This window comes from Nicotiana tomentosiformis, chromosome 3 (genome assembly GCF_000390325.3).
Source record: "Nicotiana tomentosiformis chromosome 3, ASM39032v3, whole genome shotgun sequence".
NCBI classification, from domain to species: domain Eukaryota; kingdom Viridiplantae; phylum Streptophyta; class Magnoliopsida; order Solanales; family Solanaceae; genus Nicotiana; species Nicotiana tomentosiformis.
Window position 1 is genome coordinate 127,637,697 of NC_090814.1, and position 141,856 is coordinate 127,779,552.

Consider the following 141,856-nt stretch of genomic DNA (forward strand, 5'->3'; position numbering starts at 1 on the left):
GAGTGCAATTAATGGCCAAAATACGCAATTATAACCCACCATCATGTATATAAATGTACCGACTATTATCTTCAATAGGACAGTGATTTCATTTCTTCTTCAGCTGACTCTCTCTCGACTTCCGCCATTATTACACCTCCAAATCTCTTGCATTTTAGCAGATTTTATCATGTTATTCATGTCACGTTTTTAAGGTAAACTAACCTTTTTCCAAATAGAACAAGCACTAACTTTAATATTGTTTGTCAAGTACTCGAGGATGAGTTGGATCCATTCAAACATTATATGGTAAACAAAGAAACATGAAAAATATGGATGTAAAACAATGAAAATATATATATTCCTTCCCTCAATAAATTAACATTTTCTTATTAATCATTTAGATCAAGATTCAAGATGAGCGGAGTATTATAGAATGAGTTGTGTCTATGCAAACTTAGTCATGTCTTATAGTTGAGTTGGATCAAACTTGAGCAGGTTAAAATAAATTGAATTTATAAAAGAATTATAACCTAGTCCGTCAAAAGTTTTACTTATATGAAAAGCCTTGTGTTAGTTAGAATTTAAAATAGTTCAACTCGCCTAAAATCATTTTGTCCTTTTGCTTTTTATTTATTTATTTATTAACATCTAATTACAAACCAAACTAACAAGGTTGTATTAGAAAAACAAACATAAACACACTAAATGTAAGTTGTCTTACGGATCAATTTGGCATTCCTTAGATAGTTTAAATTGCCCAAAGTTTTAAATGGATTAATTCAAAATATATTCAAACTGATTCATCAATAAACATATTCTAGTCTAACACTTCTAAATGTGAACTCATGCAAATATTTTAAGCTTGACAAAAAACATATCCTATATTTTAAGCTAAATTGGACAAACTTTATGCAGATTGAATTGTGCCGCCTAATAGAGAGGACAGCCACAAATAAGTTTTGACGAGACAACGAAAGCAAAGAAAATATGTACATAGTACTTTATAACTCGTGTCAAAAGCATTTTTAGAGTTAGTTTAGGAGTTGGCTGTCAGGGCTTGTTTTGTTACCAAAAACAGGCATTTTCTAAAATCTTGTCTTTTTATCAATAACTTCCTTGTGGTGTCCAATCAATTCCTTTTGTCTTCTGGCCAAGTAGAGCTTAATTACTTCCTTTTACTAATTACTACTAAATCAGATAGCAAAATGATACAAAATTAATAATTTTTTGTTCTAGCTAAAAGACCAAATCTATTGAAAATAATTTGCTAGTTAAATATTTATAAGTTCAACTTTCAGTAAAAGTTATTTTGACATAATTGCCATAAGTTTTAGAAATTGATTTTCTCGTCATTTTCCATTTTCTCTAATCTCTTTTCGAATATTACCGGGCTTTCTTTCATCTTCTTTTTTTACGGCACAAGGATAGGGGTACATTGAGAACTAATAAATTCTTGGGATCTTTACACAAATAGCGGATCATATTTATTATTTTTTTTTTTTAGTCATATACATAGATTATACATTTATTATACACAATTATATATGCATAATACATAAATTATGTATATACTATACTTTCACCGGCTATTTTTAGTTTAAGCGGTTGGATGAGCGACTATTTGGGTTAATTATGCTAAATTCTTTCCCTGTTAAGTCTAATTGCGTACATCAAATGTAACTAATAAAAAAATTGACATAATGATCAAGAACTTAAATTTCCATAAAATGTTGCCTATATACTAAAAATTGACAAACAACTTTTGACGTGTCTTTCTCTTTTCTGTGTTGGATTAAACATGCAACCCCACCTATACTTAGTGGGCGTTTGGGCATAAGAATTGTAAAATTTTTTTTAAAAAAAAGTGAAAATGGTATTTAAAAATTAGAGTTGTGTTTGGACATGAATATAATTTTGGGTTGTTTTTGAAATTTTGTGAGTAAGCTGAGTGAAAATTTTGAAAAATAACTATTTTGAGTTTTTCAAAATTTCGAAAAATTCCAAAATGTTTAAAAATTTTATGAACAAATGCTTATTTTGAAAAAAAATAATTTTTTTAGAAAAAAAAAAAAAATTTCTTACGTCCAAACGAGCTCTTACGGACGCAACTTGAAGTTGCATTCAAGTTTCATGAAAGAAATTCATTCCCACTGGTTGGTTGTAACATTTTAGTGGAAGAATTCTTGAAACTAGTAAAATACAATTATTTTTCTTGACATAATTTATTGTTAAAAAAATAAAGTAAAATCCAATTTGATGACAATGACGAAAAAAAATACCGAAATCTCTAATCTAACTCATAGAAACAATGAAACTGAACTATTGAGAGCAGAATAAAAGGAAAGAATTGCCAATCTGACATTTTTTGGTCAGAGGTTCAGAGCATCAGCTGTCAACTACTCTCTTTTGTCCCGTTTGACACTGTTATTATTTGAAAAATCAAAATATTTTTTTGTATTGGACGATTTTTCAAATTCTTTTGCGATTTATAGAATTTTTTCTGTCTTTTAAAATTTTCATAATTCTATTTCAAAAAGTTAAGAAATCAATGATCAAGTGCACACAGAAAATTAAGTGAGTTAACCTTAGTACACTAAATTGAGTTACTCACTTTGGGACGAATAGAATAATTTTTTTACCCTTCTAAAAGTAGGTTTGAACCGGGGGGAAAAGGAAAACATGATTAATTAACATCAAGTAATATTCATTTGATCTGCCGCTCTAATTGACACTTATTGTCGCTGGCATGTTTTTCAATGGAGGGTTTAGCTGCCTATTTGGAATTGAAACTCTAGAGTCTAGACTGAGAAGTAAAAAACAAGAAACGCCGAATGCACTAAACACAATACTCCAGCAATTTTAATTTCCAATTCCGGCCAGCGTAGGAAAAAAAACCAACTCGGATATTTGACTAATCCTTTAATTGCAATTTGTTAATAACCCTTGTAGTAGTTGGGAATGAATTTAAAAAGTGAGTCGACTCGTGTCAATGTTTGTTTGTTTTTGAATGTCAAATCAAGCATTTTTGCAAGAGCACAAGTCCGAGATAGGGCCAGCAACACCAGTTGCCCAATTTAAACCACCCGATTTATGGATGGAAATGTCTCTCACACTGTCAAATCGGCAATTTTCACAAATAACGAAAAAAGAGCATTTGGTTCTTTCTCCTTTTGTACAACAAAGTTTATTATGGCCTCCACTTTGATTCCTCTTTGTTGGAGCTATTATTTCTTTGATTATTGATAGCTTATACCCATGATCCTCACATTGTAAGTGGGGATGCCGACCATATGAGCAATTCTCTCTTGTCACACGGTGTGACATTGTAATTGTATTTTATTAGACCCCACATCACTAACGTATGTATATATATATATATATATATATATATATATATATATATATATATATATATATATATATATAAATTTTTTTGATTTTTTATCCGGAACAAATTCGTTGTCACATTGGGAGTTTCACTTTGCGAGTAAAGTGTTGTATTAGCTCAAACCCAAAACCCTTGTTAAGTCTGGAAAAGTACTTATCACTCTATCACAACTTTTGATAATACTTACATAGTTACATATAAGTTTTAACTTAAAGGAACGGAACTTTATCAATCACACCTCTAAGACTCCTAAAACAAGAGCTAAACATTTAGTAACTTTTAGGGGTCGTTTGGTAGGACATATAAGAATAGTAATGAATAAAGTGTATTAGTAATGCTGAGATTAGTAATATTAGAATTTGTTATGGATTATTTTTTATTGAATGTTTGGTTTGGTATATTAAAGGATTTGAAAGGGTAGTTCTGGCTTTATACATGCTCATCCATTTATTAAAAAATATGGTATTGCTAATGTTATGATTTTTTACGTACTAGTCTTTATGTACGCGTGTTGTGCGTGTCTCCCGTCTAAATGAGCATAATTTGTTTTCTTTTTAAAATCACTTAAATATTGGTATATCAAATATTAATGAATTTGATTTTAAAACTCTAAGTTCTGTAAGAAGAATCCCGATAAACAAATCAGAGTTATTTTTAAGTCTAAAATTTATTGTATTCAAATATATTCTATTTTGGCCTAAGTCTAAATCCCACTCAATTCTAATTTCTTTTAACATTCAAAAGTTAAGCTTTTTTTCCCTAGATTCTTGTTTACTTCTTCTGAATGTAGAAATAAAAAATTCATAAAAAGTTAATGACACATTTTTTTCTAACTCAAATAGAGATTATGAGAAATAACATGCATGAATTTATCTCTAATGTGAGCCTCATAACTTTGATTAATCTTTTCAGAAGCCAAATTAACTCATTCATACCCTGAGCTAATTTTATATGATTCTTATAGTAATTAACACATATTTTATGAACTACTAAAAAATATTTTTTTGATAAACATCAAATTTGAAATGCAAAATAGTTTTAACTACTAGTTATTTATTCTAGATATAAACATTAATTAATTAATGTATTTTAGTGGATTATAGTATCTCTTATTTGTGAAGAGGAGAACAAACGTAGCAAATATTTTATGGTTTAGTTGCTAAATTAGGGATGTTAAGGTAAGCTTTTAATGAATTTCAAAATTCTAAATATTAGGATTACATACCTGGTTCAAACAATGAGTGATTTAATAAGAAAAACTATATTTTTTTGTCTTAAATATTAGGATAATAATTAAATTACGATTCTATCTTATGTGGAATTTATTTTTAAAGTATAAAAAAGGCGAAAGAATCACCATCATTATACATTCATTCTTGGTCCGGTTGCTGGTCTAGCGAACCCTCCTAATCGCCCAGAGTGCAGCCTACCTGCTGAATACCGTAACGTAAGTAACTCAGTGCTGAGACAATTTCTATGGGGCATAGGCTAAGGTAACCTCAATTTCATCTTGTCTAAGATGTTCCATTGTGTCATGAACTCACAAAATGAGATTTGGGCAGTTTTAAAAAAAAAGTGGAGAAGATTAGAACTATTTTCATCTTGAATCTAGCACCCTCACAAGGTACTTTTTCTCTGGGACCCAATCTCATCCATTTTATTTTTGAAAACTTTTAATATTATTGAATAGCATGGTGATACTATAATATCTTACAACTCTATAGGATAAAAACCATGCTTACCTTGAATTGTACAAAATCTACCAAAGCTAGGTAGATAGATAGACTTCTTTCCCGCTGCTAAGGGAGAGCAAGAAATACGAAAAGAACATCCAGGATGACGGCTTTCGCTATGCGCTGACTGGATGCGTAGTCTAATGCTTTGAAGGAGACTTCATATCCGAAACGCAGGAACGATCTGACTAGAAAGTCATTCAAAACTTGATCGAGAGTTCTAATAATTTTCTTCCTTCCATACAGGTATGCAAGCGTCTGAAACATCAGCCTTACCTTCTATAACTTCATCCCTTACTTCTATAATATCAGATTTCTTTAAATCTTCGGGTAGCACCACTAGATCTTCAACAAAGTGGTAATTGAATTAATCTATCATCACTATCGTACTTGTCAACTTTAGATTTGCTCAAACTGGGAAGCTACCTTTGATACAACTGCCTTGACAGGATTGTTGGAGGAAGCTTGGCTAAGTCTTGGAATTGTTGCGTAAATCTAAAGTTGACAAGTACGATAGTGAGTCTGTATCGCCGCGGAGCAATAGCCGTGTACGGATCTAATCGGAAAGATTTTTTGAAATAATGGATTTTTTTTCTCATCATTCCGCTTGGAAATTCAGTTTCATGATTGAGTTAAGGTCAGGTATTCAGTGTCTGGTTCGATAGGACCAGGAAGAAGAAGGTTTGGCATTTTTTTTTCTTTTTGATGGTCCTTAAAGTTTGATTTTTCTCCTTTATCCGGTCATCAAATGCATCGTTGATAAAGAACCTTGCCATCCCTAGCTTTGTTCCCTGCTTAAAGTTCATTGGCATGGGAATTGAGGAGTAGTAAGGAATGATAAAGAGTGAAATTCAGTCACCTTTTCCGCTTTCTTTTCTTGAGAAGAATGCTATGGTCTGGCATAAATGTCATTAGGTACATTTCGTTAAGGGTTTTGTGCTTTTAATATAGCATAGATATATATAAGAATAGTACCGAATAAACACCGCCAAACAAAAAATTAATTATACCAAAACTAATATATATATTATTTTTCCTAATACATCCTACCAAACACCTCCCTCATGTCCGAAGTTACTGCACATTAATAGAGAAACAATAAGGGTAGAGGGCAACGGGGCGTGCCCTGTAAAATATTTTGATAGCTTGACATTATTGCTTCTGGTTGTTTACTTCCTAAAAACATTAGAAAATTAAACATACAACATTCATAGGAAAAATTATTAAAATTCTCACTAGGCTCTCGAATAGGGTGTGACCTGGATAATACTTTTATGGTTAATAGTGTTGCTAGTTGCGGCGAAAAAAATATATATTGTTGCTGGTTATTATTTTTCAAAAAATAGAAGGAAAAAACTATTTCAGTAAAGTTCATACTAGTGTAATGATCCCCAAAAGGAAAAATAAAAAGCTACTAAGCTTTTTATCTCAGTTAGTTTCGGGTCGGGCCAGAAAGGAAATAGGGAATTGGGCCATAGAATGTATTTGTCACGGGCCTCAGATGCATAGAGTCATTTTTGGAAGTAGTGCAATGCGCTCTACTCCTTCCCATTGGAAAATGGAAAGTGGCCGTCAGTGATTAGTGAAGCGCGCCTGTAATGGTGTGATGGCGGATGTAGAAGAAGAAGCCGCAATAACAGAAGGCCAGCTTGAAAAGCTTAAGAAATGGGAACGTTTAAGGAATTCACAATCTCTTTCCGATCCACCACCAGCCACTCGCTCTCTGGTCGCGATCGGAGACTTCTCAATCCATAAAATTGCCGGCGACTCTGCTGTCTTTCCTCCGGTCAACCACGAGAACCTTTACATATCCACAAATTTCGTTGGGAAAACTCATAGCCAATCATCGTCACCGCCGTTCCCGTCATCTCCGTCGCTATCGTCGTCATCGTCATCCTCATTTTCACCTTCCAATCGAGATAACGATGATTCGTCCTATTCATTCGCCGCCTCAGATTCAAATGCCGTGGATCCGTCAAAATCTGTACCAGATAGTCCTCGACCCCCAGCCAGAGTAGATGGTTATGGAGGAAAACGGTGGAATTTGGGACTGCAAGTGCTGTTTTCTAGAGTCAACGGCATTGCTATATTTCGCTGGTGTTTCACTTCAGCTCGAAGGGCTGTTACGGGTATGTTCCCCCCCTATGGAGTAGCGGTAATGTTTGTGTTGTTTGCGTATTTCCGTTGGCGACGGAGATTGATTACAAGACAGAGTAGGGAACAGCTGAGACGCACCATTACAAAGAAAGATGAGGTCTGTTAATTTTTGGCCTTGTTGTGTTTGCAAAAATTCCCATGTTAAAAAGTCTTACAATCAGTTTTACCTACCTGATTGAGTTTATAATCCTTGCTTGTTTTTCTTGTGCAGAGGATAAATCAACTTTTAAGTCAAATAGCAGAGATGAATCAGGTATTGGTGGCTATGCACAAAGGTAATCTGTCCAAGAATTAGCTGAAATTAGTATTATGTAGTATTACGCAGTCGAGGGATAATGGTCATTAACTACTCTAGTCATGATAGGCACACAATCATCATGCTCAAATGGACTGCGTTTTCTGTAGAATGATGATTGGCATTTATGAGGATGCCCGAAATCCATTGACATATACTGTACTGTAGTCTGGAGCGCAGTTGTTACAAATTATCTATAAAATGGTAGAATAGAAGCTTCATTGTTTGTCCAGATACTCACTCCTGCTCGCTTTCATTTAAGATCTTTGAATCTTAAAGTTCACAGATATGCAAACGATGTGACTACTAATTAGGCTTAAGGGGTCCTGTTATCCAGAGATATGAAATAACACCTACGACGAAAACAAGTCATTGATCTCCTATCTATAAGCAGGGGTCTGCCTTCACTAAAAAAGCCTACGCTTATCCATTCCTTTCAAGCTTGAAGACCGAACTCATTGATTCCGCGTCCTGTCAGTTTGTTAAGTAGACTCAAGGCTGGAAGTCGTTATAGTAGGCTAAACCTATTATCTTTGTGTTTAACCTACATCCCTGGAAACATCTCTGTAACTGAAGGACACTCCCATAACATGGAAAGCCTGCAATCTAAAATTGTGACACAGAACAGTTTTAAAAACAAGCTAGAAGAGTCAGGTGCAAACAATGAGGAAGAACAAAATTTACTGCGAATCCGTTTGTTAAAAGGAATCCTACACCACCACCGGCAAAGAAAAGTATCTATCCCAAAGTGAATGGCCTCAATTTGGTTCTTCGGTGTCAAATTCAGTAGTTTCAAATGCCAGGTGGTGATTTGATTTCAGTTATTTTCCTTCCCCCCATTCTCTGTTTTCCCCAAATATAACTCAGACACGTAAAATAGTACTACATGGAAATGTCTCATTTTAAACTATTTTAATAGAGATCATCATCAGTAACTAAATGTTCTCAACTCCCGACCATGACTGGAGGAAAAGTTGAAACAGATTAGCTGTTCATTAGTCAGATATCTATCAACTGCAAGATGTATGATAGAATCATAAAACGATATTGACTGGATGATCTTTGTAAATAGCTTGCTTCATCGATTTTATGTAATGGCATTGTAAATGATAATTTATGCAGAGCTTATAGAAAGACATGCACTATTTTCATGGCCCTCAAACAATCATATGCTTGGACAAGTTATCAATATAATGGGACTGATCAAACTTCCACAAAAAAGCTGAAGAATGAAAGATGTATTGATACTGGTTCATTTCCAAGTTCAAATAACTTCTTTATGGTCGACTATGATATACCCAAAAAAATCATAAATTTTAAAAAAACAACCAAGAATTGCAATTATACAAGTGTGATACACATCTTAAACCTCCCAGGTTAAGAGTGAGTAACTTATGTTGAAACTATCTAGAAATTCTAATCATTCTATTTGATTCCAGCTGTTCCTTTCCACGTACATCATTTCATACAGCTCAAACTGCTTTCTCAGAAACTAAAATGTTGCTAAATAAACAAAACTAACACAAACTTCCTCCTTGGGAGAACAAATAAAAGGCATATTCAATCCCCCATGATGCAAGGCTTCACCACCCAAGTATAACAACCAGATGAAGCACTCGCACCTCATTCCAAGAGTGCCATTCTCATCCAAGACAGATCAAAACCATAGTTGCACCCTGCAGAAGATAAGAAATACTTATTTTGGATGGAAAAAGGGTCAAGAAACTCTGGAAAATATTTAAACATGGAGGACAAAAAGAGTATGTAAATAATGATATTCAATTGTTAGGTCTGATGCACAATGCTTCTTTTTATTTGACAAGGCATTGTTTTTCCCCCCTGATGCACAATGCTTCTTTAAAACATCCAGCAGGAAAATGACTTTGGAATAGGAAGTCTACTCACAGATTTCAGGTTAGCTTCAACAGTTGGTGCAACTTGCAGTATATTCAGTCTCTTTTTGCATGACAGTGAATAACAAATTTGCAGTCTCTAAAAACCAACATCATCCCAACCAAATCTGTGGTTTTACATTTACTAGAAATTCCCCACATATATTATTTGGACAGTAAATAGAGGAAATCAACTATGTCACAGCCCATAACATGTAAACCCTATTTATTTAATAGGTGACCGTGAGAACATCATTGCATAGATTTTCACGCATGATTAGACCATTCTGCTAGATGAACATTGATTTCTAAGAGACATACGCCGCCTCTCTATTTGTATATCAAAGGAAATACTTTAATCAGCACGATGTTATGGTGACTACTACAAGGTGAGTTGAACTAGAAAGCTAAACACCAAGACTTTCTGGTGGATGTCTTGATGTACTTTATTGTAAAACAAACAACAATTGCGCCTCAATTCCAATCTAGTTGGATCGGTTATTGAATTCTTACTAATACATGTAATGCATTGTGAGAGCTCATCATTAATTGACCATTTTCTGCATTAAACTCAATCTACAACAACCCTCCTCTCTTATAAGAAAAAAAGATAATCAAAATAGACCACAGATGATATAGAACATTTTAAGTCGAAGGAAACATGTTAATCCAAGCTCTGTGATTAAGACGAATGTAGCAGTCCTCCATGATCCAGTCCCTCTCACATGCCCCACAGCCCTAGCCTAAGGTAAATCATGCTTCTAATTAGAAAGATTAAGACTTCTTAAAAAAAAAGTTAGAAAGATCAGGGCAAGCCATCAATGCTACCAACTAGAAGATGGGGGCATCAGAGTTAGGAAGAGAAGGAAGAAGTGCCAAGATTTTCAATCTCCCAACTCTCAAACATGGCAGATTTTGGAAAGAAGAAAAAACCAACAAGTATATGTCCGACATCAAACGACAAGCATATTCTACAGGAATTATGTTTCTACACATTTTCCTCTTTTTCTTTTATGGCCTAAAGATGGAGGCTAAGCTAAAAGGTCTAGCCTTTGCAAAGACTCCCTGCTAGAATGTAGACCTAGAGTTATGCCAATTAACACACTTTTAACTAGATGGTAAAGCCCTACCGGAAAACAGTAAACACAGCATAAAAGCTAGTGTCGGACATTCAACTAACAAGCCAAATAAGAGTTTTCATGTATTAAGCTCGGCAATCTAATGCAGATAGGGACTCACTTACAAAACAGTCTTTGAAAGAAAAGAAATGAACCATAGCAATGCAGTATTAACAATTCAATGGTGATGGTAAACAATAAACTAATGAGAAAACTAAAAGTTATGACGTGTTTACACTTGAGAGTCCATTACAGATCTAACCAACAAATTCAAGAAACCATAATGATGTCTCTTATACCTGCAGATTCTTCTGTGCAGACAGCTGGTGAAGTCACTAGCTCTGAGGTCCTGTGCTCTCATGCTTTGCATGTCGAACATCTAACTGATCTACATACTGCAGCGGATTATCAGTTTCATTCCTAATCCTTTTGATGTTAGGGCTCAACAAGCCCTTATGTCTAAACCCATACAACTTAAGCACCTGATTATCTGCAAAATTGAAAGCCCTCTCAATACTTTTCATGCACCTCTCAACAGGGTAATCTCCATAAATCCCACATGGCTTGCATCCCACAAAATGTGTCACAAACGGCCATCTCTCATCCCCCAAACCTGGATGGTATTTCTCAATCATCTCCTCATACCTATCAACTAACCCAGCCCAATATCCGTGTAGATAGTAGGAATTCTCAATGAACACCTGGTCCATCCACTGATCCTTCTGTGACATCAACAAGTATATTAATGCAGACTGATCATCCGCTTCAAATGCTGGTCTACCCTTTAAATTAGCCGTCAAAACCTTCCCAGCTTCTTCACGAACAGGACCTTTAGGCCCCATTGGCGCCCACGCATCCAACAAATCAAGAGACCACTGGCAATTCCTAATTAGAAAACTACCAGTGTTCAATGCAATCCATGATTTCTGATCAAACAATAGATCAGGGTAGCCATGAATAACAAGATTGTGATCATTGTACTTGGAAAAAGGGATCTCAAAGACCATATCAGTGAATAAGGCATCACTGTCCATCCACCAAATCCATTCTACTTCAGGGTGAGACAACATTAGCTTGCGAATCAAGGGCAATTTAGCCCAGTACCCAGCCATTTCCTTTTCCAAATGAGCTAAATTATAAACGATTTCAATCCCATGGATCCTACAATAATCAATTTTGTTCTTTATAACCTTCAACAAGTAATGATCCCCAATTGGATTATCACAAGGGTTTGGGGGAGAGCCAGTTACCAGCAAAACTCGAGGCTTACCATGAATAAAATTAGGGAAATCAGGGTTTTTCTGAAGCCAGAATTTGCGGTCGGCATCCCAAGTAGTAATCTTCGGGCCTAAACTGTAAGTTGAATTAAGTCGGAAAAAACTATCGGACTGGTCAACCGGGTCATCCGGGTCCTTGTCGGATCGGATCTCGTCGAGGATCCGGTTAGTCTCTTCGATAAGATTCGCATTCTCAGCATCACTTCCGGAGGATGCGAGGTTGCCGAAACCAATGGTGCCACGTAGGACAAGGATAGTGACGAAGCCGCAAAGAATAGTGATCTTAATGTTGTTGAAAGTACGTTGGATCTGTCGGCCGCGAGGTAAGACGGAACTGGCACGGCCGCCGTTGGGAGTGGCGGTGGTAGGTAGTGCTCCACCACCTCTTTTCTGAGCTGCGAAACTGCTGTCTGGACCCATATTTGGCTAATGGAGCACCCAATTCAGCTCCTCTTTCTACAGAGAGAAATTGGGGGGTTTTAGAGGAGGAGAAAAGCTAGTGTCATGGGAGTCAAATGCGTGTAATTACGTGAGAAAGAGAGAAAAAGAATAGAATAGACGACAGATGGGAAGAAGAAAGGAAGAGACAAGCACCGACGATGGACTGTAGTTTTCTGGTGAAGGAAAGTACAGTAAATTTTTGAGTATAATTAGTACTATAATATAGTACTGTTACTGTAATGATTTGTTTCCTTAATTTAGCTTTGTCTGCTATGAGTTTTTTGTTTATAGTTTGATGAAGTAAGGCGAATATTGAAAAATCCCGCTGTTTGCGAGCTGGATTTAACGCGTTATTATGAAGCCCATGTTCTTCTTCCTCCAATTTGTTCAACTAACATTTAAAAATAGTCATACCAGTCTCCTCTCAAGTTTCCTCAAATACCGATTTCACCCCTGCATGCTTTTCAAATGACAAAAGAAGTCCTGCCTTTTTTCTACTTCTCTCTCTTTTGAATTTTGTGCATTGTACATATTGCCATTTTGAGAATAGAAGCCTTTTGACCTATTCTGATGAAACTAAGAATCAGACAAACATAGAATTTCAAATGTTAGTGGTTCACAGTCACAATTATCAAGAGGAGCTCTACTAGTAGAGGAAAAACTAAAAAGCTCTCAATCTAACAGTCATATAATACTCCTAAGGCTCATTAATAATGTGATTCAATCAAAAATAGTGATTCGTTATCATTGTTATGTTATTACGTCTGATTTTTAATACCTAGTAATGAAAGATCTCAGCTTTCGGCAATTAAATCATCAACAAAGACAGAAGTTGATCCATAATTTAAGTTTTATAAGTTCAACATTTATGATTTCATATTTATTTGTTGTAATTTTAATAATTTTTTACGAATAAATTAATGCTTTGAGGCTTAGAGCTATTAACTTTAGAATTTGATGGACACACATATTCATTTAGATCTTGCCGGCGGCCTGTCTCATTTACCATGTGTGATGTGCCCAAACTATCATTTAGATCCCATCTAAGTGCAAGAAAAATAATATTATTTTTATGCACGTTAACTATCGAGATTCTTAAAATTTTCTTTTTGACAATAAATGGCCTGATATCACATCACACTAATATATTGGAGAAAGCATAAGCCAAAAGAAGTCAATCACTGTTATAGCTAATGGGAGAAGGAAACAAGTTCTCGCAGCAAGATTGGCCTCATATTATACAGTAAAATTGGTGCCAAAAGACAATTAAGACCGGTAATAGAAATAAACCATTTCGAAAGTAAATAAAAACAATGTTGGAAAAGCATAGTGCAGTTAAGGCCTAAGAGGTAAGATAAGATGGAATTATTAACTCTCGTTACAGTGATCCTAGAAGTACTTAGATTGATGATAATAGTAGTGATAATATAATTCATTGATTAGGGTACTTAATTTTAGTTAGTACTATGATTTTTTTTTTTTTTTTTGTTGGTGCTTTAAGCGATGAATTCAGTGGAGGAGCCACCGTTTTTCAATGGGTTTCAATTGACACTCTTTTCATTAAAATATTATTCCGTACAAATAAAGTAAGAAAATAATAGTATATATACTGCAATGAATTCCTTGAACTTGTTTATGTATTAAATTTTTTATATTTTAACTTTCCTTGATAAAATATTTTTGTTCCGCCACTGAATATATTGCAGTCATGTTGACCACTCTCTAGACAAAAGGAAATAATCATTAAACTCTTACAAAAATAAAGGTGAAGGTAGGTTTGAAAAATATGCGTGTACTTGTATGTCCATACTTCACACCATTTTATACAAAAATTTATAGGACAGCAAGGACCACCTGGAACGCAGTAATTTTAGAAAACACTGTTCTCGTATTATACTACTTAAAGAAAACATTTAAAACATGTGAATGCGCAATTGATAACAGTCTTCTACAACCATTTTTACAAAGTTCTTATATTTTCTACTTTACAGGGATAATTATCTCAAAACCACAATTTGTTTCTAATTTGCAGAATTATCTTAAACCAAATTTTTTATGTGTTAATTTTTTTTTCTTTCCCATGTCTTAAGTCGATAGCGACCTAGCCGGTAGATAACCCTTTTCAAAATGGCACCTGAATAGTTGTAGGTTTAAAAGTTGTTACATTAGTGATAGTAGATGGGTCAAACCAGTGGCGCCGAAGTTAGTAATTTCTCAAAGGGTATTCAAATTTAAAAGAAGTGAAAAAAATTCCCGACAAATAATATTTAATATGTGTTATATACCTCTAAAACATAATATTTTACGTATGTATACAATGTAATTTTTCGATGGTGGTCAATTGATCATCTAACACCCGTAGCATAAATGTATGATACTTGGGGCTGATTTGGGTCCACAAGACAGCTTAGCTAGGGTCTAAAGTTGGACCTGGAGACCTTGACCTATGCTGAACTTTGGCCCATTAGGTCCTGCTTGACCAAAATCATCCTTATTGTTTTATCTCAACTTTCAACACATCCTTATAATACTCCACTTAACTAAGAACATCCCTTTAAGTTTCTAAAAGATGACCAAAAACATCCTTCCATCAAGTTTTTCATCCTTCTCTAACGGAATCTTTTTTCTCAGGTTCATGTATCTCTCTGTTTTTTCAAAAAGTTCCACAAGCTCTTCAAAGAACAGAAAAAGCTTTACTTGGCCAGACAACATTTAAACAAGGTAAGGCTGAAACCTTAATTTCTCCAAAAACATCTCCAGCTCTGTTGCTCATAGCTCGTTGGTCATCGAGCTTTTGGGTAGTCTCCCTTAGTTCTTTAGTGACTAAAAACCTAGCATAAAGACTCAACAGAGCCAAGCCGATACTGTTTCACATATATATGCGTCTATGCATAGTTTTAGCTAATTGATGAATATATACTAAAAGAACAGAATGATATTAAAAAACTCATGTTATACATGAACTAGAAAGAATCCATAAAATGTAATTATGGCCAATATTTTGGCTAATGGAGTCTATCTCACATAAGCATAAATATCTTTACTGACAAAAATATTGCAAAGGAAAGACCATTAGTTCATTTTAGACACACCAACAAGAGTTGAGTCTTCATTTCTTTTTTTTTCTTTCCTCCTTTATTAAGAGTGTTTTGTATGAGAGTTTAGTGCTGGGAATGTGAACCCTTTCTTTGGAGTGATCTTGTGAGGTTATTTTTTTAAGGTATTTGGGATTAATTAGAGTATTTACTCTAATTTTGTACTCTCTTTTGTACTCTTATTGGTATAGTAAAATTGCTCATCTCCGCTTGTGGACGTGGTCACACTAATCGAACCACGTTAAATTGATGTCTTCTTTATATGCTTTAATTGTTATTGTTATCAACTTACATTATCTTTGTTATTATCATTATACCGCTGTTTGGCTAAATTACGCACTACCAGGTTCTGATCCTAACATAAAATTTAAAGTGAAGGGGACAACCCCACCAAACAACACAGGAAAATGACCAATATATATAATATTGTGGTTTTTGGTCATACAGAAGTACTTTCTAACATATATATGGAGAGTAAGATCGATGTCGTGGTCCACAGATAAGCTGGGCTCGTTGATTTAATAATGATGAATACTTTTTCGCATGAATATGTCCAAGCGAAGAAAGTCTTTGTCAACCTGCAGTTGATGGGTGGCATGTGAAGGGTGTGGGAATAAGCGAGTACGTATGACACTGTTAGAGAGAAAAATTGAGTCGTGGGAATATGATTATGTGCTAGAGCCATTGTGTTTAATCCTGAAAAACAAATGGAGACTCATTAAAGCTTGAGGGAAAAAGATGAACTGGAAAAAAACTTAGATCGCAAAGAAAGCAAGAGTGCTGCAAAGTTTTTTGAAGAAGAGGGTATTCCCGTTCGTTAGGTCAAGTCCTTTTTTACGTGAGATTCTTAAATTTTATTTCTTTTTAAATGAGGTGAACATAGGATAAAATATCAGCCCTTAGAGAAGATGAAAAACTTAACGGAAGGATGTTTTGGGTCATCTTTTAGAAACTTAAAGGATGTTCCTAGTTAAGTAGAGCATTATAAGGACCCTGTTGAAAGTTGAGATAAAACAATAAGGATAATCCAATGAATGAAACCAAGGAAAAAGTTAAACAGTTCATTTTATAGGATATGAAAGTAATAAGTACTGTATTATGAAAACAGACTAGTGCAATAATAGTAATAAAAGACCACGAAATATACCATTGTTTTTGTAGTTTCTTATCCGATATTTGATATTTGATACCTACGTTAGGATTGACTGTTTTGAAGTCGCACCACATAAGGCACATTATTGGGGAAGCGCTCCCTACAAAACTTTTTTCATTTCTAAAGCTAGAGAAATTTTCATCTTATCACAACCTTGATATTTATATGCTCCCCACAATGCTTTGGGTCTTTTGATTATTTATGTATCCTTATAGAAAGAAAAAGAAACAGCAATGTTCTACTGTACGTCATTATTCAGAAATAAGAATTTTAGTGTCTGCCTAGTTCATTTGATTGACCTATAAAACTTGTGAGTTCTTTCGTCGTCCATAATGGTATTTCCGCAATAAACTGAAAATAAGGGTAAACAATGATTAATTCTTTGACATTTTTGTCATATTTTCACTTTTTACTCTCTCTCCTTCTTCACATTCTTTCTACGATGGCGAGGGCCTTTTCTTCTGCATATGTCCTTTTGTTCAGTGTTTTCTTTTGGTTTGTTTTTGGGTGTTATCAGTGGCTTTTTTGTTTCTTGCTGCAGAGAAACAGGGAAATGGATAGTTTTTTTGTAAGCACCTTGCTATATTTGCAGATTCAGCTATTTGGGCAGAGGGACAATTAGACACGTATCTTGGCTTGGAAAACCTTGGATGCTATGTGAGTTGAGACTTCTTTATCACATGCAACTGTTCTTTTGCAGTCATGGCTTGGTATCCTTCTCTTTGCCATCTAGACTAAGCCTTAATATTGCAATTGGTCCTATAGAAATTGTTTGGCCGAATCTCATTTCCATTTCTTTTGAATTCAGCTCATAGAAGTGTCAATAGAAAATAAGAATTACTTATTTATTCAGTTTTGTTGGTAAACCCATGATTCTTGCTAGAATAAATTAACAGTGCTTGGTTCTTTCTATTTCTTTGGCTTCGATACGTTATTATTTTTGATTTCTTATTACGTGATTATAATCTTTTCCTAATTTCTTAATCTTCCTCTCTATGACAGTTTTGCAACCAGATTGGTCTTTAAATTTGGTTCTGCCTTTACGCTTTTCCACTATTTTGTATCTCCATTATCGGATATTTGTGATTTATTTATTTCAATATATTGGTCTGAATTTTTTGATAGCACAAATTTTTGGCAGGTGAAAATTGTTCTAGGTGGGGGGAAAAAGTGAGGCTGCTTCGACCGTAAAAGGTAATTTCTACACTTTTTTGCTCTGATGTTATATGTTTAGTTAAATAATGTTAAATGGTTGTATTTTATATGTCATGCATATTGTATAGATGTGTGTTCTTTAGGAATAAATTAAATGTTAAGAATACAAAACTTAGACTTTAATGTAGAAATTTTATGAAATGCTTGAAAAACTGATGCCTAACAACAAAAAGAAAGATAGACAAAGCACAAGCTGAACTGGCGTGGGAATTTCCATAATGTTGTGCCAAAAATAGTCCAAAATAATTTATATATTGGACAAGTTACTCCCATAATCACAAGCTAGAATAAAAAAGAAGCATCGCTCAATCAGAAGGGGCATATCTCCAAGAGATATTGAATCTTTTGAAGGATCCCCGACCTAAAAAATCCTGCAGCTATATCTTGGTCAGCAACAACAACATCATCATCCTGAATAGCATGTTCACTTTCATCATTGTCCAGAAAATCTCGGGCAAAAGGAAGTGTATTGGAAGGTTCTGCATTGTATTTCCAGAAACCACCATGGAGAAAAACCTTCTTCCATTACTCGACAACTTCTAAACACCAGAGCATTAGGTGCATCCCTCTGAAGAGTTGGTATCCTCTGATAAAAACACAAAGGTTAAGAAGAAACTATCTCCCAATGCAAAGTTCTTGAGGCAATTAAATCCATAGTCTTACCTCCATGATTTTAAAAAGCTTCTCAGTGATGTCAAAGATAAGAGTACACTCAATGGCTCTAGCAGAAACCAGAACTGTGGAATTGAGGTTGTCATCCACATACATCCTACAAAGTAAAAAGTGCATTTTCATCAAACACTTTGTTTGAGCAAGACGAATGCAACAATTGTTGTCTCAAAGAAAGCTGATGTCGTTCCATGCATGGTAAATTTCATTATTTCCAGGAATCCTAAATTAACATGAGACATATTGAAGTAGATTATTTTCAGATTTATATTTGTAGGATAATCTTTTTTTTTTTGTTACTGTCCATTTATATTTGTTACTATTCATTTATATAGTCTACAGGAGTGTGTATGTGAAATCTTTGTAAATTCCTGTTGGATTAGATCCTATTTCACTTTGTGTACATAGTATAAGGTTTAGTCCATACACCCTACTTCTACTCTATCACTGCAGGAAAGGATAAAAAACAAATAAAAGATTATGAACCATTTTTGGGAAAATTTTGTTTGGAGGCTATGGTGAGTTTGATTTCCTTTTGTGTAAAGGGGATGACGACTCAATTGTTTGTCATTTGATTTACATATATTTTTCCCTCTTTAATGTTAATTACCATATCGTTGCAGTGCTTCACGAAATATGAAAAATATTTTATTCTAAACTAATTAAATAAGAAAAATATAAATAATAAACTTTGAACAGAGAAAGAGCAGATTTTAATGATATCAATGTAATGAAAACGATCTAGGGTTATGGGCTATCTAACAATCCTATTGTATTCTTCAATTGAATTGACCGACTAATTTATCTAGCTTATTGGTTGACAGGGTTAATGCTCATAAGAATCTGTCGAGTTCTTACTCGCCTATTCAAGCTAACCTAACGCCTATATGTCTATGGAGTTAGAATCAACAAGAACGCATTTATAATTCCTGTAAATCAACCAAGCAAGGCAATTAGGTATATGTCTATCCTAACTACGAATCCGTTCCCCGATGCCCGAGTTCAAGAACTTGCCCTACTCAATCCTATATGCAATATAGAATTCCCACTTTCGAGTTCAATTCTAGATTCGTAGATAATATTCAATTGGTGATCAAGCAATTAAATAATTAAGTGCAAGATTGAATAAATAAACTAATATGATAAATCAAGAAGTCAAAATCAATATCCGAATAACAATATTCATGAAAGAACCACAACCCTAGAACGTGAAGTTTAGCTCCACATAGACATGGTAGCCAAACAACAAATCATATAAAGAAACATAAAAATTACTAAGTTTGGTGGGAGAAAGATGAAACTTGATGAATTCCGGCCTCCACAGCTTTTTCGTGGCTTTTTCCCTCTTCCCAATATGTTAGATGACCTAAAAGAGGCATTTTTGGCTTATATATTGCGTACCAAAGTCGTGGGCCAAAGTTCTCCTATTTCTAATCCAAATCAGCTTCAGGGATTGATGCTAGGGTGGATGCGTCGCATCCACCTCGTCCTCCACTTCTCAGCTTCGGATGCTACGGTGGATGCTTCGCATCCACCTCGTCCTCCACTTCTCAGCTTCGGATGCTACGGTGGACGCTATGGGCCGACTTCACTGCTAAGGGTGCACGAAATCTGATCTTTTTCTAGATTGGATGCGACGCATCCAATCTCTCTTCCTCTACCTAGAGCACCTTTTATTCATATTTTTGCACTCCAAACACCCTAATTCACCACACACAACTCAATTAGTCATAAAACCAATAATTAAACCATGTTGGGCATTTTAAAGATCAAATAACATCAAGAAGCGGTTAAAACATGGGTAAAGTAACATCAACACATATCGAAATATGCCAAACATCACTACCCCACACTTAAACCTTTGTTCGTCCTCGAACAAACCATCATATAGTAGACGAAACAAAATTAAGCTCTTATCATTCAAAGCACACTGCACCTATGACCATGGTTATTTGCAATAATTAGGCTCTAGACTATGCATCACATACACTTCCCTTTACTCATGCCCTTCTTTAAACATATTCGAACAAAGACAACATGCTCACAACAACCCTAACCTCAAAAACCGACTCAATGTCACTATGTACTCATGGCTTGAACACCCAACATCATAGAGAAGTCTAATAACGTTACCTATCCCTCGTGAAACCATGTGCCCTCACAACAAGAACAAGAGAGCGAGTTCAATCCACACATTCGAATCTCATGATCAAATATATTTTAATGACTCACATATATCAAAGAAAATCGCTCACTCTCACAAAGAAGTCACATGCATGAAATTAGTACCATAGGCTTGCCCTTAATGTAAATCTCTACTAATGTAAGCTCGCTCGATCTAAAATCAATTAGGACTTTTTCATGGTTGTAATGTGGGCTAAGGGACGGGTAGGATATATTTAAGGAATAGTGACTCACCCTCCTAAGCACTTTAATACATCACAAAATTACTTTAAGCATTTTTTTTCTTCAACCCCACTTCAATTTCACAAACAATATCACCCCCAAAACAGTCCCTTTTTCTTTAAGCACTACTTTAGTTCATACCCACTAGCAAGAACAAGATAACAATTTATTCATTTCTAGCAAGAACAAGACAACAATTTATTCATTTATATTTTTCTTTCTTTCAATTTCCGCTAGTGGTGTATTATTTTACAAAATAAGTGCACCCTTCTTTCTTTCATTGGTTCCACTCAAAAGTCACCCCACACTTAGTCCCTTCTTACTTCTTTTAGCGCTCATCTAACAATTAAAGTGCTTTAAGAGGTAAAAGGATCAAAACAATGTCAATTAAGAATAAAAAGGGTATAGGCTTGTAATGTGGGTACCAAATAAAAGGTCTACAGGCTCAAAAGGGTTAACTAGGGATAGATTTTATTTGTGATAAGCAATAAGCTCAAAAAGATCAAAGAAATCCTAAAATCATTTTTCAAACCGAGCATCACCTAAAATTTCGCTTCAACTCACATACCGGGCAAGTTCTAGACACAAGTACAATACATGGACAACACAAAAAACCTCACCACACATGGCACATGACTCACTAAGGACGATCACATTCCGACTCTCAAGCAATGCAAGTATTCACGGAGCCACGAGATATTAAGTATTAAACACAAGGTGAACATAAGTCATGTAAACGAGACATAGGCGCCACAAAACATGCTATCCAATTTAAAGGCATCAAGATTAATATCAAAATATAGGGGAGATACTACACATGCCAAAACATAAATATGCTACTATGAAACAAGTCAAGGGCGCTTAGGTTCATCATTCTTCCTCCTTTTATTTTCTAAATTCCTAATCTACTCGGAAAAAAAAAAACTACCCGGTTCAAACTACATCCCATGGAAAAGAACCGAGGCACAAAGAAAAACCATAGGGGATTATTACTACCTAAAGAAAGCTAAAAGATATATTTTGGATTTTTGTTTAGACTTTAATCCCTCAAGAAAACTGTCTAGGAGATCAATCGTCGGGAAAAGTCCAATTTTTCTAATTTTTCATTTTTTTTCCTTCACAAAAGCTACTACACTTAAGAATGAGTACTACAACTAAGCTAAAATAGCACAGAAACTTATCCAAACGATCTCCTCACCCCACACTTAAAATTTTGCAATGTCCTCAATGCACATTATAAATAATAAGAGGGTAAACGAGACTCCCTGGTAGGCCAAAGGCCGAAGCAATAGCGGCTCACGAGGTACTCAGACTTCCCCCAGGCATCGTCCTTTGTGTGGGCACCCCACACTTAGTCCTCACCATCTAGCTCGCTTTTGCACTCTTCTAATGGCTTTGCTTCCTATGCTCATAATCCTACAAAACAAAAATAAATACTACAAAATAATAAAAATAAAATAAAATAAAAAGTAAACAAAAATAAAAGAAAGCAGTAACGCTGGGTTGCCTCCCAACAAGCGCCTGATTTAACGTAGCGGCACGACGTGAACCACTTTTTGCCTCCACCTCGAACTTATGAATTGAGCCCCTAACATGGCATCCAGTTTGCGGCTATGCTCCAGTGGTGGGGCTACAAAGATAACCAGGCCAAGTAATAAATTTTTCACTCTACACTTCTCGGCCTTTAGATGAGGAATGTATTTTTTGCTTTTTGGCATGACAAATTCAAAAATATAGGCATCATGTTCCTCTTCCATTGACTCCTCCAAAGGCTTAGATGACTCGATTTTCATGTCATCATCCAAATACAATGTCGAAAAATGTTTAGATTGAGGACCAACACGCCCCAACTTTAGAATTGTATTACTATTTATATCCTCATATGTGTACACATTAGAGTCTTCAAATATAACATTATCTGCTACCTCGCATGGCTCTAGTGTACTTTTCTCAACATGGGCATCATCAACAGAAATATGCTCGAATGATTGGCTCTCCACTTTTAGCTCCTCAATTTGGCGTATAAGCTCCTTTTCAGCTTCTGACAACTCATTACTATTTTGTTGGGCGATAGACGCAACAACCTTTGCATTTAATTTATCTTGCAAGTCGTGAATAGTAGTGACAAATTTATAGATCCCTTGTCCCAGTTTAGATCTTCCCTCTATAAAGTGTCTCATCCCATCAGTAAGTTCCTCATGTTGAGCTTCATATATTTCTAACTTTTCAGCCTGTTCTGCCAGCCAAGTTTGGCTCAAAATCTCCTCTTTTTCAAAAATTTTCTCTTGCTGGTACTCGCTCTCTTCATTCAATTCTTCCATATTGGCCTTCATTCTTGTGATTGCTGCCCTCATTCTTTTCATATCTTTTTTGAGTTCATCCTGTTGCTCTGCTACTTGCCTCAGAATATCCCTAATATATGCATCAGGCTCCATATCCTGCACTTCATTGCCCCTATCAAACTCAGAAATATCATTAGAAAGATCATAATAAGGGCTCAGAGAAGGATGAACAAAATTAGGACAACCATCCCAATGGCCATCTTGACCACCACACATATTACAAATATTCCACTCAAAGGATTGAGATTGTGCGCACAACTCGCTCCTGGGAACATTCTGACAATTTTTCCACCAGTGGGGTCCTCCACAATATGGACAAGGATCATCAAAATAAGAATAACCATCATTCGAACAATTTTTATTCCAAGATGCCATGCTAAAATAAATAAAAAATACTAACTAAAATAAAATAATAAAAAAAACATGAATAGATAAAAAAAAATGTCTAATCTAGAAAAATAGCAAATTTCTAAGTCCCCGGCAACGGCGCCAAAAACTTGTTGCGACCAAACACACTCACGCAAGTATACGCGGTCGTCAAGTAATAAAGTGACTAAAAGTCGGATGTCGAACCCACGAGGACTTATGATTAACTATTAACTAAATTAGACTATCCCAATTATCTAAACAAGAATTAAATCCAAAAATATTTTATTCTAAACTAATTAAATAAGAAAAATATAAATAATAAACTTTGAACAGAGAAAGAGCAGATTTTAATGATATCAATGTAATGAAAACGATCTAGGGTTATGGGCTATCTAACAATCCTATTGTATTCTTCAATTGAATTGACCGACTAATTTATCTAGCTTATTGGTTGACAGGGTTAATGCTCATAAGAATCTGTCGAGTTCTTACTCGCCTATTCAAGCTAACCTAACGCCTATATGTCTATGGAGTTAGAATCAACAAGAACGCATTTATAATTCCTGTAAATCAACCAAGCAAGGCAATTAGGTATATGTCTATCCTAACTACGAATCCGTTCCCCGATGCCCGAGTTCAAGAACTTGCCCTACTCAATCCTGTATGCAATATAGGATTCCCACTTTCGCGTTCAATTCTAGATTCGTAGATAATATTCAATTGGTGATCAAGCAATTAAATAATTAAGTGCAAGATTGAATAAATAAACTAATATGATAAATCAAGAAGTCAAAATCAATATCCGAATAACAATATTCATGAAAGAACCACAACCCTAGAACGTGAAGTTTAGCTCCACATAGACATGGTAGCCAAACAACAAATCATATAAAGAAACATAAAAATTACTAAGTTTGGTGGGAGAAAGATGAAACTTGATGAATTCCGGCCTCCACAGCTTTTTCGTGGCTTTTTCCCCCTTCCCAATATGTTAGATGACCTAAAAGAGGCGTTTTTGGCTTATATATTGCGTACCAAAGTCGTGGGCCAAAGTTCTCCTATTTCTAATCCAAATCAGCTTCAGGGATTGATGCTAGGGTGGATGCGTCGCATCCACCTCGTCCTCCACTTCTCAGCTTCGGATGCTACGGTGGATGCTTCGCATCCACCTCGTCCTCCACTTCTCAGCTTCGGATGCTACGGTGGACGCTATGGGCCGACTTCACTGCTAAGGGTGCACGAAATCTGATCTTTTTCTAGATTGGATGCGACGCATCCAATCTCTCTTCCTCTACCTAGAGCACCTTTTATTCATATTTTTGCACTCCAAACACCCTAATTCACCACACACAACTCAATTAGTCATAAAACCAATAATTAAACCATGTTGGGCATTTTAAAGATCAAATAACATCAAGAAGCGGTTAAAACATGGGTAAAGTAACATCAACACATATCGAAATATGCCAAACATCAGCCATATACAACAGTGCGATGACCGGGGAGCGAATTCCCTACGAGAAGGGTCAAACGACCATCTCAAGGCGCATCACGACCTACAGGTAAAAAAAGCAATTTATTCATGATCTTCACATATCTGTGCATCTATTTGCGGTACTCTATGATTCACATGAAGTCGCTGTCTAGGCACATTATGTTTTAATCCTGAACAGAAAAAGATCTGCTGGGGAATTTGGAGCCTGTCAATATTTATGTTTGTACTCCATATTCTATCTCCTGGACATACAATGGACCATCTCTGCTAGGTTTATCACAAGTGAAGTTAGTGTGAGAAGTGCAAATGGAAACTAATCTATAAAGCTATTATTTAATGTAATGCATATCGATGACTGCATCTAACTAATTTGATGGAGGTGCTTAACTGTGGATGTGGATCAGTACAGCCCTGCAACTTGGATTCAGCTTCATGCATATCCCATAAATCTCAAACACAAAGATGGGCTTGAGAAACGTATATTGTCTAATAAATACTTTAAATCTGAGCATGTATCTTTGTGTTTAGACTTTCTATTTGTGGTCATTATGCATGTTCTTTTCTATGTCCTTGAAATAAATTATATCAACATTTATGGATTTCTTTTGTTTGAACAGATTAGTGCTCTTAAAGGAGTGGATATAAACTTCTTGGCAGAAATCGCCATAAGATGTTGTGACCATCGTTTTTTCCTTTAACACTTTTCTGGTTTGGTGCTACCTTTGTATTTGAACATGCGGCATCTTATATGTCTCTATCGCTTCTAGCGCTGAGACACTTTGATGCAAGATATTATTGGGGAAGGAGTTCAATAAGTCCCTTTTTTTGAAATATATCCTTTGCATATTTTTATGATTACGCATTCTGTTTTTCCACTCTTATGACTATGTTTAGAAGATGTAGAGAGGTGATAATGATGGAAGATAAAAATGTCATCTGTTTTTTTCAAAAATAATCCTCCCTTTTCTGCTTTATGTGCTATAATTGTATAAACGTTAGTTATTGAAGGAGGACAAAATAGGAAAGTCTTAATTTGAAAGAGTTCTGTGTCTATTGTCTATCTTTTTATGTTATAGTTGCAAGTAGCGAAACCTTATCAGCAAAAAAAATGCAAGGAGACTATGATTGAGATGGGTCTCAATAAATCTAAAGTACCTCTAGCAAAGTTTGTTGTACCGAATAGTGTGAACCTAAGAGATTTAGGAGCTAAATTTTAGTTGCTCACCATCCAGTTTTTGTATCTGATGGACTTTAAGGTTATGAATATTATTATTGGAAAAAAAGCTAGCCATATGGTGAAACATTGAACAGGTACGAGAAATGTCATTCAGATATAACAGTTAGGTTGATTTTGCTATTATCTAATCAAGTTAATACATTGTCATTCCTGCTCATTCAAAATTTCATATCTATTGGTACATTTGAACTTGAAGTTTTGAATTTCTTTTCAGTTTCACTTCATTACAAAGCTCCTACAAATATTCGATGTTGTACTCTCAAATAAAGTTGGTCGTTCTATCCTATCAAACACCCGTGATGAAGTGAATTGCTACTTTGCATGAGGACTCATTGGAGAATGGATCATCTAGGAAATGCTTTGTGATCTCAATGTGAATGAGCTCTTGAATTATAAGAATGTAAAACTGTAATTTTTTTATGTAATTGAGTTAGTGATAATTTGACCACTAAACAAGCTTATTGTTATTCTTAAAGTTCACTTAAATGCCTTTATTTGCACTTATATTGTTGGTCTTACTACAAAATTATGAAGTTAAAGGTAGTTTAAAGTAATTGGTTTAATTGTGAAAGAAATAGTGACATCGGGCGCCCGTGTAAATCACGGGCACTACCATCTAGTCAATTGATAAAGATACGTTGGTCTCTTCAATTATAGTATATGAAAATTTTAATGTGAGACTTTCAGAGCATACTCAATTATTTGTTCAAAAAGTTTATGTCTTTACGTCTTGAAAAGGATTACCTGTTTTATACTAGTATTATTAGCAATGGAACAGTGTTGATCTATATTATGCTCGTCCAATTGATCCACATTGGTTCTAACTACTTAAATGAATAATTATATGGTTAATTGAAGCTAGACTAAGATGGTATGGACATGTGAAGAAGGGGAGCATAAATGCCACAGTGAGGAGGTGCGAGAGGTTGGCCATAGTGGACTAAGGAGAGGTAGAGGTAGTTCTAAGAAATATTGAGAAGAAGTGATTAGGCATGGATGACGCAACTTTAGACCCCGCTTACACAAGGTAGGGATAAGGTCTGCGTTCTAGACCCAACTTTGTAGGATTACACTGGGTTTGTTATTGTCGCGAATAAGTGATTTATATTAACTACTTCTACAATAAAATGTGAGAGTATGAGAGAATAAGTTAAAGGATTGATCTTCACACGTGTCTAACCAAATACTAATTCGGATTAATTAAATAAATTAAGTCAGAAAGACTGATTAAATTAAATCATATGAAAAGTCCAACTAGAACAGGCATTTTTATAGCATCACCTCCCTTAGATATCAACCAAATCATCATATTATTCTTTTTTTGTCATGACGCTTCTCCACAAGAACTGCCATAAATTTGTATGCTCCATAGAAGACAGATAATAATTAGATCAAGAAACCTTGGAAAAAAGATGGAAAACTCCCTTGCCACAAGGTCTCGCCATAAATTTTGGTTTGTTTTCTTTGTTTTATTTGTTTCTTGGTACTTATTGCTTTATGGAATTGATTGGTCTTCTCTACCTGGAATTGTAACAACGTCACGATACGAAGCGAGTTCAATTGAATCCTTTCGTCCAACTTTTATTCCTCCTCCAACTCCCCTTCTTGAAAATAACGTTAGCTCAAATTTCAATTCTTCAAGTACTAATAATGCCACCACTGATGCTACAAAGAGCGAGACGCGATCCGGGGAAGAATCGGTTGATGAAAATGACAATGTGGTACCTGATTTGGAGGCGCTTGAGAAAGAATTGGAACCTTTGTTAAGAAAAAATGAACCCAAAGATGAAAAGGTTGAGAAAAATGCAACTCAAGAAGATAAAAAGGGAGGAAAATCATGTGAAGGACGATATATATATGTTGCAGAAATACCAAGTAGGTTCAATGAAGACATGCTGAAGCACTGTAAATTGTTAAACAAATGGGAAGATATGTGCCAATATTTGGTTAACATGGGACTTGGTCCTGATCTTGGAAACCCGCAGAGAGTTTTCTCAAGCAAAGGTTGGTTTACGACGAATCAATTCTCGTTAGAAGTGTTGTTTCATAACAGAATGAAGCAATATGATTGTTTAACGAATGATTCTTCGAAAGCTGCAGCAGTTTTTGTGCCATATTATGCAGGTTTTGATGTTTCAAGGTATTTATGGGATGATTTTAATATATCAATGAGGGATGCAGGTGCAATTGAAGTTGCAAAAATTCTTAAGGAAAAACCCGAATGGAAAACTATGTGGGGTAGAGATCATTTCATGATTGCAGGTAGAATTACTTGGGATTTTAGGAGAGGTATTGAGGAGGATTCTGCTTGGGGTAACAAGTTAATGTTGTTGCCTGAATCACAAAACATGACAATATTGACAATCGAATCGAGTCCTTGGAACAGGAATGATTTCGCGATCCCATATCCGACATACTTTCATCCTTCAAGTGACAATGATGTGTTCCAGTGGCAAAACAGGATGAGGAGGCTGAGGAGGAGGGTGTTGTTCTCGTTCGCGGGGGCCCCACGTCCAAATTTGGAGGAATCAATCAGAAGCGAGATAATGGAACAGTGTTTAGCAACTAGGCGAAAATGCAGGCTGTTGGAATGCAAAGACTTGCACAACAAATGCAATAAACCAGTTCATGTTATGAAGCTGTTTCAAAGTTCTCATTTTTGCTTACAACCCTCTGGTGATTCATTTACTAGAAGGTCTACTTTTGACTCCATTTTGGCTGGTTGTATACCGGTGTTTTTTACTCCAGGTTCTGCTTATATTCAATATATATGGCATTTACCAAAGGATTACACTAAATACTCAGTGCTTATTCCAGAGGATGATGTAAGGAAAAAGAAAGTAAGCATTGAAAATGTACTATCTAAAATACCAAGATCACAAGTAGCAGCAATGAGAGAGGAAGTGATAAAGCTAATACCAAATGTGGTATATGCAGATCCAAGATCAAGATTGGAGACTGTTGAAGATGCATTTGATTTAGCAGTGAAAGGGGTTCTTGAAAGAGTGGATGTAATGAGAAAAGAAATGAGACAAGGCAAGAATTATAGTATGGTATTTGATGAAGAATATAGTTGGAAGTATTATACTTTTGGAACTTTAGAAAACCATGAGTGGGATCATTACTTTTTGAGAACCAGTAAAGAGAAGTACTAAATCATTTGTCAAAAGCCTTGCCCCATTAATACGTTAGTTGTAGTCTCTAGCTGGCTAGTTTTATGTAAAGCATGTATTTATGATCTCATTTCTCTTGTAAACTCTATAGAGGATTTTTTGTTTTCTCTCATTTATTTTGTTAACCCTCTTCCCCTTTGTTTGGAAAGGTTTTTAATTTTATTTTTACAGACGAATAATTTCTCAAAATTGAGTTCTCAATGAATAGAGTTTTCATACTTCAAATATAGCTGAAGATGATAATTGTTTACAAGTATAAACCAATAGTATAGGCACCAAGATGAAGAATTTATAACTGGAAAATCAACATCAAGACCAGAAAGATGTTCACTTTTTAAAAGGTACAGACGGCACACGGCAAGGTACCTCCGCTCATTATATTTGTACTTTGGCCTGCAACTTATGGCGGGAAAATTACGCGACACCGGAAATAAATACAATTGCGCGAACTAATACAATTATATTTACATTATATTTATCATTCGTAGATATGCTTTCAGCAAATTTACTATTCGTAGTTATATTTGAATTTTATACAAATCCATGAAATAAAAGATTAATTATTTTGAACTGAAAGCAAGAGAGCAATAAGTTCGCATAGCTTAGTAGGTTAGAGCGCCTGTTTAGTTAGTAAAGGTCTCGAGTTCAAGTCTCAAGAACATTTTATTTTTTTGTGTTTCTTTATTTCTATATTTCGTCTTAGTTATATTCGTTGCACGAATAAATATAATTGCGCGAACTAATACAGTTGATACACGTTGTATTCGTTGCACGAACGAATAACACAGGTTGTATTCGTTGCGCGTTTGAATATAAGTGATATAAGTTAGTAACAATTGAATAGTAACTACGGATGGTAATTAGGCAAACTATAGTTATTAGATTCTAAATTTTAGTGGTTTATGAAAATTCGAGAAAACTAATATGAAATATTTATCTCATTTAGAGCAATTTTTTGGAATGTGTATCATCTTAGTCAAACATGCAATACCGATCAGATCATCAACAAAAAGAAATTGCTAGCTCTTATATAGTCTCTACATTAATAATTAAAGGGCATGTTTAGAAAAAATATTATAAATCAAAAGCGACTAATACTATCAGGACTGATAGTATAATGATGCCAATTAGAGTTTGAAATAAATGATTTTAAGTGACATCACAAACTCAGTATCTCAATATAAAATTAAAGTCATATGTTCTTAAATACTGCTTAATGTTATGAAATAATGTGAAACAAAGTAAAATAAGAGAAACTTAGAAAGAGATAATTAATAAACTTTGTAAGGGAGCCTCCTATTTATAGAAAGAAATGAACTTGGTCCCCGAGTAATAGCTTGATCTTAACTAATAGTATCACGACCCCAATTTCCCTCTGTAAGATATCATGATGGCACATAGTCTCTACGATTAAGTAAGCCTAGCAATAATGAAAACTCAACAGATATGAATTAACAATTGCGAAAAATAACTGAACAATAGATGAAAACCTTCCGAAAACCGAGTCTCACTCTACACACCCAAAAATCGGTGGAACCGAGTCATAAGCTCTACAGAGTATAATAAGAGTAACTACTACATCACTGTCTGAAAACAAATACAACAGTAAATGAGGATAAAGGAAGGTGACCCCGAGGCCTGCGGACGCCGAGCAAGCATACCTTGAAGTCTCTAATAAAGCAACTAGCAGGAATCTCTATCTACCGGCACGAGCAGACGTACCTGGATCTACACAAAAAGATGTGCAGAAGCATAGTATGAGTACACCACAATGGTACCCAGCAAGTATCAAGTCTAACCTCAGTAGAGTAGTGGCGAGGCCAGGTCAAGATACCTACTAGGATATGGAATAGACAGTATATAATAAAATACGAATATAAAATGGGAAGTAAGAAAGCAACTAAAACGTAACATGATGATAGCATGATCTAATACAGGAAAATCAACAGTAGAAATAGCATAAAAGAAGCAACTAAAGTGATACAAAGATCACGTATGGACTACAACTACTAGAATGATAGTGACAACAAGAAATATTCCTTCCACGACACTTTGTAACATGAAATCACAGCAAGAAACACAACGATGTACCGCCTCGTGTATAATGAAATCAAACTGAGGTACTGCCTCGTATAATCAGGAACAACAACTGAGGTACCCGTCATGACCCAAAATCCAACTAGTCGTGATGGCACCTAACCTCACCCGCTAGGTAAGCCAAATAACAACAATCCAATTCAATTAATAATTAACTGACTCTAATACACTCCCCAAGGACTGGTAGTACAAATCACGAGCTTCTAAGATTATAATTTACAAAACTGATATGAAATAAATACATCATATGTTCGAAAACGTACATAAATAGTTTTTTTATAAATCTAAGGCTACCATGAACAAGAGGCAGCTACAACCGAAACGCAGGTACGTCTTCAAATCCAGCTCCCGTCGATCACAGTAACATCAACATTCAATATCTGCACGCAAGATGCAGAAGTGTAGTATGAGTACAGCCGATCCCATGTACTCAATAACTAACAAACCTAACCTTAGGTTGAAAGTAATGATGAGCTAGAACACAGGTCGGGTCCAACACCAATAGCCAACAACAGTTCATAACAATATAATGGAAGTAATAAAAGAAGTAGCTCAGAGATAAAATGCTCAGCTCGTTCACAGTTCCAGAAAAATAGGCCCGATTTTCAAATATATCAGCGAAAACCCAAATCTTTTACTGAAATCACCAAAATATGAGTACGTTTTGTAAAACTATGATTTTTTCCAAAAACTTTTCAACAACAGATAGGATGTTTCATTTTCAAATGGCATGAGGAAAATCCATCTCTATGCCTACATGTCAATGAGTATGTGAAGTCATGAATGACGCAATATCGTACAACATGAGAAAAATGCATCTCTATGCATATATGTCAAGTGTGCATGTCAATGAGATGTGCATACTCTCAGAGTATCAATTCACTCAGTCCTCCCAGTCACTCAGTACTCACAGTCACTCAATCCTCCCAATCGCTCGACACTCGCACTCAGTAGGTACCTGCTCTCAGTGGGGGTGTCAACAAAATTTGGAGGTGATCCTTCAGCCCAAGCGCTATAATGAGTCAATCATGTCATGAATCCGCACGGACAACTCACGTGTCATAGTATCAATATCTGGATCCGTACGGACAACTCATGTGTTATAGTATCAATAACGTCACAATCAGGCCCTCGGCCTCACTCAGTCATCAATCTCTCCAGTCTCTCGGGCCCTCAATGTCATAAAACTAGGCCAAAATAATGGTATGATGTATCAATAAATAACAACAGAGACTGAGATATGATATGCAATAAATGCATATGATTGAGTACGAAATTACAATTTAAACATATAATTCGGCAACAGAAATGACCTCAGTAGGTCCCAATAATACCAGCATTTGCCTAAGCATGATCTCTAACATGAGTCACAACTCAGTTTCTCTAACACAAAAAAATACATGAAAAAATACAAGTTAATTGACTATACAGCTCTAGGGAATCAACCGAGTCTCAATTTCTACGGTGCACACCTACACGCCCGTCACCTAGCATGTGCGTCACCTCCAAATAATTCACAAAATACGTATAATCAAGGTTCATACCCTCAGCTCCAAGTTTAGAAGAATTACTTACCTCGAACAAGTCGAATCTAATACCGAGCAAGCTAAACAATACTCCAGAAATTCCACTCTGCGCATATCAACCTCTGAACGCCTTCCTATCTCCTCAATTCCAAGCCAAACTATTCGAAACTAGTCAAACAACGTGCAAATTAATCAAAATATACTCAAATGCTTACAATTTAACAATTTTCAAAAATTCCCAACTCCGCTCGAAAATCGACAGTGGGGCCAATATCTCGGAATCTGACGAAACTCACAAAATCCGGTAACTAATTCAATTACGAGTTCAACCATACTAATTTTACTCAAATCGACTCTGAATCGATGTTCAAATCTCGAAAATTCATTTTATGGAATTATAGAAAATTCCTTCGATTTCTCTTGAAAAATCAATAATCTAACGCCGAAAACGAAGATTAATTCATGGAATATAATCACAAGGGAGTCAAGAACACTTGCCCCAAATTGTGTGGTGAAATTTGCCTCTGAAAATCGCCCAAACCGAACTCCCAACTCTGTTTATATCAAAAATGGCGAAATCCCCCATTTATGGGGGGTTTAATGCTTGGAGCGCCACACGTGGCGTGGGGCGCTGCCTGTGGCGCTGCTTCCAGAATCTCTAAAATATCCCAGCGCCAGGGATAGCGTCCCATGCTACCCTGGGCGCTGGTGACGGGATTTGTTTTCTTTTCCGACACGGAAATTGGCATAACTCTCTCATACGATGTCCGAATTCGATTATTCTTTTTGCTATGGCTTCGTAATTTCAATACGGATCTAATGCTTAACTAAAACTGAATTTGAAGCTCATTTGCTTAATGTGATACCACGTATTCTTGAAGAATCGACATCGAATTATTCTAGAAATATCTAAATTAAATTCTGTTAACCATCTGAAATCCACTCGAGGCCCTCGGGACCTCAACCAAATATACCAATAAGTCCTAAAATATTGTACGAACTTAGTCGATGCCTCAAATCACGTCAAGTAACACTAAAAACATGAATTACACCCCAATTGAAGCTTAATGAAACTAAGAATGTTCAATTTCTACATTCGATGCCGAAACCTATCAAATCAAGTCTGATTGACCTCAAATTTTGCACACAAGTCATAAATGACATAACGAACCTATTTCAATTTCCAGAATCGGATTCCGACCCCGATATCAAAAAATTAACTCCCCGGTCAAACTTCCAAACTTAAATTTCTATTTTAGCCATTTCAAACCTAATTTAACTACTGACTTCCAAATAAGTCAGTAGATAACATACGGGGTCGTTTACATATAAGTTAACATCCGATCAACTATTTCAACTTAAGCTTTAAATATGAATTTTATTCTTCCAAACTAATTCTGAAACACCTAAAATACCAAAGCCGACAATACACACATGTTATAATACATCATATGAACCTATTCAAGACTTCAAATAGTTGAGAGGAGCGTAATTGCTCAAAACGACCGGTCGGGTAGTTACAGTACTGCCTGTAACAACTCGCACCACAAGTGCCCACATATCACAACTTGCAACAACAATAATATCAATATTTTCACAACAATAGCCCATGGCTCCAACACAACGTATACGAGAATATCGACAACAATAATGGATGGAAAATGCTCAATAGGATAGATGTTTCAATAATAACCAACATCGCCTCAACGTATTAACAACTTCCACTACCTCAACATCAAATAACTCAACAATGAGAAAACAACGTGTAACCACGATATTAGATAAGACTAACTCACAATAAAGAAAATAATCTCAATAATAAGTATCAAATAACGGAAGTCAACAAATAAAGGGGTGACATGAACAATTAATTTAATAATGCTAATTAACAATGAAAAGATAACATGTGACAATAGAAGGGGGAAAACAAGTTCAACTAAAGCATGGGAGCAATTTAGTAAGTAGGATACAGAACAACTACTAAACAAGTCAACTAATGCATTTAAGGATAGTCTAACACAATTAAGGATAATTTAACTATGAGAATTTAGAACATAATATGACATTTTAATTAAAGCATGGAAATAGTCTAAGTAGCCTAAATCGGTCAAATACTACGTACAACCCGTATACCAACTCGTCACCTTGCGTAGACGGATTTCACTTAGCGCAATTGAATCAAACAATATCAATCCTAAGGGGTATTTCTCCCACATGAAGTTAGGCAAGGCACTTACCTCAATTAGGCCAATTCAATACTCGAAAATAGCTTTTTCCTTACAATCTGCCTCCACAGGCGCAAATCTAACCAAAATCAACTCAATAACATCAAACAATGCTAGGGAATTCAATTGCAATAGATAAAGATAAGATTTTTACACTTTTTCAAAAAAAAAAAAAAAGAGTCAACCTAGAGCTCGCCTGGTCAAAATCCGGATCCAATGGTAGATTCTGTCTACCCATGACCCCACGAGTTCATATATGTGATTAATTTCAAAATTCGAGTACAAATTCACTCTCAAAACTCAATTTTCTTATTTTTCAAAAACTTGACAAAGTTTCATAAATTTCTGTTAAAATCTAAGATATGTTGATGAAATACGATAAGAAATAGATTAGAATCACTTACCCAAGGTTTGAGGGTGAAAATCCCCTCTCTAAATAGCCTCCTACCGAGTCTAGGATTCAAAAATGAGAGAATGAACTCAAAAATCCCGTCCTTCAGCTATTTGATCAGTCGCAGATGTCGCAAATGCGGCCTGGGGTTCGCAAATTGTGAACCCCGCAAATGCGAAGACCCTCCCATATCTGCTATCATTGCAATTGCGATGAAAGGTTCGCAATTGCGAACCCTGGACCATCACAATTGCGACCAAAGCAATCGCAAATGCGAACTAGCTCATTCCCAGCACACTTCGCAAATGCGAACACTGGGTTCGCAAATGCGAACACTGGAGGCTTGGCTAAACTTCGCAAATGCGAACTCAGACCTCGCAATTGCGAGATCTAAGGCCTGTGCAGAAACCATCAGCTTAAAAATTCCAACAACACTCCGCTAAGCGTTAGAAACTCTCCCGAGATTTTCAAATTTTGGTCACTATTTTCAAATCTTTAACCTCTAAGTTTAGAATCAAGGGTCCAAATTAACCCGAAAGCCTCTCGGAATGAAACTAATCATCCCCGCAAGTCATAAAGACATAAACACACAAGTGTGAAGAAATAAAAGGGGTAACGGGGTGCAATTACACAAAAGGACCGATCGGGTCATTGCATTCTCTCCCTCTTAAAATAAATGTTCGTCCTCGAACATGCATAAGAACATACCTGAAGTGGTGAATAGATGAGGATAATGACTCTGCATGTCGTGCTCGGTCTCCCAGGTCGCCTCCTCGACCAGGTGACCCCTCCATTGAACCTTCATTGAAGAAATATCCTTTGACCTCAACTTCCGGACCTGCCGGTCCAAGATGGCTACCGGCTCCTCAATATAATATAAATCCTTGTCCAATTGGACTGGGCTGAAATCTAACACATGGGAGGGATCACCGTGATACTTTTGGTGCATAAAAACAAAGAATACTGGATGAACTACAGTTGGATTAGGTGGCAGTGCAAGCTTGTAGGCCACCTCTCTGCTCCTCTCAAGAATCTCAAAAGATCTGATATACATAGGTCTTAACTTACCCTTCTTCCCGAACCTCATAACACCCTTCATGGGCGAAACCCAGAGCAAGACCTGCTCCCCAACCATGAATACAACGTCACGAACCCTCCGATCCGCATAACTCTTATATCTAGAATGGGCTGTGCGAAGCAGATCTTGAATCAATTTAATCTTTTCCAAAGCATCCTGAACCAAGTCTGTACTCAATAGCCTAGCCTCGCCCGGATCAAACCAACCCACTAGAGATCGACACTGCCTCCCATACAAGGCCTTATACGGAGCCATATGAATGCTCTACCGGTAGTTGTTGTTGTAGGAAAACTCCACAAGCGGCAAGAACTAATCACAAGAACCCACAAACTTCATAAGACACACACATAGCATATCCTCTAATATCTGAATAGTGCACTCGAACTGTCCGTCCGTCTGAGGGTGAAATGTTGTACTCAACTCCACCGGTGTGCCTAGCTCATGCTGTACAGCCTTCTAGAACCGCGATGTAAACTGCGTACCCTGGTCAAAGATGATGGATACCAGCATGCCATAAAGTGTGACGATCTCGCGAATATATACATGAGCCAGCTGCTCTAAAGAATAAGTAGTCACCGCTGGAATGAAATGAGCCGACTTGGTCAACCTATCTACAATCACCCATACTGCATCGAACTTCCTCTGAATCCGTGGGATCCCAACAACAAAATCCATAGTAACTCACTCCCATTTCCACTCTGGAATCTCAAGCCTTTGAAGCAATCCACCCGGTCGCTGATGCTCATACTTCACCAGTTGATAATGTAAGCACCGAGCTACATACTCCACAATGTCCTTCTTCATCCTCTTTCACCAATAGTGTTGCCTCAAGTCCTGATACATCTTAGCGGTACCCGTATGAATGTAGTACCGCGAACTGTGAGCCTCCTGAAGAAATAACTCACGCAACCCATTTACATTGGGCACACATAGCCTGCCATGCATTCGTAACACACCATCATCCCCGATAGTGACTTCCTTAGCATCGCCATACTGAACTGTGTCCTTGAGGACAAGAAAATAGGGGTCATCACACTGACGCTCTCTGATACCACAGAGAAGACCGAGAAACCTTACAAGCCAAAACTCGACTCGGCTCTGAAATATCCAATCTAACAAACTAGTTGGCTAAGGCCTGAACCTCCAATGCTAATGGCCTCTCTGTTACTGGTAGATATGCTAAACAGCCCAAGCTCTCCACCTTTCGACTCAAGGCATTAGCCACCATATTTGCCTTCCCGGGATGATATAGAATGGTGATATCATAGTCCTTAAGTAACTCTAACCACCTCCGCTGCCACAAGTTAAGATCCTTCTATTTGAACAGATGTTGTAAACTTCGGTAGTCGGTAAAGACCTCACAAGGAACACCATACAAATAATTCCGCCAGATCTTCAATGAATGAACAATGGCTGCCAACTCCAAATCGTAGACTGGATAATTCTTCTCATGAGTCTTCAATTGTCGAGATGCGTAGGCAATCACCCTACCGTCTTGCATCAACACCGCGCCAAGGCTAACACGTGACACATCACAATACACAGTACAAGACCCTGAGCCCGTAGGAAACACCAACACTGGGGTTGTAGTCAAAGCAATCTTGAGCTGAAAGCTCGCCTCACACTCATCAGTCTATCTGAAAGGAGCACCCTTCTAGGTCAATCTGGTCATAGGTGCAGCAAAAGATGAGAAGCCCTCCATGAAACGATGATAATACCCGGCCAAACCAAGGAAACTCCTTATCTCAGTAGCTGAAGACGGTTTAGGCTAACTCTGCACCGCCTCAATCTTCTTCGGATCTACCTTGATCCCCTAAATCGACACCACATATGACCCAAAACACCATCGAATCAAGCCAGAATTCACACTTTAAGAACTTTGCATATAACTTCTTCTCTCTCAAGGTCTGAAGCACAATCCTCAAGTGTTGCTTATGATCTTCCCGACTGCGGGAGTACACCAAGATGTCATCAATAAACACAATGACGAATAAATCAAGATAAGGCTGGAATACACTGTTCATCAGGTGCATAAATACTACTAGGGTAATGGTCAGTCCGAAAGACATCATGAGGAACTCGTAGTGACCATACCGAGTCCTAAAGGCAGTCTTCAGAATATTCGAATCCTGAATCTTCAGTTGATGATAACTTAACCGCAAGTCAATCTTGGAAAATACTCTGGCACCCTGTAGCTGATCAAATAGGTCATCAATGCGTGGCAATGGATACATGTTCTTCACTGCAACCTTGTTCAACTGACGATAATTAATACACATGTGCATAGATCCATCCTTCTTCTTCACAAATAAGACCGGAGCACCCCACGGTGACACACTAGGCCGAATGAATCCCTTATCAAGCAACTCATGTAACTGCTCATTTAACTCATTCGGCTAAGCTAGGGCCATACAATATGGTGGAATAGAAATGGGCTAAGTGCCTGTCAAAAGTCAATACCGAAATCGATATCTCTGTCGGGCGGCATGCTTGGAAGATATGCTAGAAATACATCTGGAAAGTCTCTTACTACCGAAACTGACTCAACAGTAGGAGTGTCAGCATTGACATCCCGTACAAAGGCTAGATAAGCATTACACCCCTTCTCAACCATCCGATGAGCCTTTAGAAATGATATAACCCTCCTAGAAACATAATCTAATGCACCCATCCACTCTAACCGTAGTAAACCTGGCATAGCCAGCGTCACAGTCTTGGCGTGACAATCAAGAATAGCATGATAGGGTGACAACCAATCCATGCTCAAGATAACATCAAAGTTTACCATACTAAATAGATTAACTCTGGTCTCAAAACCACCAAGAACAACTAAACACGACTGATACACACAGTCAACAACAATGAAATCTTCCATATGCGTGGACACATAGACAAGAGAACTCAAAGAATCACGGGATATACCCAAATATGGAGCAAAGTAAGATGATACATAGGAATAAGTGGATCCTGGATCAAATAAGACTGATGCTTTTCTATGACAAACCGGGACAATACATGTGATAACTGAGTCGGATGCAACCACCTCCGTCCTAGAAGGAAGAGCATAATATCTGGTCTGACCTTCCCCTCTAGGGAGACCTATACCTGCCCGACCTCTACCTCTAGCTGGCTGAGCGGGTGGAGCGGCAACTGGGGCAACAATCATGGCCTGAGAAGTCTGCGGACCAGGCTGAATCCGTGGAGCCTGAGTAGTCTGGGAAGGTGCACCCCTAATGAGTCTAGGGCAGTCTCTGACCATGTGGCGGGCATCACCACACTCAAAATAAGCTCTCGGTGGGCGTGGCGGCTGGGACTGGCTCGGGCATGGTCGGTTGGACTGATCGCTGAAGGCATCCCGTGCAGGAGGTGCACTAGAAAATGGTTGTGCAAAGTGTGCAACCTGGGGCCTCGATACAATCGAAGCACCATTAGAAGCTGGAAGTGCTTCATGAACTGAGCGGCTCACATAGCCCCTACCATGATGAGCTGAAGTTGCAGCGTAACCACCACTAAATCCCCCTGTGCCACGAGGCCTCTTGGCCTCCCTATCCTCTCTATCACGGTCTCACATACCCTCTAACCTCCGTGCAATCTCAACTACCTGCTGATACGGAGTGTCTGACTCCAACTCCCTAGCCATGCTGAACCTAATACTCTGGTTTAGCCTCTCGATGAATCGACGAACTCGCTCCCTGACTGTGGCAAACAAGGCCGGTGCATGCGTAGACAAATCACTTAATCAGATAGCATACTCTAACACTGACATAGTATCCTGGTGTAGCCACTCAAACTCCGCGCACCAAGAATCCCGAAGGGTCTGAGGAACAAACTCTCTCAAGAAAAACTCTAAAAATAGATCCCTGTAAGTGAAGTTGCCTCGGTTGGGCTACCCACCTCGTACGCCCGCCATCACTGATTTGCCACTCCCTTCAGCTGGAACGTAGTAAAGGCAACCCCACTTGTCTTCACAATGCCCATGGTGTGGAGAATACGATGGCCCTCCTCAAGAAAACCATGTGCATTCTCGGAAGCCAAACCACTGAAAGTAGGAGGGTGGTACTTCTTGATCCTCTCGAGCTTGAGCTGCTCCTCCTCAGATGTTGCCACCCTAACCATGGGCTGAACTGGAGCAACTAGTTGTACCAGTATAACCTCTGGGACCTGATCAACCTGGACTCGCTGCTCTGGGGTACGTGCCACGGGAGTCTGTGCTCCTCCCCTATCCTGAGATGTGGCTGGTGCAAGTGGGATCAATCCCGTCTGAGCTAAGGTGCTGAACATGCTCATGAACTGTGCGAGAGTCTCCTGAAGTGTTGCGGTGGCAATAGGTGCCTCGGGTGTATGACCCCCGACTTGAGCTACCGGTTGCTCCTATGTCGCAGCTCGGGCAGGTGTTCTGGTTGTACCCCATGCCCGTCCTCGACCTCTACCCCAACCACGGACTCTCACGGCTTTAGCTGGGGGCGCAAGTGTCTGATTGTCGGATCTTGCGGTGCGTGTCCTCACCATCTGTGAGAGAATAGAAGGTTAAAGATTTAGTTTTTGAAATCAACCAATTCGCACGACAAGGAATCAATGAAGTAAAATTTTCCTAACAATTTCGTAGCCTCTCGAATATAAGTACAAACGTCTCCGTACCGATCCGCAAGACTCTATAAAACCTGCTTATGACTCGTATACCTATGAACCTAGAGCTCTGATACCAACATGTCACGACCCCAATTTCCCTCTGAAGGTTGTCGTGATGACACCTAGTCTCTACGACTAGGTAAACCTAACAATAATGAAAACTGAATAGATATGAATTAATAAATTATGGAAAATAATTGAACAATAGATGAAAACCTTTCGGAAATCGAGTCTCACACTACACACCCGAAAATCGGTGAAACCGAGTCATAAGCTCTACAAAGTATAACAAGAGTAACTACTACATCACTGTTTGAAAACAAATAAAATAGTAAATGAGGATAAAGGAAGGTGATTCTGAGGCCTACAGACGCCAAGCGGGCATACCTTAAAGTCTCCGATAAAGCAGCTAGCAGGAATCTCTATCTACCGTCACGAGCAAACGTACCTGGATTTGCACAAAAAGATGTGCAGAAGCATAGTATGAGTATACCACAATGGTACCCATCAAGTATCAAGCCTAACCTCAGTAGAGTAGTGACAAGGTCGGTCAAGACACCTACTAGGATATACAAGCAATCATGCATATAAGTATTACCTTAAACAGCCGCTTGCACATCAACCCAAGCCTTATATCGCTGCATGCGCATTATTATCATATCACAATAACAGCTCACACCACAAGTGCCTACATATCACAACTTACAATAACAACAATAACAATATTTCCACAACAATAGCCCATGGCTCCAACACAACGTATACAAAAATATCGACAACAATAATGGATAGAAAATGCTCAATAGGATAGATGTTTCAACAATAACCAACATCGCATCAGCGTATTAACACCTTCCACAACCTCAACATCAAATAACTAAACAATAAGAAAACAACGTGTAACAACGATATTAGATAAGACTAACTCACAATAAAGGAAATAATTTTCAATAATAAGTATCACATAACGGAAGTCAACAAATAATAGGGCGACATGAACAATTAATTCAACAATGCTAATTAACAATAAAGAGATAACATGTGACAATAAAAGGGGACAACAAGTTCAACTAAAGTATGAGAGCAGTTTAGCAAGTAGAATATAGAACAATTACTAAACAAGTCAACTAAGGCATTTAAGGATAGTCTAACACAATTAAGGATGATTTAACTATGAGAATTTAGAACATAATATGGCATTTCATTTAAAGCATGGAAATAGTCTAAGTAGCCTAAACCGGTCAAATACTACGTACACCTCGTGTACCTACTCGTCACTTTGCGTACACGGATTTCACTTAGCACAATTGAATCAAACAATACCAATCCTAAGGGTAGTTCCCCCACATGAAGTTAGGCAAATCATTTACCTGAATTAGGCCAATTCAATACTCGAAAATAGCTTTTCCCTTACAATCCGCCTCCACACAGCTCAAATCTAACCAAAATCGACTCAATACATCAAACAATGCTAGGGAATTCAATTGCAATAGATCAAGTTAAGATTTATACACTTTTTTTCAAAAAGTCATCAAAAGTCAACCTAGGGTCGCCCGGTCAAAACCCGGGTCCAATGGTAGATTACGTCTACCCATGACCCCACGAGTTCATATATGTTATTACTTTCAAAATCTGAGTCCAAATCGACTCTCAAAACTCAATTTTCTTATGTTTCAAAAACTTGATAAAGCTTCATAAATTTCTACTTTGATTCACATGATTTTGATGTTAAAATCTAAGATATGTTGATGAAATATGATTAGAAATATATTAGAATCACTTACCCAAGGTTTGTGGGTGAAAATTCCCTCTCTAAATCGCATCCTACCGAGTTTAGGGTTTAAGAATGAGAGAATGAACTCAAAAATCCCGTCCCGCAGCTATTTGATCAGTCGCAGATGTCGCCAATGCGACCTGGGGTTCGCAAATTGTAAACCCCCCAAATGCAAAGAATCTCTCGCAAATGCGAAGACCCTCCCATCTCTGCTATCATCGCAATTGCGATGAAAAGTTTGCAATTGCAAACTCTGGACCTTCGCAATTGTGACCAAAGCGATCGCATATATGAACTAGCTCATTCCCAAAACACTTCACAAGTGCGAACACTAGTTCACAAATACGAACCCAGCAGGCTTGGATAAACTTTGCAAATGCGAACTCAGACCTCGCAATTGCGAGATCTGAGGCCTGCGCAGAAACAAGCAACTTAAAAATTTCAACAACACTCCGCTAAGCGTCCGAAACTACTTAAAAATTCCAACAATACTCTGCTAAGAGTCTGAAACTCACCCGAGTCCTCAGGGCTTCAAACCAAACATCCACACAAGTTTAAATACATCATACAAACTCGCTCGCGCGATCAAACACACAAAAATAACATCTAAAATTTATGAATTGAACTAAATGCATGATTTTCAAAGAGAATTTCAAGAACTTTTAAAATTACAACTATGCGTCAGATTCCTATCAATTCAACTCTGAATGACGCCAAATTTTGCAGACAAGTTCTAAATGCCATAACGGACCTATTCCAAGTCCCAAAATCAAATTCCGAGATCAATAGCTAAAAATCAACCTACGGTTAAACTTTTCAACTTAAAATTGCCAAATTTTTATAAATCAACACAAATCAACCTACGTACTTTCAAAATCAATTCCAGACATAAGCCCAAGTGCAAAATCACGTAAAAACACAGTTTTGGGGTAGTTTTCACAAAAGTTAAAGTTTGGTCAACATTTTCAAATTTAAACTTCTAAATCTAGAATCAAGGGTCCAAATCAACCCGAAAGCCTTCCGGAACGAAACTAATCAACCCCGCAAGTCATAAAGACATAAACACTTAAGTGTGAAGCAATAAAAGGGGTAACAGGGCGCAATTACACAAAACAGTCGATCGGGTCGTTACAAATAATCTCATAGTAACTAGGCTAGTTCCTATGATTATATTGGCCTCTAATTATTTAGCTGGCTCTCCAAATAATTCTATAATGAATGGACATACATAATTAATGATTTATATATATATATATAACACGTAAAACTTTATGAACTAATTTTCTTGCTCCTAACAATAAAAGGGCTTAACGAGCTAAGTAAGGAGCCAACAAAAATGGATAAAATGTTACAAACAACTACGTGGGGGCAATAAGCGTGACATGTCGAGCAAGCCCAACGATTTCAAAGAAGACATGAGCTACCACACAAACTAGACGCATATTACACAATTAACCTTTACGTACGCATTCCATAAAATATTCGGAACACCACCTACGATAATAAGCAGATTCAAATTTTAAACTTAATGCGTTAGAACTTTTAATATTCTCAATACTAAAATATTATACTTATAAAATTATAGCTTCAAATTTTAAAAATATACTCTATGCAATAGGTAAATCATAACGAAAGTTAGTATTACGAAATCAAAATCTGAAGAAAAATTTCTGAAATTATCATTAGAAAAAGAGGGGGCGGGGGGATTTTTAAGGGTAATAGAGTCTTTTGCACAACTAAACATAGTGCCTCACCATTTCTGTTCCCGTCTGTGGATGACAACCAAAAGTTCATTCTATTATTCTCGATTGTTCCAACGACCAGGCCAAGCCATTTTCCCACCGATTCTTCGATCACCGGCCGGCGAATTTCTCTCCTTTTCCCGATCAAGTCAAGGTGCGTATCAATCTTATCTCTGAATTTATCCCTTTTCTAGTAACATAATCCACTTACATTTGCTAAATTATCATAAATTTCGGCTTTAATTTTTTCCGTTCTCTAAGAATAATCATGATCTTATGGAATCAAAAGATCACATTTTGTGTCTTATTATTGCAATGGAGAACCTAATTTAGAGAAAAGATAGTTAATTTGGTTGAAATTACGGTTATTTATGTGATCTGAAGGTATTTGTGAAGTTTGAGAACGGGGCAAGGCATAATGAGTCAGGTGTTCGAAGGATATGAAAGGCAGTACTGTGAGCTTTCTGCTAATTTAACGAAGAAATGCAGCTCAGCTAGTATCCTTGATGGAGGTGAGAAAGATATATCCATTTTCTCCTTTTTCTACGAAAAGATGCTCCTTTACTTACCCCAAAAAGGGAAAAATGCATTCTTGTTTTCTTCTGAAGAATTTTTGTTTTTTATTTTTATTTTGTATAATGTTGGCCTGAGAGTAATTTAAACGAGGAACATGGTCAGTGATGATTCATATAGCCGACCCGGACTTGTTTGGGAACGAGACTATTAAGTTCCGTTTCAACCTGTTTCAAACCTCTGATACTGCTTGCTTTTGTGTTCTTGTGCATTTTTTACCATTAGGCCATTTGTTGCCTTTTAGTTGCTTCTGTTACTTCTTAATCACAGGGCTCATTAATCTGCGATTACCCTATCTCTGCCTGTTTCAGACCTCTGTTACAGCTTTTTTTAATGCTTGTGGGCTTTGACCATTAGTTCCTTGTTGCCTTTTTAACTGCTTCTACATGTTTTTTTCACGCTTGCAGAGCAAAAGAAACAAAAAGTGTCTGAAATAAAAGCTGGCCTAGATGATGCTGAAGCATTGGTAATTCAGAATAACTTTGGCGGCAAATTGTTTTTTTGCTTGTTTCTGTATTTTGGTTAAGAATGCTCTTTTATCCTCATTTCCAGATTCGCAAGATGGACCTAGAAGCTAGGAGTTTACCTCCAAATGTTAAGGCCACACTTCTTGCCAAGTTAAGAGAATATAAAAGTGATCTGAACAACTTAAAAACTGAAGTGAAAAGAATCACATCAGCAAATGCAAACCAAGCTGCAAGGGACGAGTTGTTGGAATCGGGGATGGCGGATGCTATGATGGTAATCCCCTCTTCCATATTGCGCTTTCCAGCTAGTCAGTTTAATGAAGGAACATTATGCTGATCTTAATCCTTTACGCATTGATTAGTAAATTCTCATTACTCTCATTGACGTTGGCTAATAGTTTCCAATTGCAACTTCAATTTAAAGGACATGCTAATAATTGCACTGTGCAGACCGAATATTGACAAGAGTGGGTTGCTCTAGTGGTGAGCACCCTCCACTTCCAACCAAGAGGTTGTGAGTTCGAGTCACCCCAAGAGCAAGGTGGGGAGTTCTTGGAGGGAAGGGAGCCGAGAGTCTATCAGAAACAGCTTCTCTACCCCAGGGTAGGGGTAAGGTTTGCGTACAAACTACCCTCCCCAGACCCCATAGTGAGATTATACTAGGTTTTTGTTGTTGTTGTTGTTGTTGCAGACCGAATATTGTAGTTTTTCCAGACATCTGAACCAATAGTGCGTCTCTCACATTGTATTACTTTATTGGTCTACATTTCCAACTTTCTCGTTGGGGTCTATCTCAATAATAGGTTCTTTTCTTTTCCTTTAGGTTCTTTTCTTTTTTCATTTTTTATGAGTCATTGCAGTGGTTTTCCTTTACAAGGAAAGTTTAACCATTGTGGTGTTGTTTTTGTCAAGAGGGAGAATAGCAAGTAGTATAAGCTTTTAAGCATGTTGGAACCTGTAATACTCTGTCCATTCCATTTTATAGAGATATTGGACTGGAAGATGTTATTTTGACTTGTATTATGTTGGTGATATTGAAAAAAACATTAAACTAATAATTGAAAAGCAAGTCTCATCGAGCAAATTTTACACTGAATTAAAAGCTAAATAGTTAAACGAATTTGTAATCTTGAAAATTGTGAAAGTGGTATAGAATAAGATTACTAGTGAGATAGTGTCAACTACTTTGGGAATGTCACATGAAGGAAAGAATATTCATATAAATTGGGAGGGAGGGAATACTTTGTGTCTTTACACTAAACATGAAGTTATGGAAGTTTCCTATGGCTAGCTTATTGCTTGGGTGTGCTTTTCGAGCAATCATTTCCTTTATCAATGCGACTGTCAGGATGGATATATGCTGTGGAAGTTTTTAATTTGAGATTGAATGTTCTTTCACTTTTTGATCGACACTTCATTGGTTATGCTTTTGCTTGGTTAAAATTTTAATTCAATGCCATATAGGTGTCTGCTGATCAAAGGCAAAGGTTGATGATGTCAACAGAGAGATTGAATCATTCGAGTGATAGGATCAGGGATAGTCGAAAAACAATGCTAGAAACCGAGGAGCTAGGGGTCTCAATTCTTCAAGATTTGCATCAACAACGTCAGTCTCTCCTGCATGCACATGACACGGTATGCCCTTTATCCATTTTTTGTCTTGTGCATCCAATCAGTCTGGGCAATAAGAAACTAAGAGGAGAACAAGAAGAGGGAAAACCTCCAATTCTGATATGTCACTGTTGTGAAAATTTCAGATGATGTTTTGACAGATCTAATTCAAATTTGCTTTGCTAAAAAAGGCATCTGTGAAATAAGCTCGAGTTAAAAATGTTTAATAATGAAGATATGATGATCAGTAAGTTTCTTCCTTCACAGCTTCATGGAGTGGATGATAATATTAGCAGGAGCAAGAAGATACTGACTACAATGTCAAGAAGGATGAGCAGGAATAAATGGATCATCGGTTCTATCATTGCTGTCTTGGTCCTGGCTATCCTGTTAGTTCTTTACTTCAAGCTGGCCCATTAGCTCAATGGATGGCTTTCAGAATTTACGTGCTTCTCATTTGTTACAAATTACAAAAAGAAAGAAAAAAAAAGAGCATGTATTGTTGGAGTACACTTTCTTGAATTCACATAATAATTGTGATGTCAATTTGCGGTCTTTTTATGGTGTGGTTTTGCAAACCTTCATGTGCTTCTTGTCCTGGCAATTGTCATAATAGTAAATTGCCGTATTTGTCCATTACTATGTCTGAATTTGGTGATCCTTGTCTGGATCTGTAAAATGTATTTAACAGTGTGCAGCGGTTGATAGTTTTTTTTCCTTTACTTTTCATCTCATATTCTAGTTTTCCTTCATCTCCCTTGCCCTTTGCTTTAGCCCACTCGTATAATCATATTCTAGTTTTCCGTAGATGAAGAACTTCTTTTGACCTACTATTGGTTCTCTTTCCAAAGGAATGGATCAGATAACAGTGATCTAGAAGACTTTTCGTCTGTAGGAGTTCGTATAAGACGAATTGTTGTCTACTTGTAAAATCTCTTTGAAGACATGTATTGGAAGATTGGATGAACTTCTTAATTCTCTTTTTGTCAAGAGTTTAATCCCTCTTTTGGTACTAATTGAGTATTTCAGATCCAAGTTTAAAACCCGATGCCATTGTGTGTTCCTCTTATTTCTTTTCCCTCGACACTCTATATATTATTAAATGAGATTTAGCGTCTCTGACAATGATCGGTTTGACATTGCTTAGAAAGAATGGACTAAATTAAATGAGGTATGTATGTCCAGAAAACATTTAGGGTTGTGTAGTGCATAAAAGTTTTAATTTTTGTAAAATAACATAGAAGTATTGGTAAAAATTTCAGTATTTGTACTTAAAGCAAGAATGTTCCAAAATGTGTTTCCGAGTTAATGCAACTTTCTGTTACCTGGGCAACCTTCTGCGTACGAGATCCATTTTTTGCCCGAAATTCATCTCTACATTAATGCTTATTGGCATGCACTATTATGGGATAGAAGCAGCAAACGATGATTACGCTAAGCTTTGGCAGAATCTTATAGTCGACCATGCAATCTATTTGTTACATACAGCCTCCAACCTTTTTTATATTGTAGAATTCAAAAAGTTACCAGAAAGAATGTAACTGGAGCTTCATTACCTTGCTTGACTGTGAAATCACAGGCTCTGGCTTCCTCACTCCGAGATAGTTCAAGAATTCTAAATTCCGGTGATATTAGATGGGAAAAGCAAGAGCCACTATAGCACGATTAACTTCTCCGGTCCAGATTGCTTCTCTGAATTTTGACTTAAGCTTTATGTATTTTTACCTTGTTAAAACACAGTTACATGACATTGAAAACAGTGAGAGCAGAGGATTTCTTAATTTCTCACTGCACAACTGATCATGCATGTCGACCAAGTCGTTGATGGCAAGTCGACAAGCAGGCCTATTCCATTTGTGGGCATGTTGATCAAAACTGAAGCATCTTTTCATCCTCGAGGTATAATAGCTCTCCGGCACAGGAAATTCTGAGAACACAAGCCATTCATTGACAGGGAAAACTTCCACTAGATTGCAATCATCATAGACACATCGATGGATCATCCTCAGGTGAATCAAAATTTCCTGTTTGTTCCTCCTCATCCTCTTCCTCCTCCTCATCATCATAATCTGCTGAAGCAGGATGCCCATTAAGATCCACATTCACACCATTTACCTTCCTTACAAACTGTCCCCTCACACGAGGTCTCCGTTCTGCCAGCTTTTTTCTGTTAACATACCTGATCTTCTTGTCAAAACATCTTTCCTTTCTCTTCTGTCTGAACTTCATAAGTGCTGCCTTTCTACGATCAACTTTGCTCCCCTTACCCTCAGCCAAAGGCGAATTTCCAATTGTAGGCCATTGATGAGGTGTTGCCATTTGGCCAGGTTGTAAGCATAGGCCCATAGGGTAGTAAGGAAATGATGCCATCCCATGCATATGAGGGGGACAAGGTGACATATGATTGTATTGAGGAAGTACAGCTGAATTAGCATGGTTGTGGAGATCTTGCAGGTTCTTCGGATAAATATGTGGTGATGGCATCATGACTTGATTCATTGCTCCAGAAACAAAATAGGAATAAGCAGTTTGTGCATGAAAACTCACAGCATCACGCTGAGCTTCATTGCGTGGATGCATGTACACCTGCGAGAACTCTTCCATCTTTGAGTTCCTCTGTTGTGTTAACTCTAATGACAAAGGGGGAGTACAGGACCTTTCCATGGAATACGACTCTGGAAAACTGTTACTACTTGGATAGTCATCGCCTTGTGAATTATTTTCAACTGCATCTCCATTTACTTGCATTTGAGTTTCAATCTCTAGATGCCCATCGACTGCATTAGTCTTCTCTTCAATCCTCAACTGAGGCACATTTTCATGGGTATAGGTTGTTCCTTGGTCATTGGTTTTAAGCACGCCTGATTTGACATAGGTAAAGAAGGCCGAGGACCCACCTATCTTCAGTTCACTCTTCTTACGAAATAAGGAAATTTGTCCTGTTCAATAAGCGTTATGTTAAAATTAAATCCATTTGAAGAAATAGGGGAAGTTCATCTCAGATAGTTATAATTCTCAGGAGCATAAACAGCAAAGCGTATCACCTGTAGCAATCAATCTCAGGATCTGTTACATAAAACTATACAAGAACTCTAGAACAGAGATTACAATTGAAGTTGCTCATTAACTCATCTATAAGGCTATTTAAACACCTTCAATATGTAAAGGCAACTGTAGTTTCAGTTAACATGAATTCAATGACTGCCCTAAATCATTCCGACAATAAAGAACACCATTCTCTTAATATCTTCCTCAGACTTTAGACAAAGGAATACAGGATGAACTCAAATGTTTCCTCTACATATGGCAAATCTACTCACAGACTTGCCTGCTTCTGTTGTTTTCACTGACACTAACTTAGGCATGCCATGTATCTCCAATAAATAGTTTATGCTTCAATAGTTGAGTTCTAAAACACTACAATTTCACGCGAAAGCATCAGAAATGTACTCAAATGCCTAGGGCATCTAGATAACTTCAAGCATGGAAGAATGAGAAAATGCAGAACAAGTTCAGGCTAAAGCAACAGAAATATACTCATATGCCTTTTTGAATACCTTTCAAGCATGGAGGAAAATTGAAAATGCAGCCCGAAAAATTGTAAGAAGCTACCTCCCTCTCCCCCTCCCCCTCCCTTCCCCCCCCCCCCCCTTCTCCCTCTCCCGCTCCCGCTCTCCCGCTCTCCCTCTCTCACGCGAAAGCAGCAGAAATGTACTCAAATGCCTAGGATCTAGACAACTTCAAGCATGGAAGAATGAGAAAATGCAGAACAAGTTCAGGCTAAAGCAACAGAAATATACTCAAATGCCTTTTTGAATACCTTTCAAGCATGGAGGAAAATTGAAAATGCAGCCTGAACAATTGTAACAAGCTATATCTCTCTCTCTCTCTCTCTCTCACACACACACACACAAACTCACCACAAACACACACATCTTTGGGGTGGCGAAGCGTGTTCTTTGGGGGGTGGGGGTTGAGTACTGGATATGGGTTTACAATATGTAATAGGTAACCTAACGCCCTCAAGCCATTGTTGTTCCTCTATCAAATAGGATTCAATAAACTTGATCGTGGAAAAAAATTAGATTATTGAAAAGTAGTAGTATTCACTTTCTATAGCGATCATTTACTCGCCATTTTCCTCGGGTTGCAAATATGGGAAGTAGATCTCATTTATATCAACAATCAAAAAGAATGAGTAACTTAAAGCCATGTGAACCACTGACCTGTCTGCCGTTCATTAGTTCCTGGCACGTCAGACTGACACTCGGATGGAAACACAACGGCAGTCTCTATAGGAGCAGCAGTGGTGGAAGCATTAATCTGAAAATATAGTGGCCGGCAGACAGGAAATGCACACCCATCATGTGTTAGTTTACTATCTAATCAGAAAGAAATTACTTAAAACTTACCATTTAAAAAAATAACATTCAGGAAGCAAATTATTGTTGTAATTTTTAAAACAGTAACTGGTTCACAGAACTGGCACAAACACAGGTAATATCATATGAATGGAACAATCATGAAGCACCACCGGCGCATCCCACAATATTTGCAATATGAATATCTTTTCTATTTGTCAGAATATTTTTTTGATAAATAATTGTCTGATTAGGATGCAATCCTATGTTAAGTCTATAAATTTTTTTCCAACGGTTGAGTGTAGCAATAAGCCCATTTATTCACTCAAAATTACTAAATGCATTCTTTCAGGTATGTCACATGGAATTGATGCAAAACAGTATGTGCATAATGGTTGTTTTATAATGTGCTTAGATGTTTGATATTTATTTCCTTTAGCGCTTCTTTTTTTTATGAAGGGAATTTCATTAAATGGCATCAAGAAGATGCATAGCAAAAATTACAATATAAAGGTATTGTCTGCTCATACAAAAACTTACAGGACAACTAAGGAGCAGACAAAATCCAGAAATAGTTCAACACTAGTTACAAGGGCTTGATTGAACCAACTAAATAAGTTAATTAAACAAGTGGCTTTAAGAGTGTGGTTGGGAGTTGAAATCCCATCAAAACATATAAAGTTAAGTTGCTTTAGCAATAACACTACCCTTTTACAATGGTCTAAAATTCTTCTATAGATAAGCTCAAATTAAAGGGTCTCTTGCCAAAGAAACCATAAATGTAAGAATGTAGACCTAGAAGTATCACCTGCATCAACTCAATCAGTCAAAGGTCTTATGACAAATTTATTTTCCAGTTTCCATGAAGGAGGAAACAGAGTGTTTCAGCCAAGCAGAATGAAGGTATTAACTTTTGTAAATTTAACCCCTCCCGCGAAACAAGAAGTCACAATAAGTTTTGGCTACTGCTTAGTTAGGACAACTTTCAATCCTGAAGCTATCTTCCAAATAACAGACTTCAAAAGAACAAGTCACAGGATAGCATACATAACAGCCACCTTGAATGTGGGGATAAAATACAACTAAAACGATGGATTTTATAAGTAATGTTATGAGAAAATGGTCTTCCACGCAATAATACCTCGTCTTCTTGCTGAATAGAGGGACATGCTTCCAGATTGACACTCTTCCGGGACCTATCATCGGTATCATCAGAGAAAATAGTAGTGCTATTAGGATCGCTGGGGTCTGATACAACCAAATCAAAGTCATAACTTAAGATGTTCTTCTCTGCTAGTCCAAGCTGTACATGAAACAAAGAGAAACATTTGGAATATTACATGGATGTTGACATTGAACACGTAACATTCTAAGAAGTTAAAGCAGTAGAAAACTTCCTTGCATGCATCCTAAGAAAATGGTGTAAAAAAAGAAAAAAGAATTAGGGCTCAGACATCGTTTGCTTCTTCATTAGGATCATGCCACAATAATAGATCCATTAAAATGAAAAGACACTGAAACATATTATCAGAAGTTAAGAAAAAGAACATACTATTCCAAGAGTGGTTTACTAATTGCCCTTGCCTAGAGCCCTTCTATTACCTTTAGCCCCTGTTTCCCAAAATCTTGCTAAAAGATAAATCTTTCAAGCAAAACAAATGCAAATGCAAATGCAAGGAAAGAGAATTGTTAAGCGATGAAATAAAGAACGTGCCATTTGCCTTCTTCTCCACATGTGAGTCCACAAGTTCAACAGCTCATTAGTGCGGAGAGGCTTTACAAGGTAGTCAGCTGCTCCAAATTTGAGGCACTTGACAACAATAGAGACTTCATCTTCCGATGACATCACTAGGAAAGGAAATAACAAATAAATTTTTTACCATTCTTTATAAGTACATCTGAAATCAAGTTACAATTTATACAAGTTATGCTTACTGATCACCGGAATGCGCCTCAGCTCTTTATCCCTCATGATGTATTTCAACATCTTATATCCTTTAGACATAGGAAGGTCAACTTCAGAAAGGATGATATCAATATCAGGTCCTTCAGCATTCAGTGCATCAATCACCTGCCTGGGTGACCTCACCGAAGTCACTGCAAGGCGAAAATCACCACAATCAATGCAAGAACATTCAATGCTGCCTTCTAAAATACCATGTGTATTATAAGCCAAGTAGCCAACTGTAGATTGACCTAGGATCAAAAAACAAGGGTAACTTACTAAGACAAACTTCTTCCCCCAGCCACCGCTGGCGCCCAATTGTCCTACATCCTTTAGTTTTGTTTTCATTCTTATTCAACCATTTATTTTGAGATGGAAATTAATGCATACCAACTAAGCCAGTATAAGCTAATTTTTTCCTTTTTAAAGGTTCAATTCTACTCTCCTTTTCCTTATTCTTCTTATTTTGTTTTGTTTCCTCAGTTGGAGGAGGCGGAAGAACTGCAGATGGTTGAACCTTTGAGCTGAGACAGTGAATGCTAATCTTCAAAAAGATCAACAGGAAGTAACATGCTTAAGTTAGGAACATCAGAGCTCATGTTAGATAAAGCAAGTGATCGATCATCTATATAAACGGGAGTTAAACTAAAATGAATAAAACTATTTCACTCAACAAGAGTACTTATAAGGCCTTATATCCAGCTTTAGAAATAAAACATAAATCATCTGGACTTTGTTCACATTAATTCTAACACCTGCTTCAGGAAAAACATAAATCATCTCAAATCAAATTCCACACACATACACACAAAAAAACATTTATAAGACTGTCAATAATAAAATATAACAAAAATCGTAAACTAGGAGCTCCAATAGCTGGATATTACCTTGATAAGAGCATTTGCACAAGAGCGTAAAAACCTCCTGAGAGCTTTTGGCATCCTTATCACACAGTAAAATCCGCACTTTACTCCTATCAATAAACCCTTCCCCACTCTTAACAATCTCACTCTTCTCCATAATCTCCCCGAATATACTTAAAAATCAACAGTCTTCAGAATTCCAGCTCAAAACCCCCACTCCCCCGTAAATTAATACTACAAAACCTCCATTGCAAGCACTTTCCACACTCTTCACTACAAGTAATAAAAATTAGAAACTAGAAAAATTAAACTTAGGGTTTCTAATTCAACTGGTTTCATTTAGCGGATCACGTAGTCATCTTATCCAATCCAAGGATATACATCTCTTTTCACCTAATATTGCAAACACAAATAAAAAGTGCTTCTGCTATTATGCTGTGCTAAATAAACAAGCAGCAACATCTCCGGGCACATCGGAGGGAATCAACGACCGGAAAAATACATAAATTCTCAAACAGCATCGTTCGTCGGACCGATCCGGCGCACGTTAGCAACAACTAATTTTGACAAATCTGTACACAGACTTCTACCTAGAGTAAGACTCAAGTTAGAAAAATAAAAAGAAGAGTCTCCTCTGGCTGGTAAGCTTCTGAGTGGTCGTCTAAAAGTTACAGCCTTTTCAGGCCGACGAAAAATATTAAATATCTTAACACTAGCAGCACTTTTTAGGTAGATGGTGAAAGCTAAAGTGCGCCGCGTAGGGGTTGAAAATATCTGAACCGCAGAATGCGGGAAATCAACGGCAAGGATTAGATGAGGTGGGCGTAGCTGGCACGCGGCGTAAGATAGTGAAATGTAATACGTGGAATGTGGAAGAAAAAGTGAAAAGAGAAAAGATCAAAAAGGGCACTGTGAGAGGAAGATATTTGGGATATTTTTGTTGGCTAGGGATAGAGGATAAGCCACGTCATCTAGAGATCTGTAAAATTTGAATTTGTGATAGTAGAGATTGAAGAATCGTAAGGAAAAGTGTGGGACTTTCTACTTTAAGGCCCGCAATATGTACAAGGTTTCTTATTGGTTAACCCTTTTTTCTCCACTCTTACATTCTCCACGTGTGAAATCAACTTGACTTCAATCTTCAACCATGTTAGTTATGCCTTGAATCCTCTCATCTTATCCATTCCTGTATCCTTTTCTTCTTGTATGTACAAAATAAGAAGAAAAAAGATGGAGTAGAATACCAGTGACCAAATACAAAGAATGGGACGATAGTAGGCTATTCCATTCTTGATATTGTAACTCAAATTATTTTCTTTTAATTTGGCTATTAGACTATTCTCAAGAATACTAGTATGTTACTACAATTTATTCAACCTCTTTTTTCATATATATAATCTCCTTTTGCAAAATAGTAATTAGGCATGAGAAAGATTCCCAGCTTGACAAAACTCGTTATCAAATCACTGAGATTCGAACATAGTGTTCTTGACCACCGATGTATCCCCTATAAACAAAATGTATTATTCCTCAATAAGTCGTTTTGTTTATCGTGGGGCACGTGAGTGAACAAAATTTCGCTTGCATACATCATCTCAAATCAAATAAAGATAAATTGCAGAATTTTCCAGACTAAACAATAGACTGTTTTTGCATATATCATTATGTGGTTCTACTCTTTTTTTCTTTTAGCTAATCTAATAATCTCTCCGTTTCAATTTACGTGAACTCATTTGAATGGGTACGGAGTTTAAGAAAAGAGATAAGACTTTTAAATTTGTAGCGTAAAATGAGTCACATATATTTTGTGTGGCTATAAATCATTGCATAATGGTAAAAAAAATTCAAATAAGGAAAGAAGTCATTTCTTTTTGGCACGGATTAAATAGAAAATAAGTTTACATAAATTGATTTCCAGCTCTTAGTGTTTATTTTACCATGTCCTTTTCTCATCCGTCATTTTCATAGCAATTATTTGTGCTAATATGTCTTTGCCTTGCTGTTCTTAAGAAAAGCGTTTTTAAGGCTAACCAAACAATTTAAATTCAGCAATTTGAAGAAGTTTTATGTATATGTCAACTAGAGAACTAGAGACCAAAATCTGTAATAATCATACACATGATGGCGTGCGGGCCACGTGGCCATTTGGGAGACAAAACGATCATATATACTTGGATCGCATAATTCGATCAATTGAAAAATTAAAAAGCAGGATTAACTGATTATTCTAATCTTAAAATAGTTTTATCAAGTTCATTTAAGTTATAGTCTTAGGAGAAGCTTATTTTAGGTTAGGCACTCCCTGTTATTTACAACAACAAGACACAAGCTTTTCCAGATTAGGTAAAAATGTATTATTTTGTTTGACACCCAAGGTGTTTACACTCGATTTAGTTAAATTAACCATAAAAAAAACAAATAAAGGCCTACTAGTCTTATATTTAATAAATAAAAAATACAACTAAAGAAAACAAGTTCCATTCTTTTTCTAGCGTTCTGGTAAATTTCACAGCTCTATGTCTTGTTTCTTCAATCTTTTATTTCTCATCTTACCAAAATCATCTCTATTATTGCATATTCCTGGATATTATATTCAAGTAAAGCATTGGCCATCCTAGGCGGAGCCCGGATCTGAAATTTCTGGGTTCAGGATTTTATCCCTTTTAAGTTACTGAGTTCTAAATTTCTTAATAATTTGAACATATTAAATGCATTTCTTAAGACAAATATAGAGTTTGGACCAAAGTTAATGGGTTCGGCCGAACCCGCGCTTCGGTCTCTAGCTCCGCCCCTGTGGCCATCTATCACATCTCATACTCGTAACTAAGTTGAATTTAACATATTGGAGATGAATTAGAAGTATAAGTAAATGAATATGATGATTATTTTGCGAATACTAATGTAAGAGTGAATGCATATTTTCATGTTCATATTGCTAATGATAGTTACAGCAGAAAAAACAAAAAGTTATGACCTTTGGGACGTGGATTGTGGCACAGAAAGTATAAGAAAGTAGCGTCAATCTATGTTACACTCATTTATATTAGTATTAATTAAGATCATGTGCGAAATACATGGTAATTAAGCATGGTTAAGTACTGATAGTTGTAGTAAAATAAAATAATTGTTTCCTTTTTTTATTGACCAAGTGTAAATACCAGGGCAAGTAAGCCAGTTGGAGATGAAATTGTATGCATTTATGGATAGAATGAGATTCAAGCTGAGGAAATAGTTGAACTATTAAAGAAAGTTTTACCTTTAATTTTACATGAAAATAAATATGAATGTAGAGTTGCGTATTATATAAATAGTAGTAGTAGTAGTAGTAGCAGAAGGTGTTAAACTTATAGTTGAAAATATAGTTTGCTAGGTCTAATAAATTCTTGCAAGTAGTAAACGTCGTATAAAATAGGACGATTATTGAATCAGTCATATACATTGAATCTTTCAAAAGGAATGAGTAACATATAAATGGTCGTCCAACTAATAAAAATAACACGGTAAAGTCACTTGTGAATGTTTTATCAGATTAAACACAAAAACGTACAGATGATAGGTTGGATAAAACCTTTCAATTTATCATACATGAGAGAGCTAATTAATGCCTTCCCCTCTTGAAAGATTTCACAGGAATCACAGCGAGTTTCTAAATATAGTCAATCTGATAAACAGTCCAAGCCACCTAAGTTTAAGTTATAGAGGTCAATCATCTATCAGGTGGAATTGGAATGCACAATCAACTTTAGTGCGACTAAGCGGATGCCAGCATTCTGTTGGATGTCATATGAATCAACTGAGAAGTAAGCATCCACAAATGTTCCTGGTGTTATCAAGGATTCCAGTTCTGTCACATCAAATCTACTAAAGACGAGCTTTTGTGTTGTGGAAGATTCTTTCTGGTATATCTCCGTCATCCAGCGGGAATTATTACCATCTATAACAGTTGGTAAACTGCATGTTTGCACATGTTAGGACTTAGCTTATTACATGTCAGTGAAAAGAGGCTGCTTGCTCTGGTAAATGGAGCAGGACTAACACAGACGACATAAAATATCACACCACCACTTTATCTGAGGTATTTCACAACTCGTATGTCCTAGTTTTTAATAAGAAATTTTGGAATAATTATGAACTGAAAAACTCAGTAACTTATGTAGATACTCAGGATAGAAACTCTGAGGGATAAGAGCACATAATTTGTTCAAGACATGTATCCATCCTTAAACGTTAGGACACTTGAGGTGAGAATGGATAAAGAAAAGTTTAGCAGTAACTATACATGAAAGAAAAAGGCAAGCATAGACATAAGCTTTCCTCGTTTTGAATAGCACGAAAACTAAGCATATTCACTTGCAGAGGAGCAAAAAAGAAAGATTTGAACTTACTTTAATCGGACAGTAGGATAGTTCATAAAGCCAGGCTTTCTAGTTACCACAGGCCTCCACTCTGAGCTGCTACCTGAGTCGACAGATAGCTTTTGAGCAAGATTATCAACTGCATCCAAGATTTGGCACAGGTCTGATGATGCATCAACCACGAAACTCAATCGTCGCCGACCAGCATAATCAGCATACTTTGAACTAACACCAAACCGCACCTTCATTCGTCTACAGCAAATTTGTAGTTCACCATAGTCGTGCAATACCTGTATCTTCTGAGACCCACGACAAAAAGGGGCAAGACTTATAGAGACCGAAGGTATTGAGATTTCATTTGGTTCTAAGAAGTCAGAGCAGCCAATGAAACTCTCAGTTGCAGTTGTGGAAGATCCTGGAGAATATGAACCAGATTCATCTTCCATATCATCTGATCGAAGGGACTCTTCCACTCTGGCCATGTTAAAAGGGTTGATTTCTGCCGTCCTCTCCACATAAGTTTCTATCTTGACACTTGACGAGGGTCTATCTGCACAGAAGCCCGTCTCCCCTGGAGAAGCTCTCCCATTAGCACGGCTTCTTGTAGTAGCATTAGGAGACACCCAACTGTTCTCTGTAAATATGTCTGGCAGGCTGGATTCCTGCAGCATAGCCATAATTCATTACTCTTCAGCCCAAACAGAAGTTCAGAAAGCAAATAATATCAATCCCGAGTTCATAGAATGACAATGTAAAAGCTACATAAATGCATACATTTAAGGGTGAGAGGAGTAGGCTGATGGCAGTACCCCAAAACCAACAGAAACCAAACCACAGTAGGATCAAGTCGGGGAAACTGGATTAAAGTTAAGATAATCTTTGGCTCAATTTTAATACATTCAGAGCTTTAATTTTGATTAATGAGTAGGAATTGTTTTTCCTTAGCTTCATGTAATAGCTATAAATACTTGGTAAACTTGTTCTTTAGGAGAAAATTTGCATAGTGTCACTACAAACACCTTGGTGAGGTTAGAAAATTTAATGTTTGAATTGAGCTTAGGAATTATTTTCAAGCTTTAGTTCTTTGCAGTAATTCTTTTCTTGTTTAATCTTTATATTTTTGGTTCTTTCTTTTCGTTCTTTGGGGTGAATGATTTCATATATCAATTGTTACCAGAGACATTCAGTGAGAATCTAAGATTTTTTCTGTTTTTCGATTCCTTTGGAATTTCTATCATTCTATCTTTTATTAATTTGTTTATTACTTATTTAATATTTTGTTGTGTGTATCCCGAGGCAAAAGGTGTGTCGGTTCCTAGAGAAGTTCTCTGGAGATGCCTGGAGGCAAAAGGTGTGTCGGTTCCCTACATTATGGCGATTAAGGACATGTATGATGGGGCTAAGACTCGGGTTAGGACAGTAGGAGGCGACTCTGAGCATTTTCCGGTTGTAATGGGGTTACACCAAGGTTCTACGCTCAATCCGTTCTTATTTGCCCCGGTGATCGACGCGTTAACACACCATATTTAAGAGGAGGTGCCATGGTGCATGCTATTCGCCAATGACATAGTTCTGATTGATGAGTCGCGAGCCGGTGTTAACGAGAGGCTAGAGGTTTGGAGACAGGCTCTTGAGTCTAAGGGTTTCAAGCTGAGAAGGACGAAGACGGAATACCTGGAGTGTAAATTCAGCGTTGAGCCAGGGGAAGCGGGCGTGGATGTGAGGCTTGAATCACAGGTCATCCCGAGTAGAGGCAGCTTCAAGTACCTTGGTTCGGTTATCCAGGGGGGAGGGGAGATCGACGAGGATGTCACACACCGTATTGGGATAGGATGGATGAAGTGGAGGTTAGCATCTGGAGTCCTGTGTGACAAGAGAGTGCCACCAATACTCAAAGGTAAGATCTATAAAGCGGTGGTTAGACCGGCCATGTTGTATGGGGGTGAGTGTTGGCCCGTTAAGAACTCACATATCCAGAAGATAAAAGTAGCAGAAATGAGGATGTTGAGGTGGATGTGCGGGCACACTAGGATAGATAAGATTAGGAATGATGTTATTCGGGAGAAGGTGCACGTGGCTCCCATTGATGACAAGATGCGGGAAGCAAAACTTAGATGGTTCGGACATGTTTAAAGGAGAAGCCCAGATGCTCCGGTACGGAATTGTGAGCGGCTGGTTGTGGAGGGCACGAGAAGAGGTAGAGGGCGGCCTAAGAAGTAATGGGGAGAGGTGATCAGACAGGATATGGCGAGGCTCTAGATTTCCGAGGACATGACACTTGATAGGAAGATGTGGAGGTCGAGTATTAGAGTTGTAGGTTAGGATGTAGTTGAGTCTTGACTTACTTCGTACCATTGTGGGACTAGCCAGGTAGGGTTTTTGTCTAAGATAGCTAGTGACAATGTTGTGTTTTACTACTTCGCTTTTCAGTGCATGTCCTATTTACTAGCTATCGTTTTTGCTTTGCATCTTTCTTCTGCATTTCATGGTGTTCCTATTTTTCCTATGATTGTTGTGGTGATACTAATATTGTCTCCTTTTGTCCTTTTGTCTTTTTGTTTTCTTGAGCCGAGGGTCTTTCGGAAACAGCCTCTCTACTCCTTTGGGGTAGGGATAAGGTCTGCGTACACACTACCCTCCCCAGACCCCATTAGTGAATTTTACTGGGTTGTTGTTGTTGTTGTTGTTGTGTGTATCCTGAGTCATATCATCAATGCTACAATATAAACCTTTGGCGAGTCTATTTTGGTCAGCCTTTCAAAGGTCAGTCCAAGGGACAAATTTGAGGATCAGCAGTGCCACTATTTCCTCTGATTATCAACACGGAAAGTATCAAACCAGTCAAGAAATTGTGAGACAGCAAAATTCTCCATCATATGTTATTTATTTTTGACAAACTCTAGCCTGTGACACTCAGTTGCAGTCCAGAAGACAATTTACGCCTCAGTTAAGGCAAAAGGAAACACAAAATCCATTACACCTATGGATTATTCTCAGCGCTGCAGTCTTTCAGGTGTTTAGCAACAGAGCAAAACAAGGAGGACCATGCTATGCAACTTGGCTTTTGATTGATTATAACAATTACCAATATCATTTGGAGTTCTTATGTTTGCCGAAACTGGAATTGAACCACGGAGAATAATATTGTAGTGTAATGCATTTAGGTTAGATATATTTCACTCGATACAATGGCTGGAAAAACACACAAAAGGGGGAAAGGAAAATAATATGACAAGAACAAGAAGAAAAATCAGAACATGTCAGATGGGGTTAACTTCACAAGTAATGCTAACATTCTCCCAACTTTAAGGATCATGAACAAAACTATGTCTTGTTGAGGTTTTTGTTTTTAAGATGAAATAGTCTTAAAATGAGGATGAATGGGAAATGGAGGGAAAATGAAATTTTTGAGTAAAATTTTAAGTTTCCCCCTCTTGAACATGAGACATTGTCCCATATTGGAAGAGGAACAGATTTTTGGTGGGTATATATATAATTGCTCATCTTGTAGCTCTTAAAGAGTTAAGAAGAAAGCAAGCCCCGCGCTGTCGTCGTCGTCGTCGCTCGGCTTCGGCTACGGCTACGGATTCGGCTACGGATTCGGATTCGGATTTGGTCAAATGATCGATTGATTGATTAATTTTTTGGACCAAATCTTGCTCCACCATGGAGGGTGGACGATTGTTCTTCTTCAACACTGGCTGCTATATATATGTGCAACAGCTGTTGAAGAAAGACACACAACACACAATACACAAGACTGAAATCGCTCAACAGATTTGGCTATACATTGCACTCCTTCCTCTCAGCATTTCCATACGATTTTCTGAGTTTCTACTCCTTCGTTCTGCATTGTTTTTAACTTCAAACAAAGCAACTGTAAGTGTTATTTGCTACCGAACTTTGTGTTCGCTGAAACACTAGGGTTTGAAGTACCGCTACACCAGTGTGTGATTCGTTCTATCCTGGGAGGAAATAATTCATTACCTTGGGTACTAGGAGGGGATTAAATTCCTTAAGGAAATACTGTGAATTCAGTGGGCTCGAATTATTTACTGTTTCATTACGATAACTTATATTTTGCAGAATTATTATTTACATATACAGCAATATTGGCGGGACTAACAATCTTAAGGAATTTAATATTTATTTATGTATTTGTGTTATTCTTATTATTCTGCAAACTAAAACCTTTGTGGTTTTGTGTACTTCCGTTTAGGAGAGTAAAGCCTTCGTAGCGTTTTGTTGGAGATTAAAATCTACGTGATTTTTACTCCAGTTTGAAAACGTGTATTAAACGTTTGTTTGTGTCATTTCGTTTTACAGAAAAAATGATGACTGATATCGAAAACCAAGCTGTTCCGACGGTGACTGCCAACGCATCGATAAGTCGAACACCGGCGTTGGCACCGGCAGAAAAATCCGGAAAATTTTCCGGGATTGATTTCAAGCGCTGGCAGCAGAAGATGTTCTTCTACTTAACTACGTTATGTCTACAGAAGTTCATCAAGGAAGATGTTCCTGATCTGCCAGATAAAACTCCAGAGAATGAACGCTTTCTCGTGATTGAAGCGTGGAAGCATTCTGATTTTTTATGCAAGAATTATATTCTTAGCGGACTGGATAATAATCTGTATAATGTATACAGTAGTGTGGAGACGTCAAAAGAATTGTGGAATGCGCTTGAAAAGAAATATAAAACTGAAGATGCCGGGATGAAGAAATTCGTTGCCGCAAAATTTTTGGACTACAAAATGGTAGATAGCAAGTCTGTTATTACCCAAGTCCAGGAATTGCAAGTGATTATTCATGATCTACTTGCTGAAGGTCTTGTCATCAACGAAGCATTCCAAGTAGCAGCAATGATTGAGAAGTTGCCTCCGTTGTGGAAGGACTTCAAAAATTATTTGAAACACAAACGAAAGGAAATGTCCCTTGAAGATCTCATTGTTCGGTTGAGAATCGAAGAGGACAATAAAGCTGCTGAAAGGAGAGGCCGTGGAAATTCAACAATAATGGGAGCAAATATTGTTGAAGATAACAAAAAGAGGAAGAAGGCTTCTAGTCCGAAATACAACCCAAGCAAGAAGCGGTTCAGTGGAAACTGCTACAATTGTGGGAAAACCGGACACAAATCTACGGAATGTCGTGCTCCGAAAAAAGACAAGAAAAGGGGTCAAGCAAACATGGTAGTAAACCATGATGATGTTGATAACTTGTGTGCCATGCTTTCTGAATGTAACTTGGTGGGAAATCCTAAACTGTGGTGGTTTGATTCAGGAGCCACTCCCCATGTTTGTGCAGTTAGAGAAGCTTTTGCTACTTATGCTCCTGCTGGACCCGGAGAGACAGTTTATATGGGAAATGCTTCAACAGCAAAAGTTGAAGGATATGGGAAGATATTTCTAAAAATGACTTCTGGCAAGGTCATGACTTTGAACAATGTCCTTCATGTTCCCGAAATGAGAAAGAATTTAGTCTCTACTGGACTTCTTGTTAAGCACGGTTTTAAGTGCGTTTTTGTGTCCAACAAGGTTGTCATTAGTAAGAATGAAATATTTGTAGGAAAAGGTTACCTCAGCGAAGGCCTTTTCAATCTGAATGTAATGGTTGTGGAAAACAATAATAATATTTCAGCTTCTTCTTACTTACTTGAGTCAAATGATTTATGGCATGTACGTTTGGGTCATGTCAATTATAAAACCTTGCGGAAAATGATTAACTTGGAAGTACTGCCCAAGTTTGAATGCGAAAAATCAAAATGTCAAACATGTGTGGAATCTAAGTATGTTAAACATCCTTATAAGTCAGTTGAAAGGAATTCAAATCCTTTAGACTTAATTCACACAGATATTTGTGACATGAAGTCAATACCATCTCGCGGTGGAAAGAAGTATTTCATAACTTTTATTGACGATGGTACTCGATATTGCTATGTTTACTTACTGAATAGTAAAGATGAAGCAATAGACGCATTCAGGCAATACAAAAATGAAGTTGAAACGCAACTTAACAAGAAAGTAAAAATGATAAGAAGTGATAGGGGTGGTGAATATGAATCTTCTTTTGAAGAAATATGTTTAGAATATGGAATTATTCATCAAACAACAGTCTCTTACACGCCCCAATCTAATGGGATTGCGGAAAGAAAGAATCGCACATTAAAGGAGATGATGAATGCGTTGTTGATAAGTTCTGGTTTGCCACAGAACTTGTGGGGGAAAGCCATTCTTACGGCTAATCGAATATTAAATCGAGTGCCCCATAGCAAAACACAATCCATTCCATATGAAAAATGGAAAGGAAGGAAGCCCAACTTGAATTATTTTAAAGTGTGGGGGTGTTTGGCAAAAGTGCAAGTTCCTAAACCCAAAAGGGTAAAGATAGGACCGAAAACCGTTGATTGTGTTTTCATAGGATATGCGACAAATAGTAAAGCATATCGATTTCTGGTTCATAAATCAGAAAATCCCGACATTCATAATAATACGGTTATAGAATCAGATAATGCTGAGTTTTTTGAAAATATATATCCGTATAAAAAGGAATGTGAGTCGTTTGGTGAAGGATCTAAATGACCTCGGGAAGAAACAAAAGAAAGTATATGTAATCAGGAGGATCCAAGACGTAGTAAACGTCAAAGAACGTCTACTTCATTTGGACCAGATTTTGTGACTTTCTTATTGGAGAATGAGCCTCAAACATTTAAAGAAGCTATGACTTCTTCGGAATCATTGTTTTGGAAAGAGGCAGTCAATAGTGAAATAGAATCCATATTGAACAACCATACATGGGAATTGGTTGATCTTCCTCCTGGAAATAAACCTTTGGGTTCTAAATGGATTTTTAAGAGAAAAATCAAAGATGATGGCACTATTGATAAATTCAAGGCAAGGCTCGTAGTCAAAGGGTATAGACAACGAGAAGGTCTAGACTACTTTGATACATACTCTCCAGTTACAAGAATTACGTCCATACGGATGTTAGTAACATTAGCTGCAGTGTATGGTCTTGAAATTCATCAAATGGATGTTAAGACGGCCTTCTTAAATGGAGAGTTGGAGGAAGAAATTTACATGGAACAACCTGAAGGGTTTGTAGTTCCAGGTAAAGAAAAGAAGGTATGTAGACTTGTTAAGTCTCTTTACGGACTAAAACAAGCACCCAAACAATGGCATGCGAAATTTGACCAAACAATGTTGTCAAATGGTTTTAAGATAAATGAATGTGATAAATGTGTGTACATTAAAAATGTTCCAAATCACATAGTCATTGTTTGCCTATATGTGGATGATATGCTGATAATGAGTAATGACATTGCCAACATAAATGCTACTAAGCGTATGCTCAATAGCAAGTTTGATATGAAAGACTTGGGAGTTGCTGATTTAATTAAGGAAATTAAGATCCATAAGACTCCTCAAGGTCTGGCATTGTCACAATCTCATTATATTAAGACAGTACTTGAAAAATTCAAGCACTTGGGCTTTAAAGTTACAAAGACTCCAATTGACGTGAATCTTGCATTAGCAAAGAATAAAGGCCAAAGCATATCACAATTGGATTATGCTCGTGTGTTGGGATGCTTAATGTATATCATGAATTGTACACGACCAGATATAGCTTGTGCTATAAGTAAACTGAGTCGATATACGAGCAATCCAGGCCAATCTCATTGGATGGCAATGAAACGAGTTTTGGGATATTTAGAACATACCCAGAACTTTGAATTGCACTACAGTAATTTCCCTGCGGTGATTGAGGGATACTGTGATGCAAATTGGATCACCGGTTCAACTGATTCTAAGTCCACGAGTGGATATGTATTCACTATTGGTGGAGGAGCGGTATCTTGGAAGTCGTCCAAACAAACATGTATTGCCCGCTCTACAATGGAGGCTGAATTCATAGCCTTAGATAAAGCCGGTGAAGAAGCTGAATGGCTCCGGAATTTCTTGGAAGACATTCCATTTTGGCCCAAACCGTTGGCACCAATATGCATACATTGTGATAGTCAAGCGGCAATTGGAAGGGCTGGGAGCGTTATGTATAACGGTAAATCTCGTCATATACGACGAAGACATAAAACCGTTAGGCAATTACTCTCTAGAGGAATTATCACGATTGACTATGTAAAGTCAAGTGATAATGTGTCGGATCCACTTACAAAAGGCCTAACTAGAGAGGTAGTTGAGAAATCATCAAGGGGAATGGGGCTATGGCCGAGAACAAGTCATTGTGGCGGTAACTCTACCTAGAAGACTGGAGATCCCAAGATCTAGGTTCAAGGAGATCAAACAAAGTCATTAATGACGGTTCAACATTGTCAAATAAAATTTTAGTCCATTCTCGTGATGAGACAATGTTCAGTACCAAGGATAAAGCATTAAGGCTTTTTAATGATTTCTAAATTTGATACGGGGTATATCAAATAGTGTATCTACAGGATGACACGTTTAGGAATCACCTATGTAAGTGTGAAGTGTTAGCCGCTTCAAGGAGAACTTTGTAAGGCCAGTTCTCTACGCACTTATGAAACCAGGCGGTGTTCATGGCTGAAACGAACACAACAATGAGAACCAAAGACGGTTAAGGGTTGATTGTGTGACTTATGGTTGTCTAGGTATACACCAAAGATCGACGGTTCAAAGATATCAAATCTACCGATTGACCGAGTATATCCGACATAAGTTTACTACGGAAAGTTCAAAGGGAAACCTACTTATCCAGATGCAATTAATCCTTGCTTGTAAATCACACAGTTTTTCATGCATACTTCCGTGATATAGCCATTCCCCATTCATGTGGGGGATTGTTGAGGTTTTATTTTTAAGATGTAATATTCTTAAAATGAGGGTGAATGGGAAATGGAGGGAAAATGAAATTTTGAGTAAAATTTTAAGTTTCCCCCTCTTAACAATGAGACATTGTCCCATATTGGAAGAGGAAAAGATTTTTGGTGGGTATATATATAATTGCTCTTCTTGTAGCTCTTAAAGAGTTAAGAAGAAAGCAAGCCTCGCGCCGTCATCGTCATCGCTCGCTCGGCTTCGGCTACGGCTTCGGCTTCGGCTTCGCCTTCGGATTTGGATTTGGATTTGGATTTGGTCAAATGATCGATTGATTGATTAATTTTTTGGACCAAATTTATTTGTTAATAGTAAATATTAACGTAACATTATAAGCATTTGTAACGGATATTTTCCAATCCGTGTATTGACCACAAGGCAGCAGCCTAATGCTCTTCCCACCATGAATGTGCTTGCTCCACCATGGAGGGTGGACGATTGTTCTTCTTCAACACTGGCTGCTATATATATGTGCAGCAGGTGTTGAAGAAAGACACACAACACACAATACACAAGACTGAAATCACTCAACAGATTTGACTATACATTGCACTCCTTCCTCTCAGCATTTCCATACGATTTTCTGAGTTTCTACTCCTTCGTTCTGCATTGTTTTTAACTTCAAACAAAGCAACTGTAAGTGTGATTTGCTACCGAACTTTGTGTTCGCTGAAACACTGGGGTTTGAAGTACCGCTACACCAGTGTGTGATTCGTTCTATCCTGGGAGAAAATAATCCATTACCTTGGGTACTAGGAGGAGATTAAATTCCTTAAGGAAACACTGTGAATTCAGTGGGCTCGAATTATTTACTGTTTCATTACGATAACTTATATTTTGCAGAATTATTATTTACATATTCAGCAATATTGGCGGGACTAACATGTCTTACGACCAAACAAACAAACAGAAAATACTACTAGGTGGTGATGGATGACTAGCTTACCAGAAACAAGACAGTTGCACAATACTTCAGCACTTCAAGATTCATTCGGACATCATCCAAACTCCTGCGAAGGATCACAACGAACATTTGCATTCTCAATATCAATTGAAAGAGTAAGAACTTGCAATTCCATGGAAAAGAAGCATCAAAAGTATCAAACGAAGAGCACATTACATTTCCCATCAGCAGTACATTTCTTTGTTAAAAGTAACAAGAGTTACCCTCCCACGGGCTCCCAGTCCCCTGCTTCAACAGGGGCCAAAAAGAGGATGCAAGAAACAAGGCAACCTAACTTGCATACAAATTGCGGAAAACAAGAAAATTAAGACATGAACCAAACTCTATTAACACATTCTATGTTGCTTATTGAGGTATATTGAGCAAGAATAAGCATAGTGAGACGTTAAAAAGAAGGAAACAATCATATTCCACACTTTCCAATCTGCAAGTTAATAAAGGTAAGCAAGAGGGCGAAGAGCATTAACCTTTAGTTACAATAATCAATAACTGAAATTTGATATTCAACATACGGAAAAAACACAAAAAAAAAAAAAAAGTTCTTTACCTATGCGTTTGTTGTCCAAGGCCAAAATAAGTAGCAAGTGAGGCCATCTGGAAAATGATATAGAAAAAAAGAAGAAGCCAATCAACAGTTAACTATTGAAAGTAAGAACACTTGTATCCTTGAGATTTCTAGTTCACTACAGTACCCAAAACTTTAGCATCTCTCCTGTTTAGCGCAAGTGGCCTAAACTCCATATGCTTGCTTAAAAAATATTGAAAAAATGATTTTTACTTTTATCTTTAAAGCACTGCAAAAAGAAGAGAAAAAGAAAGAAACTGAATACTCATGCTTCTCTAAAATGTGTGGTATTTAATTCCCATTTGTTCTCTTTTTCTTTACTTCCTAATAAGAGCAAAACATAGTTTAGAGACAGCATTACGTTAATCCATTTAACTAACCAAGTAAAAAAGTAAGCTTTGAGAGAACAGAAATTATCACGTTTAAATTCGAAAAGACACTCCTGACCATAAAGAAATAAAGTTTAGGCTCGTAGATGACATGCTTCACAAGAATAGAGCAATTTACTAGGCTGATATCAGCTCATATGCTCATAGATGATATATATAAAACAATTTTTTTAATTCTTTCCTTTCTTATTTCAGTGGCTTCAACAGAGAAAAAGATTGCAATAACCATTGAAGCAAACTCCTAGCAAACCTGCTGTTTACATCCTAACACTAAAGGGTGAGAGTAAAACCAAATTCATATGATTAGCGTGAACAATTCAGGTTCTAGAGAGCTTTCTTGTAATTTAAACAGAAAAACACATCAAACCACACTGGTTTATCAATCAGTTGACTAATCCTAGTTCAGTAACGTAAATATGCCTGTTTTTTCCATAAAGGTGGAATATTTTATATACCTTCATGTCACCAGCTCTCCTTCCAAATCTCTGAGTCAATAAGGACAATGTATCAATTATTCCCTTAGGCTCTGGTGCTGGCCTATTAATCCCAGCAAATGCTTCCCGAATTCGATGACAATCAAATTTCACTATATTGTGTCCCGCCCATATTTTCCCTGCACAAACAACATAATAAGCAATTCAAAAGTCAGCCAATAGAAAACACAGCGCAAAAACGCTGAAAATAAAGAATTTTTCAAAATGCAGGTGAGCTGGGTGATGTGGAGCTGACCATGGAGAATGTCATAGACTTTGTCAGCGATTTCAGCAAAGGTGGGGGCATTTGTGACTGCTTCTGGGGTAATACCGTTACAGCGAACGGAGAGGGAGGAAATGAGGGCCAGATCAGTGGGCCGTACTAGGGTGGAGTAACTCTCCTGCTCGACGAGTTTCCTTGGACAAACAAGAATAGCCCCAAACTCCAGGATTGCGAATCCTTGACCGGATCGGGTCGGTACAGTTGTCTCGACATCGAAGAAAGATACCTCCATCCTCTCATCGCCCATTATCATGTTTTTTCCTTAGCTCCAAAAATCAAACACTAGGGATGAAACAACAAACAAAGCGATGGAGAAGGAAAATGGTGCTTTTTTCCAGGGTTCTGTGGCTATGTATAGAGACGTGAATGAGACATCCATGTATATAGATAGGTTAGTTGGGGGAGGGGAGGAATTTTGGTGATAGCTTGGGAGGGAGATTTTGAATGGGAAAAAGGAGCCGTGTGAAATGTTCACACGGAAGGCTTCAAATTTCATGTCTTCCTAGTTCCTACTCGCTTCTTCTTCTATTTTTATTTTTTTTTAAAAGGAAAATTAATAATGTACTCATACTATCACAAATCGATTATGGTGACCAATTATATATTTAGATTAGCTTTCAATTGATTGCTCGAAATAATTGATAAAGTAAAAAAATGTATAATTTGATTTAATAGCTAAAGCTAAATGTACTCTAAGAAATAAATTTAAATTAGTTTCTCCATATGTACCTTAGGAGGTTAACAACCTACCCACGCATCTCGTTTACTTTGACAAACCATATAGTGTATATATATATATATATATATATATATATATATATATGACTTGGGTTTAAAGCGAGTCATTTTTGTGACTGTCAAACTAATCATGCGTCTCATTTTACGAGACGGTGTTCGACTAACAATATAGTATAAGGAAAAAATATTTTTAAAGTTGTGGTATAAAACAAGTCATATATATTATTTAGGATAAAATTGTTAAATTATTTCTAAATATTTATCCATCTTTTTGAAACAGAAAAGGAGGAGGTACTAATAATCAAATAATATTTGGTTTGGTTGAAATGAGAGAGAGAATTATGTCCACCAATTCCCTTTTTTTCTTTTTCTTTTTGGGCTGGAGAAAGCATGACGGCTGTCCCATATTCTTTGTTTAGCGTAGGGGATATCCTGAAGCGTAAATGATTCAAAAGCCAAAAGCTTATGTCAAATGAATCATGTTTTTTAGTAGATCTAACGTGTATGCCACTATTACTTGAACATTAGTACTACTAATTAATTTATAATACCCATTTAGACGGTTTCTTTCATAGCTTACATTCTGAAATTCAGACGATTCCCTGACGGCAAGCAATCTTCATGTCCAGGGGATTCCTAGTATACCTCTCTTCCTTATTTGCTTAGACAAACTATATGAAGAAGCTTTACATGTCTTTAAAATGTCCGGCAATGTCAATCTCTGCGCAAAAGTCCGGATCCCATGCAAAACTGGTTATCATTTTGTTCTCATAAACCACAGATAAAGAAGGAACTCAGTCAACTCACACAAGCCAAAATCGTATTACATAAAACTATTACTATAGACTTTATAAGTCTCAAATGCAACCCGTTACAACTAACCAGAATAACAACGAGAATAAACAAGGTTTAGTATCACCGACAAATTATAGTAATAAATCTAGACGAGGTGCCTTCAAGGACAATTTGAAATTCCTCAAATCCCCAATACTTACTAACTACCAACAAAATGTTGCCTCGATGCTGAACCAGCATGCGAAGCACTATGCTGTCGAAGATGCTTCACCAGAGCATTCTGGCATCACTTCACTTCCCAGCCACTCCAGATAATGTGCCATTTACATATGCAATATGCATGTAACTCATGTGTGTCATAATGCGATACACAACCTTGTTGAACCTCTCCAATTTCATTTAAGTGCCAAATGAGTATCATTATTTTGTGAGACAGCAATAACTGAGATGCAAATGGATTATGATTCAAAAGGGAAGGAGTTCACAAGAATTACTGTACATGCAGTTTAACTATGTTGAGCATCATCACAGTTAGTTGGAACATAATCTGTAGTCAACAATCAGGATGCTGCGCTGCTCTTTCAGCAAGAACTTTCCTCTCCCCAATCACAACCACCTGCTACAAAATTTACATTATGTAAAAATCTCAAGGTTGCTGAATCCTCACTCAACTTCAGCAAAACATGCATAAAAGCATTAAGTAGCTGACCTGCTGTTTGGCAAAGGGTGATCATGCCTTCATCATCCATTTGAGATATTTAAGAACTCACATTGTGTTTGTTGATGTAGTCCAGATCTTGTAATACCATTGTTATCTGGAGATACCTATTCCCCATCTCCAGAAGAAGACTTCCCATTGCCATTCAGCTGCTGAAAGGAAAAGATGTACCATGCAAATTACTTGTCCACCAGTAAATCACTAGGGTAATGAGGCTCAACTGGGTGAAACGGGATGTGTTTCCAGACACTTGATTCCAGTGGAAGAAGTGCTGCTTCACTCCATGCGAAAATGCAAATTGTCACGGATGTACTTCAAACTATTAGTTCCTCCTCTGAAACACTTGGCTGGTAACCTTGCAATTTGGCTTGACCAGTGAGCAGACCAAGCATCTCATAGATTGAACAAGCATGCTTATGATTTAGGTCACTGGCCAGAAAACTGTTAATGGTACCCTCAGCTTCGATTCTGCTTTGACCTGGAGGCTTTTTCACTCCTATTCCAAACATCTTCTGTCTCGTGACGACAACATCTCGCCACCTCTTATCAGTTGCATATAGATTTGACAAGAGCACAAAGTAGCCAGCAGCTCTATCAGGTTCAAGCTCCACAGCCAACTTTTGAGCTACGCTAGAAGCTAGTCTCACATTTTTGTGTATCTTGCATCCACTAAGAAGAGCACCCCAAACAGCCTCATTTGGCTTCATAGGCATAGCCTCAACAAGTGCCACGGCTTCATCAAAAAGTCCGGCACGACTTAACATATCAACCATGCATCCATAGTGCTCAATCCTCGGCTCCACACCCCAAGTTTCTTTCATACATTTAAAGTACCGATACCCCTCATCGACATAACCAGCATGACTACAAGCAAACAGAACAGCCAAGAACGTTATCTCATCCGGTCTAACATCATTTCCTCCCCAGCTTTCCATCTGCTGGAAAATAGTAAGAGCCTCATGTGCATACCCTTGTTTTGCAAAACCTGTGACTATAGTGGTCCAAGAAACTGAGTTTCTTCTCGGCATCCCCTGAAATACCATATAAGCTTCCTCTATTTCACCACAACTAGCATACATATGTATAAGTGCATTGTACAATGACACCAGCACTGGCTCACTCCTAAACTGTGAGGACTCAACAAAACTTGAATGAATCCACTTCCCCAGATCCAGAGCTCCCAATTCAGCACACGCTGATAAAACGGCAACCAAAGTCACCTGATCAAATTCCACATAGCGACTTTGCATCAAGCGAAACAAAGCCAGTGCTTGTTGACATCTTCCGTTTTGCGTACTTCCTGCAATCACCGTTGTCCAGGAAACAACATTCTTATCTGGCATCTCATCGAAAATTCTAAGAGCCTCATCAACATCCCCATTTCTGAAATAACCAAAAAGCAATGAGTTCCAAGTCACGACATTTTTCTCATTCATTTCATCAAACACCTTGCGCGCATTATCAACGCCGTAATCCTCTCCAGTAGTTGCATACAGATTAACCAAATTGGTCTGAACAAACACATTTAGCAAAGACCGATTTTTTAAAATCTTCCCATGAAGCTGCTGACCTTCCCTGAACAAACTCCCTTTTGCGCAAGCATTAAGTACATAGGAATATGTGTAACCATCGGGCGTAGCAGTCGATTTTTCCATTAGATTAAAAAGCTCAACAGATTTCTGTGGGTTTTCGCTACGGGCATAACCCCTGATGATTTGGTTCCAAAGGGTGGTACTTGGATTTTGGACATGATAGAAAACTTGATCGGCATATTTGAGATTGTAAGATGTTAAAAACGGAGAAAGTAGTCTAACAAGAATGAAGTTTTTCTGGGTAAAGCCATTAGTTATGATGGGGGCGTGAATTTGTGTTAGCTGTTTAATGGATTTGCAATTCTGCAAGAGAGAGAATAGACGTTGTTGGAGAGCTCTTGATCCTCTCTTTTTGGCGGGAACTGATTCTTCAACTGACATTCAGCCTCTTGTTTAAACCAGAGACAAATTGCCGGCTGTCGTTTACTAGTGGAGTTGTCCCTTAATTCCTTCAAGATATATAAAATTAAAGTGACTTTCTTTTAAAGTGAAAGGAACATAATATAAGATGCTGATATTTCTTATTACAAATTGTTTATGAGCCTTTCTATGCAGTCACAAAGAGATACTCGTCAATTGGAATTGGAAATATGTTTGGACTTCGGTCCAAAAAAAAAAGAATTGAAAATATGTTTAGAATACTAAGTACAATGTTTCTAAATCTAACTCTGGCCAATGATCTATGACCCCAGACAAAAATGTTTCAAATCAATAGTGAATACCGTGACAATATAGTAGGAGTAGCACTTTCTATTTATGTATTTTCTTCCAATAGTATTATTTTTTAAAAATAGGATGAAAGGCTTAAATAATACTCTAGTTATCTAGTAGAGTGAAATGAATATAGAATATTCATACAGGAGATCACAACTAGCTTGAATTTAGCCATCCTTGACTGATTGTTGTAAAACAGCAGAATTATCTCCATGAAGTACGCTTTAGAGTAGTTCAACACATTTTCACGAGATGAAAAGATTCTTGCATAAGGTGGCCAAACATTTTACAAGCGCAACGCAACCCCAAATCCATTTCCATAGACATCTTAAACCAGCAAGATTCAACCTGACTCTCAAAAGCTACCTCAAATCTAATCCTATCAAGACTATATCGCTGTTCTCTGACTTGCTGAGGAAAAAGATTTCTGCAGTAGATAGCTACTCTCTCCTGTATGTCATCAAAGCGTGCACTAAGAAATCCATGGCCATTGAAGGCAAACAAGCCCATTCCCTACTCATCAAACTTGGCTACGAACCCAACATTTTTCTTCAAACATCGCTTATGGATATGTACGCTACAACTGCAAATGTCGCTGATGTTCATCAGGTGTTTGATGAAATACCCAATAAGAATGTCGTGTGCTGGACTTCGCTGATTTCCTCGTATGTGCAGAATCAGAAACCAAACAGAGCCACAGAGATATTCAGGAAAATGCAAATGGATGACGTGGAGCCTGATCAGGTAACATTCACTGTTGCATTATCGGCCTGTGCTGATCTGGGGGCATTGGATAAAGGGGAGTGGATTCATGATTTGATAAGTCGAAAGCCGGAGTTTAGTGAGGATTTATGTTTAATGAATGCTCTGTTGAACATGTATGTAAAATGTGGGGATATCAGAAAAGCTAAGTTGCTGTTTGATAGTGTTAAAATAAAGGATGTTAGGACTTGGACTTGCATGATTGTTGGGCATGCATTACACGGCCAAGCAGAGGAAGCGCTAAGGCTGTTTTCAGCATTGGAAGCAGAAAACAAGTCAAGATCAAGTAAAAGCCGAGGGACTAAGAACCAATTACTTGTTCCCAATGATGTCATGTTTATAGGGGTTTTAATGGCTTGTAGCCATGCTGGAATGGTGGAAGAGGGGAAAAGGTATTTTAGAAGTATGATTGAGGAGTATGGCTTAAAGCCTAGGCTTTCTCACTTTGGCTGCTTGGTGGATATGTTATGCCGTTGTGGGCTGCTAAACGAGGCGTATAGTATTATTTTGGCAATGCCAATTCAGCCAAATGCAGTTATATGGAGGACATTACTGGGTGCCTCTGGCGTTCATGGCAATGTAGAACTTGCTGCAGTGGCTCGGTCTAAATTAGGCAAGTTAGAGGTTAGTGTCGTTGGTGATGATGTTGCATTGTCTAATATTTATGCTGCCAAAGGCATGTGGGAGGAGAAAGTAATGCTTAGACATGAGATGAGACAAAGGAGAACTCCTGGCTGCAGTTCAGTTGGGGTGGGAAAGTTGCATTCTTGAATGTTAATGAAGAGAAGTGCTCATCCTTTGCACTATGGTCTTGCTCTCGTCGTCGTCGGGACATAAGAACATTTGTGAATTTGTCAGCTTTTTATCAATGGCATTGGGTAGAAAGTTTCAAACATTAGAGTGTTCGTGATATTGTTAATTCAAAAAGCAATTTCTGGTATATAGAAAGGACGCCGATAAGTGGATGGCATTTGACAAAGTAAAGGAAAAAAGAAGACTGCCTGGACATGACAAAGACATGATAAAAATCCATAAATTATAAGGACTTGATACTCTATTTGTCATCTCCTTGTTGTACATTGTAGATACTATAACAATTTTCAGAACGTACGAAATTTCTACATGCTCTCTTCTCTTCTTTCTTTTTTTCTCTTCCATTTTGCTTCTTAAATGAACAACGGAATGATTCTTACACCATCTCTCGTGCTTCTCCTCATATCCTTTATAGTTTATACATATTAAAGCCGGATCCAATGCTAGTTATGAAATCTTTACTTTCTTTGCAAAAATGTAGCTGTTGCTTCTTTTTTTCGTCTATTTCACACAGATAATTTAGCTTTCTTCTACGAACAATTAATAAATTCGTTTTGTGGTAGTTCATTTCTCAACTAAATGATCTGATACAGCTTTTTCCATGAACGCTTTCTATAAGCTGCTCATCTAGTTAAGGCAACAGCAAAAGAAGGATCGTTTCACTGACGAGTGAACAGAAGAATGCTTTGTGGCTGCAAAGTGAGTAAGGTATGCATCAGCAAACATTTGACCTAGTTTGACCTGAGCCTCACTCGTTAAATGGAGTTTATCTTCCTTGAGTTGCAATCCCATGGCATCGATACAAACAACATTTGGGAGGTCAATCCTCTTTTGTGCTCGTCTTATCTCTTCAATATACTTTCCCTCTCCTGATGCAATTGCTACCTGCGTATAGTACAATGTATAATGCATGCAGTTAGAGTACCTGAAAATGATCAAGAACTTTATTCCATAGATCTTCACATCAGTTCATCATTCAAAACAATGCTTAGATAAAGGTATCTCATGAAATTTCAATTAGCCAGCATTAGTTTTGAAACAAACTATGATAGAGTACCTGAATAATTGGCAGAAAGGGCATATATAAATCAGCACGGACATTATGTATTAACTTCTCCATATTAGCTTTATAGGTCTCGACACGATGCTTGAATAATGTATCACTCTCACCTTGGTACCAAAGCAATGCTTTAATTTTTCCACCTTGATGCATGGCAGCTCTGGCTCTCTTTATCATGTTCTCATACAAGTGTGTCCCTTTTCCCCACTCCTTTAACGCAGTTCCACCTACGGCACATGGCACCAGGCCAATAGCTCCCATTTTGTCCTTAATTGCATTTGCAAATGACATTCCAGGTCCTATACCACAGGTCTTTTTCGTATCAATATCATGGTGAAGTGGTTCACATGCCATCTCCCAGTTGAGGTGTGCACTAAGGCGGAAAATTTTGGCAGGATCAGAACAGCACTCAGGTGGAACAATTGTATCCCAATGATTATGCTTATCTACTCCGCCACGACCAGACATGTTACTTTGGCCGGAGAGGATGAATATGTCTTCAGGGGTAAAAGCTTCAGTTTCTGGGGCGGAGGCCATAGCACACACAGCTGAGGATGCCCTTTCAGTGCTATGTTTTAAATGTCCCTCCTAGCCAAAGACAAAGATGGTGAAATTGGTAGGAAAGCCATCAAATTTGGACTTATCTATCAGTGATTCTTCTGATGTAATCTGACTATGGTACAAAAAGAAATATTCATCAAGAAGTCGGCCACCAACTAAGGTAACTTTTCTTTCGCAATATTCAACAAAGTTCTCCTAATTATCAGGAGAACCAGCATAAAACTAGACAAAAGGAATAAGAATAAGTTATCAAGGATAATCCAAATGAGAATGACACGAGAAATATCATGTTGCATTAACAATATGTTTAACATAAAAGACCACATTAGTTCTACTATAGATGTTCTCCGTATAAGCTTGTCTCAGTCTAATTTTAGTAAAGCAAAAATTATCATAACTTGAACTTGATTCATAAATGCCAATTGATATTAGCTCAAAGAAATGACATTCTTCTTCTTACGAATCAAGTAATAAAATGCATCTAGAATATAGTCCAAATCTTGCAGCTAAGCAGCTCTGGGATGTTATCTCTCATTAACCCCAACCATTTTCGTAATGAAATCAACATCGCTGGCCACATTACACAAAACCAAAGATCCAAAAAAGAAGAAAAGAAACAACACTTGCCAATGAAGCCTTTACCTTACGTAGTGGAGCTGACACCAAATTCTAATTCCATTCAAGTATGGTTTATCTGCCGACAGAGAGTGTCAACTTCCACCAATTAGTGGTGTAATATAGTAAATATGCAGGGCGGAGCCACAATGTTATTTACCCAGTAGCTTTTAGACTCAGTATTTGTATTAATAATTTATTAAATATGTATAAATATTTAATTACGAACTCGGTTACTAAAATGATTTTGAGTTGCATGACAAGTTCAGGACGCATAAACTTCGCTTTCTCGTGTATACTCGTACCGTTTCACCAAATATTTCAAGGGGGTGGGGGTAGCAAACAAACAATCAAAATGTAAAACCACACTACAATAAGTACCAATTCAAGGATCAAGACCCAATGATTATACCATGTTAAAGATTTAATCAATCAAAATGTAAATTAAAAAAAAGTATAACTCACACTCAATATTCTAGTAGTTACAGGCAAGTCAAGAAAAGAAAATGGGGAAGGAGATCAATGTAATTCGAGAATAACCGAAGGATAAAAGTAAACTCCAAAGATAGAAATTGGTACCCAGAGGCCAGAGCAATGGAATCTGCCATTCCGGAGACGAAAGATTGTAATTTGTAAAGATCGACGGCCTAATTATTGAACATTTGCATTTCTAAATATTCCGGTTTGTAGAGAACTAAAGATAGTGGCGGTTTGTCAAATTGATGGGTATATAGGGGCCAATTCTGGTTAGTGGTCTTATCTTTTTTCTTTTTCATTTTGGTGGTTTTATTTGTTCCGTATAACAATTCAATATTTTACCAGGCCAACTAATTCTTAGGCCCAGTTGGTTTGAAGGGGTGTTGTCCACACTGTGCCTTTTGGGTCTGAACCAGTCGCACGTGGTATGTCTAGTGCGGTTTACATCCTATGTGTGATATGTAGTTTATTACACATTGGGGTTTAATCAGTGCGCATAGAGTGCTCACCACAGAGTGCTTACCCGAAGGGCAGAGACTGTGACAGAGACTATAGCGGTTTTCCTGGGATTACAAAAAAAAACTAATTCGTAGGAGCTATTAAATAGTGAGAGCTCCCTATCAAGATTTTGCAGTTTTTTGCATTTTGCTTCCTTAAAGTCGACTTCATTTTTTGATTTACAACCTATCCTCTTATCTTTGATGGTTTGCTCCCCAATGTATTCATATTTTTGCAGAATAATAAAATCTCATTACTAAAGAAGTAAAACAGAAATAATATATTTTTGATTCATCAATTTTATAAGGTGCAAGTCAATCTCGTTTAAGAAAATTCAAGAACATCACCGATGTCAATTTCGGTATATCAAAGATGAATTTTTTATCACAACACCTGTAAAATTAAGAAATTTTTACCTCGTATAGCAAAGGTATACACCCTATTTATTATAAATCAAAATTATTTTAAAATATTATTTTCTATAGCTACAATTTATATTTTATAGCAAAATAAGTATTTATGGTATATACTACCACTGAGGTATGAAATAAGGCATGAAATATGCTATTTATGTTTTTCCTCTCTCTTAGACAGTTGGATATACTTATTTTTAAGGTGATTGTCGTTACTGTATTCATGAATACATGGTGCGAATACACGTGAATACATGTGCGTACAACTGGACTGCCATGATGTTAGACGCTTTTTACTGTTGTATACATGAATACAGCAGCGCGAATACATGTGAATACATGCACGTACAGCTTGACTGCCCTGATTTTAGGCGTTTTTTTGCTGTTGTGTTCATGAATACATGACGTGAATACATGCACGTATAGCTGGACTGCCCTGATTTTAGGCGTTTTTACCGATGTATTCATGAATACAGCAGCGTGAATACATGTGAATACATGCGCGTACAACTGATTGCCATGATTTTTAGGCGATTTTTGCTGCTATATTCATGAATACATGGCGCGAATACATGTGAATAAATACGTGTACAGCTGGACTACCCTGATTTTTAGGCGCTTTTTGCTACTGTATGAATACACTACCGTAACAACTAAATAGCAGTTATAGGAAGTAATTATGTATACGGTAGCTATAAGAAGTTAATAGCCGTTAAACAATAGTGATTTCTGAAAAATTATTCTAAAATCAAAGGTAAGGAGAAAGTTACAGCATGCATAAATGGATCGATGAACAAATGTTTGAACTGAAAAAGGATAACAATCCAAGAAATAATAACAACAGCAACAACAACATACCCAGTACATTCCTATACTTGAGGTCCGGGAACAATCCAAGAAATAACTGGTTATATTTGCATTGATTTTTAAATTATGGCTATATTCTTAAAGAAACATTAAAAGTGGCTATATCATGTTAAGCGTATACTATTTGAGTATTGTTTGGATCCATTTCAAATTAACGCTCATTTATAGGCCCACGTTCAATCTAAAAAACAGCTTTACACTCAAAGCCCAAAGTTGCTTAGATACGGAACCGGTCCAACCGTTGCAAGCGCTTTATCTCCGCGGTACGAAGCGAAGTCACCTACCGGTCAGAAGAAGTGACTCGCTCTGTGCGCGCGGAGCGAAGAATTGCAGACAGACATCTGGATTGGTAGGACGAAACGGATACTGAATTTCGACTACTGTATTAGCTGAATGTTAGGTTAATCATCCTACTTTTCCCCTATCCTACTGAATCTTCTGTTACTGTTTTCGGTCCCCGGCCGTTGACAGTCTTCACCTATGCCTTCCGACTCTGACTTATCGGACGATGATCGGAAACCTAAGATTGGACCTAGCTCCAACTCTATTGATCAGTCCTTGGACGCCATCGAGAATCAATTGTCCTCAATTTCAGTCAGTCAACCCGAATCCGAACCCGAATTCGATGATGCCAAGGATACTTCGCCATCCAATCAGGATAAGCTCGTGAATGGATCGTTGAATGAGAATCCCGGAGCTGAAGAGCTGCCTCGTATCAATGTGGCGGAAGACTTTAGCTCTTCGAGTGCCATGTGGAGGAACAATTCGGAAGAAATGGAGGCGCCGTCAAGTCCTAGTAGTAGTGGCTATGCGGGTGAAAGAGGGAGTAGTAACGCCAGTAGTAGGACCTCTGGCATTGAGGAGGAGGTCGATGGTGAGATTCTCGAAATTGGGAATAGTGATTCTTTTGACGGAGTTTCCGACTCTCAAGTGCAATGGCTTCCTGGGAAACGCCACGGCAGTGAGGTCAGTCCAACAGAAGCTACGGTGAATGTTTAGCTCTAAATAGTAGTTGTGGCTAGTTTAGCAAATCCTACAGTGTTATAACTTGAGAAGAATTTTGTTAAATGTTAGCTTGTGCAATCAGGGGATTTTTGATTCTTGATAGTAAGGTCAAACTGAGGACAACTTGTAGGCTGCAATAAGGTCAAATTGAGGACCACTTGTAGGCTGAAATTTCACTTTTGGGTTTTAGATGGCATGAACTGAGATTAAGTAGTGGGTGTGGTAGCAATTATGGTTTACTCCTTCTGCCCCAATTTATGTGAGGGTGTTTGAATAGGCACAAAGTATAGCCATAGAAATTTATGTGGCTATAGATCACCTCGTTAAGAGTAAAATGAGAAGTTTAAAGTTAAAGAGTGTTACATAAATTGGGACAGAGGAAGTATAAGTTTACAACTTTTTATATTTTCTCCCAATGTATACATACAGTCTAGTAATCAAGACTTCCGGCTGCATTTTCATCAGTTTGAACTCTCGCTTAGCAGTGAAATTTATGATCCTTTGTCTTGTTTAGAATTGTTAGAAGACTAGTCCAGGTATGTTTAGGAGCTTGTCTCTATGGCAAAGACAATAAAAAATATATTTTATACTGTTTTATCGCAAAAATTATGTTGGTGAAACTAATTTACATGCAGACAACTAAAACTGATTCTTTAGTAACATCACAGGGGAAGTAAAGGAGACTATCCATTGTTGATATGATTCATGTTTATCTTTTGACTTTTTTGATTGATGAAGTGCAGGATGATGCTTCTATTTCGTGGAGAAAAAGAAAGAAGCACTTCTTTGTCTTGAGTAACTCAGGAAAACCGATATACTCAAGGTCAGTGTTGAAGCCCCCCATCCGGAGTACTGAATGACATTCATTAATTAGAGTACTATATACTATTGAACTACTTCTTCTTCATCATATATAATTTTCTCTGGGATTTCTTATTTTTCTTTTTTATTTCACTTGAAGATATGGAGATGAACACAAGCTTGCTGGATTCTCTGCCACTTTGCAGGCCATCATTTCATTTGTGGAGAATGGGTATTTTTCTAATGAATTAAGGAGTTGTTCTTTTTTTCTTATAAGCTTATCTTTTGGCTACCTTGTTACCTGCTACCCCCTGCCTTTTCAGCGAAGTCATAGCGGGATATTGAAGTTTGCCTGATTGGTGTCTTTTTCAGGGGTGATCGAGTCAACTTGGTCAGAGCCGGGAAACACCAGGTCAGTCTCCTTGTCTCAAAATTCTCCATAATGCAATGATGATGGAACTTGTGCTTTCTTGCATTGTCGACACCTCACCTTCATCTATGGCATTTCATGCTCGGAAATTTCGAAGTTGCATGGGTTATTGCCTAGTGGATATATATATATATATATATCAGTTTCAGTTTCATGCTAGTTTTTTTTAAATGCTTGAATGTTATTGTTTCGAAAATTGGCATCAAAAGAAAGAAGGAAGGAAAGAAAAGATATCCAACACTATTTGGCATTGCAAGTGAATGGTCACCTAGGAAGAGTTTGTAATATTAGCAATTGAGTTGCAACATTAGGCAACTTAACAGAAAACTTTTCTGCTTAAGCACTTTGTTGAAAGGGCGCTGCTGCCTGATTTGTATTTTCTTGTTTAACAGACATTTAAGGCTTGTGTTTCAGGTTGTATTTCTTGTGAAAGGACCTATTTACTTGGTTTGCATAAGTTGTACAGAAGAGTCATATCAGTCATTGAGGGTACAACTAGAGCTCCTCTATGGTCAGGTAAGTCACTCTTTTTCTTTTCTCTTTTTTCCTGTTGTTGCTTTATTGTCAGAGTTTGCCTTGGCATGTTAATTGACTGCCAATTGTTCTGACAGATGTATGCAATTCCTCATATATCAATTGTTATATGAATGCAGATGATACTTATTCTTACGAAGTCTGTGAATAGATGTTTCGAGAAGAACTCTAAATTTGATATGACTCCTTTGCTTGGAGGAACGGACGTTGTCTTCTCTTCTCTAATCCATTCGTTCAGTTGGTTTGTGCTATGCTCTCACTCCCTCCTCCCTCCGTCTCCCTCTCTCTCTCTCAGCCTGTATACTAATCTTCATCATGATACCTTTTATTTTCTTTTTGATGAAGTAATTTGTTTCATTATTGGCATCAAGATGATGCGATAAGTACAAAATAAGATGCAAAATTCATGCTTATAAGTTATGGAAAAGATGGTCACAAGAATATATGTAACATATTTGTCGAAAAGGAAAAGCATATGAATGCTATATATTGCAGAAGTCCTGTTCCATCTCTACTGAGTTCCTGCTCAAGTTTAAGATGCAGTGTGGACATTCTAGTGGAAAAGAATTCTTGGGAAGCTTGTTGGTTGAATTTTCAGAATATGTTGTTCAGAAACACCTTGCTGATGATTTGATTGCAAACTATTTTACTTGGTTCTTAATATAAACTGTTCCTACCTATGCTAATGATATCATTACCTATACTAATATATTAAGTGTGCTTATTTGGATTCCAGGAACCCATCTAGTTTTCTCCATGCTTACACATGTCTTCCACTTGCTTATGCGACAAGGCAAGCTGCTGGTGCCATCTTGCAAGATGTAGCTGACTCAGGGGTCTTGTTTGCCATATTAATGTGTAAACACAAGGTCTTGTTTCTATTTCTTATTCTTCTTTCAAATTGCACATTTCGGAGGCACATAGGTCTCAGTTTACTGTATTGTTTAAAACATCCTGTTTAAAGTTGATTTGCAGGTTATCAGTCTTGTTGGTGCACAGAAAGCATCGCTTCACCCTGATGATATGCTATTGCTCTCCAACTTTGTTATGTCTTCTGAATCATTTAGGCAAGTTCTACTAACTTTTGATTCTTGCTTGGGCCATTTACTTGTGTACCTGGTGGAAATGTTTGGAGATGATTGATAAATTCATGTTACACGTGCATATGCAAGTTTTACTGAATTTGCTGATCTTTTTGAATGAATGATTGGGCAAGGTTGCTAAATGTGGTCAGTTATCGAGGCAGGTTTGGCTTTTGGGGGATACAGATGTTACTGTAAATGGCCATGCTAATTTTAGTATTTGTCCTTGGAGGATCCTGTCGTAGCGTTTTGCCGTTATGAAATTTACCATTATTAATATGTTTCTGTTTTTTCGTGTAATTAGGTCACTTATGCTAATTGTGTTACCTATGTTGCTCGGACTCTCCGAAAATTTTGCCGGGTGCGTGTCGGATCCTCCAAAAATAGTGTATTTTTGGAGGATCCGATACTGGTGCGGCATCATTTTGGAGAGTCTGCGCAACATAGATTGTTACATATCGTATTTTACTAGATCTCATTCACTTAGGTTTCCACGCGCTTTAATTAAGTTGTTTCCGCAACAAAGGATCACCTTACTTTTTCTTGAGGCTCCAATACATTTTATCTGGCAGTCGAATGATCTGGGGTTGGTGTGGGAATTTTCACTTTTCATTTTTTGGCTTGAGAAGAATTTAAATGGGGATCATGGTCAGTGAGGGTTCATATAGCCGACCCAACTTGTTTGGGACTGAGGCGCAATAGTAGTTGTTATGTGTACGAGTCCCCATTAATTTGGTGTAATGACTCTGTACTTATAGATTCTCTCTTGGACATTTGTCTCGTGTCCAGAGGCAGCTTGTAGCTTTGGCTTAGCTAGGATTTGTTTATCATGATATCATAATGACAGTGCATTCAAATTCGTTTCTTCTATTCTGTGTAGTTGATGTTCTCACTTCCTAATGCGTGCTCCTCATTCTTGCTTTGATTGTCTTTGACTTTTTTGTGCGCCCTTATTGACTGTGGACGGTTGGTCACATATTACGTAACAATATAGTGTATATTGATGACTGAGTAATTATATATTTTAACTGAGCGATAGTGAAAAGGACCCTCTACCTCCAATATTGATTGGGGTTCCGATCACCAAGAAAGAAAACTGGGAAAGGACCATTGACGACTTTTGGGCAGAGAGAATGTGGGGGTGGGGTTTCTTCCATAGAAAAAATAAAAAATTAAAGAGCATATGTTACAGCCCACTTAAGGTCTGTATTCCATTTATACTATCTAATTTCCTGGAGGCTATACGATAACATGCTCATTGGTGTCATGCAGGACATCAGAATCCTTCTCACCGATTTGCTTACCAAGATACAACCCCATGGCATTTCTACATGCTTATGTGCAGTACCTTGATGTAAGTTGGGCAGGTGTAGAATTATTCTTTAATAGTTCCCTCCTCCCAAAATGTTGTTAACTTTCCTTCAAAGGTACTAATATTTATTACTTTTTGAATATGTACTACAGACATCAGATACATATTTAGAAAATTCAAATTTGTCAAAAGATATTATTTACTTTAATATTTGGCTGCTTTTCTTAAACAACTGTAAATCTCAACTCTCTTATTCCGTGTATGCAAAGTAAGACTGCCAGCTTAATATAGAGGAAGTATCTATTGATGAAAGATTTTAAGTTGAATCTCTTTTTGAATGGTAGTAGTAGGCTGCCTTACAAGAATTATAGGATTTTGGTGTTTCCAAAGTTTTCCATTTATGCTATTGCTATTCATAGCAAATTACCCAAATTCGGTGCTGTATATTACAGGTTGACACATATTTAATATTGCTTACTACAAGTTCAGATGCCTTTCATCATCTTAAAGATTGCAGGTAAATAGTGCCTTTTCTCTTCTTATTTTTCAAGTAAATTTGTTTCCAGTACTCAAAGCTGAGAATTTTGCTTCTGTTTCCATTAGATCTGAACCATGGGAAATATTAGCCACTGCAATTTCCAGTGTATATCTATTCTTAAATTCTGTCAGGAGGCATTAGCTTGTTATAATCTATCTTGTAGGGTTCGTATTGAAAAGGTACTTCTGGAGTCCAATGTACTTGGTGAAGCTCAAAGATCCATGGTTGATGGTGGCATGCGTGTTGAGGATTTACCTACTGATCATGGTTCTCAGTCCGGAGCAGTCTCCCCTCATCTGGGTCAGCCTGGACATACTAGAGAGTCATCAGACAGATTTTCTGAAGCATTCATAGGTGTTGGTGGTCCTGCTGGACTTTGGCATTTTATGTATCGAAATATTTATCTTGACCAGTATGTGTCGTCCGAGTTTTCCTCACCAGTAAATAATAGACAACAGCAGAAAAGGTATTACTGCAAAATCAACGCTGTCATAACAAACATTACTTGTCTTTTTTTCTTTTCTTTTAACTGTGAGATGATATCTTCTATTGCAGGTTGTATAGAGCTTACCAGAAGCTTTATGCATCCATGCATGATAAAGGAGTTGGACCTCACAAAACTCAGTTCAGAAGGGATGAAAATTATGGTACGTTCTTGGGTGTTATTTATATGCAAAGCTCTTCAAGCGCTAAAACCTTTCTATTTATAGATTTAGTCGATGGAGGTCCAAGTTGCATGGATAATCCGATCTACATATTGTAAATCTATTTTTCTTTCAAACTTAAAATAAGTCTACAGAACCTATCTATGACTCTTTCTGCTTGCATAGTACCATAGAGCAGGTTAATTTTTTATCTAAGCTTTGAGGTTGGGATGGAGAAGTTCTCCTTGGGTAGACACTGAGAGTTGTTGGGTAACAGATTTAAAAAAAGAAAACGGACGCATTCTCCTATATTTTTATTGTTCTTCATGGTTGCCGTTATTCCTTGTTATTCATGAGCAAGGAAAAAAAATCTTGTGAGTTGTAATTGCGAGAAATGTGTGATCCCTTGGAAGTTTGCAGGCAATGATTTCAAGTGGATTTTTTTAGTTAAGGATATACGTAGTAATCAATTGGTACCAAGCCTCTTTGCTTTCCAGTATTGACCTTTAATTCTTTCTGTCTTTTTTTAAGTAGTTACCGAATTCTGGTAGGGGAAATTAGAAACGTAGAACAGAACAACTCCCAAAATTTTCTCCCATGATAATAGTTTAGTTCCTCTTGAATTGACTTCCTTACCTTATCTTGCAGTTCTGCTGTGCTGGGTTACTCAGGATTTCGAACTTTATGCAGCATTTGATCCCCTGGCAGACAAGGTTTTATTATTTGCTTTTTCTTCTAAACCTGTTGTTTGTCCGAGTGTTATCTTGAATGTCACTTTTATTTATAGTCTTTCCACCAATCATTTTTATGGTGTTATATGAGCTATAGGCGACTCCATTTTATCTTTGGATGAGGAATTCATGGGCCAGTTTAGGTATTGAAACTGTGCCGATTCAAACATGCAGGAGATTTAACAGACCTTAGTTCACTTTTGTTCTGTACTCTGGTAAGTTGGTTACCACTTGCAGCACCACATGAGATTTGTGCATGGCCCCCTACTGTTTTGTTACCATATACAACAGGAAGATAACAAGTTTAATTCAATATACCACAAGGCTTTTAGCCCTAACGACTGAAATCAAAATGTCACTTTGACATGATTATTTGCTGAATTGAAGAATCTACCCCAATGTGTACCTTAACCCCAAGATGATCTTATCCTGCCACCCCTAGATATATGTTGACTTGCTTCTTAGGCATCATGGTCAAAGAGCTATTATTCGAGATATTATTTAGTAACTGGCATCTGTCTTATCTACAGTTTTTTGTGAACTGAAATGCTGATAAATACGTCAAAGCTGATTTTGTCTTACCGGATTTCAATGTGTCTTGTTAGTTTAAGCTTCGCCAATGTGCTTGACATCTGGGGTGGTTCAACAATAGTGATCCTATCAATTTTCTTGTGCCAATTCTTTTGGAATGTAAGAACTGTTCTCTTTACATGTGTTCTTTCTGCTTTTTGACGTTTGGTAAGATTCCACCTTGCAGGCTCTAGCTATAAAAACTTGCAATCGAGTGTGTCAGTGGATCAAGAACATAGAAAATGAGATTTTCTTGTTAGGAGCGAGTCCTTTCTCATGGTGATGTTCCCCATGTTCGCTTCTTTACGTGTATTCTATTTTTTTTAAAACTTTTCTTTTCTCAAATTCCTTTAATAAGGTATGGCATCATTTTTGTAGGCCTTCCATTTTTGTGGTTCTATATTTATATCTTACTTGGTAATGAATGCCAATTGTAGTTTAATGTTTGGCAGTCAAGATATGAGTTGTCTCACTCTAGGCGTCATTTCATTTTAGCTTGTACGATTTATGAATTTTTGTAGCGCTATCTGTATCATCAATTCGTTGTAATTCTACATAATCATCTGATGGATTGCTAAAGACAATTTCCCTCGCTGTGATGTTATATTGAGGCTAAAGCACAACGGAATATGGTTGCAACCATTTATTCCTTCCGCGTGAGGGCTAGGTCATTTAGTCCGGAACTTGACACTAACTCATAAACATCAACAAAATATCCAATGATTTGGAAATAATTGAAAATTGGATATTCAGTGTAGAATTATCTTGTTCCCATGCAAGATAAGTTGCACAATATACTGTATTACACGAAACCTCTGAGATGGGCTATTTTATTTTCCCTATTATGTCTGAATATAGAGTGAACCATGCTGCAGCCTCGCAACTATTCTTGCTTTGCTGCTGGGATTCGCGCCGTCATCTGCGTCAAATGCAAATAAAGCTTTTGTGAGGACTCCACAGAAATGTAAGGAACTAAACGATGAAAGTGCAATCCACTTATAAAGACCTAGTAGATCTATACTTCCATCCTACCAATCTTGTCTCAGCCTCACAAAACATAGTAAAAGAAAGGTCTATTGATTAAAAAATTGAATCTAGTCATCGTCTTGTAAACCATGATATGGATAACGGGTATTTCTCTCCCACTGTAAATACATATAGCACGAACTTCCGTATGTGCAATGAATACAAATATATCAAGGTCAACCTTAAAGATTGCTCCCTCTAATGTTCACAAATGTTAATAAAGATATGATAATGTAAAGAAAAATAATAATCTTAATGAAATTTGGCTGAAAAACATAAAGAAGAAAAATCAGAAATTGACGATGAACATACACAGAACAACTCCATATTAACAGTTATGACGACTTGAACCAAGTAGGCAGGAACTTCATACAGCAACTGCTTCAGGCCTTTTGCTTGTCTTGATTCCTTTAATAGCTGCAACATGTTTACACAATTTGTAAGTTCCAAGTTTATTAACTAATGAACATCAAGTTATGGGTCTCTCAGTAAAGCAAAATAAAGAGTCTTTGTATCCTTGCCTTCAGCATAATCAGGAGCTCCAAAGACGGCAGAACCAGCTACCAAAGCATTGGCTCCAGCTTCAATGACCTGCAAGGAACCATGGTTAATGGTTGGTTGCTTTGATGCACAATGTTCTCTTTGTAATCATCACATACAATTCTCTATAATTTGAGAAGTAGGTTACTCTTCGTTACAATATAAAACACGTTTGCCAAAATAAATGGCAAGATATGGAGAAAGATAAGGCTGTGCTCCATGAAACTGATAGAATATCAGAACAATTTAGAAAAGATTCGAATTCACAAGGTACAAATCAAGTAGTAGCATTTGCACGCCACTTGAAATGCCGCAGGTAAGATTTATCCTGTCTTCACATCCTATGACTTATTCCAATATATAAGATGAAAAATAAATATTTTCAGATTTAATGAGGGTCAAGTGACAAGCTAGTTGGGAGAGGAGTTATAATCATGGGAGAGCATCAATCACCTTGTAAGCATTTTTGGGACCAACACCACCGTCAACTTCAATCCAAGGGTTTAGTCCCTGCAAAGTTAAAATAGGCATGTCATTGCATTGCGTAGTTTGCACTTTACAGAGACTGAAAAAAGGGTAAAAGAATTACCCTCTCTGCGCAGATTCTTCTCAAGTCTGAGATTTTCTTGACCTGACTTTCAATGAAGCTCTGTCCCCCAAATCCAGGGTTTACAGACATTATCAGCACCAGATCAACAGCTGTTGCACAAACAAAAATAAAGACATAAGCAATTTATCACTTTGGATCCAATGTTTAATGCCTTACCTGACCTAGCCTTCTAGAGGCAGCATACAGGTTATAGACTGGAAGATCATTGGTACAACACCCCCCACCCCCACCCCCACCCCGCCCAAAAGGCCAGGAGCCAGAACTGACATCTGGAGCATTGACAACATAAAATTGGAGCCCAACATTAGGCAAACCAAGAATAAAGATCGGCTCTAGCTCTAATAGCATATTAAGAATAATAAACCTTGAGCCTAACTTAATACCAAAAGCTAGCTCATGAGGGAGGATTTCGAAAGACCAAATAAAGGGACTGCAACACATACTCTCAACTAATGTGGGACTCTAACACCTTGCTTTTCGAATCAGCATCTCTAAGCTCAGGTTTCCCTGTTGCATGCAGATTAATATACAAGTAGTTCAAGGGCACACTTTCCAAGTTTTCGCTTCGTTCACCAATCTTAAAACGTTGCAACATTGTACAGTATATTCAGCATAGGTAAGCCTAATGATTTAACTAGCAGGATCTAAGGTGCTTTTACATGCTTTTCTACCATACAAAGCCAACTTTGAAAGATACCCAATCTATATTACCTATACAAAGCCAACAATTCCCAATTTCACTATTGACTCTCACATAACCAGTATTAAAGAAGAAAGTTGAAGCAGAAGAATAATAGGAAATATACTTAGAGTAATCATCTCCGAAAAATTGTCTTTAAGAAGCAACATCTTACCATCAAGAACATATTCAATTGCGGTTAAAGGGGTTCCAGGATTGAGGACAACCCCAGCTTTAGCTCCCAAACTTTTAATCTGAACCAGAAATAATTACGAAGGTGGTCAAGAAAAACTTAAATAATGTGAATAATGGATAAGACAGGAAAAACATAAGAAGCTAACCATGAAGTTAGAACTTTCTTTGGGTAACAAAATCATAGTATTCTGAAATGTCACCAGCTGAATTTCTGTATCATATAGGCTTCCACAATTACAAATTACAGCACGCCATTTTCAATATCATGGAACACCCAACCATAATCCTATACATTTTTTCTAGAAGGAATAGTTCATTTTAAATAGAAAAAGTAGATCTAATGTAGAAGGTAATCAGAAAAAGTAAAAAAAAAAAAAGAAACTCTCAATAAATAAGTATTCGATATAAGAAAAACTAGCACTCTACATTTTCTTTTCTAATCCCTATGATGTGAGTTTGGATGCATTGCGTCATGAAAAAAAGTGTTCAAGAGAGGCATTATCTACAAGAAAAGTAATAAATTTCATCACGAATAATTAGTCACTTACTCCAGCAAGTTATTTTTAACTTATATCCTAAAAGAAAAGCATGCAATAAAGGTAAATGAAAAACACCAGTATTTAAACTTCTGATAAAAGACACCAAGAATCATGGATTGATCTCACAATCGAAAATTTATACTAAGTGAAAACTTTAGACTGGTGGTAATTCTGTTACATCTGCACTTATGTATCACATTCCTAACAATCTTAACTTAAGAGAAGAGGTTTGCAATCTAATTCCTATGATGAGATAGTCACTATTGACAAAAAGGAAACTCGTATTTGACAAAAACAAGCATGCCTCTGAGCATTCATGGGTCTGAAGGATAACAGAACCAAGAGTAAATCTTTTTAGATAAGTGATGCCAAAATTTCAGAAGATTGACAACGACACCGAACAAGTCCCACGTACAAAACTTTTACCAAGGGTAAGGCAGTTGGTAGGCCTAATCCCACCAAAAGAAAGCTTTTAGCAAATTTGTAGCTTGCTCCTACAGAAAAATGCAGAAAATTTCATAGAAACAACAATGCAATTCTTTGTTTGAGAGATCACTTTTAGCCGTTATCTTGAGGCTCACACAACTAGCTGCAGCAGCCAAAGAAAAGCCATGCATCAATACCATTAAGATAGCTGAATCTGAATTTCATACTGCACTTATACCTTCATAACATTTGTATATGAGAACAGCAAAAAGCCCTTTACTGTTTGTATTTGATCCAAAAATATATTTTGCATGGGCTAACCTATCATGTAATCCAAAAAAGTAGGGATGAAGAGGAATTCCTCAGGTTGTAGTACACCAACACTTTTGAAAACATTGTTGCTAAGATTTTTTAAGACTCCTTGTATATATCAAACAAAAGAAAGAAAGCGAGAAAGAGATATTCTTACCTGATTTATTGTACGATGCAAGTGGATGGTAGAAGATTGCTCACAGTGAACACTGACGATATCAGCACCTGCTTTTATGAAATCAGGTACTCTCTGGTCAGGTTCGACGATCATCTGCAATGGTCCGTTGAAATTGAACATTAGCAAAAGCATTCTCATGCCTATAGACCTGAAATTAGTTTTACCACATGAACAATGGGAAATACCAGATGCACATCCAATGGAAGATCAGTGATAGGGCGCAAGGAATCAACTACAAGAGGTCCAATAGTTATATTTGGAACAAATCGGCCATCCATCACATCTACATGAATCCAGTCGCAGCCTGCCTGCTCAACTGCTTTCACCTAAATGCATGAAAGGTACAAGAGTAAAGCACTTACTGCTATGATTGATTAATCAGCTTAACTGGCATGTTTATGAGAAATCAGAAACAAAAAGAAGAAATTCATAAAAGAACTTGACCTAAAAGAAGGAAGGCAAAATGTGTTTACTCAATATATCAAACTCGTAAATGTAATAGCAAATTTTCTCATATCTGGTTTCCAAATAGAAGTACACCTTTATAAGATCTATATATAAAAATGGTAAAGCAAGGGATCCATGTGACAACAAACCTGCTCTCCTAATTTAGAAAAGTTAGCAGAAAGGATGGATGGAGAAACAATAATATCGCTTTTCGAAAACTTATCCACCCGAGAAGAAGCCTTCACCACAGTTTGAACTCTCCTCCTGCATTTATAAGCAAATATTAGGAGCAATAATACTTGGGCAGATTTATGATGCTATTGTAAGGGGCATAGTTGCAGAAAGAGAAGCAACTACTGGATAAACTTCCTATTAAGAAAGGAACATCCAGTTGTTAGCAGGAAATGAAAACAAACGGCTCGTCTCCAAAAAGAAAAAAAGATGCATAAACTCAGCTGATATTGCAGACAATTGGCTCATTTTTACAACTACCTAAGTAAATTTGCATCACCAACTGAGCATAATCTCATCGGAGAGATAAAGAGCTAATAGCAACTGGAATCAAATTCACGTTAAGATTGGCGCTTGTTGAAAAACCTAGAAGTCACAGTGACTTCAACAAGAATTAATCAGAATGTCAAAAGACCTTGGCACTGCCAAGACGCATTTCCAAATGACTTTACATTATCAGTCAATAGCCAATTGAAGAAGGTGGTTTCTTGATGCTGTTAGATACTAAATTGTCGCCACAGGCAATGCTAAAGAGAACATGAATTGCATATTATCCAACTTATAATGTTGACTCTTCAAGACCATTTTCTTACCATGTACAATAGGATATGATATTGAAACACTTCCTTCAGGCTTTACTAGAACCTTACTAGTTTAAGCTCAGCAAGGCATATTCACAAACTTAAGAGAGCAAAAATTCCTGGTATATCTTTATCGTTCTCTACATTACATATCTAAAACCCCAGTGCAAAAAAGTCTTCTCCTTTAGCCTTGAAAGGAACTCAGAGCTTTACCAACTTTCATCAACCATTTCCTATATTTTTCTGACCAATAAAATTTCAAGGGTAATCCACTCAATATGCAGCATCATGATACCTCTGGTGGCCCTATATCTCTGATAAACACATTCAGTTCCTTATATGCTACCTTCTTTCCCTGTTCAGACCATCCGCAAAAATTTAACCATTTCCCTCTAACACTTCAAATAGTCATAAGTTAGTACTGCCTAATACTATTTCAAACTTAACTGGATATCGTACTAACTTATTATTTCTTTCATACCATGATCTTAAACGTTTTTTTCCTTCTAAAAAAAAAAACAAACTCAATATGATAATCTTCTCAAAACATTTTACTCTAATAATTGCCAAGTCAAATTAGGTCTTCTTTATCAGTAAGGATGAGAACATCAAAACAGCACCAAAAGGAACACCCAAAACATCAAGGTGAGATTTTTATGTGGAATTGACTGATTCAAGACTTCCCACAGCAAACTAGTAGTCAAGTTTTCTTTCCAACATTAACTTTTTAAGTAAAAAGATTACAAGCAAACGATCAAACGAATTGGGGTAATAAGGAATATAAAGACTTAAATTTTTTAATAAAAACCTGGTGAAAGTGAGTGAATTGGGCTTTTGAAGCTTAAGACTCCCGCCAAATCCATTAATTTGGGATTGTAACAGAGTTGATGAACCTACACAAGAAGCTGTTGTTGCCATTGAAATTTTTCTTTTTTTTCTCTTGCAGCAAACTTTCTCTTGTTTGGGGAATTAAGGAGGAGAAAAAGTTGGTGCTTTGTCAATTTGAAAGCACAGGAGCTCAAAATTTCAACTACCCTCTAACTTTTGAGACTTTCAAGACAAGAAGAACCAAAAGACTGTTATTTTTGAGGAAAAATCAAGAATGAAATATCAGATTGACACGTGTCTGATTTGGTTTTCGCATAGCGGCTTCGCTTATCTTCAATGGTTGGCTCTTCTCTGTTGCTGACTCAATTTGTAGGGACTATTGGGACTGCCCCTCCTTCATTTATCGCATGATGGGCACAAGCGCAGAAAGAGAACTAGAGAAGAAAACCCCCAACCCAACCTAAAGGCTAAATGCCAAAGCCAAAAGCCACTTTTGTTTACTAATCTTTGCATCGGAATGACGCTACAACTTTATAATTATAATTAATAATTACTCTCTCCATGGTAATTTATGTGATCTACCTAATAAGAATTACCCTCTGTCTCAAATTATTTATCGTGATTTCTAAAAATAGTTATATCAAATTATTTGTCATTTTAAAAGTTTATAATAAAATTAATTATTTTTTTTCATTTTATCCTTAGTAGTAATGGTTCTTGAAGATGGAGATAACACATAAATAAAATAATATTCAATGAACAGATATTATATCTTAAAACATAAATAAAGGTAAAATAGTCAAAAATATTTTCTAATTAATGTTTCTTAAGCGCCGTGTAAAAGAGAAATATGACATATAATTTGAGACGGAAGGAGTATATTTAAAATAATTTATAATTTATAATTATTTATATTTACTAATGAGATCAATTTACAGCTATACAAATTTTAAAAGTTCTTTTTTTCTGAAATTGTGTGCTTATAAGTTTCTGTCTTATTTTTGTGCTATTTGTGTATCATGCCCCTTTACAATTTTAAAATTAAGAAAATGACCTTATTAAATCTCTTATGTGTAAAAGACAGATCTCTTACGTGTAAAAGTAAATCTCTCATGTGAAAAAAAAAAGAGATAGGGTCATAAAACTAAAAACAAGTTTGTAAAGAGGCACAAAATCAATTGACTCCTTATTTTTTGGGTAACTAATAGTATTACTTATTATATATAGATATATTGAATTTTATTTAAATGATCCGATAGTACAATCTTTTTTATGTTATTGTTTACCCGAAAAATCAGATAACGTTAAATTTAGATATGGTTCTAAGGGTATGCGAATCTCTTTGATACAAAATGACAATACAGGTATTTTTACTATAAAATGGGAATGATGGGCGGGAAGACTGAAATGAGTTAGAAAAACAAGCACAATGAAATCTTAATGTATCTTGGAGAACTTGCCTCTATTGCAGTCTATCCCCCTTTTTATAGTAGAGGATCACTGCTTTATCTATAACAACATAATAAAATAATACATATAGTGGAGGACTCATGATGATTTGTCTCTTCCTTGATTCTCGCCAAGATTCTCTCCCTCGGTGCGGTTGTAACGGCTCTTATCTGCGAGCTTGGCACTGGCTCGAGCTCAGTGTTAGGTCGAACCCCCAGTCTTGGTTCAAGCTCAGTTCTGCCTTGGGGCATCGATATTTGGGGCCCGTATCGATCGGTGTTGCCCCGTAGTTCGATTCGAATACGGGCTCGATAATGATATCGAGTTTTGCCGTTTATAGAGTGAAGCTCGACGTCCCTACTTCGGAATTCATCCGAGCTTGTCATGTGGATACCCTTCGATTGAAACGTCATTGTCTCGACCGGTCATTATGACTGAGAATCGGTTTTGACCTTACACAGATAGTCCCCTCATTTCTTGGAAAGGATGTGGCGAGGAACGGTATGATTTCCCTGCGGCTCGATCAAATTTATGCTGACGTTTCTATCGAATCCGATATTGACGTATGTGATAGATGTCCCATCGACTCGGTTTTACCGAAGAATTTAATGTGTGTCAGACGGTGGTCGGCCACCGCTGATACCGAACCGTCATGCCTTAGTCTATAAATAGTCTTTCCATACAACCTTTACCACTTTTGCGCCTTCTCTTCTTTCAAATTTTCTTATCTATCCTCTCTATTTCGCTGCTACGGGGCCGCCCATACCAGAATTTTGGTGCTGTCTATTTCTTTACCTTCCTTTGCACTCTTTCCTTTCATATCAATGGCGAAAACTTTCAAAATCATACCTCATAAGGAGAAAGCTTATTCCTCACGGCCGTCTGATGATAAGGCGTCGGTGGAGCCGTCAGTTCATGACTATATTCCTGGCCCGTGCACTTTGAAGACCAATTTTAAGGTGGAGAATCCTTCCTCCGTTCCGGGTCGATGTGAACACGTATCGATGTATACGTGCTCCATAACGGAGGATCACCTCGAGGCCGTCCGAAAAGACTGCAATTGGGGTTCCGAGGTCGTATTGCAAATTCCATCTTCCGATGAGAGTGTTACCACTTACGTGGAGGGTTTTTTAACTGTTTATACTTATCCCTTCATACTGGGACCCGTCGACCCGGTGATTATTGATTTCTGCAAAAGGTATCAAGTCACCCTTGGCCAAATTCATCCATATCTATGGCGTATGGTGATCTTGTTGCGTTTCTTCTCTATCAAAGCCGGGGGGTTGAATTTTTCTCTGAACCACCTCATACGACTGTATCGGCCTCAGATCTTTCGAGGACTAATCAGACTCCATGGTCGGGCATCGAAGGATTTGATGTCGAGCATCGATGAAGACAAGGATCGAGGTTGGATGGGTCGTTATATTCGAGTGAGGACCCGTGATCTCATTCCGGAGGAGAAGATGTCGTTTCCTGAAGAATGGAATTTTGACCGTAAGTGATTTTTGTTCACTTTTCATGTCCTTTTCCGATTTTTTTTTATGTCCTTCCCTGATGTTCAGCTGCCCCTTGGATGCCACAAGCGGTGCCTGACCTCGAGGATTGGGTTCGGAAGTTAGCCTCAACCTCCTCTTACGCCGAGCGCACTTGGCGCGATTTGGCAAAAGGCAGATGGGAGGCCAAGAACCATGGTGAGGTTTGCTTTTTATTTCCTTCGAAGTATTCTTTGTGTTATATTCGTTACCGATTTCCTTTTGTGCAGGCGTAACCAGGGATGCCGCTTTGAGGCCTTCGAGCGGTGAAGAAGGAAACAAGTCCCAAGTCCCTAAACATGGGGAAGATAAGAAGCGAAGAGTTTCCTCTCGGTCAAAGGACCCCAAGCCTTAAACTCGAAGGGTGAGGAGAAAAGTAATTGCCATTTCGATTGACACGGTCCATCGACTGAGAGAAGAAGAAGAAGAAGAAGAAGAAAATAGCTCCTCGGCTTTGGTAGTCTGATCTACGGAGGTCATCGAGGTTGCGAGAGCTCCCGAGCTGATGGAGGTTGTAACTGTCGGGGTTGTTTTCGAAGACCTGAGTCTCGACCGGAGTACTCCGAGTGATTTTCTCGGGGTTATGACAATGGGTCATTCGCCTTCTCTTCCATCTTTTTCTGAGGAGGTGTTGAAGGAAGCTCGAGAGTTGAAGGCTCCCGATATCGGCGAAGGCTCTGGTGTAGGGGATCCTTTTAGGGATTGTTTTACTGGAGTCGACGATGGTTCCGATATTGTGGCACTTCTCTTTTATTAGAGGAGGCTCAGCATTTCATTACTCGGGTAATGATTCTTCCATACTCGGTTTCTTTGTTCTTTTCCATACTTGACTCGTGTTTCTTACTGTGCAGGCCATTAGTAGGTTTCGAGTCGATCTTAGCCAGTGTGAGGCCGAGCTCTAGAAAGTCTCAGGTGAGAGAGATGCCCTGCGACTTCTTTGCAGCCAAAAGGACGAGGCTATGAAGGACCTCCAAGCGGATTTGGCTAAGATCCGTGAAGAAGGGGTCGAGCTCGATAAGCAGGTGAGACTCGTTCTGTTAAAGTATGGGTCTGACTCAACCGTGGAATTTAACCCTTCGTTGTCTCAGTTGCAACAAAAGATCAAAAAGATCGGGTTACTTCGAGAAGAAGTCGATCAAATTCGAGCTGAATGCAATCGGTGGAAGGAGACCCTCGACCGCCTGGCAGCGGAAAAAGAAACCATTTTAACAAAATTATTATCGGCCGACGTTCAACTTTGAAGTGCCAAGAAAAAGGGGCCGGTTCAAGATAAGAAAATCAAGGAGCTTGAAACACGACTTGCTGAGGCTAAGGCGGAGGTTGAGTCGTCGAAAGTCTTGGAGGATAAGTCCATTGCTGTATATCGGGCTGATGCTGAGGCTGCTTAGATGGAGGCCCGGGAAGTGGCGAAGACCGCCGATACTCGAGATCATTGGGTTGCCGAACTTGCCAAGTGTAGGTCTCGGAGGGAGACCCTCGAGGAGATACACGCTCGAGGTTTCGACCTTACCGAAGATGTAAAAAAGGCAAAAGAGCTCGAAGCGGAAGCCGAAGCCTTAGCCTCTGATGATGATGATGATGATGGTAGCAAAAGGGGATCTGAGGATGGGGAAGAGCTCGACCAGGAAGCTTAATTTCTAATTCTTCATGTTTGCAATTTAATCACGTAGGTAATTTTTGTATATATATGTATAACGAGGTCGACTTGTTTTTGTTTTGTGAAGATTTTTGATCAAATGTTGACCTTGTAATCTCTCTGATCGATCAGATTTGTAGCCCCTGGGTTTTCTTGTTGAGTCGATGATTCAAACTTTGAAGGAACATAATCCGTAGGTGTAATATACTGGTTGAGTTAATGTAAACTCAGAGTAAGAGTAGCTTATTAGCCGTTGAGTGAATGTTTTGAACTTGAAATATTGTAGCCTGTAGGCGTAATGGTCGGGTGGGTGCTTGTTCGAACTCGGAATAACAGTAGCCCGTAGGCTTAATAGTTGAGTGAATGTTTCGAACTCGAGATAGTTGGCCCGTAGGCATAATGGTCGAGTGAGTGTTTGCTCGAACTCGAAATAAAGATAGCCCATAGGCTTAGTCAAGTGAATGATTCGAACTCGAAGTAATGTGGCCCGTAGGCGCAATGGTCGAGTGAGTGTTTGCTCGAACTCGAAATAACAGTATCCTGTAGGCTTAATAGTCGAGTGAATGATTCGAACTCGAAGTAATGTAAGTAGCCCGTAGGCGTAATGGTCGAGTGAGTGTTTGCTCGAACTCGAAATAACAGTAGACCGTAGTCTTAATAGTCAAGTGACTGATTTGAATTCGAAGTAATGTAAGTAGCCCGTAGGCGTAATGGTCGAGTGAATGTTTTGAACTCGAGATAATGTGGCCCGTAGGCGCAATGGTCGAGTGAGTGTTTGCTCGAACTCGAAATAAAGATAGCCCGTAGGCTTAGTCGAGTGAATGATTCAAACTCAAAGTAATATAAGTATCCCGTAGGCTTAATATTCGAGTGATTATTTCGAACTCGAAATGAAAGTAGCCCGTAGGCTTAATTCTGGTTGCACAATAAATCTCAAGTCATTGCACATGTGTTTATGTTTGGGCCAATCTATATGAGCATGGTTCATTTTGACCATTTGGCTCTTATAATTTTTCCTTTTGGAACCCTATTGTTGTGAGATGACTTTCTTGCATCTGAACTCGATGTATTTGAGGGCCCTGATGCCCCCCCCGGTATTCGAGGTCGGTTGGAAAGAGGCCTCGGATATTGTCAAAAGTGCAGCACGATCGATGGTTGCCTCATTAAAAACTTTGCCGAAAAACTCATTTGGGAGAAAACCAGTCTAAGGGAAAAAGAGTGCAACGCGTGCTTTTAAGCGAAAGATCTTCTTCAGCTCTTGTTCGGACTTCTGCATGGGTCAGTTAGATGAATATGGAAAGGTCGTACCTTTGCAGTAGTACCGTTTTAGATGCGATACATTCCAACTGCTTGATAATTGTTTGCCGTTTATGATGCCGAGCCTGTATGATCCTTTTCCAACATTCTCGAGCACCTGGTATGGTCCTTCCCAATTTGGTCCTAATTTTCCTTCGTTTGGATTCCGAGTATTGATGGTGACTTTTCTTAATACTAAGTCCCCGGGCTAGAAATGGCAAAGTTTAGTTCTTCGATTATAATACCTTTCGATTCGTTGCTTTTGGGCGGCCAATCGGATGAGGGCAGTTTCTCGTCCTTCGTCCGATAATTCAAGGCTGGTGTTCATAGCCTCGTTTTTTTATTCTTCCGTCATGAATCGAAATCTATGACTAGGTTCACCGACTTCGACTGGTATTAATGCTTCGGAACCATATACTAAGGAGAATGGAGTCACCCCCGTACTGGATTTTGACGTTGTTCGGTATGCCCAAAGGACTTCGGGCAGGATTTCTTTCCATTTTCCCTTTGCGTCGTTCAATCTCTTCTTCATGTTTTGAAGAATAGTCTTGTTCGTTGATTCGTCCTGACCGTTCCCACTAGGGTGGTATGGTGTTGATAATATCCTCCTTATTTTGTGATCTTCGAAGAATTTTATGATTTTGCTGCCAACAAATTGCTTCCCATTGTCGCACACTATTTCGGTGGGGTACCCCGAATTGGCATATGATATGATCCCAAATAAAGTCTATAACTTCTTTCTCTCTTATTTTCTCGAACGGTTGCGCTTCAACCCATTTAGAAAAATAGTCAGTCATAAATAAAATAAATTTGGCTTTACCTGGGGTCGATGGCAGAGGGCTGACGATGTCCATTCCCCATTTCATGAATGGCCATGGGGATAGGACCGAGTGAAGTTGCTCTCCGTGTTGATGGATCATTGGCGCAAACCTTTGACATTTGTCACATTTACGAACAAATTCTTTCGCATCCTTGCCCATATCGATCCAATAATACCCCGCTGTGATCACTTTTCGAACTAATGTGTCGGCACCAGAGTGATTGCCACAAGTACCCTCGTGTACTTCCCGGAGGATGTAATTGGTATCTCCCGGATCCATGCATACTGCCATCGGTTCATCGAATGTTTTTCGATATAGTGTTCCGTCCGCAGCCAACGTGAATCGAGCATCTTTAGTCCGTAGGGCCCTGGAATCTTTAGGGTCTGAAGGGAGCTTTCCGTTTCTTAAGTATTCAATATACTTGTTTCCCCAATCCCAGGTTAAGCTAGTAGAATTTATTTCTGCATGCCCATCTTCTATTACCGATCTTGAAAGTTGAACGACAGTCCCCGAGCTCAAATCATCTACCTCGACCGACGATCCTAAATTTGCAAGAGCATCAGCCTCATTATTCCGTTCTCGTGGAACATGCCGTAGGGTCCATTGTTTGAAATGGTGTAAAGTGATAAGCAGTTTGTCCAAATACCTTTGCATCCTACCTTCTCGGACTTCGAAGGTTTTGTTTACTTGACTCACCACCAACAAAGAGTCACAATGCGCCTCAATGATTTCTGCTCCCAGGTTTCTAGCTAGTTCGAGACCTGCAATCATGGCTTCATACTCGGCCTCGTTGTTAGTTAATCTAATAGTTTTAATAGCTTTCCTAATAATGTTACCCGTGGGAGGTTTCAAAACTATGCCTAGCCCGGACCTCTTTATATTCGAAGCACCGTCCATAAAAAGGATCCATACCCCGGACGATATACCCGATTTCAAAAGGAGTTCCTTTTCGACTTCGGGTATGAGGGTTGGCGTGAAGTCGGCCACGAAGTTTGCCAAAATTTGAGACTTGATGGCCGTATGGGGTTGATATTCGATATCGTACCCACTGAGTTCGATGGCCCATTTGGCCAATCGGCCTGATAGTTCGGGCCTATGTAAAATATTACAGAGTGGGCAGGTGGTTAATACGCTTATGGGGTGACATTGAAAGTACGGCCTTAACTTTCTAGATGCGCTTACCAACGCAAGTGCCAATTTTTCTAAGTGCGGATACCTAGTTTCCGCTTCTCCTAAGGTCTGACTTACGTAATAAATGGGAAATTGCATACCTTGATCTTCTCGAACTAGGACACTGCTTACAACGACTTCCGATACCGCCAAGTACAAGTATAGTTTTTTGTCAATTTTTGGAGTATGAAGCAGTGGTGGGCTCGATAGATATCGTTTCAAATCCTATAACGTTTGTTGGCATTCCGGTGTCCAGGCGAAGTCGTTCTTCTTTTTGAGTAGGGAGAAAAATTTGTGACTTCGATATGATGATCTTGAAATGAACCGGCCTAAGGCTGCAATTCTTCCCGTTAACCTTTGTATAGCTTTTATGCTGTCCACGATGGTGATGTCTTCGATGGCCTTGATTTTGTCGGGGTTGATCTCAATTCCCCGATTTGACACCATGAAGCCGAGGAACTTGCCCGAACCGACCCCGAAAGCACATTTTTTGGGGTTGAGCTTCATGTTGTATTTCCGCAGAATCTCGAACGTTTCCTGCAAATGGGCCAAATGGTCCTCTGCGCGCAGGGACTTAACTAGCATGTCATCAATATAGACTTCCATTGTTTTACCTATTTGTTCTTCGAACATTCTGTTTACTAGGCATTGATACGTAGCTCCTGCATTTTTTAGCTCGAAGGGCATTACGTTATAACAATATGTTCCATGTCGGGTCACAAATGAAGTCTTTTCCCGGTCGTCCGGGTTCATCTGAATTTGATTATACCCGGAATAGGCATCGAGAAAGGTGAGGATCTCGTGACCGGCCATGGCATCGATCATGTGATCGATGTTGGGCAGTGGAAAGGAATCTTTAGGGCATGCTTTGTTCAAATCCTTATAGTCCACACACATTCTAAGTTTGTTTCCTTTTTTAGGTACTACAACTACATTGGCTAACCATTCGGGGTATTTTATCTCCCGAATGGACCCTATCTTGAGAAGTTTGGTTACCTCGTCCTTTATGAATGCGTGCTTTTCCTCGGACTAAGGCCTTCTTTTTTGCTTCACCGGTCTGAACCTAGGGTTCAAGCTTAGCTGGTGCGCTGTTATGTCCGGCGGGATCCCTATTATATCTAAAAGGGACCAGGCAAAACAGTCGATGCTATTGATAAGAAATTGAATGAGTTTCTTCCTGAGTTCGGGGCTCAAACCCGTTCCCAGGTATACCTTTCGTTCGGGCCAGTGTTCGATCAGTATGATTTACTCCAGTTCCTCAATTGTTGATTTGGTGGCATCGAAATCATCGGGGATTATGAAGGATCGAGGGATCCATCGGTCGTCATCATCTTCTTCAATGTTCTGCTTACCTGGCTGGGTCGAAGCCGATGTTTGTGATTGCTATTTGGCGCTATGCTCTCCGATTGTGTCTCCTTCTGAACCTGATCCTTTTATCGGCGAAGACGAGGATATTGATATTGCTTCTTCGAAGGAGAACATTTCCTTTGCGGCCGGTTGTTCTCCATACACTATTTTGACACCTCCCGATGTTGGGAATTTGAGGACCTGGTGTAGGGTCGAGGGTACGGCTCTCATGTTGTGGATCCACGGCCTTCCGAAAAGGGCTTTATATCTCATATCACCTTCGATCACGTGAAACTTTGTTTCCTAGATGGTTCCGGCCACGTTTATTGGTAGGGTAATCTCGCCTTTGGTGGTTTCACATGCCATATTGAATCCGTTTAGAACCAGAGTTACGGGTATGATCTGATCTTGCAGGCCGAGCTGTTCTACGACCCTCGATCTGATGATATTGGCCGAGCTACCTGGATCAATTAACACACGTTTAATCTTAGTTTTATTCATGAGTACGGATATTACCAGTGCATCGTTATGGGGTTGGATGATTCCCTTTGTATCTTCATCACTCCCTTTGTATCTTCATCACTGAAGGACAAAGTCCCTATGGGTGTATAATCTTGAGTTCGAGATCGCTTTTCCCTCACAATCGATATTTTAGTGCTTTTAAGCATCGGTCCTTGAGGGGCATCGACGCCGCCGATGATCATGTGAATGACGTGTTGCAGTTCTTCTGGCTCGTTTTGCTTGCCGAATTCCTTGTTCCTAAAATGGTTCTTCGCCCTATCACTCAGAAATTCCCGAAGGTGTCCTTTGTTAAATAAGCGGGTCACTTCCTCTCTTAGTTGCCTGCAATCTTCCGTTCTGTGGCCATGGGTGCCATGATATTCGCACATTTGATTAGGATTCCTTTGGGCAGGATCAGTCTGCATGGGTCGAGGCCATCTGGTGTCTTTGATGTGTTCGATGGCCGATACGATGACGGATGTACCAATGTTGAAGTGATACTCCTATAATCGAGGGACATTTATAGGATCGGAATATTTATCAAAGCTGTTCTTGCTCATAAGTCCCCAAGAATTTTGTCCCTGATCAGTCCTTCGATTGTTTCGAACCACATCATATGCTGAACCGTTGTTCATCCGATCTATGCCGTATGGTTGGTATCGGTCTCTTTATTCGACCTTTGTTCTCTGTTGATTTCCCTCTGATTTTTAGTGGTTGTGTGGTTCTGACGTACGGGCCCATACGGAGCTCCCAATTGATCATCTTCGACCCTGATTTTTGATTGGTACCGGTTGTGTATATCTGCCCAAGTTATTGCTGGGTACTCGATCAAATTTTGTTTCAGCCGACGTGATGCTGTCGAACTTAGCTCGTTCAGTCCTTGGGTGAAAGCTTGTACGACCCAATCGTCTGCGACCGGTGGCAAGTTCATACGTTCCATTTGAAATCGGGATACGAATTCCCTCAGCATTTCGTTACCCCCTTTGTTTTACTTTGAAGAGATCTGATTTCCTTGTTGCAACCTTTATGGCACCAGCATGTGCTTTTACGAACGAATCTGCAAACATGGCAAAAGAATCGATGGAATTCGGTGGTAAGTTGTGATACCAGATCATTGCTCCCTTTGCGAGGGTCTCTCCAAACTTTTTCAACAACACGGATTCGATCTCATCATCCTCCAAATCTTTGATGGCATATGTGTAGGAGGTAACGTATTCGTTAGGATCGGTCGTACCGTTATATTTGGGAATTTCGGGCATAGAAAATTTTTTGGGGATTGGTTTTGGGGCCGCGCTCGAGGGAAAAGGCTTTTGTATGAATTTTTTCGAATCGAGCCCTTTTATCATTGGCGGAGCCCCCGGGATTTGATCGACCCTAGCGTTATATGTTTTCACTTTTTTGTCGTTGTCTTCGACTCGTTTTGTGAGTTCCTCGAGCAATTTAGCAATTTCAGGAGCGGTTCCCGATTCCTGCTCGTTTGATTTCACTACGTCGGGCTATGTTCTGGGGGTGACTTCTCGAAGAAGTGGATTAGAGTTCGGCCCGCTTTGCATATGAGTTCGGCTCTGCAACTGAGCTATCGCTGTTTGTTGGGCTTGTAACATTTCAAAAATTATACGCAAGCTGACCCCGATTTCTCCCATGCTGTAGGTGTCTCGGGCTATGGGTCGAGCACCGCCCTGAACGCTTCTTTCCGGTTCAGAACGCTAATTCGCTTCTAGAGCTATTTGTAAATTGATATCCAATGGTACTTCGGCTCGAATTTCGGGTTCTTTGATTCAAGCCTTGTTGCCGTCGTCAGGTAGCCTTCCGGCCCCGGGCGCCAAGTTGTTGGTTTCATCTTGAAGGCCGGCTTCTAGGTCGATAGGTAGAGCCATTTTGAAGTTGTAAGCTGGAGTGTACTGTAGATTTATATCAAACAATCACTGTTACTCTTAGCCCCACGGTGGGCGCCAAACTATTTATCCGAAAAATCGGATAACGTTAAATTTAGATATGGTTCTAAGGGTATGCGAATCTCTTTGATACAAAATGACAATACAGGTATTTTTGCTATAAAATGGGAATGATGGGTGGGAAGACTGAAATGAGTTAGAAAAACAAGCACAATGAAATCTTAATGTATCTTGGAGAACTTGTCTCTACTGCAGTCTATCCCCCTTTTTATAGTAGAGGATCACCGCTTTATCTATAACAACATAATAAAATAATACATATAGTGGAGGACTCATGATGGTTTATCTCTTCCTTGATTCTCGCCAAGATTCTCTTCCTCGGTGCGATTGTAACGGCTCTTGTCTGCGAGCTTGGCACTGGCTCGAGCTCGGTGTTAGGTCGAACCCCCAGTCTTGGTTCGAGCTCGGTTCTGCCTTGGGGCATCGATATTTGGGGCCCGTATCGATTGGTGTTGCCCCATAGTTCGATTTGAATACGGGCTCGATAATGATATCGAGTTTTGCCGTTTATAGCGCGAAGCTCAACGTCCCAACTTCGGAATTCGTCCGAGCTTGTCATGTGGATACCCTTCGATTGAAACGTCATTGTCTCGACCGGTCATTATGACTGAGAATCGGTTTTGACCGTACACAGTTATCATGGTACATAAGTTAAACTCAAAACTTTATAATACTACTCTGTATACCGTATATAATATACTGAAGGAAAACGAAAATTACTCCAAGATTTAACATAACAAAATTGTCTTTAGATTTTACTATCTTGGACTCTTACCAATGAGTTGGTGATAGCTGATGAATAAAATATTAATTTAAAAGCAAAACTATTAGACAAATGCATCTTACATTTGGTATTCGTTTAATTTTATATGGCCAGCTCCTTAAAAGTCAAACCTCACCGTAATAGAAAGTCGAAGGATAAATATCCAATAATGATTTTCTTCCACTTAACGTAGATGATTTTCTTCTTGTTTTGGACTAGTTTTACTCGCTTAAGATTGTTGGAATACAAGAAATTAATAATCATACTGAAGTTTGGATATCTAAAACTTATTCCTAACGATGACAAACTTAAATTAGGAACTTTTTTTAATATAAAATATTTTTCATATTGAATGTGTACGTTAAATGGTACTATCAATTTATAATTATGGTTATGTGATTTTATTAAGTAAACATATATAGTATTAATTGTAAACATATATAGTATTAATTGACTATGATCAAGCGAGATGCATCTATTTTTTTTTTTTTTGCAGTAAGATGCGTCTATTTACAAACGCATATGCACTATTAATTTGGTGTAAATAGATAACTTTTTTTTACCTTTTTTGTACAGCTGGTGATTGGTTTTTAGATCATTATTTTTAGAAGTAATTTATATGTGTAGTCTGAACTCACACTGACACAGTCACACACACACGCAGACAAATCTCTCCAATGTGGATATCGACAAATTCCGAAAAATAGGATTTATAGTGTTTTCACAGTTCCCCTTCAACGTAACTCGAACCCAGAATCTAACGATCATGAGTGAAGGTGCTTTTACCAACTGAGTAAGCCTCACTTGCCGGTCTCTTTTTCTTTTCAAAATGACCCAACATAAATGTGTACGTTGATGTGGTTCAAATTGTAAAATATGAACTCGTTTATAATTTACTAGTTTCTCTGCACGTGCGTTGCACGTGTATATCATATTATTTTTTAGTTAATGTGCACATACTCAAGAAATATTTAATTTTGTTAGATATAAATTATATTTACAAATTTAAATATGTCAAAATCTAATATTTTCGCGGAAACTTAAGAACTTTCACGAATAAAGAAGGAAAAAAAAATACTATACGACCAACTTTATCTTCGTTCTTCTAGCCATCATATTTATCAATCCAATTGACGTTATCGGAAGTAGCATTCTTTGATCAATTATATGTTCTTAATATTGTTCGGTCATAACAATATCAAATTACGCCTTGGTATTAATTAGATCTCAAGGTTGTTCGCTCTTTTCTGGAATATTCAAACTTCGCTTTCTTATTTTAATGTAGATGTCATGGCACAATTTTTTTAGCTTCATCATATATAGACCTATAAGTAATTATTTTTCTACATTAAAAAGTATTAGAGTTTAAACTTATTAGTGAATATGAAATGTTGAATTGCATAATGAATCATATTCATTATATCTAGTGGCGGATTCAAAATTTTCATCAAGGGGTGTCAAAATATAAATAATTAGATACATCGAAAAGTCAAGGGGAGTCAACGTATAATAAATGTACATAAAATAAGAAAATTTATCTAGCAAAATAGTTTAATTTCCGGTGAAGGGGTGTCGCTTGACACCCTTTGCTTCAATGTGGCTCCGCCACTGATTATATCTACTGAAAAAAAGTAGAAAATCATGTAAGATAATATTAAAGAAAAGGTTCATATATCTCCTGAACTATATGTCAGAATTATTCAATGTCTTGTTTTACAAAAAAAAATCTTAGAGGTTGATATCTACTTTCAATGGTCATGGTTCTTTCTTTAAAATAACCTTATCGCAGCCAGGAGCTCTCATTTCTCTCCCTATTTAACTAATTAATGGGATCTAGATAAAGGCACCAAAAACTCAATTAAAAATATTTATAAGATCTGAAAATATAAAATAGGATTTGGATAAAGAGAAAAGTATAGAAGAAATTGATACATTTACCAAAAAGATGAATTTTAGTGTTGCTTTATCCCTCTACTTTTCTGAAATGATTCAACTATCACAATAGAGTTTAACCACCACGTTCAGGATGGATTGGTGTGGATAGTAAAAATATATTATCCCAATTTGTAAAAAGTATATTGCCCGTGCAATATCAGGGCTGCAACAAACTAAAATAGTGAATGGGGATCAAAGAACAGTTTGAAAATAGATGTGATTTTATTTTTCTCAGATATATAGAAGATCTTATCAGCAAGAGCAAGGAGAAGATAATAGCAGAGTGATAAGTAATATGAGAATATCTTTCGTCGCACGTCCATAATCTAGAGCTATTTATGTTACGAAAGATTTACTATAAAACTTTTCTATACTTTATTAGAATTGTCTTGTTATACTAACAAAGTTATTTTTAATTATAACATGCATGCAAGACACAAAATAATTATGAGACCATGACCATAATTCTAACATTTATAAATATTGAATTGTATAAATCAGAAACAATTGATAATTAAAGAATAAGTAAAGGAATTAAGTAGAACCTGATTTTTCACTTTCTTCTTCTTCTTCTTCTTAATCCATTACTTTGATGCTGTCATTTATGCCATATGCTTTTTAGCCATGTCCCTTGACCATTAATATACGGATGCACCGGTGAAGATTTGAGAACTAAAGAGCTAAGAGCCTATCTATCTCTTAGTGGTTAGTCTAATCAACACACGTATTTTTATGAATACTTTAGAAACAATTTCATGGCTTTGTTTTTCATGATTTTTTTATTCATGTGTCGTCTTTGATCTTTTGATGTCCACTTTCACTTCTTCCTTCTCAGCCTCGAACGATTGGCTTTTAAAACATTTACCTCTGGCGTTGGCGTCTCCTTCCAATCAACGTCAGATTAACAATTAAAGTTGAGACATAGCTCTCTTAAGAAGACACGGTTTACTCCATGTATAGAGATTATAAAATATAAATCAGACTTGAGAAGACAGTAGCTTAAAAAAAGAGACTTGAAAAGATAGCTTTTGAATGAATGGTTGTGACTTTTAGCAAAAGAGTACCAAGCGTTGGGTGGGCGGTTTATACTCATAGTTTTTTGTAATTATGGTATTTAATTTTTAGAAGAGTAAATTGGTAATTTAATTTTTTAGTTTAGAGCTTACCACTTTTAATATAATATATAAATAAATAGAAAGATAAATATAGATAATTTATAATTTCTCATGGACGTAGTTCGAATTATAATTTATTGATCACCAAATATTCATTCAGAGTTAAATGTGTCTGGAATAGTAATGCATTGAATGGCATAACGAATATAAAAGGTCAAAGACGAAGGCCACATATGTTATGTTTGTCCAAATTTGACCCTCATTTTTTGGATGATCAAAAGCAGCAAAAAATTTAATAGCCAAAATGAAAAGGCACCAGCATAGGAAAGCCTATGTCTCGCAAATAAGGAAATAGCAATTACAATGATACCGATAAGAGGCAAGATGAACTGCACTCTGCACACAAAGGAAAGCAATCCTCAGTAATTAATACTAGTAATAAAGAAAGAATGATTAATTTGGCACATAATGTATCCACCAACGTCTTAATTTGCATTTGCATATCAACCAAGACATGAGCAGGAACTGCAACCAATACCTTGTTTCTTACTCTATTTTTAGAAAAAACACATTATACTACATGCCAATTTTGTTTTTCTGCACATTTGCAACTTTGTATTTCAGTTTTGATTGATACCCTTGGTTCAGGATTCAGAGTAACTATGAAGAGATTCAAGAAAACCTCCAATGATCAGCTAGTTTCTTCTGATCGAGAATCCAGTGTCGTTCTAAAGATTGCAGAATCGAAATGGGGTCTCAATCCTATGACTCTTATGGCTTTTTTCGTCGTTTGTTTGATGGTTCTGACTCTTGTATTATCAGTTGCCATAGTTTTTGGGAACTTACCTTCTGATTGCTTGTGGACTTTGGCTGAAGCAAGATTTTTTGATGTTAAACCTTCAAAAGGTACTTCGTTTCCTCTTTATTTTTCCATCATCCTTACCTTTTTGATTCACTTATATTACTAGTAGTAAATAAACTTACTCTATTCTTCTTCTTTTTTCCAGCCACAGTTTCTGAAGATGATATTCCTCGGCCAGTGATAGTGCAAAAAGATAAACTACTAGGTGGCCTTCTTCCTTCTGGATTTGATGAAACATCTTGTCTGAGTAGGTATGAATCACTCTTATATATCAAAGGTCTGCGCCATAAGCCTTCGTCTTATCTTATCTCGAGGTTAAGAAGATATGAAGCACTTCACAAGCAATGCGGACCTTATACAGAATTATATAACAAAACTGTTGACCTTATAAAATCTGGTGATCAATACAGTACTGGTTCTTCAGTTTGTAATTATGTGATTTGGGTATCCTTTAGTGGTTTAGGGAACAGAATACTAACCTTAACTTCTGCTTTCCTTTACGCTCTTCTCACAAATAGAGTCCTTCTTGTTGATCCCCGAGTTAATTTACCTGACTTATTCTGTGAACCTTTTCCTCAAGTTTCTTGGTTGCTTCCCTCAGATTTTCCCATACTTGATCAGTTTAGTACCTTTAATCAGAAATCTCCACTTTCTTATGGTTATATGGTGAGAAATAATAAGTCTAGAATACATCCCTTCATATACCTTCATTTAAATCATGACTATGATGCTCAAGATAAATTATTTTTCTGTGACACTGACCAAACTTTTCTCAAGAAAATCCCTTGGCTATTTGTGAAGTCAAATAACTATTATGTCCCTGCTCTTTTCTTGATCCCATCTTTTGAGCAAGAGTTAAACAATCTTTTTCCAGAGAAAGGAACTGTGTTCCACTTTTTAGGTAGGTACCTTTTTCATCCCACAAATTCTGTATGGGGGCTTATTACTGGGTACTATCAAGCTTATTTGGCCGATGCAGATGAAAAATTAGGGATTCAAATTAGAATTTTTGATTTAGGTGTAGGTAATTTTAAGTATGTATTGGATCAGATTTTAGCTTGTACAACAAAGGAGAATCTACTGCCACGGGTTAACCTGAATGAGCCTATAGTCAATTCATCTGGCAAGACGAAGACTATAAGCGTATTGATGACATCTCTTAGTCCAAGATATTTCGAGGAGATTAGGAACATGTATTGGGAAAATCCTACTGTAACAGGAGAGATTGTTAGTGTTTACCAGCCAAGTCATGAGGAGCATCAACAAACTGAGAAGCTGATGCACGATAGGAAGGCGTGGGCGGAGATGTATTTGCTGAGCTTAACTGACAAATTGGTTACAAGTGCATGGTCTACTTTTGGATATGTAGCTCAGGGTCTTGGAGGTTTGAAGCCCTGGATTTTGTACAAGTTTGAGAATGGGACAGTACATAATCCGCCTTGTTTTCGCGATATGTCTTTGGAGCCATGTTATCATTCCCCTCCGAATTATGACTGCAAAAAGAAAACAGGAAGTTATAACACAGGTAATGCTGTTCCTCATGTGAGACATTGTAAGGATATGAGCTGGGGTTTGAAGCTATTTGATCAGAATGGTGAATTGTAACATGGTAGAATAAGGGAAACACAATTGTTGCAGGACTAATAATTATAACTTTATTACAAGATTCTTTCATTGATACGATTCTTTTGATGACAGGCAATGATGCAACTTAGAGAGCAGAAGAGATAAAATCATACTTTTCAGTGTTTAATGAAAGTTAAACCATAAATTTCTGTTTATGTGTGGACTTTTATATTTTATTTAATGGTAAGTATTCGTACTTTTTTCTGCATCTTTGTATACTTTGCATTTCTCTGAGCAACTGGCAAAAACATAACATAACTGTTAATTCCAAATCCAACATACAGCAACACACAAACCATAATACTCCTCAACTCCCAATTGCACTCCCTTTTAATTAGTAGAAGACATCAAGAATTGCAAACAAGCATGCTTAGTTTACCAAGCCTTGGACTTAGAAGATGATGTTTTTATTTGAAATAAAGCTAGATCTTTATTTGGTAAAACTAGGATCTGGAAATGGTTATAAACAGGATCTTCACCCCCAGAACCAGAACTCGGAAAACAAACAAAATTGAAATAAAATAGATGAGCTCAACATCACAGAAGCAGTCATCAACTCGAGCTATGAAAATCTACCTTACCAACTGATTGGAGAGATGATCGATTGCCAAGGCACTCCTACTACTTGCGCGCGGCCTGGGCTTATCAAGGGATTAGGCCTAAATGTCTTTCTTTTTTCTTGAATACGAATGGATGGAAAAAGCGAGGCTCAACACAAATAAATAATATCACTATTACCTTAAATTCTAAATTAAGCAAATGATATAGGAGGACCTCCATCAATGGAATTTAAATAATAAGGTTATTAGCAAACTCTTTACTGTACGACAGACAATGGATTACACTCAATATTATCAGGATTTACGTCCTTATAGTTTTGTAGACACTTTGCTGCATTAGTATTGAAACAATGTACGTAACAAAACAATTTGTAAGCAAGAAAATGGAAGATTCTAAATATTATAATGAACTTTACTCTATCAGAATCGTGATATATTTTTGCAGTAATGTTTTTCAGTCGTGACATATGGTCTTGGTCACTATTTTATCAATTCTCTGTTCATAAATTAAAACTAAACTACCGATATGTTTACACATCAAGAAACTTTATCGATCTCAATGTATATGGTATTGATGCCTGCAAGGCAACCAGTTATGTAAGGGAGGTTGTTGTTAGTCATCCGCCTGCTCGCAACAAATTTCAGCTTCTACCCTGTGCTAATAAAACAGCCAGCAGTTATTTGAATCCAACTAGCCAGTATCAGAATCTGAAAATTCCACTTCGCAAGCATCTTTCGGTTCCACGTCAGTCATAGAAGGTGGAACAAGATCGTTTCTTGGGCGATTTCTTCGCTTTCGTGTGGTTGCGTCCTGCAAAGAGATAGAACGTGGAAAGGATCGATGTTACGTAATTTTCAAAGAGGTCAAAAAGAAGATCGCTTACGGAAGAAACTGAAATAGCCTAGGGCCGAGTGCTTGCATGGGCTAGCCCAGAGCAAGTTTTAGGTACATTGTATCACTACCTTTGCGCTTGGCTGAGTGTGATCAGACTCCCTGGTCTGCCGGCTCAAATGTTCTGGCTCATTGGATCTCTCGCTCGAATGATCTGGTTCGCTTGACTGAGCTACCTTACTTCTCCTCAGCCAAACACTACCAAATGAGATTAATGCTGCCAGGAGCAGAAAGGGTCCAACCCTTGGATCACCACTGTAATCGTGAATTCTATTTAGGAAACTTTTGATCCTATGATTAAATCCTCCACTAGGGCCAACGGTTCCTTGAGACCAAGATGACCAACTGGAATCTGCATCCTCCGGAACCAATTCAGGAGTCCTTGTTTTCTGTAACAAAATGGTATAAAGATACAGAATTAGAGATGGAATCTAGAAAAGGGCTAAAGACAGCTTTCTGCAGTTATACATCCTTGCAATCAACATATGAATACTTGAATAACATGAGAAACCATTATCTCATAATGATATCGATATCTAATACATATTAAAAGCTACCACTCATCCCTCGTTGATTAAGTACCTTCCAGACTAGTATCCATAATTCCATTCAAGTGAGCGATAGATCAATATTACATAGAGATTAGTTGCAAAGAGTAAAAGAAATTGTGCAAGCACAAGTTCGGGTGAACCATCTTCAACCAACTGGCAACTGCTGTCATGAATAGGGCTTAAAATCTTGAAGGAGGGGTCATCATTTATAAGATCCATTTTTAGAACCCCTAAACTACCTTTGTCAATTAAAGCAAATAGGTTTCAACAGAGAGAATTTTGGAAATTAACTTACAAATGAAGGAAGACTCTTCGAGTCGCCATCTTTGATTATCTCAGAAATCCATTGTACAATCTGTAATTCCAATATACAATACATTAGATATTCAGGTATAATGATCATGAACATTCTCATACAAGTAGCTGGCTCAATACAAGAATGAAAGGTCCAACAAATCTCAGGATAGGCTATATTTTCCTATCTAGGTTATTTCCCATGTATGCTGATAATTGAGTCAAATACAGACAGGGCAAATGTTTCGAGAGCCAAGCGTTATTTGCTAATCTAGCATATTACTTGCATGTTCTACAAGGAGGAGGGTTTTGACCATAAATGAGGCAGTCTTAGTAGATGGAAATGAGTGAATTGTGTTTGCATGTCCTAGTAATAAAGAGTTGTGCAAGAACAGAACTTCCAACAAGTTAATCCGGCTTCACAACACGTATTTTCCCTGATGAGGGACCTTGCTTAACTATCTAAAAGTGGTATCATGCATCAAACATGTGATCAATATCATCAATGAGGGAAAGGAAACGACCCTTTAGCTCCAACTTCCAAAATTAATTCGTCTCCTAAACGTGTCTACATAACCATGTACTTTTTGTTCAAAGAAAGAAAACCACTGGGAAAGGGATAGTTTAGGAGGGAAAAAATAGAAAGATAAATGCTCAATTAGAAGCAAATATCAAAGGACTGCCCGTCACTGTGTGGACCGAAGAGAACCATGGAAGGAGATTTAGAAATTGCAACCAGAAGTGGTTTTGCTTCCATCTCCTATCTTTCTCGTTCTACTTGTGTTTTTGCAATGGATTGAACTGAAATTCTTACAATTTGGAGGGACGAACCACCCGCTTGTGCACAAGCGAAGGCTGTCATAGATTGTCCAATATAAAGGCTGTATTCAACAGAAAAATAAATTGCACCACAGAACAGGGGAGACGATGTTTTGTTTACATAATTTGGTGTTGCTGTCATGGAACATTTAATAGATAAACTAACGAGTTTATACTCGATTACAGAAGAATGTGGAAATAGATCCATCATGTGACTTGCTATCAAAATTTAATGGAGCCTGTCAGTCTACTCACCTCTTCAATTTTATTAGAACCATTGTATTTTGCCACGAGCTGAGATGCAGGATCAGCTTCAACATTGTACAATGCTGAGTATCTGCTGGTTGGCTGCTTTTCGACATCCTCTGTACCATTCCTCTCATAGCGTACAATAAACAATTGTGCTATGTCTGTTATATCCCTCCTCGGCCCGCAGGTCTCATAACTATTTTCTGAATTAATGTAGAAGAAACAGAAACTCTGTACAAAAGGAGAAGCTATTAGCATTCAACGTGACAGCAAATCATAGTTTTGCTCAAAGAACAATCATCCAACATGATGGACCTCATGGGTTCCACAAAGTAACAAAATAATCAGCCAAATCTTACATGCTTAGATAATATAACTAAAGTCTATAATTAGAAGAATAATAGCATACAAGGGAAAGAAAGACAGTTATATGAATCACATCAAGTTCAGGGAGCATCTCTCAACTAGATTAAGGAACAAAAGGTTTTTCAAACCACAAGGATTCTTCAAGCTTTACCAAGGTTTGGATCCCAAAACCAACTAGAATTAGAGCGTACCAGCTAATGAATTAACTAAGACTCGATCTCAAATTAGTTGGAGCCGAGCTACATGAATCCTCTATATCCATTATGCTTTAATAGCTAAATAAAATGAAACCATCGTTACTGCAACTTCTCCAAAATTGTGCACAAGAATTTGTAAATCTACAGAAGTGCCACTAGAGCTGGAATTTTCAGGAAAAGGTGTAAAGAATCTGAGATGGAAGGTTGAATCGGCACAAACAAGTAACTAAAGATGCCTAGTTAAGTTATCTAAGATGAGAGGTTGTAGGAGTTTTTTTTTTTTTTTATTACCTCCCTCCAAGAGCTCCCCACCTTGCTCTTGGGGTGACTCGAACTCACACCCTATTGGTTGGAAGTGGAGGGTGCTCACCACTAGAGCAACCCACACTTGTCAGGTTGTAGGAGTTTGATCTTCCCTCTAGACAATAAATTCTAAAAAAGCTCTGCATGCATGCTTTTCTGTAGTTTTTGATGGACTCTGTCAGTCTGCCAAAAGACAACTCCTACTGGTCATATTCACCACGAAATGGGTATGCCACTAAGCCAATGTCCCTCTAGACAATAAATTCTAAAAAAGCTCTACATGCATGCTTTTCTGTAGTTTTTCATGGACTCTGACAGTCTGTCAAAAGACAACTACTGGTCATGTTCACCACGAAATGGGTATGCTATTAATAGATTGATTTATAAAATAAAAAAGGGATGCTATTTATTGTGCAAAAAACTATTGGCGGTACAGAAAATGTAATTACACCACTATTTAACCAAAGCAATGCCAAAATTCAAGAAGAGGTGCTCACTTTCTGTGCTTCCCCATCAAGCCAGGTAAATGTCAGTCGTTTCTGTTTTAGTGCAAGCAGAGCTGGTGCAGATGATGGATCTTGATCCACTGCAGTCAATTCTCCATCATTTGAAAGAGTTTTTTGAACCCTGCGAACAGTCTTATGTGATAGGTAATTCACACCATCAGCTAATGCAACATACATTCATAGCAATCTAACATTTTATGCATGTAGCTTAATGTGAAAAAAGATTTGAAGCCATATCAATCAATGTATGTGGTAATAATGAGAAGTCTTTCAGGCCCGAGGAAAGTCTCTTCCTGCCCTGGAGGGCTGGAGCAATTTACCAGAAAAATGCATCCCAACGAATACATCTTAAGCTTTTATATAGGACAACTAAAAAGAGAAGGCATATGTAATATGCAGATGCAGACAAGTAGATGTCATTGTTGATAGATTATTGTAGGTGTTGTATATGAAGTGTTATCAATTCTAATTAATTTTTCATCTCAAAGTAATTAGATAGAAATGTTAAGGAAGAGCTAATTATTGGAGATGCACATGCTCTATGACTTATGAGGTGATCCATAGCAAGCCAATTCAGATTTGGTATGACCCAGGATTCCAGGTAGCCTGGCATGGCATCAACTTCATAAAAGTGTATATGCTGACTAGGACTTGGTTATGTCAGGCTTGGGTCTTTCATTCGGGCCGTATTCGGGCACCCTGTGGACCAAAGTGCAAGTATATGAGTCCAGTGGCAAAACTGCTGAAATAGAGAGGGGCTTCATCAGATTTCTCTGATATTACTAGTGCCAAAATCTCTCTCCATCTCTTTCTCACACGGAGAAAGTCTACCCCCACCCCCCTCTTCCTCCTCTATCACATTATCCCACAGCATCTGCGGATAATCTCTGTTCAGATTTTCTAAAATCAGATGAAAAGATAAACCAACTAAAAACTAATAGCCTGATTGGCCAAGCTTCTCAAAATCCAAAAGCAAAGGTACTTTTTTTTCAAAGTTGAAGTGTTTAGCCAAGCTTTTGGAAGAAAAAAAAGTGCTTTTGAGAAGAAGCAGAAAAAAATAGCTTCTCCCCAAAAGCACTTTTTTGAAAAGCACTTTTGAGAAGAATACAATTATAGCCTGTTTGGCCAAGCTTTTTTTTTTTGGGCCAAAAGTGCTTTTGGCCAAATGTTTGAGGTGTTTGACCAAGCTTTTAGAAGGAAAAAAAGTGCTTTTGAGGAGAAGCAGAAGCAGTTTTTGACTAAGTTGCTCGGATTCGGGTGCGGATCTAGAGGTCAGATCCTTCATGATCCAAATTTAAAGATTCGGGGGTACGGATCCAGGTACGGATACGGGTGTGGAGATTCGGCTAAAAAATAATTCAATTATTTAAAAATAGAGTTATAAAAATATGTCTAAATTATGAGACATTATGTGGAAAACTTACAAGGTATTCTGAGAAGGAGAAAATATTGAACAAGAGTAGAATTTTAGAAGGAGATAAAAGGAAAAGGACTGACATAGAAATTTATATATACAGGGTATTCCATTTTCTTCCATATCACCCTAACTTTTGATTTGTTTTCAAAAATCATTGTATCTGTCCCAAATTTTTCCGTTGATTTTGGTCAAAGTACCCAAAATCGGTTGACCAGATCCGACACGGATCCCACACCCATACCCACACCCACGTCGTGTCGACACGGGTGCGGCACTGAAAGTGAAGAGTCCGAGCAACTTAGGTTTTTGAGAAGCAGAAAAATGTAGCTTCTCTCCAAAAGCACTTTTATGAGAAGCACTTTTGAGAAAAATACACTTAGAAATAATTTTCAAAAGCTTGGCCAAACACTAATTACTGCTCAAAAATGCTTTTCAAATTAATTAGCCAAACACAAACCGATTCTCACCAAAAGTATTTTTTTGAAAAAAGCACTTCTCAAAATAAGCAGATTTTAGAAGCTTGGCCAAACAGGCTATTAGAAGTACTTTTTAAAAGCTTGGCCAAACACTAATTGCTGCTCAGAAGTGTTTTTCAAATTAATTAGCACCAAAAGTACTTTTGAGAAAAGCACTTCTCAAATAAGCTGATTTTTGAAGCTTGGCCAAACAGGCTATAAGACGGATAAGCCAAATGATAGTACAACAACAACAAACCTAGTGTAATCCTACATGTGGGTTCTGGGGAGGATAGTGTGTACGCAATCCTTACCCCTACCTTAAGAAAGACAGAAAGTAAAAAGGCTGAAGCCAAATGACAGTCTAAAGCTTTAATTAAGAAAAATGAACTAGGAAAAAGAGCTTACTTCACGCATTTCATTGAGCTCCTGGCTATACCTCCCAGCTAAAACAACACAATACCATACCCTCGTATCCTTTCCAGCACGTGAAAAGCCCCGCGCATCACAACCCAATTCCGTCGAAGTTACACTCCTCAATTGTGGAAGCACTGATGAAGTATGAAACAAAGACCAGCAAGATCCATGTTAATACTATTTCAGAAAAGAATGTAAGACGCAACTAGTAGAGGCACAATATTTTGAAGTCTTTTGCCACGTTTCAATATTGCATTCTACAGCACAAGAACCTGGCATCTTAATTTCTTGCTCCAGCTAAATCCGAGATCTCGAGACATATAAAAACAAATACAACCATCCTTGAATTGTGATCACAACACAAATTCTGGAATTCGTCTTTCCGCATATTGTCAACTGAAAACTAAGTTGCTCTGACACGGGTGCGGATCTAGAGGTCGGGATCATTCGAGATGTAAATTCTAAGATTCGGGGATATGGATCCTAGTACGGATACGGGTGCCGGATACGGCTAAAAATAATTCAAAAATATAAAAATATCTCTAAATTATGAGAATTTGTGGAATACTTACGTATAGCTTATAAAGTGTGGATTTCGTTTTTATTCTCAAGTTGTAGATAAGTAAAGGATTGATTTCCTAGATAAGGTATGCTATTTTCTTCAAATTTACCCTATTTTTGGTTCTGATTTCGGGAATCAAATTGTATCTCGTCTCGAATTTTTCCTTCCGTCGTGGTCAAAGTACCCAAAATTATTTGATCAGATCCGGTACGGATGCCATACCCACACCCATATTAGTGTCGTGTCGACATGGGTGCGGCACCTAAACTACCATGTCGGAGCAACTTAGACTGAAAATGCCCACTTATGCCTCATACTGCTGTGAGTGCCTACGCCAATTTGCATGTTGGTAAAACTTGAAGCAGCTATATTGCCACAACTATGCATACAATATGTACAGAATAACTGCAATAACTACTATGGTCACATGAAAAACTACACTTCAATGAACTAGTAATAAAATATAGTTCCTTGTTCGCATCTGGGTAAATTACACTAACCATCCATCTAAAGCCATAACATGACACTCTAAATTAGCACACACAAAGGCACAAAGCAGGATATAACAATGATTTTAAAACTTCAATTTCTATATTGTCTTCTATCTTCACTCTACTACTGGCAGCTCTAGCCAAAATGATTTTTCTAATAATAAGCATTAATTACCAAAAAGAATTCTTGGTAAAGTGGCTTATCACTTGGAGGAAATATACTTGAAATTAATGAGTGAAAAACACTTATATTTGAAGCAGTATTCTCCTCTATTGATACTGGAAACACTAACCATAACATTCAACAAGAATAAAAAGGATAACTCCAGACGGAAATTTGCTAAGTCAATCTAAAATGAGTGTCAATGCTCAAACATAATAATTGCTGACACTAGAGTAACATGAACAAAATAAACCTGGCTGACTTGAATGTATTTGCTAAAATCTCAAATTGATTAGCCACAGCACAAATAATATCAGATAAAGCAGTTTATGAAAAAATACGTGTTCAATTCACTTATGCAGTACACTAACTATGAAACTGACGAAATAGCCAAATACAATGGTAAAAGGGAGAAAAGATAAGTACCTTGATTTTTATTCTTCTCCATAATATCCACAAACAATGAACTGTTGACATAGCCTACAATCATAAACATCTTAGACACGTAACTTATCACAGCCACCAGAAGTTATTAGAGAATATACAATAAGAAATGAGGAGAAAAATGAACTTGCCATGATGAACAACAGGTTTGACACCTGTTTCTTTTAGAAATACGATGGCAGGGGCAGATTCGACCCCTAACCTGTATAGATAGGACAATAGGTTATCTTACATCATCATTAAGTGAAAATTATCAAGGGAGCAGAGCATAGAAGTACAAAAGAATAACTGAGTAAAAGTTCAGCATTTCACAACAAAGAGCTCTATTTGCTTCACCATTGTTTTTTATTTTTATTTTTTTTCCTTTTTCTCTTAGGCATGGAAGAGGAATCAATCCTACAAGAAAAGAATATTGCCTGGAGAACATGAATTAGCTAGCTCAAATCACGTCGTGGAAGTTCCACACATTAGTGTACAAATAGTCTTTTATGGGATGCTGCATATTGGCTGACTTATCCAATGAACATAATGTCTTCCTCTTTTATTAAGCTACGTACATCAATTACGAAGTACCTCAAGGTAACTTATCCCAAAAAAACAAAAAGTACCTCAAGGTACTATTTAACCACCCCTGTCCACAGCAATCAATGCTCAAATTCTGTTGCTGCACTTTAATAGGTAGGAATTCTGTTATTTCATATGGATAGATACAGTACAGAACTATAAACAACAAGATTTTCAGGTTTCATATATCATGTGGAGAAACTTGGATCTCCACAACAAAAGTTGTTATTTATAGCATTACTCTGTATTCGACAAAACAACCCCACTCACAAGTTGAACTGTAATAAAAAGCCAACCAGATTGCTAACTGAAAAAAGATTCAGAACAGATTTCGAATATTTTTGTGAAATTTTAAAAGAAAGTTAATAAATGATCGGCTATATAGCATAAGGATAGAGGATCCATGTCAATCCCCCAATTAGTTTGAGATTTAAGCCAAGTTGATTGTTTGTTAGGAATAAAGAAGTAGATATGAACATCCTTCAAAGATAGTAGAACCAAGTTAACTACTCTAACGTAAATCCAAAATGAGACTCATTCTGAAAGAATGTGGAAGATGTAAATAGAAGTATTAACCTGTGTATGGTTTACAATTACAGCTAAAGAAAAACTTCTAAAGGTTGAAGTCAACAAAAAGAAAATAAACTATACTTTATTCTTTTTGTAAACTCTTACTTAGAACCATTTTAAATCATTACCACATAAAGAAATATGAGGATATCATCATTTAGGTATTTCAACTTATAAAAATTAAGAAACTTTTAAAAAGTTAAAAAATCAAACAAATTCAATAACATATGAAAATTAAGAAACATTGTACTCTCTTCATGTCATTTTTATGAAATGATTAAGATTGGGGTACTCGAGCAACTTTTATCCTTGACTACAATTTTCAACCAAAAAAAAAATAGAGTTCAAATCCATAAAACAACCGTGGTTTATAGAAATTTTTGTAGTTCCTGAATATGTCTTTCTTGCCCTTTTTCCAAAAAGTAAATGTGTTGGTGTTCAAAATAGAGTAACTTTTAGCAAGTTTGAACTTCACCTTATTATATCCAAAAACTATTATACTCAACTTTTGGATGTAAATTAAAAAAAAAAAAATTCCATGTTATTAACATGTGCTAACACTGTAACACATGTACCCAAAAAAGGCTAAAATTTAGAATGATTTGACAGTTGTCAAATGATTTGGCAGTTGTTGATCCCTTCCAGTTAACTTCCAAACTGTTCAAATTCACCCAGTGAGGAAAAGTCAAAAGAAAATGGAAACCAACAAAGCTAAGAGAGACGATAAGGGAGGGAGAGGAAGGAGATTTGAGGAGAAAAGGGAAGCAGAAATCAAGAACTTATTCACCAACCCCTCTCCCTCCAAAAAAAAAAAAGAAAGACAAATTAACATGAGACGGGAAAGGAAAAATGCAGAAATTAGCGGGAAAATGAAACAGCAAAACTAGTGCAGAAATTAGCGGGAAATGAAACTGCAAAAATAGTGTACATTACATATTCCACCACAATGAAGATTCTCCTTCCTGCCATAGCACGAATGCGAATGTAGCATAGGCTGAGTAATTCTTAGCAGCTTGACGAATAAATGGAGTTGCCCGTTCACCAGTTTGAGAGAAGAAAATGACCTTGACCTTATTATTAAGAAATATAAGAAACCTGTCAAATTCTAAGCAAGCGGCCTAAAACAAGTACACATGGCAGAACCAGGGTACTAAACATGTTAGTGTAAATGGAAATATATCCTCACATTTTCAAGCAGGGCGTATATTCTTGCATAGAATACAACTAGTCAAGCTACACTTCATCAAAAAAAAAAAAAAAAGAAGAAGAAGAAGCTAGTAAAGCTATATGCAAAGCAATGTGTGTGTGCAGCCAGTCCATACAAAATACTAAAACCTGTGACAGAGACTTTGAACAAATCAAAGAACATGACAACTTAGTCAATGCCAGCTACAGCAATTATTTAAACCATGTAGTATTAGTTAAAAAGAAGCTGCACAGCATAACATTCCCTCACTTTCTAGGAAACAATGGTAAAGGCATAAAGCATATTCTTCCTTTCAGGGACTGGGATTTAATTTAACTTTAATTTTAAACACTAAGAGGACACTTTGAAAAGTGCTGTTTGGGATCTTTATTTTTTAACAGTGATCACTTTCTAAAAGAAGATACGGCATAGTGAAGGTGATTTGTTATGGCAATACTTCAAAAAACTTATTGATCGCCTTTTAAGGAGGATGTTTGAGCATCATCCCATTATTTTGCTCAAAAAATACCACTAGCATCTTATAACTAGAAAAAAAAGTTAATGATGGGATGCCCTTCATTCTTCAAGATGGTTTTACACAGATAGAGGAGTACGTGATTATGACCTTTGATAATTGCATTGTAATTGACCTGTTAAATATGATCAGTATACATGCAGTAGAACTGGTAAAAAAAAAAAGGGCAACCTTAACAGATACTTTAGTGTGCATGTTAATCAAGCTAGTCAATCATAAGTTGCAGCAACTGCCCATCTCTCATCACTTAGTTTTCTTTCTTTTTTTAAACTAAAGTAGTTGGGAAGACTGTCAAAAGTTGTACCTTGTGAGGTTTGCTTTTCAGCAGAAAATCCTGTGCCTGAAATTAAAAGAAGCTGTGAATCAGAATATATAAAGCTAGTCAAGTATTAAAGCTTGCAAAACTTGTCCATCATCAACAAGCTAAGCACAAAATTTGCATGCATACTGATCCATCTAGAAGTTGCCAGACACAAGTGATGTGAATGTGGAAAAACTCGCGATATACAACTAGAGAAGAAACACAGTTGTCTAATAGCCTGCTTGGCCAAGCTTTTGGGAGACAGGAAATAGTTTTTTTTTCCCTGACAAGAAATGGTTTATTTTCAAAAAAAAAAAAAGGTACTCAACTATTTTGACGAATTAAGGAGTTTTGAAATATTAAGGACTTGATTATTATTTCAAAGAATTAAGGAGTTTGGCCAAACTTTAAGAAAGTATTCTAGGTAGTAGCTTAAACTAATTTTTCTGCAGCAGACTGGAAATAAAAATTTGTAACCTCTCCTTGAAAGCACAAGCAGCATAGAAAATTAATTTACAGGACAAAAATACCCTTACCAAAAATTAACATTTGCCAAACTATCCCTCTTTATTTTACCTGTATGTATCTCAGTTATAATAACAATTATACAGACTTATACGCTTTACCAATCAAATGAATATTAAATGACTAAAAGTATTGCAATTATGACTTTGAAATAACTATATTTATATTGATTTGTATTTTTTATTAATATTTTACATTTAATTAAATAAAATTGAGATTTAACTAAAGTCTTTTCATAATAAATATTTTTTTTTGAGATGATAACAAAGTCTTTTCATAATAAATATCCAAAATTGTTTATCGGTTTAAGTAATATGGATTGTAAAAAGTGAACCTATTCTGTCGCTTTTTCGTAATATGAGGCTCAAAAACACTTTATTGAAAGATTGGTCAAATATAAATTGTTTCTCTAATACTGACAAAAACACTTTTTTTATGGGTTACTGACAGTTCTCAAATGATTGACAAACCCAAACTGCTACTCTCTCACACTTGCTTCTCTGATAAATCTACTTTGACAAATTCTTCTCAAAATAAGCAAATTTTGGAAGTTTGACCAAACCAGCCCACTCCTAAAAAACAAGCTCGCTAAAATCTTTGTTCCTAAGATCCGACGAAACTGCCATTTTCAGTTTTTTCACACATTAACCCACCCCATCAGCCAAATTATGCAATGACAGCAGAATAAAACAAAAGATGAAAGCTAAATCTCATGGTACCATTGACTCCTTTGAGTAGTACCGAATACGTGGCAAACTTAGAATGGTCGTCGCAACCCAATCAGTAACTGAATCAATGGAAAGTTCTCCTTCATACCTAGATTATCAAGTATCATTAGCAAAATACAATTAGCAGGAAATTGTGTTCAAAGCAAAGTAAGTCCACACTCTAGCTTTGAGCTCCAACCAAGAATACATGTCCGGATGACAAGAAAATAACATGAAGAATGGTGAGAAAAGGAAACTCACCTAGACATGCACCTTAAACCTCTACAACCTGGGGGGAAAGCCACAAATGCTGGAATTCCTGTAAGTAAACCAATAAGTCAAGTTAAAAAGGGTGAAGAGATGGGGAATTCATGCATCAGTGTCAGTTAATCTGTCAAAGCATAATGAACTGCAATTCAAATTGATTTTGGTGGACGAGATAACCCCTATCAAAATCGTAAGCTAAGGAAAAACAGAGGCAAGTCCTAGATAAACATGTATATAATCAAAATTTATCATATTTTCCTCAATCTCGGTTCCTTGTTCTTAGTGACCGAATATTAGACCTAGTGAGCTGAGTGCTGCAGAAGATTAGTGTATCTGAAATCTTCTCCTACCGTTTTCGCTTAATGCAAAAATAGAAATCATAGCTCACTGGGCGCAAATGTATAATTTACACAATATAGCATCTAGGGAAGAGTTAATCATGATAAGGCCACTCCACCGACTATTCAGTTTCATATCTCCAGATCTTCTTACTACTGCAAAGGCATTTTGCATTGCCACTTCATATGTACTCTTTTCCAAATTCGATGAGCTTAGTACTTCAAGTCCATCACATCCCTCCTATAATGAAATTATAGCAGACATGATTCAGAACCTACTAGCAGCCATTACTGGTCAAGTGCTGCAGTTAAATTGCTGAACACCACATAAAGCTATCTAATTCCTTTTTTTTCTTTTTTTGCAAAAGACAACCAAAAATCCCAAGGGCCAGAGGCACGGTTTGAAACTCGGAGGATAACGGGCCCGCCCCTCTACCTTTCTCCACTTAAATACCAGGCTTATGTCAGTCCGAACATAACAGTTATCTAATTCTCATCTCATTCAGTCCCTAAAATATATATTTATTTCATTATTAAGTTACCAATTGAATCTCACATTTCTGTAGATTATTTCACTGGAAGAATAAAATATCAGCCATAAATATGAACTCCGTGAAATGCGTTCCAAGCTTGTATTTTAGCAGAATATGATCTAACAACTGCAGTATTCTGTAGAAGCATTTTTGAGGAATGACAAAGTAAAATTGACATTTGTTTATTAAAATACTTTCCATGTCTAAAAAATGGTAGTCCGCCAGGTCCTTTCTCAGCTAGATATGTGGCAAGTTGAACATCAGCAAGATCAATAACTCCAGTATCTGCGACCCCATCCAGCAAAGTAACTGAAGAGACAAGATAGAAGAAATAATGGGAAAAACACACCAAATAACATTAGCAGGGTACAAAAGAAATACACCAAATAACATCAGCAAATTATAGATGGGAAATAAATGTCTACAAAAATATTCAAACTCTTACCAATTCTCTTCCATTTGTTTGAAAATTGAGCACATCGCACACTCCCCGGAGAAAAAATCTAGAGAAGAATTTTGGTCAACGTTCATCATAGGAGTAAATAAATGGAAAAAATAAAAATTAACTAATGAAAGAGTATATAGTTGTGAGAAACTATACATATTGAAGTAATACATGCTCGTCATGCCAAAAAGAGTTTCATGGAATGTTATTGAACAATATTATCAAATGATGCAATTAACCCTTCATAACACCCGGATATATAAACGAGGGAGTATATTTTGGTTGATAAAATAGTATGCCTAGGTAAATCAGTGGAACTCTATATGTACAGAGGGTGAATAATGAAGACACAAACTTGTAGATACATAAGAATTCAAAAGAGTAAGAAATATTCCAGTTTAGCACATATATTAAACCTGAATTAACAATGCCTTGTCAGTTTCAAGCTTGGATCGAAAATTCTCAGAGCTTATAACATCAAAAGCATGGTCTTCATGATCTAACATACAAAGATAGAGAAATCTGCATCAGACAAGCATAGATAGTGAATCTAGAAAGAACAAAACTAAACTAAAATCACTGGTAGTATCACATTATCTCTGATTTATCTTTCTGTGGGGTTGGGGGATGGCAGCGGGGGAAGTGCTTGCCTAGCAAAAGTTTATCTAAAGAGGTGTTACAAACCAAAAGAAAATGTCTCCAGGAGAGGAAAGCTGATTTCTGAAATACTTCTCCCGGCATACTGCTCTTTAGCCTTTTCAATAACATGCTGAATTGCCAAAGAAAAGATATATTAAAAAATAAAACAGAACAGATTAATAGGAAACGTGAAAGAATCTACAGATTCCCATTTTTGGTACTAAATTATCTGTACAAACTAGAAAAGAAAACTTACGAACTGCTCATCAATACCGAATAAGTCATAATCTCTCTTCCAAATTTGATTTGTCAGCAATTCAAAAGCATAACGAGCCTGTGAAATAATTATGCAGCAATCATGCCATGGGAAAAATTCATGGTATGGAGGAAAAAGTGAAGAAAATTGGTAATGATAAGTGGTGCAAGAAAGCCAGGCAACAGGTAAGTAAAATCGACCACTTAACAGCTGTCTAAAATAGAAACATCAAGACCTATAATCACAGGAAAGGCAACAGCTATGAACATACCATGGCACTAGGAAAAATGCTAAGATGTGTCTTGCAGATCTAAATGCATGCAATACCATGGTTAAGGCATTGAATGTGTACAAGCTAGCAATAAGAGAAACAACCATAATGATAAAGAAGCTGTTGGATAAAGCATCTGGCAATATTTGGACGGTTGGTATGAGCAAATCTTTTATGTCAAAAGAAAATAATATTTTAAAAAACAAAACAAACAAAACCATGTTCGGATCAAAAAGAAAATGTGAAAAGACTAGGGAGAGGACGTCAGCATGAAGATACAGTAATGGAGCAAACTAAATTAGCAAGTGATGAGACAACTAACCTTGATAAAATCGATGGTAGAAGGAACCTCAACGCCTAAATTCCTGTAAATAATACCATTTTATTTCCAGCAAATCAAATCCAACAAACAAATCCAAATCAATTTTCCTTGGTGTTCAATTACTAGATTTGACAGCAATGATGTGGAATAGCTGAAAAGTGAAAGTGCAATAAACTCGAAGCACATTCGGCACATATCTCACGGAAAACAATTATATAATGTTCACGAGTCATATCTACTTCACCTCATCCCAGCAAAAGGATATTATAAACATTATCACGTTGGTGGACCTTATCAGTTCATTGGCAAAAAATGGAAATAAAATTTTCCAAAAATAAACATCAACTTACAATTTTTTTTTTGTAAGTACGAATGAAGTAGGATTCTCAAGTTACAATTTTTAAACCAAGCATCGATAACTTAACATTTCGCTTAGATTAAGGGATAAATTTACAAGCATAACAGAGTCTCTTCTTTCTCTTTCCATTCGTTCACTTTTTAAGAAGTGGCATAGTGGAGCTATGTTTTATCGATTAACTGGCTTTCTCACTGAGCAGAACACACTCGGATTACATAAGGGCATCTAGCGGGGATTAATTTTTTTAAAGATTATGGTGACCCATTAGCAGAAAATACTAAAGTTGCTGATTGTGTAAAATGCACTAATACGGAGTAAAAGCAAAATTTGCACAAGATTCTATGAGTAGTGGTTATGTTACATCCATAAGATTCTATTAAAAGCGAAGATTGTGACATGTTTCAGAGAGATAGAGATTGAAATACTCCTCTTTCATAGAAAGAAGTGCTTTCAAAAGACTGATAAAGAGGCCCATTTCAATAAGCTCCAGGAATGGAGGGAACAACCACTAGCAATGAAAATGATAATGTGGCAAAGGACAAGAACAACCTTGTAGTTGGTATTAAGACTACCATTTCCACTAGAACAAGTTTAAGTATAACACAAAGGCAAATCCAAACAAGAGCAGCTATTTAACAACAAGGCCATTGACGAATTTCAAGGAATTCTTCGGAGAGTGACAAGACGTCTAGACTAAGATAAGATTTGAGCATCTATAAGTTTCATGACAGCAAAATCAGTAAACCTATGTGATGAATATTGTATAAAGTATGAGGTTAATTTCACACACAGACACACACACCCTTAAGGTATGGGTTTTGGAGACACCGACACCCCTGAAGGTTCTAATGAGACATAAACACCCCTTAATGAGGTTGACTAATCACTCAAATTACCAGAAAAAATTTCAAGCAGGAAATATTTGTGTTCTACTTTCAGGGTACCTATGTCCAATTGAAACCTTTAGGGGCCATAGGGTCTAAACTCCATCCTTTATTGTGTTTGTGGAATTAACCAAAAAAGAAGTAATTTCATACAAAGGATAGAGGAAGCAATGTTGGAATAAAAAGTATATCTACCGTATATATTTTTTAATATGACACTGATATCCGGTCCCGCGACTAAGTCAAAGTGTCCAATATATGTTGACAGGTATAACAAAAGGTAATCAAGAACTATATAAATATGTAACAATGGAATGCCTGTGAAAAGGACGTACCACTTTGAAGAGAGTTTCTCGTACGCCTGATTAACTTCCTCAGTTGAACTTTGCGATTTGATACCCAATGCTACAAGAATCATGCCATAATTCAAAAAAGCAACTCAGCATACAGTAAGAAAAAGATCTAAAAGAAAGAATCTACAGGATTCATAATGAAGTAATTAGAGTGTGGACTCACCATCATAATGCGAACGGGGAAAGGCACAAGGAATTACGACTAACTGATAGAAGAGTGAAGCACAGAAAAGTATAAAAGGGATAGAGTATGCCTTAAGCATCGACAGTATTGAAGAAGTGCCCGCTGGTTTTGCAGGAACCCTAGAAGCAGAGGACGTCGCCATTATCGAATTCTGCTTTTCGGACAACCGGAGGAATTGTTTGGGGCTTGGGAATGTGATTAAAAGCAGTGGCCGACTGACTACTGGTACAATGATGTCTCGGATCAGGACACGGTTTGATTCGAGTTTTATATTGTCGGGCCAAGTATTTTCCGTATGATATTCGGAGTTCGAGTTCGGGGTTTTCTTATACTAAACATCCTTATAATATCGCAAAATTACTTATAATTCTTTATATTTTAAAATCACACACTTAGACCCCTTTTATTGTAGAAATCATATACAAATATTAGCTGGAGTACTACTTTCATTTTACTAGGATGTGTTATGTGTTTAGTTTTGATTATTAATAATAATAACTTTCTTCCACTTTTAAAATATAAGCTATTTGTATTTCTTTAAACAAATTATACAATTCTTTTGAAATTATTACAATTAAATAATATTTTATCATATAAGAATTTTTAGCTTTTATTATATTTTATATATTTATTGTTTCGATTCAAATTATCTTAAATTTACTTAATTAGATCAACTCTTCTTTCTGTAAAATTTTCATTACATAAGGAATTATAATATTTGTTGAGAAGAAGAAACCCCATTCTAATTCTTGGATTTATGGACTTGTGATCAAAGACAAAGAAGAAGAATGAAGGAGTAAATGAGAAGAAGAGGAAGAGTAAAGTGGTCTTCTGAAGAAGTTTCGATACATTTGATGTCTCAATGTCTAAATGTCTGAACATCTTTTGTTAAAGACTCACAATTGGGCTTACAAAGTTATTGGGCCTCTGCATTACTTTTGGGCTCACTAGAGTAATTTGTTCTTTGGGCCAGCTGAAGATAAGATTATATTTTTATTTTACACTTTTCTTATTTTTGTAAATAGCATGTGAGTTTGTTATAGGATAGCCCATAGAATAGAAGACAAGTGTATAGGTAGTTATAACTTAGATTCTTTTACTGTAAATAAATAGTGCATTGTACAGTACCAGCATGAATTCAATTGGAAATACAAAAAAAATTCTCAAAATCATATTTTCTTCCCTAAAAAATCTAACATGGTATCAGAGCAGCGAACTCGATCTAACAGTTCATTCATCAACAAAAAAAATTACATCACATTCATTCTCAAATCAGTAATCTAAAATGGCTGAAACAACCATAACATTTAGTGGTGATGCGAGCAATGTTGCTAAATCAGTAATCTATAATGTCAATCATCTTTATCACCTCAACAATTTTGATTCCCCTAGTATGACACTAGTCAATACTGTATTTGACGGAAGAGGATATCCAGGCTGGAGAAGATCCATCCTATTGTCCTTGTCAGCCAAGAAGAAACTTAGTTTCATCAATGGAGCTTGTCAATCTCCAGATCTGAAATCCCCAGAATATGAGCAATGGAGTTGTGTGAATGACATGGTCATCTCTTGGATCCTAAATGCTCTTTCAAAGGATATTGCAGATAGCGTAATCTACTCCAAAACTGCAAAGGAGCTTTGGGACAGCCTGGAGCAGAGATTTGGGAGGTCCAATGGAGCTAAGCTTTATCATCTGCAGAAAGAGTTATCAGGATTAGCACAGAAAAACAGTGACATTACAGGATACTTTACTAAGCTCAAACGACTATGAGATGAATTAGATGCTTTGAATGTTATCATATGTTGCTCTTGTGTTTGTGTTTGTGAAGGAAAGGCAAAACTAACTAAGTCCCTAGAAGATCAGAGATTGATCCAATTTCTAATGGGACTAAATGACATATATGCACAAGCAAGAGGAAACATTCTTATGATAAATCCTTTACCTAGCATGGATGTTGCTTGTTCACTTCTCTTACAAGATAAAAATCAAAGAGAAGTTTATGCAAATGCTCATTTTAATTCTCAGTCAATATCATTCATGGCAGCAGGAGAGGGCAAGCAACCTAATGCACAACTTCTAACTGATTTTGCAGCTTTCATGATCACATGACAGGGGAAGAATTATCAAAGACTCAGAAACCAAACACAAAAGGGAACAACCATGGCACCCAATTTCAACAATTTAGGACAGAGGCTTGCTAAGCCTCAGCAGAAGTTCAAAGGGAGGAAGAAGTACAATCCAAATGTGTCTTGCACTTATTGTGAAAAAACAAGACACACACAAGAAGACTACTACAGGATTATTAGATTCCCGGAAGATTTTGAGTTCACAAACCACAAAGGCTATCAGAATCAAGTTCAGGCAAATGTAGTGCTGACACACGAGGAGCATGGAAATTCAGCAGGACAAAACACTGACCTCAACAACAACAATTTTGGACAGCAACTCATCAAGGAACATGTAGCAGAAATGATACGATAGTATAAGAAAGCAAAGCTAGCACAGGCATGAAATGCAGGAATCAATGCTAATGCAGTTGCTTGTACTATTCTAAAATACTCAGGTTCAGTATTTACCAGTCTAAAATCAGACACCTGGATCATTGATTCAGGTACCTCAGAGCATATGTGTTTTGATCCAAACTCTTTCTTGTTTTTGACTCCACTCCATGTACCTTTAAATATCACTTTACCTAACTCTTTCAAGGTGATTGTTACTCATATAGGGAGTATCTCTACTATGCTTGGTCATATTCTGAATAATGTGCTACATGTTCCAGAATTCAAATACAATTTATTGTCAGTTCATAGGTTTTGTGCTCAGTTCAAGTATGATGTCTTATTCACATCTGTTGAGTGTGTGTTACAGTACCTTTCAATGAAGAGTCCTCAAGATTTTGGTGAAGTTAGAGAGGGGCTTTATTTATTGGAGCCAAATAGTGTCAAGTCTAAGGGTGTGTTTAATAGTGATGTATTTTCAATTCCAAAAGGAAGAAATTCCATTTCAAAGTCAGTTTCCTTTTCTAGTCCAGTTCAAGTTAATGTTGTTACTGATTTTAATCTTTGGCATGTAAGATTGGGATACCTCCCATTTTCAGCAATGAAACATTTAGATTTTCTTCACTGTAAGCCAAATTCTGATTTTATCTGTGATGTTTTTCCTAAGGCGAATCATACCAGAAATCCTTTTCCTGTTAGTAGCATAAGGTCCAAACATAAATTTGAACTCATTCATATTGACACATGGGGACCTTATAGGTCAAATACTTATAATGGTTTCAGGTATTTCCTTACTATAGTGGATGACTATAGTAAAAGAACATGGCTATTCTTGTTAAGTGCAAAAAGCAATGCCTTTCCTATGCTTAAATCCTTTCTGTCTATGGTTGAGAGGTAATTTAATGTGAAGGTCAAGGTAATAATATTTGACAATGTAATGGAATTAGGAACATGCACACAAGAGGCAACTTACATAGCTTCTCAAGGAATTTTGCACCAATTGTTTTGTGTAGCAACTCCTCAACAAAATGGGATTGTTGAGAGGAAACATAGACACCTCTTAGAGATTGCAAGGGGGTTAATGTTCCAATCTAAACTACCTATGTCATATTGGGGGGAGTCTATCCTAACTGCTACACACCTTATTAATAGGATGCCCTCCAGTGTTCTCAAAGGAAAAACATCATATGAGGTTTTGTTTCAAAAGAAGCCTAACTATGATTACTTAAGGAATTTTGAATGTCTTTGTTATGCTTCAACACTAGCTCAAGGAAGAGGGAAATTTGATGAAAGGGCAACAACTTGTGTCTTGCTTGTATCCCCTTCATCGGAAGGGATATAAGTTACTGGAATTAGAAACATGAAGAGTATTTGTGTCAAGGTATGTGAAGTTTCATGAATCCCATTTTCCTTTTGTTGAGAACAAAACCTCACAAGTTCAACCTTCACCACATAATCTATATATTCACCTCCATCAAATGATCATTCCTCATCTACTTCTTTAGAGCCTGAGGTATCTGACATTTTCTCTCCACCTTCACCAAGGTCTCCATATACTTCTCCTCATCCTCAACTATTGTTGATACCCAATTTTTCTCTCAAATTTTATATATATATATATATATATATATATATATATATATATATATATATATATATATATATATATACTTTTAAAATAGTGCATATGCATCATCATTTGATTTACAAGCATATACAAGTATTTTTCATAATTTTTAAAGACTTTAAATCAATTTATTTCCGCATTTTTATTATATAAATACCCATTAACTATCTTACAAATAATTTTTATGATTATTTTATCATCTAAACTCATAATTTACACCCATATTAGGTTTTAAATATTTTTAGTATATTTGTTATAATTATATTTGCATTTTAAAGGCTAAAATTACATATTTTTGCAATAATAGCCTATATGTACTTATAATTACTTTATTTATGCAAACATAACCTTTTTATATTTTTATAATGTTGAATATTTATTTTCAATCATTTTTATGCATAAATGATATTTTTATTATTTATCTATTATTTTTACAAATTATTTTATTGGTTAAATTTGGGTATTTAAAATCTGGCCCCATTTTTTAAATTAATTTCGGACCTAAGACTACCCAAAATTACCCAAACCAGCCCAAGCCCAATACTCCTAACCCAATTACCCTTAACCATTCATTAAAACCCGACCCCAGTCCGTTTAAATCTCGGTCGTTGATCAAAGATGATCAACGGCCCACAAATAACCACCCTCTTTCCTTATATCTCCCTCTTCTCAACCCTAACCCTCATTTCCCTAAACCCACCGCCCTTATTTCCCCTCTACTGATGAACCCTAATTCTGCCGCCTCACCCAAATCCCCCCAAATCCCGTTCCTAATGGGATTCTTTCCCTATTCCCTTGCCATTTCGGTGTTTTCCCTTATTTGGTGCTATGTCACAGAGTGACTTAGGTACTTGCCTAAATATGGCAAGTACCCCGCTTTGATTCTGTTCAAATCTATATTTTTCTCTTGAATCTCGACAACCTTGAGTCCAAGCACGTTATTTTGTAACGATTCTCTCATATCTCATTGATTCACATTAAACCCTAAAGGTTAGGGTTCCATATTTTTCTTTGATTCGAACCTAAACTGGTTCAAACTCTGATTTCTAGTATTTTTTCGTATATATTCATTCTATTACTTGTGAATCTGCTTATTTTTGTCGATTCCCTTCACTTACCTAATTTAGGGTTTCAGACCCTTTTACTTGAACCAAATCTGGTTCGATTCTAGGTTTCTTTTTGAATAATTTCTTACCTATGTTTATTTTTATGTTAATATGTGATTCTTGCCTTTATTTTCTGCCTATTTTGTGATTTACCTAACTTAGGGTTTCAGACCCTTTTACTTAAACCAAATCTGGTTCGATTCAGTATTCCTTTTTTATAATAATCTTTTGTTTGTTCATTATATGCCTATATGATTCTTTACCTTATTTCCTACTGATTTTGTGTATCTTCACCTAAAATTTAGGGTTCAATTTTACTGATTTAAGTACTTGCCTTTAGTATTTAAATTAGCTATTTCTATGCTCTAACCTCTGCACTATTTAAACCCCTCCCCACTCCCCTTTGAAAAAAAAGAGAGAGGTTCTAAGTTCGAAAGATCCTTTCACTACTATAAACAAAAGCTGTATACTCCTATTCTCTAGAGTAATTTTACTATGTGCTTTGATTCCTGGCCGGCTGAAAGCCAAGGCCAGAAATTTCTAAGTTCTACTTATGTTTGGTGATATTTGCTACACTGTTGGATTCTTTTCTTCCCTGTTTCATCATAACCGGTGAGTTATTGAATCTTCTGCTCTTTACTTGTAGTTAAGACATGTCGAACTTAGTTTGAATTGATTAATGAAATCTGCCTAATTCTGTGTTATTGAGGACTATCTTTTAGAGTTAAACATGCTTTCATATGTCTTTAGCCATGTATAGATGTGTGCCTTAATAGATTTATAATGTTTGTTTGTTGAACTTGTTACGGCATGTTTAGTTCTATTCACACTATGTTATGATACCTCTACTAGATTATCTTAATCAGTTCCTACTGCTAATCAATGTATTTTCTTTCTAGGACTTAGCCTGATCTGAAGTCTCTGTTATCACTATGAATATGTTTATGAACTGGCCTTATTAGCATGTGACTTTGTTAATTCTTAAAAAACTTAATTAAGTATGCTTAGGTTCAAATATGTTTGCTATTTATTTATACATGCTCTATATGTGATTCTATCCTTAAGTGTATCCCCTAATCCCATCCTACTCTCCTGAATCCTCATTCTTTGCTGGCTGAAAGCCAAAGCTATTTAGGTTCTGTCCTCTGGCCTCCCTAGTGTGAGCCACTGCTCAGGATTCATGTGAGACCCTTGTGAACTCTAACACACTAGGATTTGGTCCCTAGTCTTCCTTGAACTGTTTCTGATCATTTTATCTAGTGTGAACACTGCCCTGGGTTCCTGAAGCCCTTGGGAACTCTAACACACTAGAGATTTGGGTTCTGTATGCTTATCCTTGAAATATGGGTGAATCATTCACTACTGGTTATTGTGTATCTATGAATATGGGTTTTTGGAACTACTGTGAGTTGAAGGCCTGGCCTGTCCAGGTGTATTTGGGCCTACTGTAGGCTCCTTATAGTTTTACTTACCTTGTAATTCATTCATTAAATTCTGGTCGGTAATAATTATTTGTAATAACAATTCTGGGGTATTAGTAAAAATGGGAAAGGGTTCTTATTTTATACTTGCTATAAAGTGGGTGGGGGGATAGAAATCCTGCCTATAGGGTTAATGATGTAATGTTGGATGTTATATGTTATAAGTCATGCTTCTAAGTGTCTTATTGTGTTCGATCATTATGTGTTAGCAACCATGTCCATAGGCTCGATGTTTGGCTCTAATTATGTTCCGTTACAAACCATGCCTATAGAAATGGTATGGTCCAATGTGTGTGTGAATTCCTTCTTGCATACTGTTTCATTCAGATTATAGAAATCATGTCTATAGGATTCAAAAACTGTTCAGATTGTAGAAATCATGTCTATAGGATTCAAAACTGTTCAGATTATAGAAATCATGCCTATAATGCTGAAACTGGATCAAGTTATAGAATGCACGCCTGAATCTGTTTAATTGTTATTTATGCTTGTTTACTGTGCTGCTATCCTCACTAGAAAACATGCCTGTAGGATTAAAACGAATAATTTTAGGTCTGTTTCTGTGAATGGCTACGATTTACTATCGCACAAAACACCTAGATACCATGCTGGTAGGCTTAATTATATCATGCTAAAATCAGTAGGCAAACTTTGTAGGTCCTAATAATCACATTAAGAAATTGACTTTGTATACGACTGTCTGCTCGTTTGTCAATATCACATAGATATCTTGCCTATAGGATTTTGCAATTAATAAAACCTGTTAATGCTAATCAGTTTGGCATGCATTTGATGTATAAATGCAGAGGGTAACTTAAGCCCATACTTGTTTCTATTTGAAAGTCCTAACTATTTTTGTATGTCACCTAGTTTTCTCCTTTTGAGCAACCTAAGTTAAGGTCTAGAACTACCCTGAAATAGAGGTCCAAATGCCTCCTGGACCATAGGTATGGGACGGGTAGTGCGCACATAGGGTACGACTTAGAATCAAATAGAGCGCTTTAGGTAAACAACTTAAAGATAGTAATCGGGTAGCAGGAGATGATAGTCTGTGCCCACTGAATAATATGAGTAACACCCCGTCTTGAGAGAGTTATGAAGTATTATTTATGTTGCACGGAATGATCCTTTAGGCTAAAAACTTAGGAACCCCCCCCCCCCCCATTCCTGTTAAAATAGTTCTTTCTTTGTCTAAATTATTTTTTTTCCTCTTAGACTAATTCACATGATTTGAGTTCGGCCGGGACCCACCGTTGTGGACCTCGAGGAGTGCCTAACACCTTCTCCTCGAGGTAATTTGAGCCCTTACCCGATCTTTGGTGGCGCAAACTAGTAAACCTGAGTCATTTGCAAATAGGTGCCCTAACACACCTTAATCTGTTAGGTGGCGACTCTCTCTTTTAATAACCCTTTCTTTTAAAAGAGTTGTCAAACGTCGAAACACGATTTCGCGAGAAAGAAAGGGGCGCGACAGCATGGCGACTTTGCTGGGGATATCCTTAGGCTCTTACCATAATGAACTTGGTCAATGTGAATTAGTCTCTCTCGATAAGCGTGTCATTATTATTTTATTCTCAAATTCACCGTTTATTTGCTACATGCACACCCCTTCCATATTTTCCCTTTTTACATGAATTTACATGCAACTTTTCGTTTAACCTTGTTCGTTGGCTTCAATCTTTATGTCTTTCCCAATCACTATCCTTTTTACCGCTTTATTATAATTTTTCCATTATGCGAACTAACTCCTTCTTTGTTTTTCTTTCTTTCCTGTCTTTACATTTATTAAATACCACATTTATCGCTTTCATCATGCAAAATACTTGACGAGGTGTTGTTTTATTTTTTGCATAATTACATGCTCTGCATAATATTCCACTCGTGCGCAATTAATACCATAGCGACACTTGATGAGTGTCCGCACTCTTCCTATATTACCCTTTTTAAATTTGGAAAGACTTATTTGCGGTAAAACTAGTCGATCAGCGATGCAGTCGACAGTTCCGTGCCTTTCCCTCTCAAGTTGTTCGCTTGAGGGTACCGGTCTAGACTTCTATAGAACACCCTACTCTGATGTTAACTGTGTATGCATCATGTCCAAACCTAGCATGCGTTAGAATGTTGTCCGCATAATAACTCTCTAAGGAATGCCTTGTCCAAAGTCCATCGGGATTTCCATAATCCCAACGGGCACGATCATGATATGTGCATTATTTGGAGAAAACGTGATGATATGCTAATCATTAATGTGTAAGTAGTCAAACCTGGAGGGGGAAAGGGCTAACTTTATTTGTTTTGCAGAAATGAGGCACGACGTCCCCAGGTTCGGCATAGTCCGAAGTATCTCACCTCTATTGCTAGACTGGTGGGAAAATCTCTCGCCAAGCGACAAGAACCATGTGAAAAGAATTCTTGGAAATTTACCTTATTTGCTGGACATTCAGCCAAACCATGTACTGATCGAGGCCGCTACTATGTTCTAGGATGAAAAGAGGGCTGTTTTCCGTTTTGGTAATATAGAGATGACTCCCCTTCTTGAGGAAATAAGAGGTTTTGCCGGGCTACCCTGGGATAGCCCTTGTCTGCTGGTACCGGAAAATCATACTTCTAGGGAATTTCTGAAAATGATGGGTTTGAGAAAGAATGACGAGTTAGTCTGCCTAAAGAAGTCCTACATACCCTTCGACTTCCTCTACGAGCGTTATTGGCACATCACATCCTACCGTATCTATCATGATGAGTTTGCCATCACTTCCCTAGGCTGGATTCATCGTCGAGTTTTTGTGTTCATCGTCTGTTTTCTGGGTATGATAGTATTTCCAATTCAAGGAGACAAGATTCACACTCGTCTGGCTATGGTTACCAAGACCTTAATGGAAGGGATTGAGGGACAGACTTACACTATTGTCCCAATGATCATGGCAGAGATATACCGAGCTTTGGACCGATGTAAGAAGGGATTCAGACATTTTGAGGGTTGTAATTTGTTACTGAAAATATGGTTGTTGGAGCATCTTCAAAGAGGATAGTACCGTCAGGAATTCCCGCGGCGACCATGGAATGACCACATAGCCTTTCACCATCCAAAAAGAATGAATTTTATCCCAGACAGGTTTGCACAACCGAAAAATGTCGTGGATTGGGTACACTTCTTTAGCAATTTGACTGATGACAAGGTCCATTGGATGGTCGAGTGGTTCCCTACTAGCGAGTTCATCATCATGTCCAGGGATGTTCCTCAATTAGTGCTGATCAGGTTGAGGAGTATCTATCCTTATGCTCCTATCAGGGTCATGAGACAGGCTGGGAGAAAATAAGTCATACCGCGAGTTTCTAAGATGGTTCACTACAAAGCAGACTTTCAGGGTGATGCCATTTCATTCAAGTGTGTGGCCCAACACATGTGGCATCTGAAGATTATTGTGGAAAAGGATACCATCGAACTAGATCGGTACCATGCCGGTCATGTGTATTTCTACCTATCATGGTTGGATGGTGATATAGCAGGAGAAGTCGAGCCAGGGATCGATCGAGAAAACAAGCTCATAGACGATGCTGCTGAAGCACAAGTAAAATACAAGAGGTTGCGCAAGAGAATCCTTGAGTCTGAAGCCAGACATTTAGAACAACACAAGATAGACATGGAATCAATCAATGAATGGAGGGAAGTTACTACAAAATCAACAGAGAGGTTGGAGTACTTAGAGCAGGGTTTGATGGAACTTGAAGGGAAGATGAGGAAAAAGATTGTG

The 141,856-nt window shown here is 37.3% G+C and overlaps 15 protein-coding genes and 1 long non-coding RNA gene across 22 annotated transcripts; 8 read left to right on the forward strand and 8 right to left on the reverse strand.

Annotated features, from left to right (window-relative positions):
- Nucleotides 1-6,554: 6,554 nt before the first annotated feature.
- LOC104109542 (uncharacterized) lies at nt 6,555-7,787 on the forward strand. Its single transcript, XM_009618873.4, has 2 exons — nt 6,555-7,357; nt 7,472-7,787. Exons 1-2 carry the CDS (start codon nt 6,710-6,712, stop codon nt 7,553-7,555), a joined length of 732 nt encoding a protein of 243 aa, XP_009617168.1. The 5' UTR covers nt 6,555-6,709; the 3' UTR covers nt 7,556-7,787.
- A 991-nt stretch (nt 7,788-8,778) lies between these two features.
- Nucleotides 8,779-12,649, reverse strand: LOC104109543 (probable xyloglucan 6-xylosyltransferase 5). The gene is made up of 2 exons (XM_009618874.4): nt 10,865-12,649; nt 8,779-9,231 (listed from the first exon to the last, which is right to left on the reverse strand). Exon 1 carries the CDS (start codon nt 12,260-12,262, stop codon nt 10,901-10,903), a length of 1,362 nt encoding a protein of 453 aa, XP_009617169.1. The 5' UTR covers nt 12,263-12,649; the 3' UTR covers nt 8,779-9,231; nt 10,865-10,900.
- A 4,112-nt stretch (nt 12,650-16,761) lies between these two features.
- Nucleotides 16,762-26,704, forward strand: LOC104109544 (uncharacterized). Its single transcript, XR_689252.4, has 3 exons — nt 16,762-17,188; nt 17,673-17,725; nt 25,645-26,704. It is a non-coding gene; the product is annotated as an uncharacterized lncRNA (long non-coding RNA).
- Nucleotides 26,705-27,513: 809 nt separating this feature from the next.
- On the forward strand, nt 27,514-29,549 carry LOC104109545 (probable xyloglucan galactosyltransferase GT11). The gene has a single exon (XM_009618876.4). The coding sequence runs from the start codon at nt 27,626-27,628 to the stop codon at nt 29,417-29,419; it is 1,794 nt and encodes a 597-aa protein (XP_009617171.1). The 5' UTR covers nt 27,514-27,625; the 3' UTR covers nt 29,420-29,549.
- Nucleotides 29,550-37,874: 8,325 nt separating this feature from the next.
- On the reverse strand, nt 37,875-40,870 carry LOC138908469 (uncharacterized). Its single transcript, XM_070199138.1, has 4 exons — nt 40,668-40,870; nt 40,336-40,488; nt 39,288-40,227; nt 37,875-38,048 (listed from the first exon to the last, which is right to left on the reverse strand). Exons 1-4 carry the CDS (start codon nt 40,868-40,870, stop codon nt 37,875-37,877), a joined length of 1,470 nt encoding a protein of 489 aa, XP_070055239.1.
- Nucleotides 40,871-44,895: 4,025 nt separating this feature from the next.
- LOC104109546 (vesicle transport v-SNARE 13-like) lies at nt 44,896-48,272 on the forward strand. Its single transcript, XM_009618877.4, has 6 exons — nt 44,896-45,053; nt 45,284-45,411; nt 45,880-45,938; nt 46,025-46,213; nt 47,404-47,574; nt 47,818-48,272. The coding sequence occupies exons 2-6, from the start codon at nt 45,318-45,320 to the stop codon at nt 47,968-47,970; spliced, it is 666 nt and encodes a 221-aa protein (XP_009617172.1). The 5' UTR covers nt 44,896-45,053; nt 45,284-45,317; the 3' UTR covers nt 47,971-48,272.
- Nucleotides 48,273-48,979: 707 nt separating this feature from the next.
- LOC104109547 (two-component response regulator-like APRR1) lies at nt 48,980-55,384 on the reverse strand. Its single transcript, XM_009618878.4, has 6 exons — nt 54,744-55,384; nt 53,847-54,008; nt 53,626-53,759; nt 53,053-53,214; nt 51,777-51,873; nt 48,980-50,489 (listed from the first exon to the last, which is right to left on the reverse strand). Exons 1-6 carry the CDS (start codon nt 54,874-54,876, stop codon nt 49,531-49,533), a joined length of 1,647 nt encoding a protein of 548 aa, XP_009617173.1. The 5' UTR covers nt 54,877-55,384; the 3' UTR covers nt 48,980-49,530.
- Nucleotides 55,385-58,225: 2,841 nt separating this feature from the next.
- On the reverse strand, nt 58,226-71,075 carry LOC104108940 (protein NEN1-like). The gene is made up of 6 exons (XM_070197580.1): nt 70,571-71,075; nt 70,297-70,454; nt 69,435-69,481; nt 68,870-68,933; nt 59,105-59,736; nt 58,226-58,670 (listed from the first exon to the last, which is right to left on the reverse strand). Exons 1-6 carry the CDS (start codon nt 70,848-70,850, stop codon nt 58,433-58,435), a joined length of 1,419 nt encoding a protein of 472 aa, XP_070053681.1. The 5' UTR covers nt 70,851-71,075; the 3' UTR covers nt 58,226-58,432.
- A 1,063-nt stretch (nt 71,076-72,138) lies between these two features.
- Nucleotides 72,139-75,045, reverse strand: LOC104108941 (pentatricopeptide repeat-containing protein At5g66520-like). 2 transcript variants are annotated; one of them, XM_009618097.4, is made up of 2 exons: nt 72,901-75,045; nt 72,139-72,842 (listed from the first exon to the last, which is right to left on the reverse strand). In XM_009618097.4, exon 1 carries the CDS (start codon nt 74,819-74,821, stop codon nt 73,163-73,165), a length of 1,659 nt encoding a protein of 552 aa, XP_009616392.1. In that variant the 5' UTR covers nt 74,822-75,045; the 3' UTR covers nt 72,139-72,842; nt 72,901-73,162. The 2 variants fall into 2 exon arrangements, with proteins under 2 accessions (XP_009616392.1, XP_009616391.1); XM_009618096.4 differs by having other exon boundaries at nt 72,139-72,746; nt 72,840-75,045.
- Nucleotides 75,046-75,231: 186 nt separating this feature from the next.
- Nucleotides 75,232-77,430, forward strand: LOC104108943 (putative pentatricopeptide repeat-containing protein At1g74400). Its single transcript, XM_009618102.4, has one exon. It carries the CDS (start codon nt 75,407-75,409, stop codon nt 76,685-76,687), a length of 1,281 nt encoding a protein of 426 aa, XP_009616397.3. The 5' UTR covers nt 75,232-75,406; the 3' UTR covers nt 76,688-77,430.
- LOC104108942 (probable carbohydrate esterase At4g34215) lies at nt 77,171-79,704 on the reverse strand. The gene is made up of 3 exons (XM_009618100.4): nt 79,545-79,704; nt 77,787-78,377; nt 77,171-77,614 (listed from the first exon to the last, which is right to left on the reverse strand). Exons 2-3 carry the CDS (start codon nt 78,324-78,326, stop codon nt 77,357-77,359), a joined length of 798 nt encoding a protein of 265 aa, XP_009616395.1. The 5' UTR covers nt 78,327-78,377; nt 79,545-79,704; the 3' UTR covers nt 77,171-77,356.
- Nucleotides 79,705-81,456: 1,752 nt separating this feature from the next.
- LOC104108944 (vacuolar fusion protein MON1 homolog) lies at nt 81,457-89,339 on the forward strand. 5 transcript variants are annotated; one of them, XM_033659356.2, is made up of 15 exons: nt 81,457-82,186; nt 82,969-83,048; nt 83,187-83,258; nt 83,399-83,438; nt 83,871-83,972; nt 84,110-84,231; nt 84,727-84,859; nt 84,966-85,057; nt 86,345-86,426; nt 86,837-86,901; nt 87,086-87,388; nt 87,478-87,569; nt 88,215-88,279; nt 88,395-88,512; nt 89,055-89,339. In XM_033659356.2, the coding sequence occupies exons 1-14, from the start codon at nt 81,701-81,703 to the stop codon at nt 88,488-88,490; spliced, it is 1,830 nt and encodes a 609-aa protein (XP_033515247.1). In that variant the 5' UTR covers nt 81,457-81,700; the 3' UTR covers nt 88,491-88,512; nt 89,055-89,339. The 5 variants fall into 5 exon arrangements, 4 of the variants coding, with proteins under 4 accessions (XP_033515247.1, XP_009616400.1, XP_009616399.1 ...); XM_009618105.4 differs by having other exon boundaries at nt 88,395-89,339; XR_011414981.1 differs by having other exon boundaries at nt 81,458-82,186; nt 88,215-88,512; nt 89,055-89,110.
- A 226-nt stretch (nt 89,340-89,565) lies between these two features.
- On the reverse strand, nt 89,566-95,952 carry LOC104108945 (ribulose-phosphate 3-epimerase, chloroplastic). Of its 2 annotated transcripts, XR_011414983.1 has the most exons (10): nt 95,440-95,952; nt 93,969-94,083; nt 93,558-93,698; nt 93,352-93,465; nt 91,898-91,976; nt 91,023-91,132; nt 90,887-90,943; nt 90,415-90,484; nt 90,206-90,310; nt 89,566-89,786 (listed from the first exon to the last, which is right to left on the reverse strand). XR_011414983.1 is itself a non-coding variant. In XM_070197581.1 (9 exons), the coding sequence occupies exons 1-9, from the start codon at nt 95,547-95,549 to the stop codon at nt 90,261-90,263; spliced, it is 846 nt and encodes a 281-aa protein (XP_070053682.1). In that variant the 5' UTR covers nt 95,550-95,952; the 3' UTR covers nt 89,987-90,260. The 2 variants fall into 2 exon arrangements, 1 of the variants encoding a protein (XP_070053682.1); XM_070197581.1 differs by lacking the exon at nt 89,566-89,786 and having other exon boundaries at nt 89,987-90,310.
- A 15,689-nt stretch (nt 95,953-111,641) lies between these two features.
- On the forward strand, nt 111,642-113,673 carry LOC104108946 (galactoside 2-alpha-L-fucosyltransferase). Its single transcript, XM_009618107.4, has 2 exons — nt 111,642-111,885; nt 111,987-113,673. The coding sequence occupies exons 1-2, from the start codon at nt 111,642-111,644 to the stop codon at nt 113,444-113,446; spliced, it is 1,704 nt and encodes a 567-aa protein (XP_009616402.1). The 3' UTR covers nt 113,447-113,673.
- A 722-nt stretch (nt 113,674-114,395) lies between these two features.
- Nucleotides 114,396-131,664, reverse strand: LOC104108947 (uncharacterized). The gene is made up of 20 exons (XM_070197582.1): nt 131,371-131,664; nt 131,190-131,259; nt 129,613-129,655; nt 129,020-129,097; nt 128,809-128,893; nt 128,541-128,623; nt 128,125-128,182; nt 127,875-127,988; nt 126,803-126,857; nt 126,554-126,650; nt 125,313-125,348; nt 124,221-124,357; nt 122,285-122,355; nt 122,136-122,189; nt 120,485-120,627; nt 118,196-118,336; nt 116,839-117,063; nt 115,766-115,825; nt 114,991-115,308; nt 114,396-114,838 (listed from the first exon to the last, which is right to left on the reverse strand). Exons 1-20 carry the CDS (start codon nt 131,531-131,533, stop codon nt 114,719-114,721), a joined length of 2,151 nt encoding a protein of 716 aa, XP_070053683.1. The 5' UTR covers nt 131,534-131,664; the 3' UTR covers nt 114,396-114,718.
- Nucleotides 131,665-132,676: 1,012 nt separating this feature from the next.
- On the forward strand, nt 132,677-133,501 carry LOC138908470 (uncharacterized). The gene is made up of 2 exons (XM_070199139.1): nt 132,677-133,121; nt 133,221-133,501. The coding sequence occupies exons 1-2, from the start codon at nt 132,677-132,679 to the stop codon at nt 133,499-133,501; spliced, it is 726 nt and encodes a 241-aa protein (XP_070055240.1).
- The last annotated feature ends 8,355 nt before the right edge of the window (nt 133,502-141,856 follow it).

What these genes read in the sequence shown, in the direction of transcription:
- LOC104109542 (XM_009618873.4), top strand. Translation starts at nt 6,710, where the DNA reads ATGGCGGATGTAGAAGAAGAAGCCGCAATAACAGAAGGCCAGCTTGAA. An exon ending in CCATTACAAAGAAAGATGAG is followed by an intron (nt 7,358 to 7,471) that starts GTCTGTTAATTT and finishes TTTCTTGTGCAG; the next exon opens with AGGATAAATCAACTTTTAAG.
- LOC104109543 (XM_009618874.4), bottom strand. Translation starts at nt 12,262, where the DNA reads ATGGGTCCAGACAGCAGTTTCGCAGCTCAGAAAAGAGGTGGTGGAGCA.
- LOC104109545 (XM_009618876.4), top strand. Translation starts at nt 27,626, where the DNA reads ATGCTCCATAGAAGACAGATAATAATTAGATCAAGAAACCTTGGAAAA.
- LOC138908469 (XM_070199138.1), bottom strand. Translation starts at nt 40,870, where the DNA reads ATGGTTAGGGTGGCAACATCTGAGGAGGAGCAGCTCAAGCTCGAGAGG. An exon ending in GTAGTTGAGATTGCACGGAG is followed by an intron (nt 40,228 to 40,335) that starts GTTAGAGGGTAT and finishes TCATCATGGTAG; the next exon opens with GGGCTATGTGAGCCGCTCAG. An exon ending in CTACTGTTGAGTCAGTTTCG is followed by an intron (nt 38,049 to 39,287) that starts GTAGTAAGAGAC and finishes AACTTGTGGCAG; the next exon opens with CGGAGGTGGTTAGAGTTACT.
- LOC104109546 (XM_009618877.4), top strand. Translation starts at nt 45,318, where the DNA reads ATGAGTCAGGTGTTCGAAGGATATGAAAGGCAGTACTGTGAGCTTTCT. An exon ending in TAGATGATGCTGAAGCATTG is followed by an intron (nt 45,939 to 46,024) that starts GTAATTCAGAAT and finishes CCTCATTTCCAG; the next exon opens with ATTCGCAAGATGGACCTAGA. An exon ending in TCCTGCATGCACATGACACG is followed by an intron (nt 47,575 to 47,817) that starts GTATGCCCTTTA and finishes CTTCCTTCACAG; the next exon opens with CTTCATGGAGTGGATGATAA.
- LOC104109547 (XM_009618878.4), bottom strand. Translation starts at nt 54,876, where the DNA reads ATGGAGAAGAGTGAGATTGTTAAGAGTGGGGAAGGGTTTATTGATAGG. An exon ending in GAGGCGCATTCCGGTGATCA is followed by an intron (nt 53,760 to 53,846) that starts GTAAGCATAACT and finishes TTCCTTTCCTAG; the next exon opens with TGATGTCATCGGAAGATGAA. An exon ending in AACTAATGAACGGCAGACAG is followed by an intron (nt 50,490 to 51,776) that starts GTCAGTGGTTCA and finishes CTTATTGAACAG; the next exon opens with GACAAATTTCCTTATTTCGT.
- LOC104108940 (XM_070197580.1), bottom strand. Translation starts at nt 70,850, where the DNA reads ATGATAATGGGCGATGAGAGGATGGAGGTATCTTTCTTCGATGTCGAG. An exon ending in GTGCAACTGTCTTGTTTCTG is followed by an intron (nt 59,737 to 68,869) that starts GTAAGCTAGTCA and finishes GCTATGCTGCAG; the next exon opens with GAATCCAGCCTGCCAGACAT. An exon ending in TATCCTACTGTCCGATTAAA is followed by an intron (nt 58,671 to 59,104) that starts GTAAGTTCAAAT and finishes GCAAACATGCAG; the next exon opens with TTTACCAACTGTTATAGATG.
- LOC104108941 (XM_009618097.4), bottom strand. Translation starts at nt 74,821, where the DNA reads ATGTCAGTTGAAGAATCAGTTCCCGCCAAAAAGAGAGGATCAAGAGCT.
- LOC104108943 (XM_009618102.4), top strand. Translation starts at nt 75,407, where the DNA reads ATGAAAAGATTCTTGCATAAGGTGGCCAAACATTTTACAAGCGCAACG.
- LOC104108942 (XM_009618100.4), bottom strand. Translation starts at nt 78,326, where the DNA reads ATGGCCTCCGCCCCAGAAACTGAAGCTTTTACCCCTGAAGACATATTC. An exon ending in CCTTTCTGCCAATTATTCAG is followed by an intron (nt 77,615 to 77,786) that starts GTACTCTATCAT and finishes TACTATACGCAG; the next exon opens with GTAGCAATTGCATCAGGAGA.
- LOC104108944 (XM_009618103.4), top strand. Translation starts at nt 81,701, where the DNA reads ATGCCTTCCGACTCTGACTTATCGGACGATGATCGGAAACCTAAGATT. An exon ending in ATTTCATTTGTGGAGAATGG is followed by an intron (nt 83,259 to 83,398) that starts GTATTTTTCTAA and finishes TGTCTTTTTCAG; the next exon opens with GGGTGATCGAGTCAACTTGG. An exon ending in AATAGACAACAGCAGAAAAG is followed by an intron (nt 87,389 to 87,477) that starts GTATTACTGCAA and finishes CTTCTATTGCAG; the next exon opens with GTTGTATAGAGCTTACCAGA.
- LOC104108945 (XM_070197581.1), bottom strand. Translation starts at nt 95,549, where the DNA reads ATGGCAACAACAGCTTCTTGTGTAGGTTCATCAACTCTGTTACAATCC. An exon ending in AATTCACTCACTTTCACCAG is followed by an intron (nt 94,084 to 95,439) that starts GTTTTTATTAAA and finishes TTATAAATGCAG; the next exon opens with GAGGAGAGTTCAAACTGTGG. An exon ending in TTCCATTGGATGTGCATCTG is followed by an intron (nt 93,466 to 93,557) that starts GTATTTCCCATT and finishes GGACCATTGCAG; the next exon opens with ATGATCGTCGAACCTGACCA.
- LOC104108946 (XM_009618107.4), top strand. Translation starts at nt 111,642, where the DNA reads ATGAAGAGATTCAAGAAAACCTCCAATGATCAGCTAGTTTCTTCTGAT. An exon ending in TGATGTTAAACCTTCAAAAG is followed by an intron (nt 111,886 to 111,986) that starts GTACTTCGTTTC and finishes TCTTTTTTCCAG; the next exon opens with CCACAGTTTCTGAAGATGAT.
- LOC104108947 (XM_070197582.1), bottom strand. Translation starts at nt 131,533, where the DNA reads ATGGCGACGTCCTCTGCTTCTAGGGTTCCTGCAAAACCAGCGGGCACT. An exon ending in GGAGAAGAATAAAAATCAAG is followed by an intron (nt 120,628 to 122,135) that starts GTACTTATCTTT and finishes ATACTTCATCAG; the next exon opens with TGCTTCCACAATTGAGGAGT. An exon ending in GTTCTAATAAAATTGAAGAG is followed by an intron (nt 115,826 to 116,838) that starts GTGAGTAGACTG and finishes TTGGAATTACAG; the next exon opens with ATTGTACAATGGATTTCTGA.
- LOC138908470 (XM_070199139.1), top strand. Translation starts at nt 132,677, where the DNA reads ATGGCTGAAACAACCATAACATTTAGTGGTGATGCGAGCAATGTTGCT. An exon ending in AGGATTAGCACAGAAAAACA is followed by an intron (nt 133,122 to 133,220) that starts GTGACATTACAG and finishes GTGTTTGTGAAG; the next exon opens with GAAAGGCAAAACTAACTAAG.